The 144,179-nt window shown below is 43.0% G+C and overlaps 5 protein-coding genes and 1 long non-coding RNA gene across 12 annotated transcripts in view; 3 read left to right on the top strand and 3 right to left on the bottom strand.

The window, feature by feature from the left end:
• kank3 (KN motif and ankyrin repeat domains 3) overlaps nucleotides 1-30,065 on the bottom strand; it is a 59,785-nt gene extending 29,720 nt beyond the window's left edge. The window contains exons 1-2 of one of the 2 annotated variants that reach the window (XM_079505066.1): nucleotides 29,954-30,065; nucleotides 6,290-6,426 (exon numbers count right to left, since the gene is read on the bottom strand). The gene's annotated coding sequence lies outside the window, so the exon portion shown is untranslated. The other variant, XM_079505067.1, reaches the window with a different exon arrangement.
• Nucleotides 30,066-55,849: 25,784 nt separating this feature from the next.
• On the top strand, nucleotides 55,850-61,316 carry LOC306925880 (angiopoietin-related protein 4-like). The gene is made up of 7 exons (XM_079505021.1): nucleotides 55,850-56,388; nucleotides 57,047-57,157; nucleotides 57,408-57,462; nucleotides 59,107-59,220; nucleotides 59,427-59,522; nucleotides 59,821-60,102; nucleotides 60,757-61,316. Exons 1-7 carry the CDS (start codon nucleotides 55,894-55,896, stop codon nucleotides 60,918-60,920), a joined length of 1,317 nt encoding a protein of 438 aa, XP_079361147.1. The 5' UTR covers nucleotides 55,850-55,893; the 3' UTR covers nucleotides 60,921-61,316.
• Nucleotides 61,317-65,145: 3,829 nt separating this feature from the next.
• LOC306925919 (dipeptidyl peptidase 9-like) lies at nucleotides 65,146-92,409 on the bottom strand. Its single transcript, XM_079505068.1, has 21 exons — nucleotides 92,217-92,409; nucleotides 87,749-87,842; nucleotides 85,926-86,182; nucleotides 84,961-85,076; nucleotides 83,723-83,896; nucleotides 81,671-81,839; nucleotides 80,653-80,763; nucleotides 78,610-78,738; nucleotides 78,380-78,441; nucleotides 77,591-77,691; nucleotides 76,978-77,155; nucleotides 76,216-76,375; nucleotides 75,145-75,224; nucleotides 74,641-74,811; nucleotides 71,610-71,754; nucleotides 70,927-71,072; nucleotides 70,029-70,175; nucleotides 69,255-69,407; nucleotides 68,271-68,413; nucleotides 67,127-67,238; nucleotides 65,146-66,420 (listed from the first exon to the last, which is right to left on the bottom strand). Exons 2-21 carry the CDS (start codon nucleotides 87,805-87,807, stop codon nucleotides 66,328-66,330), a joined length of 2,706 nt encoding a protein of 901 aa, XP_079361194.1. The 5' UTR covers nucleotides 87,808-87,842; nucleotides 92,217-92,409; the 3' UTR covers nucleotides 65,146-66,327.
• Nucleotides 92,410-94,887: 2,478 nt separating this feature from the next.
• Nucleotides 94,888-130,243, bottom strand: dazap1 (DAZ associated protein 1). 6 transcript variants are annotated; one of them, XM_079504911.1, is made up of 13 exons: nucleotides 130,108-130,243; nucleotides 127,480-127,520; nucleotides 124,622-124,788; nucleotides 123,629-123,694; nucleotides 122,536-122,643; nucleotides 122,151-122,199; nucleotides 117,561-117,643; nucleotides 112,419-112,566; nucleotides 111,523-111,555; nucleotides 109,631-109,783; nucleotides 106,657-106,848; nucleotides 97,595-97,642; nucleotides 94,888-95,841 (listed from the first exon to the last, which is right to left on the bottom strand). In XM_079504911.1, exons 1-13 carry the CDS (start codon nucleotides 130,137-130,139, stop codon nucleotides 95,669-95,671), a joined length of 1,293 nt encoding a protein of 430 aa, XP_079361037.1. In that variant the 5' UTR covers nucleotides 130,140-130,243; the 3' UTR covers nucleotides 94,888-95,668. The 6 variants fall into 6 exon arrangements, with proteins under 6 accessions (XP_079361037.1, XP_079361038.1, XP_079361039.1 ...); XM_079504912.1 differs by having other exon boundaries at nucleotides 106,657-106,824; XM_079504913.1 differs by lacking the exon at nucleotides 97,595-97,642.
• LOC306925818 lies at nucleotides 95,698-96,852 on the top strand. The gene is made up of 3 exons (XR_013790306.1): nucleotides 95,698-95,899; nucleotides 96,260-96,289; nucleotides 96,654-96,852. It is a non-coding gene; the product is annotated as an uncharacterized lncRNA (long non-coding RNA).
• A 6,772-nt stretch (nucleotides 130,244-137,015) lies between the features above and the next one.
• gamt (guanidinoacetate N-methyltransferase) lies at nucleotides 137,016-141,964 on the top strand. Its single transcript, XM_079506868.1, has 6 exons — nucleotides 137,016-137,275; nucleotides 138,976-139,121; nucleotides 139,246-139,309; nucleotides 139,576-139,643; nucleotides 140,398-140,508; nucleotides 141,688-141,964. The coding sequence occupies exons 1-6, from the start codon at nucleotides 137,098-137,100 to the stop codon at nucleotides 141,826-141,828; spliced, it is 708 nt and encodes a 235-aa protein (XP_079362994.1). The 5' UTR covers nucleotides 137,016-137,097; the 3' UTR covers nucleotides 141,829-141,964.
• The last annotated feature ends 2,215 nt before the right edge of the window (nucleotides 141,965-144,179 follow it).

The raw sequence follows: 144,179 nt of genomic DNA, 5'->3' as shown, positions 1-144,179 counted from the left end.
ATATGCCGTGTGTGTGACATCATTAAAATAGCGTCCTGGCAGTAAAAATAAAAAATAATAATCACCATTTACATTCCTGGTAATAATACGCCACGCGAGGTTGTGGTTTAGGCACTCGTCGCGCCATGACCACGACCTTGCATGGCTCATTTGCATTCATTTGTAACTCTGACGAGGAGCGTGTACAAATATAAACAAACGGAACCTTACGGGTCCATTTGGTTACATTTGCACACGCTCAGAGTTAACTGAACTCTGAGGATTTTTTTTTTTTTTGCTGTGCAGCCAAGGAGTCACTTTTCACAGATGTTAGAGGTCTGGTTTTTGAAGCTGACTCCTCAAAACACCGTGGCGGTAGCTAGAGAGTAGTAGACCTGCTAACACACACACACACACACACACACACACACACACACACACACACACACACACACACACACACACACACACACACACACACACACACACACACACACACACACACACACACACACACACACACACACACACACACACACACACACACACACACACACACACACACACACACACACACACACACACACACACAGGAAACCTTCACTTTAAACGAGCTACAGACTACAGTAAGTGATTCTGCGCTCTCCCGTTAGCAGCGGATCTAGAAGCTTCTTTACAGGAGCTGTAAAGCCACTACAAAGCAAAGTACAGAAAGACCTGGACAGTTTTATACGTTCTCTCGGAGCTCGTTAGCCTGTGTGACACTTCGCTGGCTCCCCAACCATGATGTCTCCTATTCTCATACTCACGCGCCTTCCCCTAAAAAGTAAAATGACCCTTTGTTAAAGGTTTAATTATTGTGTACTTTCCTTGACATGATGTAACTACAAAATATTGGTGAGCTATTTTCAATATTTGGCTATATGTTGATTAGAAATTGATATGCTAAAATAAAGAATTATCCTCATTGACTTACATTACACGGTTGAACAGCTCTCTGAGTTGCTCTTTCAGCACGTTACACCAACGCAAACAAAGCTGGTCATTTTGTAACATTGCAAAACCTGACAAAACAATGGTGGAATTTTGCTTTGAAGGGCAGTTTTTTCCCGTTATGTACAGTATATGCCAGCATGATATTAATCATGTTATTGTGTGTTAGCTTAGATGATGCCTTTCAGAGCATTATATTGAAAGCATCGATATAATGTACATTGTACACAAAACGTACCACACTTGAATAACAAAATAATATTCTGATGTTGGTGTTCTCACTTAGATTGGAGTCCATTGTGATATAATATGCTCATCCCCCTCCCAGTCCCATGCATACTGTACCTGCATACTAGGGACTTACTAGATTGTGGCTCTATAACATTTGACCTATATGAAAAAGCATTGTCAGAATAGCATTTTGATGAATTGTGGTACGTTTTGTAAGCTTTCAAGGTGTCTAAGATATGTTTTGAGAAGTATCACACTTCAGTAACTATAATGCATAGGCCAACATACTGTTCCTCAATCATGGAAAAAGGAATACATGTTCCTCTTTAAAGTTTTGAGGAATGAACCCCTATACAAGTAAGAGTGACAAAGGAGGCCCGGGCGGCTGGCGTAGCCGTCTGGGCACCTTGGCTGGTAATCCAGTCTGGCAGTGTGCTGCGGGTTCGACTCCCGATCCCGACGGCCTTTACTGCGTGTCACCCCCCCCCCATCTCTATCTCCCCATTTTCCTGTCAGCCTACTGTATACCTATCCCTCTATAAAAAAGAAAATAAAGGCGAAAGCCACAAAAAATATATCTTAAAAAAAAAGAGTGACAAAGGACCCACGCGACCAAAACGCTCCCTATTCTAATCACGGAAATATTGCTGGCATGAATGAAGGCTCTGACCCTTGAACAGTATAATGATAAGTGCACTGTACATACCGCCTGTTGTTGTAACATGTTTTATAGTGCCTCCAGATAAGACTAATCAGACAAACCACAGTCAGCTCCCGTACTCATAGAGGATAATATCGTCTCTGTCGGGGTGGAAACCTCATACTGTACGTCCAAAAGACTTTTCATGATCCACTTTTTAAAAAATGGCGAAATCAGCAGATCTACAAGCTTGCATATCTGCTACTTTTGATGCCGAGGTGTCCTATGGACCCCAGAATTCAATAACTAATACCAAATGTTGTCATAACTGTAGTCTGTCCATGTTTGTTATCCCGATGCGGTTAGTTGATTCGAAGCCGTGAGGCTGCTGGAGTGGTAGTGGTGGTGTGGAACCACTGTACTCTGTCTCTGTGCAATAAATGGACTCCAGAATATCCATGACTGTCTGGACCAACGGGCCAGTGAGGCTATTCAATGTTGAAGCGCTGGGCCCTAGTGGTAGGAGGAGGGACTACAGGCGGACCCGTGTATTCATGACCGGGAAACCCCATGCAGCTGGGCTTTAACATTGAGCGCTCGGTTGCACTTCCGCATTTGACCACCAAAATTTGGTGGTCAAATGCGGAAGTAGACGTTCTGAGACGGTACTTCCGGCAGTCTTCCGGGTGCTTCAAAACGCCACTGAGCAACTTCCACTGACATGAATAGCTGGGGGGGGGGCGGAGCTTCGCGCCAGTTCAGTCTCTATCCTTTTATATACTCTATGGTCTGGACCTTCAAAACTTCTTCCAACTAGACCTAAGAATCTCTCACACTATTTTTGTACTCTGAACTCTTTTAAAAGATGTATCTTGTATACATCAATGCTTTTGTGTGACGCTGTAGTATGAACAAGTACATGGAGATAAGCGGTTTCTGCCCTGACAGCAACGACATGTTTAGAGTCAGCTCCTGTATTCGTAGAGCAGAACATGTTTGGAGTTATATGAGCGTCAGATAAATGACTAACATGCATCCTGTCGAGTTTGTCAGGCGGCTGACAGACAAAGAGGTTCTGTGAAGGTATACGTTTGATGGATGTGTTGACAGGGGATTCACCGTGAGCTCACACCTTGTGTGTGTGTGTGGTGTGTGTGTGTGTGTGTGTGTGTGTGTGTGTGTGTGTGTGTGTGTGTGTGTGTGTGTGTGTGTGTGTGTGTGTGCATGTGTGTGCATGTGGGCACGATGACTCAAGCCTGTGCACTGATGGAATTTAAGCTCATTCTTCTGTTAGACTCATTGTAAGTCACTCTGAATGCCTAAAAACCAAACGTGGGCGGATACCTGTGTGTGTGTGTGTGTGTGTGTGTGTGTGTGTGTGTGTGTGTGTGTGTGTGTGTGTGTGTGTGTGTGTGTGTGTTTGTGCGTGCGTGCGTGCGTGGGTGCATGTGTGACGACACGTAGAAGACTGAGCACACACGCACGCCACAGATGAAAGGCGAGGGAAATGCGTCCAAAACAATAGCCCCCATAAAAGCTTTTGAACCGGGTCCAAAAGCCACAAGGCCGACCGACGCTACTTCTATCGAGAGGATCAGCTGTACCGTTAAAACCACTGTCCTCATGACACTCACCACCAGCGCTAAAACCTCCAACAGCTGGCGCACACACGCGCACGCACACGCACGCACACACACACACACACACACAGGCTCACCAGGGACGGAGAGAAGAGGCACTGGGAACGGAGTCCTCTTGCCTTGAGAGCATAATGTACCCTGGTAGTAAACTCCATTTACTGTGGAACGGGTGACTGAGTGCGTTTATGCTTTGAGTGGCTACAATTACATAGACGAGTACACAGTAAAAACCCTCACAGTAAAAACCCTCACGGTTTATTTATTTGTGGCGTCTGTAACGGAGTGGGTAGTAGAGCAATCAGAGCGGTCAACGGTTTGACCCCAGTACGTGTCCACGAGCAAGGCATTTAACTCAGCCGGGAGTGTGGCGAATAAACAACCCCCGAAGTTATTGATGCAGGTTCATATAGCCTGGAAAACCATCCCGGTCACGGAATTCACATTTCCTTTTCATCCAGCAGCTTTTATTTGCTTTATCGCTGCCAACGATGTTCACGTCCTGTGTGAACGTATTAATGACAGAACAACGATGTTCACCTGTGTGAATGTATTGATGACAGAACAACGATGTTCACCTGTGTGAACGTATTAATGACAGAACAACGATGTTCACCTGTGTGAATGTATTGATGACAGAACAACGATGTTCACCTGTGTGAATGTATTGATGACAGAACAACGATGTTCACCTGTGTGAATGTATTAATGACAGAACAACGATGTTCACCTGTGTGAATGTATTGATGACAGAACAACGATGTTCACCTGTCTGAATGTATTGATGACAGAACAACGATGTTCACTTGTCTGAATGTATTGATGACAGAACAACGATGTTCACCTGTGTGAACGTATTGATGACAGAACAACGATGTTCACCTGTGTGAACGTATTGATGACAGAAACAAGTTCCAATTGAATAATGTGTAAGGAACCCTAACAGTTCCCCACGAGCGCTCATCAAAAAGCCATCTGCTTGGTGAATGCAGAAAAGTAATGTCCCCTCCTCTGGACGATACTCTCCCTTTCCCTTAACTCAGAGTTAAGGTCGTTAACACACTGGCGAATTAGTGATGCGACGCGAGTAAATTACATTCGGGTCGTGAAATATTTGGCTGGCAAATTTTGACACGGTTGCCTATACACATCTAAATGCGACACGTATATGTGATTATTCGCCACACCTCTCCTCCTCCTGCTTCTGATTATTCGCCACACCGACTCCACTCCACTCCTCCTGAGTCATTTGTGGTCCACGGCCACCCACCCGTGCCGTCGGCAAAATAAAATTATAAATACATACAGCGATGCAATGACAGTTGAGTTGACCAAAGTTTGGCGGAGCCCGGTGGTGGCTGCTGCTCGCACCCCCCCACACACACACACACCCCACACACACACCCCAACAGCTCTGGTGTGGTGGAGGGTAGGCCCATTTAGACCTAAGGCCGATTCTAAAAAAAAATCTTCTAAATCCTGACATTTCTGTGTCAGTAGTGCTCAAACTCTTTCATGTCAAGGAGCCCCAGAAGTATCTGTATTTGGCTGCGGACCCCCATCTGAAAATATGTAGTTCCAGGGACCCTCCCAGAAGCAAAGATTTAAAAAAACGTTCTACAAGATCTACAAGCTTGTAGTGCGGCACTCGGTGCCCCGGTACGAGCTTGTAGATCTGCTATTCTTCATTAGCTAAAGTATAACATAATCCTTAAAAAAACTGAAGGGGCTCCCGTCCTGAATGGGTTGATAACATGGAGAAGAGGCGAGGGTGCAGTGGTGTGACCTGGCAGAGCTGCTGGCCGGCTGCTACTCTGTTCACAATCACAGCCGGTCACAACTACTGTACGCTGTTTATAGACAGTTTGGGCTGCATTATGATTGGTCAGAGCAGGTGTAGCATTCGCCAGCGAATTTCTGCAAAATTCGACACCAGAGCGAAAAAACAACAGACGCATTTTCGCTCCGTGTAAATTCGTTGCTGATGTGGAAGCTTGCATTGCACAGCTTGCACACTGGCCGCGTTTTTTCGGAAAACCGACGGAAAAACGCTGCTAAAAATCCGAAATTGCGTCCGGTGTGTAGGGACCTTTTATGTGGTTGTTTTGAGGGCCCCTCCTATGCCCAGCTGTGTGTGTCTGTGTGTACCCCATAGCGATGATTTCTTTGGCTGAGCAATGTGTGTAACCCATAGCGATAATTTGATTGGCTGAGCACGGAATGTGATGTATTATGATAAGAGCGCCCCTCACTTCACAAGAGTGATTTTAAAGTAAGGCAAATTGTTTGCGTTGAATATTGGCCCCCAGGCGTGTGAAGACCTTTACGAATGAATAAATGCACACTGAGGAATTTACTGTAGTGTATAAATACAGTATGGGGTGAGTGTACTGAGTAGAATGCACCAAACCTACATTAACTCTGAGTCTGGCGGTAATGATATACTGCAATAAACATCACAGCAGGAATTTTGAAGCCAAAAGTCATGTTTAAAAACCCCCAAAACCCCAACGTTTGCAAAATTAGTAATCTTCAGCTCTGGTTCTGGGATACACGCAGTCTTTGACAACACATCTGCACACATACTGTGTGTAGGACAGGCCTATGTTGTCTCTGTAGGGTGGAAACCTCAAAAACGGTTCATTTTCAGGATTCACATTCAAAAACAGCATAAAAAAGCAGATCTACAAGCACAAAACGCGTCGCTTTGCGCTGCGTTTTGAGCTTGCATATCTGCTGCTCTCTGGGCCTGTACCTTTGGTCTGTATTATGTGTGAGTGCGTGCGCGCACGTCTCTCTGGGCCTGTACCTTTGGTCTGTATTATGTGTGAGTGCGTGCGCGCACGTCTCTCTGGGCCTGGCGCTGACGGAGTCACACAGATCTCTGCAGCTGGACACCTCCCTCTCTCTCTCCTGCCGGCCGGGGGTCACTACTGCACCCACCCACTGAGAGAGAGAGAGAGAGAGAGAGAGAGAGAGAGAGAGAGAGAGAGAGAGAGACAGAGACAGAGACAGAGACAGAGACAGAGAGAGAGAGAGAGAGAGAGAGAGAGAGAGATGGAGAGATGGAGAGAGAGAGAGAGAGGGAGAGAGAGAGATGGAGAGAGAGAGACAGAGAGAGAGAGAGAGAGGGAGAGAGAGAGATGGAGAGAGAGAGACAGAGAGAGAGAGGGAGAGAGAGAGAGAGAGGGAGAGAGTCAGAACAGTATAAACATAGTTTTTTAGATCACTGTTTCAATTGGTCGCGGACTCAATTTGTATGGGTCGAGAGTAGATATCCCCATTGTTTTCCTACAATTTGGAAAAATATATACATTATATTAAGATTTTTAAATAAAAGTTAAAAAAAAAATCGAATTATTTCCGTAAAAGATTTTTTTTTAAAGAAGTGAAAATAGCAGATCTACAAGCTCACAACGTGGCGCGAGATCTCGTAGATATGATATTTTCACTAGTTTTGGGTCCCGGGCAAACATCTAATTCGTCTTTCGGGTCTTGAGCTAAAAAACGCTATTTTAGACAACACAGACAAAACAAGACAAGTTCAAGGCCGATGAGGCATGCTCCTCCCCGACACACATCCTTAAATTGTGTGGGGACGTCAAAAGCAATTGTTCATTAAGAACACTGTTATTTCTTTATTTTTCTTAGACTACTACGACCTAATCTAACCCTCAAATCCATGTCCCTGACCCTAAAACTATAACCTCTCACTCTAGCCCTAAACCTAATCCCTGAATTGCCTAATCCTAATCTCAATGTTTTACTAATTGCAACCTTTACTCTAAAAACCTTTCCCTCGTGGGAACAAACCAAGACATCAACTCCACAAGGTCAGTTTTGACTGGTATCCCCTTGTGGGGATTTGCAGTTCCCACATGAACATGCGCACACACACACACTGCACACTGCACACGCACACACACACACACACACACACACACACACACACACACACACACACACACACACACACACACACACACACACACACACACACACACACACACACACACACACACACACACACACACACACACACACACACAAAGCTCAGAGGTACAGTGATATAAACACACACAAGGCTGTGCTGGGTCGGATAACAAAGTTCACTGTTCCATCGAGAAACTATAGAGTGTGAGTGTTTCTACTGTTTTTATAATAAACAACACACACACGGTCATATATTTATCTTCCTTCATGCGGGTATGCACGCTTACGCTCTCACACGCACACGTACACGCGCACGCACGCGCACACGCACACGCACACACACACAGAGATCTATTGTCCATAGCCCGAGGCACATTCAAGTAGCGAGCTGCAACAGGTCTGTACAATGTCAACAACAACAGACATACCAAGATACTGTCTCATCCTACTGGGGGGGAGCAGTGTTGATTTCGTCGACTAATACTATATGACAAAAAAATGTTCGTCGACCACCTTTTTTCACTGACGACAACTGAATGGAATCTAAATGAAAACTAAGCTACGATGACTAAAACTAAGAAGACTAAATATATTGACAATTTCAAATAAAAACTACACTAAAATGTTAGGACTATTGGACAAGAGATCCGAGAGATCCAGTATAAGTCATTTTATACTTGGTTGCATGCTGAAAATAGCAGATCGGCTCTTTTCAGAAATGTAAAATCAGTCATTACAACGACATCAAGGCCCGCCAAAATACATTTTAGTCGACTAAATCAACTGTAGATTTAGTCGACTAAATTATTATATTTAGTCGACTAAAACAAACTAGACTAACACTAAGACATTCCAGGTGACTAAACAGTGACTAAAACTAAAATCATAACCAACAGTGGGGGTGAGGGGCTTTCTACAACACACATGCACTGCAGTATAATAACCGTATACACTACAGCACTGGTTCAACACATTCCCCAAAAAGAGCAAAACTTTTCATGAATTAAACCAAAATTCAATGACGATAGTACATTTTATAACTTAATAAAAGAAATTCCATAAATTAGAAGAAAAGAAGTAGTGAAAATAGCCGGTCTACAGGCTCACAACGCGGCGTGAAGCTAAAGTGTTCAGGAACCACTACATTATTATATACATACTGTATATAATGGGGATGACCTGATGATGATGTGTTGACATCGTTATTTTCCTGCACACTGTAATGAAAAAGGCTTTAATTGTCTGCGTTTGCTCCAGTGCCTTCCTTCTTTCTTCACAGTAATGACATTAGTCATGCCTCGTTACTAATTCAAGTGGTTAAACGGCAAGTAAAAAATCACACCCGCGTAAACTGAGCGGTACTGTGTGTGCATGTGCATGTGTGTGTGTGTGACCTGAATGCGACCCCAATCAGCATCAGCTGCAGGGGGTCAATGGGTTTTTACGTACCGCAATATGACATGAGATTCTAAAAATGCTCAGTGAAATTTAGGGGTTTCCGTGGACGGAGCGGTGATTTACAAGGAGGGTTCCCCGAGTCAAACATGTTTGAGAACCACTGGTGTTGTTACTACTGTTATCAGCAGAGGAAGGAATCCACCTCTGCTTAATGTCACCATGTCAGCTAACCCCTCTGACCCCTGGGAAACACACACACACGCACACACACACACACACACACACACACACACACACACACACACACACACACACACACACACACACACGCACACGCACACGCACACGCACACGCACACGCACAATATAATCTATGCTGTTAGAACACGATGGTGAGTGTTACAATAAAAAACAGCTGTGAGTGTCATGTTTTGTTTTTTCTCCATTATAACCGCGTTTCTCAATGTCATTGCATTTCTTTCAAGGACCCCCAGGTTGGTATAGGCCAGGGTTCCCCAATTAATTTTCCTCAAGGGCCATATTTTGACTAGGGTACCAGGCTGGGGGCCGAGTCCCCACGCGCGAGGTCGAGGTCTTGCCCTGAAAATTCACTTTCAGGGCAAGACCCCATTTGAAAAGGATGCCCAGTTTGACATGCATAGGTTACTGACCCCCATTTAATGCCATTTATATCTGGGACCCCCAGATTGAAATTCTTCCAGGGGCCACAAGGGGGCGCTCCGCGGGCCGCAAATGGCCCGCGGGCCGCCTATTGGGGAACCCTGGTATAGGCCATGGAACCCCATCACTCTGAGGACTTTTTATTTCCATCAAAAGAACTTGGAACTCTACTGGTTGTAGAACTGGTTCTGTAGATGCTCAGAACCTTGTCTACTGGTTGTAGAACTGGTTCTGTAGATGCTCAGAACCTTGTCTACTGGTTGTAGAACTGGTTCTATAGATGCTCAGAACCTTGTGGTTGTAGAACTGGTTCTGTAGATGCTCAGAACCTTGTGGTTGTAGAACTGGTTCTGTAGATGCTCAGAACCTTGTGGTTGTAGAACTGGTTCTATAGATGCTCAGAACCTTGTGGTTGTAGAACTGGTTCTGTAGATGCTCAGAACCTTGTGGTTGTAGAACTGGTTCTGTAGATGCTCAGAACCTTGTGGTTGTAGAACTGGTTCTGTAGATGCTCAGAACCTTGTCTACTGGTTGTAGAACTGGTTCTGTAGATGCTCAGAACCTTGTCTACTGGTTGTAGAACTGGTTCTGTAGATGCTCAGAACCTTGTCTACTGGTTGTACAACTGGTTCTGTAGATGCTCAGAACCTTGTCTACTGGTTGTAGAACTGGTTCTGTAGATGCTCAGAACCTTGTCTACTGGTTGTAGAACTGGTTCTGTAGATGCTCAGAACCTTGTCTACTGGTTGTAGAACTGGTTCTGTAGATGCTCAGAACCTTGTCTACTGGTTGTAGAACTGGTTCTGTAGATGCTCAGAACCTTGTGGTTGTAGAACTGGTTCTGTAGATGCTCAGAACCTTGTCGCTTTCACCACAGGATAATTCAAGCTTTCCCTACAGCTGCAATGTTGGTGATTTTGACGTTGTTTAATATAATTAGAGAGGACTTTTCTGTCACCTAGGTATCACCTTGCTGGCAAGATGGCTGCGGTTTGAATATGGAGAATAGGCACCCGCTTTGCGGCGTGATCAAAGCGTGTCGCTACTCTCCTACTCTACACTCTGGTCCAGCTGGTTTTCTCATGGCGCACCGCAAATATGTCCGGGCGGAAACGAACGACTCAGAACACAATAGTTCCGCCTTAGAGAATTTTGGTTGCTACCTAAACTACTGCGCTGAAACTGACACAGAGGCAGTTATAGCGGACACCCGATAATAATAATGCAGCTGGTAATTAATTGATTTAATCAATTCTTGTTTTAATGATGATTTTTTCACTTGCTTTTGCCAAAACCAGCCAAATAGTGACACAAACACTTTGGTTCCCAGTTCAGGGCATGAAAAAAAAAACATTTTCAGTGGAAACCCTCTGAACTGGTTCAAAATTAGGCGGGGAAAAAAAGAACGGAAACTGATTCAACCCCGGTGGAAAATGGTACATGAGTAGGTAGGCTACTAATCATTTGTACATTATCAGGGTTACAGAATACAGATCTATAAATTGTTCACGTGGTTCCAAAATTACTTCTTCTTATATTAGTTCTATTACTCTGTCCATTTTGTTACCCACTCTCCGTCATTTAGCTGGGGACCACCTGGAACCCCCTCAAGGACCACTGCGTGTGTGTGTGTGTGTGTGTGTGTGTGTGTGTGTGTGTGTGTGTGTGTGTGTGTGTGTGTGTGTGTGTGTGTGTGTGTGTGTGTGTGTGTGTGTGTATGTGTGTGTGTGTGTGTGTGACACATGAAGAAGGTAATGCACACACATCCGTGGCCCAGGTGCAAGACGAGCAAAAGTATCAAAAAGGAGAATAGAGTCTGCACACTCTGATCGAACCGATCTCAAAATAATCCCGATCATTTTCACCGATATTGATGACGTAATAATAATAATATGACCGCCTATGGCTTTGTACTCGCAGAGCTGCCAGTCTGCCTGTCTCCGTCTCTTCAAGAGCGTCAGCTGTTAGTGGGGAGGGGGTCTCACCCTCTACGTTCACCAAAAGTTAAGAAACTCAGCAATGAGTTCAATATAAATATAATATAATGTAATACATCGGAAACAAATAATCGGATATCAGTCATCATTTCAATATCGTGCATCTCTCTACTCACAACAGTAGATGCTGATCCGGCAGCACAGAATGTACGCACGGGGCATGTGTGTGAACAAGCAGCGTTGTCTCTCCTGCGGGCGCAGCCAGTGAGCTGGCAAACTGATTTGATTAATAGAGCGATGTCTCATACAGATGCAGCAACTGGCAGTTTTATTGGGCCGTCTTTCTTAACGGCACAAAGCCAGTTATTCATCTGGTTCACACAGCTGCTCAACTCAAACACTTTGCTGATGCAGTGAAGAATGTCAAAATGGAACCGTCCATGTATACAGTAGCACTGTGTGCAGAGAAGAACCAGCCGCTCTTATAGACTGCATATGTCTCACTGCACACGCGCACACACACACACACACACACACAAAACATTTGTATTTATAGCTGTTAATAAGCCAATGTTACGCTAATCCCAGGTGTCTACAAGTGCAGTCAGTGGGCCAAGCACGAATGCTGTCTAATGCTGCGTTCACAGTACGGGCAGATGCAAAGATTCAAAGCATATTTGTAACTCTGTATTTGAAGTTGCAGCCAGTTCAACTTATTTGCAGCTTTGTATCTTTGTATCTTTTGTAGCAGGTATACAAACATATAGCTTCACGTCGCTGGCTAACATTGAAAATGAATGGTAGACTGTATCTTTGTATCTGTGTGTGTGTGTGAACGCAGAGCTCTTAATACCTCCCGCTCTCTTTGTTTCTTTTGTTCTGTGTCTGTCTGTGTTTCATAACTGTGGTATTTTCATGATGACGATGTAATAAAGGTCTGTCTGTCTCTCTCTTTATCCATCCATCTAGACCAGTGCTTTTCAACCCTTTTCATGTCAAGGCCCATTATTCAGTCTGCATTTGAGCCACGGACCACAATTAGATGACATTTAGCCTCTCAGACCCAACACTTTGAATATTTTGTTATCGTTGGATACGATTTTTTTCCATAATGCCATGCTGTACTGATACCATGAGGAGAGAAAACAGGCAAATCTTTCTCCTTTACTTCATCCACCTTTCCCTCTGACCCCCCCGACCCCCCCGACCCCACCCCCCCCTTCTCCTTCATCGTCGTCCTCCTTTCCTCTCTTCTCCTCTTCCTCACTCCGTTCTCCACCCCTCTCCCTCCTTCATAACCCCACTACTACTACACTTCCTCTGTCAGGGATTAAAGCAAAACAAGAAGAAAATCTCATGACTGAAAAGTTATGTTCACACGTTCACACGTGCGTGCATGTTCACACGTGCGTGCATGTTCACACGCACGCACACGTGCAGCCGTGCACGCACACACACATGCAGGCAGTCTGATTCCTAGACTGGACCATAAGACATATAAAGGTAGACGCCTCTTCCGGCTCTGGGGCGTGTGTACTCGAGAGGGGGCAACATTTTGCCGAGATTCCTTGCGAAGCATAGCGGAAGCATGAGCGGAAGCTTGCTACACCAGGGAGGAGGGCTTGTACAGTACAGTACAGTACAGTACAGTACAGTACAGTACAGTACAGTACAGTACAGTACAGTACAGTACAGTACAGTACAGTACAGTACAGTACAGTACAGTACCACTCACTTCAGACTGGTCTGATTCTTTTATATCTACAGTACAGTATGGACTAGACTCTATGCAGTGTTGATTTTCACAGCAAATTTTGATTTGGTTTTAGTCATATTTCATTCATCTGAAATGTTTTAGTCAACTAATTTAAAATGTATTTTGGATGCTGAAAATAGCTGATCTACAGGCAACGTTTGAGTCTGGTTTTTATTTGTCGTCGAAATTGTCAGTATATGTAGTCTTAGTTTAGTCATCATAGCTTAGTCTTTGTTTTCATTTAATGTCGTTTGTCAGTGAAAAAAGATAGTCGAACATTTTTCGTCATCGTTTTACTCGACGAAATCATCAACGCCGACTATTGAATGCAAGGGATTGAAGTCTGTTGTTGTCGTGACTGAAAACTTTAATCCTCTCTTATGCCAGCTTTCCTCACCTCCTCTCCTCACATCCTCTCCTCACATCCTCTGCTCTGAGCCGAGAACAGAGCAACTCACATGTTACTGTGGTGTTTCTTTTTTCCTCCGAGTTGATGACAGGCAGCAAATTACAGGGCGAAGGGAGGCCGCATTCCTCCGCTCGACACCCCCACTCCTAACCAGCTGAGAGCCACGCTGACACACACACACACACACACACACACACACACACACACACACACACACACACACACACACACACACACACACACACACACACACACACACACACACACACACACACACACACACACACACACACACACACACACACACACACACACACACACACACACACACACACACACGAAAACATGCGTAAACATGCAGACAGAGAGATGCGCACACACACACTTCCAGATGAAAACGAACGCATGAAAATGCAGGCCCACGCAAACAAAAAACCACAAGCACACATAAGACACACATTTGTCAAGCAGAAGGCTCATATCGTACCCAACCGCAGAACTGAATGTTACATGATCCCTTAAAGACAGAATAAAAATAATGTTCCCGGCTATGATTCGATATAAACGAAATTACAGACATACCACTAAAACTGATAACTTTATCAAGCCCTCATTGGAAGGATTCCATGGCAGAAAAACACATTGTTACAACCGCAACCTGCTTCTGATTGAGGCATACTGTATGTCCAAATCCCTCTGTGATTATTATCTTTACATGAACTTTACTCGTTTTCATTTGACTGCTCTAGCTTTGCTGCTGGATTCAAGTCTCAATTTACAGTTTGACTATTTTTTTGGCTTACATTTTTATCCCACGATTTTTGTAACCCATTTTTTTTCACCCAGTGTCAATAATTGTCTAATGTAATCCTGGGCGCTACACTTCTTTTCATCGGACAGGGAGAAGTTTCCCCAGTTGGACGTATATGCGTGGAAGGAACAAATGATTCCAAGCAGTTCCTTTCCCCGGCACCCCGGCTGGCCAGGGGGAGGCAGTTTAGAGACCAGGATTACTGCATTTGTTACTGCACCTACCCCAGGGGACGCAGGGAGAACATGCAAACTCCACACAGAAAGGCCCTTTCGCCAACCCCACTTAGCACTGATGACGGGGAATCGAAAACAGATCTACAATCAACGTTGTGAGCTTGTAGATCTGCTATTTTCGGAACGTGACACCTGCGTCAAACCAAACAAAAAACAACTTCTTCTCCACTAGTCGCTCCCAAACATTTTACTTTAGTTTTCATTTGTTGACGAAATTGTTAATATACTTAGTCAGTCAACATAGCTTAGTCAGTGAGAAAAATAGTTACTTTTAGTCGAGGAAATCAACACAGCACTATACACTTCCTGCAACAACAACATACGTACATGTATCATGTTATGTCCTCCATGCAGGGACTCTCACAGAGCCCCATGCGTGACCTCATCCATCACCGTGGCCCCAGTCTGTGTCACATACCATAGCCATCCACAATTGGGGTTAATGTTGGAGCGAAATGTTGCACTTTTGACCTATTTCTCAATGTCACGTCGCCAATTACCCCCAATTCTGTATGGCAATGCTACAGTATGCTATGTCAGTGGTTCTCAACCTTTTCAGAACGCGACCCCCCCAAAATAATCATATTTGTACATGGGATCCCCCCCCCGCAATTATTTGAAATAAACAATGATTTTGTCATAATTGTCAATCATTCCCATGTTGAAAAATGTCCATACATTTTCAAGCATCATTTAAAAAATCACACTTGTGTGAAGTGAGGGGTGCTCTTATCATCATCAAATCATCACATTCCGTGCTCAGCCAATCAAATCATCACATTCCGTGGTACAGACACACAAAGCTGTGCATAGATTATTATGCACAGACTATTTTGGCTATTTTTAAGTTATTTGTCACATCTGCCCTGTGCAATTTGTGATTACGAAGCCTTTAAAGGTTCAATGAAAAAAAAACAACAACAATTAAATGGTTAATTGCAATTATTTGTGTGACGATGAATCCTCAACGTCTCTGTGTAATGGTGACACTGACAGCCACAACTGGTCCCCATGCAGGCCCTCTGTGTGGCCTGCCCTGGGGCCATGCTGTGGAAAAGTGACCTCATCCCTAACAACACCCTTTTCCCGCAAAGGGAAACGAGAGAAAGAGAGAGAGAGAGAGAGAGATTGAGAAAGTTGTGCCTGACAAACGGAGGAGGTGCAGATCTCCACAGCAGCAGCGCTGTATAGAAGGACATACGGTAAACCAAACACACTCCGGCTCAGATTAGATCTTTTTTTGTTGTTGCTCTCGGAGGACCAACCTCTAAACATCCTCCCTTTCAGTCCATGTACAGCTTTCACCATCCTGCTGCTTAACATGACAATGAATGTGTACCATTCACACATACATGGATGGAAGCATGAGTCACGCACGTACGTACGCGCACACACGCCGTACACACACACACACACAGGCAGGGGCCTCTCAGCTGCTGGGATAAATCTGCAGTTTCCTCAAGGGAAGACCCACCCCCCTTCTTGACAACACCCACCCTCACCCTCACCCCCACGCGCACATGCACATGCACGCACACACGCACACGCACACACACACACGCACACGCACACACTCATGGCACACAGTACATACATAAAAACAAACCCACCCATTCACACAAACATTCTCTCTGACACACGCACGCACGCACGCACGCACGCACGCACGCACGCACGCAGTGGAGATCAGCTAAATCAGGCCTGATTTGTAATCCAGGCGTTTGCCATGCCAACCCCTAAACCTTAACCCTGACCTGAACAAAACAACCATTTATCTTGTGACGAGCAGGAAAATGGTCCTCACAATGTCTATTTCTCAAATTACTACTACTATACTGTTCTGGCCCTCAAAAGTATAGTAATACAAGTACACACACACACACACACACACACTCACACACACACACACACACACACGCGCACACACACACACACACACACACACACACACACACACACACACATGCGCGCGCACACACACACACACACACACACACACTCACACACACACACACACACACACACACACACACACACTGTGCGCCCCCAGGGAGACCTCCCATTGTGTGAGCGGAGGAACTGGGGTCTGCTGCTGACAGGAAGCACATCGTCCTGGCCTGAGGCACCGCTTCCTGCAGGACACAGGAAAACACTGCAAACCTGAGAGCACATGTACGCTTCACACACACACACACACACACACACACACACACACACACACACACACACACACACACACACACACACACACACACACACACACACACACACACACACACACGCACACGCACACGCACACGCACACACACGCACGCACGCACGCATACTGAGGCTAACATCACATGATACGTCATGCTGAGCTTAGATAACATGTCATTAGTGTGAGGCTGGTGTGTGTGTGTGTGTGTGTGTGGGGGGGGGGGGGAGCTGTGCGCTGACTGAGGCCCTGCATGTTAAGGGAAGTAACAGCATGCCACCTATAGTTCCAGCTGTTATCCTAAGCTTAGTTCAGACCAAAGATTTGCGAAGAGACTAAACCCACGACTAAACCCTGCACCCCCAGATCGGCTATTCCCACGACAAGCGCGGCACATCGGATAGACGGATAAGAAATCCGAACGCTCCGAGCGAAAAATAGCGCCGGTCTGAATCAACATTTAGATCGGCACCAACAAAACCACAAGTCTTCCCTGCATGGGACCGTCCTGCCATGCTGTGCCGTGCCATGGGGGAACAGACGGGGAGAACGTTTCATGTGGAAAAGGAATCTCAATGATTTTGCTTTTTTTTTTTTCTCTTCTCCTCCTCCCTTCTTCATCCAAATCAGGTTGACTTCAAACAGCAGACATCACATGTGTCTCATATCCTCCCAGCCCCTCCCTCCTCAGATTCCCCACCAGCCCCAACACAATCCGCCACATTCAGCCTCCACAATGAGGCATTATGCCACTGTTTGGTGGTGACGCTGTTTTCGTCAAGTTTTTGTGAGGCCTCCTTGTTTTCTTCAGTCCCACTAAAATAAATGACCCGCCCCACCCCCTCCTTTAACTCTCCGCCTCTCCCCACTGAGTCCAGGTTCAAGATGTCACCAAGTGAATTCAATAAAGGCCACGGGGGGCGGGGTTCCACAGGGCTTGATGTGTCTGTCATCAGACACACATCACGCCACGTGCTTGTCTTCAAAACACCGTCAACAGACAGGCTGTGGCAGCGGTGTAGCCTGGCATGGGCGGACTAAAATCACTGCGAATCTCGCCGTGGAACCTGCATTTCCACGGGAGGGCTGGATTAAAAAAATGCCTCTGGTGATAAACCTGCCCCATATTTGCATACTGGTTCCTGATTGGTCCCTCACTATTTCGGAGGGAGTGAAATCCAATCACAACAGAGCGGTGCCAGACCAAAAACAATGCAATGGCAGATTTGTCTGTTTTCCAGGCTACCTATGGCAGAGGCTCAGGAGGTAGAGCGACCGCTTGGGATTTGGAAGGTTCCCGGTTCAATCCCCCGCCGGCCCTCCCTGGGTTATAGTGTCGAAGTGTCCTTGAGCAAGACACTGAACCCCTCAACTGCTCCCCATGAGCAGGTTGGTGTCTTGCATCATGGATTCCTCAGCCATCAATGTGTGAATGACTGAATGCACATTGTAAAGGCGGCCTGGATAAAGGCTGCTATAAAAATGTCACTGGTGTAAAGTAACTAAGTACATTTACTCAAGTACTGATGTACTAAAGTACAGTTTTGGTATACTTTTGTACTTTTACTCGGGTCAATTTAGAATTCGGGACTTTTACTTGTAAGAGAGTAATTGTACTTTGCAGTATTGATATTTTCATTTACTGTAAGTTAAAAAAAGTACTTTTACCACCATTGATAAATGCGTCATTCACCATTTACAAGAGTCTCGTGCACATGAGTTCAGCTCTGGAGGATGTTCTATTTGCATACAAAACGTGACAAAGGCTGCTATGTGCCTGCAAGCTTCCCACACTCTATAAAGTATCATGAACAAGCTGTTGGGGGAGACGTAGCAGCCTCATACAGCCTGTATGGGCAGTGATGTAAAAAGTACTCACATGTTTTACTAAATGTATCAATACTGCAGCGTAGATGTGCTCTGGTACGAGCAGAAGTCCCGTATTCAAAATGTACTTGCGTAAAATTACAGCAGTATTGGTATAAAAATTTACTTAAAGTACCAAGAGTAGAAAGTACTTTCACAAGTCTTCAAATGTATTCAAAATAATTTGAGAATAGCAGATCAACAAGCTCACACTGTGCATTGCAAGCCGAATGTTGCCTATACTATAGGGCTGAAGTGGTTAATGTATGTTTTGTTGAATAATAATCCAAATCTACAAAGTAACTAGTAACAAAAGCTTTCAAATAATCGTAGTGGAGTAAAAGTACAATAATTGCCTCTGAGGAGTAGAAGTAAAAGTAGGCCTACTGGAATATATAGTAAAGTTGTTGTTTTTTAACTAAAAATTGTTCTTAAGTCCAGTAGTTACTTTACACCAGCGCCTGTAGGAATGGCAGACAGATATGCAGGTCCACTTCCCTGTCATTGAAGCTCTCTTAAGCACAGCGACTAGCGAGTGGGAGCTGTTGAACTTGGATGCCAGGGTCCATTGACAACTTTGGGTGTCACGTGAGGAACTCGTAGAGATCCAAACACCATGCAGACTAGACTGGACACGAAGACATTCTTCTAGTGGGAAACTCTCGCTGGAAACAATGTCCTTTTTGTAAAAGAAACGTGAACAGTCCAGCATCCCCCCCCCCCCCCCCCCAGCACCCTCCAGTTATTATTTTGTCTTTGCAGAGACAGAAAAAGATGACATTGATTTGAAGCAGCAGCGAGACACGGTTGGGATCCGGCTAGGATTTTAATTATTCCCAACTGATTCTCTTTAATGATTCCTATATATTTAAAAATCGATTTAATTTTGACTTTCATTACATTTTTTGGATGAAGACAATCGTACATACAGTATAGAGGGTATGCGCGTGACATCATCATCAAACCCAGAAGTTATGCAGGAATGCCTATACTGAGTGGCAAAAAACTACTTTCTGGCCTTGACAGCCCATACATCCAATCAGAAAAGTCTTATCTGATTGCATCAACAACATTAAACAATGTTAAACTCACTTTGCATGTTGCTTTGCCACTCGATGTGCCACTCGATGTGCCATTCCCTTTAAGCATGCGCATACCCTCTATTGCATACATATTATCATAGTGGTTTTCAAAGTGAGGTCCAGGGACCTCAGGGTGACTTGAGGGGGTTCCAAATGGACCCTTGCAGGCCTGTAACTCTGGGAGTGAACAAATGGAAACAAATAGATGGACCCATAAGGGTGCATTTGGTTCAAATTGTACACTCTCAGAGTTACGATGGTCCTTGAAATGAAAACGTTTGAGAACCACTGACAGTGTAATAAACCGGTTCTGAAAATGGTTCCAAATGTGATGGAACCCAATTTGGTTCCTCAATGTTGGAAATGGAATGGAATCAAACCCTAGTCCTCACAACAAAATGACAGGACTTTGGATCCACATGGAAATGGCTCTCATGTGTGGATCTCGGACTTCATGTGACCACTGACTAGCCTGTTGTCAGAAATCTGAGATATGACACACCTTTTCTAAATTTGTATTTCAATATGATCTGATCTGAGGACCTTATAACGTTCAGTACAGAATACAGTATTTGAGTTGAATATTTCAAAAAAGCACCTCTTCAGCCTGGCAGTGTGTTTTAGATTATCTCGTATAGGAATCATAAGAATACATGCTATGGCGTCCATTCTTTATTCTTTAATAGGCAGGAGAGAGTGAGACCAGGCAGGGACAAGGGGATAACACATGATGGCACAGATTATGAACCAGTGCTCTCAGTCAGTGGTAAGCAACCACCGGGACATCCCAGATCAACGTCCTTGAAAACAATCTGCATAGCAGTCTGCAGAAAGACACATCCCATTCCCCATATACTGTAGCACTGATGTCCCGTCCCATCCAGTAACAGATCCCTGAGGAGCAGATGAAAAAGCCCCACCCCAAAAAATGAGTTTTCCCATTTTTCACCCGTTAGCCGTTGTTTCCACTGGCCTCTGAGACCGGTCCAGGCTGTTCTGGCGCCGGTTCCGCTGCAGAAGTCAGAGTCACATTGCATTCTGGGAGCAAACAGTCCCCTGTTTTCATTTGTGGTGAGCCACACTTATGAAACAATATCCAGGCCTGTTGGTAGCGACGTCGCTCAGCCCACTCTACAAACTGTCAGCTGTATGACCCAAGAGAGGGTTCGTCTTCAAATGCCATTGGCCAGCTCCAAACACAAGCAAATCCTGACGCCAACCAAAACAGACAAAGCTGAGTGGCTTTTGAGTTGGTTTTGAACTCACCAAATTTAAAGGACCACTTCACCCCTTTTCAACCTATCTTCATGTAATAGGTCCTATAATCATGATAAAATGGCACAATTTTTTACTACTCGGTCTGTGTCTCATAAGAGGGATCTGGGCAGTTCAGAAACCCATCCACCAGTGACATCATCGTTAGGCAGATTTTTTTTTAAACAAGATATTTTTACAAAAATGTTTAGATTTGTATTATCGTGAGAACAATGGCTTCCATTTTCATTGCAACTTCTCAGGACTAGAAAGCATGCAGTTTCTATTAGCTTGGATTCCCCATCGATGATGTTACTGGTGGACGGGTTTCTGAACTGCCCACAGCCCTCCTATGAGACACAGACTGTTTTAGAAATATTGAACCAATGAAAAGCATTAACAAGCGCTTGCAACTCTGTACATCGGATCAAAGAATAAGCATCCAACAATTACAAAACAATTGTATCCACTATTCTTTTTCTATTTGGACATACAAGATTTCCATACGAGAGCCGAGCCAACCTCTACATTTTGTGTAGCCTACATAAAACAAAACAATCAAAGCATCCGGAAACTCCAGCCCAGAACAAAAGCGGCATACACAGTACAGCCGAGTCTGTGACCCATTTGTTTCCTTCACTACAGTAGCAATTGGTGCATCCAGATGTTTGATTCCCATAACTGCCTTCCAGATGTCAACCGGTGCTATTGGCTCCTTGGAAACTACTGAACTATACAGTAGGTGATTATTTGTCAGTTGTTTCCTTGGTGGAAATTATACTAATCCGCGAGCATCTCGTGGATTGAGAATGTCAGTTAATGACAGGGCAGTGGGTCCATATCTTTCAAAATGCTTGCCCTACAAAGCGCCACGAGAACTATGCAAACTATTAGCCACTTAAACCCTGTATACTTACTTGACCGGGATCCCCCAGGGCTCTGTACTAGGTCTGTCTGTCTTTTCTCCCTGTGTACACCGAATCCCTTCGCCCAAAGTAGCCAATCTAGAAGCTCAAAACGCATACGTTGTGAGCTATTTTGGCCCAGTGTTCGGACCCAGAAATTTGGACACTAGGATTCACATGGTTAAGGTAAAAATACCCATCGGCATACTATGAGGTCATTCACAATGTGGTGTGTGTGTGTGTGTGTGTGTGTGTGTGTGTGTGTGTGTGTGTGTGTGTGTGTGTGTGTGTACACACTAATATAGTAATATAGTTATACATAATGTGTTGATAATGTTAGCCTCACAGCTGAAGTGATTAGCCTGTAATGACTTAATGCTATACGCAACACTGAATACACAAATGTAGGCTACTATATGGGGGTCCCTGGCACAATATAACTTCAGATGAGGGTCCGAGCAGACAAATATTTTGTTTTTAACAAGATAAATAATATAATAAATAAATAATAATAATAAAAACCTACACTTTAGAAACAATACTAGTACCAATCTGTGTGGTGGCGTGTCACAGTTTATTGCGCTCCAATGTGCGGCATCAAATTTCACAGCAATAGTACTTGAGAATGTCTTCTACCATGAGATCTCATAATTCAATTCTCTAAATGGGAATTTAGAGTGAGGAAATCAATAATGCATGCTACTGTACTGCAGGATTAAAAGTGCAGACAGCTGGGAGAAGATTTGTACTGAGATAGCAAACAGAAAGTACAAACAAATGAGTGTCCTCTTTTGTTTGCTCCTGTTGTTACTCTAATACCTGCTATTACAATGTAGGTACAATGATATCTTTCAGTGTTTACAGCACAGCACTCATACATATAAATACTAACCCTTACAGCACAGCACTGCATACCGTACATATTATAAATAGGCTACATTTCCGTAAGGTTTTAACTTTTTTGATCCAATTCTATACTTTTATTTGAGAGTTGGACAACTATACTACGTTGTTAGTGAGTTACAAATCACTGTGATCTCCACCTCGGAGGAAACTCTGGTAAGGCCGGCAGTGTCGGTAGGCCAATCAGAGGCAGGCGGGGCGTTACCATGTCTATGCTCGGACGTAGAAAAGATATACGCGTTTGAAACTATACACACTAATGTTTGTTTGGAACCATTGGTTGCCCCATGGCAAGAGTTACTCCCACATTTTTCTTGTTATGTTCTTGTTGCTCTGAGCAAATCATCATATATACATCATAACATGTACAGGTACATGTTATGATGTATATATGATGATTTCCGGTTTTTTAAGATATTTTTGCCTTTATTTTTTGCCTTTATTTGACAGGTAATAGTAGGTAGACAGGAAAGGGGGGGAGAGATGGGGGAGGACACAGCATCCCGTCGGGATCGGGACTCGAACCCGCGGCATGCTGTAAAGCTGGCTTACCAGCCAAGGTGCCTGGACCGCTGAGCCACTGCCCAGGCCGATTTCCTGTTTTTCACAGAAGTGTAGGCCTATATTTGTACGTCTTTAAATGTTCTGATGAATTGAAAATGGAGGACCCTGATGTAAACAAGTCTTTGTGCTTTTCCTGGTTTCATCCTAGTAGCAGTTTTTGTATTAACTTGTGCTTTCGTTTGAAATGTACCCATAATAATAATTAATAATTCAATAAATGATTGAATATTATAATATGAATATTCTTTAGACTTCTTTATATACGTCTCTCTCTCTCTCTGGACTGGTTAAGATTTCCTGGGCAAGAGAAACAACAACTTCTCTACATCCAAAGGGGAATATGTTTATTTTCCATCCACTGTCAAGCTAATTTGCTGCTCTGTGATCCATAACAATACATTGAGTTTCCATGATGCTGTACGTGCTATCATGAAGGCCAGTATTACAGGAAGTCCTTTTGGAAGTGGATTATTTGCGTTCTCATTGTGAGAAGATTTTGATTCCACACACTGCGAGTCAGGATTTCAGGGCACACAAGATTTGATAAGTGCCTCTTTCCCAAGCCTGCATGTTAGCAGTTGATTTGGTGTGGTTATATTTAGCCCAGCATTTCTCAATCAGTATTTCCCATGCTGTCCAGAGCACAGGCAGCCATGGGGAGGATAGTTAGATAGAGCTACAGTGACAACTTTCAAAGATGTATTATTATACAAAGGGAAATTCATGTTATTGACAACAGCTGTGTTCCAGTAAGTAAGGCTGTTAACGCCAAGGAAGCACAGATAGCTGTGCTGTACTTTGTATTATTATGACATGAAGCATTATGGTAATAACTTAGTCCAGGAGTCTTCAACAGGGGTGCCCAGAATTACTACAGGGGGTTCGCCAGAGCTTTGTGCGATAGGAACATTTTTTTTTACATTAACCACTTGAACCGAAAATAGACGATTTACAAGCTCACAACGTTAATACACATTAACATGAATCCAACACAATGCTACACATTGATAGTACTGTCAAACAAGTCTACGAAGCTATCTATGAGAATGTTTAACCTGCAACACAATATGTAGTGGGGCTTCCCTGCTTCATCTCTCTCTCAGCTACAGTAGGGGGTCCTTGCTTGGCCTGTTAAACGTTTGAAGACCCCTGCCTTTAGTCTCAAATGGTCAACGGACTGTATTTATGATAAGCGGCTTTCCAGACAGTAATAGTATAGTAATCACAACACAAACGTTAAGAGTTCAGAAGACAGAGCAAATGATCTGATGTGTAAAGACAATTTAAATGGAGACAAAGAGGGTTCCATTGTGTGTGAAAGCTTACACTAGTATGTTGACACTGAGGCAGACAATGACTCCGACTTAAAAAGACAGAAACACAATCAGCCTGCATATCTTCCAAACTCTAAACATGACTTCTGAAGGGCTTTTCCCTCTTTGAGGAGCAATTTGAAAAGCCACTCCAATCAGAGAAATCTGGCACCAATGCGGAAAGTGGTAATTTCCATTTTCAAAGGGTGGGTGCCTGCTAATTATGGGGAAAGCCTTCAGCTATCAGCTTCCATGTAGGCCCTGACACTTAGCGCAAATTACTGCCTGAGAACAAAATGCTTAAACTTTAAAAGATAAAGGCACCAGGGCGATTTTCACAGACCAGGCCATAAGTGTGCGTTTGGAATGTTTGAAAACACACACTCCTACATTTACTGTTGTGACTGTAATCAGTGAATGTCAACTTAATGCTGGAGCAAGGAATGATTCCTGGACGTGTTACAACTGTTATCTCCAAGATTATCCTTAGAATAACAAACCACTGGCTCCAAATCAGACCGCGGGTTCCAGTGTTCACTCACTGCATCATCACACCAACACTGGGATGGAGAAATTAAACCAAATGTGGCTAGAAAGACACATGGCTGCATGTTTCCAGGCACTATTCAGGAGTCTTAGCAGCAGCACTTGGCCAAGTCAGTTCACCTCAAACCAGGACCAAAATGAAGATGTGATAAACGTAAGAAAACATAAGAAAGCCGGAAGAATAAGATTATACTATACGCCTGAATAAAGGCAGAATACCTTCTTCTCCTCACTGCGACCCTGAGTATAACAGACGCTTACAGTGGCCCCCCGTGACACCCTTCACTAAATTTACAGTGGTTCTATTTTTGAGAGGTCAGACCGTAAGTCATACCCCAGGGTACTGTTGCAGAGTGAGCGCCACCGGCACTTCGCTGTCCCATGGGAGCTCATCAATGTTGTTGAAACGCCTCACGCTTGGACATGTAACAGGCGCTAAGTGTTTGGATTCGCTACAATGACCCTCCCGGGTGATATAGTAGCCTAGATAACATGACAGGAATTAGACGTGGGAGCTGGGAGGGATGGATGGGGTGGAGGGTGTCAGGCAGGGGGCAGGACTAGGTCTGCCAGCCAGTGCCTGTTTGCTCAAATGAGGGCTTGGCTGCTTCGTTTCTGTGGCATGTGTGAGACGATATTTAGTGGTCAACTCATTTGTTTAGACAATTTTTTTATTACCACCACCACTGACTCCTCTGGTGCAATATCCTCTTAGTCCAAAAACATTTAAATGGGTGACGGGTCACACTCTGAATGAGTGATTTAACTTCTTCAATTTCTTCTCCATGTCTTTTTAATAGGACAAACGTTTCTGCTATCCAGCCTTCGTCAGTGTCTGATTTGAACTATTTAAGCCTGGTTTTATACTGTCTGTATTGTACAGTCTACGTGGTGATGTGAGCTTGTAGATCACTGATTTTCTTTCTAAGGCATTTTAACGAATAGGGGAACAAATTTAATGAAATTCCATTATATAATGGCATGCCCAAAATAGGGATGGCGGGATGAAAGTGGCTCATTCTCTGTAGCCTACATGTAATTTAGTCGAGTAGTTGGCTTTGGCACAATTACATCTGTAATGTCGTGTCAGAAACAAACACAATACTCTTGCGACCATTCTTAATCAATTTTTTTGTTTGTTTGTTTTTTGAAGGTACTGCAGATGTAAATTAGCAGCTTTGCTAAATGTGGTAGGATTTACATTGCATTGATATGTATAGTTAATTAATATGCGGTGGTGTCTCATGTGTCGTCTAAATAAACAAAGTAAATGAAGTAACAATGCTCAGAGATATCATCTGGCTGTGACAGAAGCAGCATTAGCATGGGGAGTCTCCACAACACACAACAGTCTTCATCAGCTGTGGTTTGCTGATGTGTTTCAGTGTTGATTTTGTCCACTAAACGAAATAAAAACAATGACTAAAACTAAGAATAAATATATTGTCGATTTCCTCAACAAATAAAAACTAGACTAAAAGGAAGGGACTAGTGGAGAAGAGATCGAGTAGAACTAAAAGACAAGTCATTTTATGCTTGGTTGCCTTCGGGTGTTGTGAAAATCTGCGACGTGTTGTGAGCTTGTAGATCGGCTATTTTCAGCATGCAACCAAGTGTAAAATCAGCCATTTTACGACGGCATCAATCAAGGCCCGCCAAAATACATTTTAGTCGACAAAATCCACTGTAGATTCAGTAAACTAAAATTGTATGACATTTAGTCGAGTAACAACTTTTCCGATAACAAAAAATATAAAAACAAATGTATTCAAAAGACTGTGACTAAAACTAAATCAAAATGGGCTGTCAAAATCAACACGGATGTGTTTGTCACTGCCTCATCCTCTCCTCCTCCTCTCCCACCTCTCAGGCACTTCTCACACGTCTACATAATACGCCAGTGACAGTTTTTAGACGTGTGGTATTTTTACATCGGCACTAGTTTGCGTTTCCGGCGATGACAGAGCTTTTATTTGAACCGGAGCTATAATCAGTGACATCATGGCCGGACAATATTATGTTCACGAGGTAACAGCCCAGAATGGCCGTTTCATGAGGTTAGGAGGAAGTTCTTGTTGTGAAAAGTTGATTGGACACTGTGTGGTCATTCCAGGCCAGACATGTCACGTGTCATCTCGTCCCCATAACTCGCATTGTTAACCACTTCAGCCCACTTTAAACTTTAACCACTTAAACCCTATAGCCTGTACTTTGTTGACCGGAGCGCCCCAGGGCGCTATACTAGGTACGCTCCTTTTTCCCCCCACTTCTACATCAAATGTTTTTGCTGAAAATAGCCAGCCTATACGAGCTCACGGCGCAGTGCGTGCTATAGTAGATCTGCTATTTTCTCTGAATGTTCTGAGTGTCCGTCGCTATAGGGTTCAAGTAGTTAATATTTACATTACTGATATAGCTCTTTCTGGGCTTGCCAACTTCATCGCTTTTGTTTGGTTGTGTTTGGAGTTTCCTTCTATTGTTACGTGAGAGGATGTGCCTCTTGGTGTTCTGATGTTATGTAAACCGGAGCGCAGCGCAGCAGAACTAAAGCGGGACATGTGATGGATCAGAAGCAGTATGTGCGTAATGTAATGGAAGACATTGCAGGGATGATCCGTCTAAACCCGTCTGATGGGAGATAAGGATCAACGGAATTAACACACTATTATATTAGCCAGCTTAAGGACATAGACTCACATGACATGACAGGCAACACAGGGTCAGGCATGTTGCCATGTCTGCTTATTATGTTAAATAAGTGACTTTGGGCTTGTTTTTCTGTAAAGTTGCTTGGAAATATTGGTAAGCGTTTTTTCTTTGGGGGGGGGGGGGGGGGGGGGGGGGGGGGGCTTGTTGCTAAAGTGAAGTTGCTTACTTGGGCGTGTTTCCTAAAGTTGTTTAAACCAGTTTAATGTGTATTTGTCCACAGACTGAAAACATTTTCTGCCGGCAGACACCCCATACCAGATTTATGTAAATGCTAAATGGTGTTGTTAAAATGTTTCAAGAGTTTTCACATTTCTTTTCCAAGATTCTTTTGAAAATAGCCAATCAACATATTGTAGATCTGGCTTTTCTGCCTTTATTGATAGATACAAGTGAAGAATGACAGGAAAGAGGGAGAGAGAGAGAAAGGGTGAGACATGCATGCAGCAAAGCCTGCAAAGGTCCTCATGAACGGGACTCGAACACGCGACATGCTGTCAGGCCAGAGCCTATGGCATGCGCCTGGACCACTAGGCCAGCGGGCCCAATCTTCTATTTACAAATAGTCGATGTGTCTAGGTTGGTTTGAAAGTTCTCATGTGGCCTAGTTGCTTCTTTTGGGCTCGTTTTCGTAGACCTGGTTGCTTGTTTCCCTAGCAAAATCTGGCAATCACTGATCCGTTTGCAATCCACTGGATCTGCATTTACAACAACAATGACCTCTAATCTAAGCTTTTGTTCAAGGTGCTTTGTATGTATATTGTTGAATGCCAAAGAAGTTATCTATCAATTCAATATGATTTTTATCTCTGGGTTACCAATCTACAGTGCAAAATACGGATAGCCTATAGGTTCCTATCACTCGTTTAAGTGGAACCCCCCCAAGGTCCATTGGGGGGGCCCCCCTGGAACCCCCCCTGGGTCCATTGGGGGCCCCCTGGAACCCCCCCTAGGTCCATTGGGGGGCCCCCGGACCACACATTGAGAACCAGTGCTCTAACTCTGCTATGGACAAAGTTAACACAAGAGAGAAACAAACTATAAATTTGCGAGTCACCATCCTGGATGTCATGGAGCCGCAGATTATATGGTTTAAATTAAATAAATACAACTGAGCGGCTTGAGATAAATGTGCAACATAATGAGAGACAGGATTGACCATAAAGATGGGATGTCAGCGGTCATGAGACAATGGGAGGAGGGGGCATTCCCATCCTTCTATTGTTTTAGAAGGGGACATGTTTACTTTGTGAACACACACGCACACACACACAACCGCTCTGCTGGGCTGTCCCACATGCATCCAAAATGTCATGGTACTTAAATCTGCTTTATAGTCATTTATAGGCTACTGCTGTGCTGCCAAAACGTGACACTAATGTATAAATATGCATTCATTATAAGCAATCACAGCTTCCACAGCGGACAATCTGTTTGACATGTTCTGATTAAAAACACAGGCCAATTTATTTTTCATTATTAGGCAAAGAAGATGCAGATGATGCCAAAAGCTGAGTTTGTTCTATAATTAAGCCTAAAAGAAAACAGCTGTATTTGTTATAGGCCTCTAAACACAACTGACACTTCTTCGAAAGAGGTTTACAAACTGCAGTAAAGACAAATGACATAGTCATAGGCTAAACGTATGACTGTCTGACTTCATACCATACCGGGGGTTCGGACCCACCCGCGACACGAATAGCCTGACAAATGTATCTAATAAAAACAACAACATATGCCAATAAATAAATCCCGATATACAGACAGACCATAGTTTACCTACGATACAGCAGCACAACAACACCGCAACTCACTCATTCATTAGGCTACTCATTAGCCTAATCTATTTCAATTCATAGCCAAAGACAAAGTTGAGAGTCCTCTGATAAACTTTCCTCTAGTAGCCAATGTGTGGGTGTAAAAACCTTGATCAATGCAGATGGACCAGGGATCGATAGATGTGAGCAGCGTCTTACCTTGCGTCAGTCAGATGTGCGCTGACATTCTTGGGATCAGCGGTAATAAGGAGGTAATGATACATTTGGGAGGAGGACGGAAAAAATTATGTCCTTCTTGCGCGACTTCTTTGCCTCAAGTCTCTTCAAAACTTCACCGATTGGATGACTGACGGCGAACTCGTCCAATGAGCAACGAGGGGGCGGTGCCGCTGCGTCTCTGCAGTCAGATGGCGCCAAAATGACGTGTGTTTGCCTTCTATTTTACAGTGGTTCTGGTTGGTTCTCAAAGTGAGGTCCGGGTTCCTGTGGCCGGGACGTCCCCTGCAAAATGAAGAACAGCTTCAATATCATTTCATAGATTAGTTTGGCCAATGGGAATGGGTTAAGACCTGACTATTCAGATCAGATCATAATAGTTAGTTTCACTCTCTAGTCTGGTATCTGCCACCACCTACAGTCAGCAGACTGTAGAAGTCTGCATTAAATTGAATCTATTATTAACAAACATGTTCTCTCATGAGGGTCCCTCCCTGGCACAAAAGGTTTTCAAGTGGGTACTCCACACTAAATAGTAATCTAATATGAACTATTCTATATTGGATTTGATTGCACTTTGACAGTCAAAGGTTGGGAACCGGTTCAGTTCAGAACCAGTTTTTAGTCCATGAGCCAGACCCCAGGGAGTTAATATGAATTGAGTGGGCAACACCATACCTATATCACATTGTTTATAGGATCAATATAAAGAAATTAATATATGATAACCCTTCCAGTAGTAGCCTTTTCTGTTTTTCTTTTTTTTGTGTGCATATTTTCCTATATAATGCCTAATTTGCATATTTTAATTTTTAATATTTGTAATACAATACATCATTGTCTTTGTGTAAGTAATCAACTGGGCAAGTTTCATGGTGATAACAATTTATGGTTTTGCACACTCAATTTTCCAATTTTGGAGCTCTGGCTCATGGACTAAGAACCAAAAAGAACTGAACCGGTTCAGTTGGGCCTTTGGGTGCCCATTCCCAGGGCAATAGCGGGGTTCGTTCCCAAACTTTTCAGGCTGTGACCCCCAAAATTATTTGAACTGGGGACTGGTGGGTTTTAACCAACAATGCACATACAAGCAATTAAGAAATTAGAGTGGTGTATCCGGTATAGTAGTAAAATAGAAAATACTAATGGACAAATTACTGTGAATTATTTTTCAACAACAAATAAATAAATAAAACTTTTAACACACACACACACACACACACACACACACACACACACACACACACACACACACACACACACACACACACACACACACACACACACACACACACACACACACACACACACACACACACTTTATTTTTACCCCAAGAGGTTTTGAAGATAGCGGTCCTACAACACGTCGGATGCCAATGTGAGCTTAGATGGGTAAGAGGTCAGAGGTCATCACCATGCAGGCTTGTGGCGGACGGGGGTTCCTAATGGACAGGATCTGTATACAGGATCTGTATACAGAGTGTACAAATGGAACCAAATGGACCTTACTCTTACTCTGAGACTGTCCAAATGGAAGAGGTCTCAGAGTTATGGGAGTCCTTTGATAACCACTAATGTGCCATAGTGTCATATATTCTGACGAAAACCTGGAGACTGGCGTTCAGTAATTGGGTCTCATGATCAAAATAAGAACATACCATTAAAAACAAAATCAAAAGGGACAAGGCGTCCAGTGTCTGTATACGGAGTGGACATATTGATGACGTAAGTGGTAAAACAGATTTTGATGCTATATTAACTTATCTTGCTCTGTGTGAGGCTTCTTTTGGGCTTGTTTTTGTATATCTGTATATATCTCTTGTAAAATCACACAACATGTGCTTCACAGTGAATCATTGGCTAGGATTCATAGGACTAAAAGTGCAAATGCTTGGGCTTCTCTGCAGGTAAACATTTCACCAAATAACTGTAATTGCTTCTATCAAATTATTTACTCTTACCAAATTTAAATTCCACACATTCACTACAATTTCATTTAATATGGAGGCAAACAGATCTTTCATGAAGGCCTATTTGTGCCTTATGTGAAAGGCATTCAGAGCATGGGTTATGGCCTGAAGTAGAGCGGGGAAATGCGTACAAAATCAAATATCTCAATTTGTTGTACCAAATACATCAATATGTGACAATAGCCTATCGCATTGTGACGATACTTTTCAAAATAGCCAATTTGCAAGCTTTCTTTAAAAAATCACACCCGTGTGAAGTGAGTGGTGCAAGTACGTGTGGGGGTCCCCGGGGGGTCCCCGGAAGTTCCAGACCCACAGGACCACGGCCAGGGTGCCATCCCGGTTCCGGCGAGCCACCCCACGTCCGAAACGGTAGAGAAATGAGAGATTTACCATGTGGGGGTCTCCGGGGGTCCCTGAGGAGTCCCTGGAGGGGTCCGCGGAACATCCAGACCCCCAGGAACGCGCCCAGAGGGCTGGGCCGATTCCGGCGAGCCGCCCCACGTCCAAAACGGTTGAGAAAGGACAGAGTTAACGTGTGGGGGTCCCTCTACTGTACTCTCTACTGTACTGCACTGTCACTGTACTGTACTGGCACACCCGAAATCATCATATATACAGTTAATATGTGCGTGTGTGTTTGTGTGTGTGTTAGGTTGCACACAGGTGGTGAAAAACAACCATGCTATTTTCGTGCTCATACCCAGGCACAGAGGCAGGCACCCAGGCACAGAGCCACACACATAGTTCCGTAAGGGAGTGGTTGCACCCCTCAAAAAAATAGCTGATCTGCAAGCTCACAGCCTACAATCTATTCTACATGCTTGTATAGGAAAACCATTTTAAGCCAATAAGGCTTATATGGTTAAAACTATACTATACTAATAATCTGATATATCTAGTCTCGTATATCACAATACAATATCTAATATTCTTATTGCCCAGCCCTAACTTGTAAGAATGTTATCAAATAAGGTCAGTATAACCCAGTGGTTCCCATTCCCAAACGTTTTGGCTCAAGACCCAAAAGAGAAATTACCCAAACTAGTAAAAATAGCAGATCTATACAAGATCACAACGCATGCTTTGTACAGCATTGAATGATATTTCTTTGATTTATTATTCATGAAATTACTTCAGCTTTCAGCTTGAGTTGAGCTTGTGATTAGGGGTGTAACAGTTAATCAAACTAATCAATTTAATTGATTATGGTGAATTCATCAACTTTTCTAAAATAGCATAACTACAAGCTTAGAACGCGTCGCAATGCAATTTGTTTGTGTGACACCACTGTTTGACAATTATAATTATATATAGGGTTTAAGTGGTATAATCACTCAGATGATAAGTTTTCATGTTTATTCGTTGATATATATATACACCAGTATATTTGGAAATAACCACTATTAAAGAAGATCATTATAGTTTTAGTAGCACTAGTTGTGATTACAACTGAACCAGCTAAATCTATATTCAGCTGGTATACTTGTACTTCAGAAAAAGGTACATTTGTGTGTGTGTGTGTGTGTGTGTGTGTGTGTGTGTGTGTGTGTGTGTGTGTGTGTGTGTGTGTGTGTGTGTGTGTGTGTGTGTGTGTGTGTGTGTGTGTGTGTGTGTGTGTGTGCGTGCGTGCGTGCGTGCATGCGTGGAGAGAGAATGTAACGTTTGTTGCTGTAGCTGCCTGGACATGTGAAACAACTTGCATTTCAGTGGCAGACTGCTGACCAGCACTCTGTTAATAATGACTCCCAGGGAAGCTACGTTTTCAGCAATCCACCTTTTACTGTTCACCTGAGGGCAGCACTTCACAAGCTGGAAGGAGAGCAAGCCCAAATTCAACTCATTAAAAATAACATAAGCCGTTTAGTTATGAACATGTTATACCATGCACAGTTGCAGTATACCATAAGAAATATTTCCAACATGGGCCGGGGGCCCCTGCAGTGAGAGTAAACATTCAACTCTATATGACTGTCTGAGAGTGCCTTTCTCTCACCATTATGCTAAATAGGGAATCAATAAACCCTTTTTTTGCTAAATATGTTTTCAATTATTTTATTTATATACATATTATAAATAACATTATGTAACATTCACCAAAACATTTGGAAAAAATGACATGAATTAAAAAACAAACAAAAAAAACAGTAAATTCATGAAGAAAAAAGAAAAATCTAAGAAATTCCATAAATTGGAAAACAAATGATGAAGCGGCGTATTGTGCACTCGTAGATCTGGACATTTTCACTAGTTTGGGTTCCGGACAAACTCTCTTTTGGGTCTACTTGACCTGAAAGGTTTGAGACACTAACCTAGACTAGAGTACAATACATGCATGAGACTAGTAATATCAAAACTATAACTCGGTGGCCCACCAGTTGAGGGCGCTGTTGTACCACACATGGAGAAGGTCTCCCTCAGAGCTTCTCAACAAAACCTGGAGTGTGACTGTAGTCTGGTCTCTTTTTGTTGTAACATTTGTTCCATTTAACCCATTTAGACCTAAGTTCGATTCTACAAAATGTCAGTGGTTCTCAAACTATGTCATGTCGACTCCCAGAATTATATGTAATTGGCCGCCGACCCCCATCTGAAAATATGTAGTTCCAGGGACCCCCAAGAAGCAAATATTTGAGTTAAAAACGTTCGCTCTGAAAGAATATATATTCAAAGATTTGCGACCACATTTTTACGATTTTTCAAAAATAGCAGATCTACAAGCTCGTAGTGCGGCGCTATGAGCTTGTAGATCTGCTATTTTTCAATAGCTAAAGTATGACATAAAAAAATGGGTTCCCGTTTAACCAGAGGATGACAGCCAGCTGCTGCTTGTTAGATTTAGTTCCGTCTACTCAGCCTTGGTCAACTTGAATGAACCTCCACATTTGAGACGCGTCACGCTATGTCAAATTGTCAACCCACTGATTTGTTACAGAAAAAATAAGGTGCCAAATATACGATGCTCTGGCATGCATGCACACGCCGCACACGCCGCGCACGCACGCACACGCACGCACACGCCAACACACACAAATAAAGCAGCAGCATAAAACAATTTGATTTATAATGAATGTGACTGTTTGAGATCTGGCATAGTGAACATACAATGAGGTCAGTCAGTCAGTGCCAGGCCTTCACACTGACACATGCACTAGCTGTAAACTGAAAGTTATCTAGACATAACCGGTGGCCAGGCAGTTAACGTATTGACAAGTGACATTTGAATTGTGTGAATAAGTTAACTACTAATACTGTGATCATATAATGTTTCAACAAAGTCAATGTTTAATCAATAGGTCTATAGAGTCCTGTCATTTAACCACACAAACGCTAGTGTGTCTACCTACCTGTATTTACTGGGGTGAACATTCAGCTATTTTCAGCAAAGAGATTTGGTGTTGAGAGAAAAAGGTGGGGACCTAGGAGAGAGCCTTGGGGAACAACTGTAAAATAAGCACAGCATATTGAGGTTTAAGTTGTGGTTAATGTCTGTACTGTTACCATACCGGGGGTTATAAGGGAAGCACCACAATGGAGAGAGAGATAATAGACTAACTCATAATCTTGTATGACAAAGTAAAGACAAAATGACGAATGTCACCCACTTTGTTTTGATTTGACAATTGAGTTGAAATGTTTATCCATTCACACTGTAGTGTACGGTAGGTTCAGAAATCAGAACAGAATCAGGTGACCAATAATGAAGAATAGGGATGCACCGATATGGAAATTCTTCACCGATACCGATATTTAAAATAACAATTTAGCCGATAACGATACCGATATGTTTATTTGGTTTTTGTTCTTTTTATTTCTCCCTTTTGTGCCATGGAAACAAATACATCTTCAATACAAGAAATAACTGTTCAGAATCTACAGCTTGGTAGGCTGCAGATAACCAGCACACCAACATCCAACGCAAAATGCATGCCTATCAACAACAGATAAATATCGCCTACTGCCATCGGTTAATGTCAGTATTATTTGCAGATATTGGCCGATATCGACATGTGGCCGGTACATGGGTGCATCCCTAATGAAGAATGAAAAACAAACAGGATTTTCTACAATAAAAAGACAAAAGAACACTAATGATGGCCAATTTTAGTCGAGTAGGCCTAATACACGATACTATGTGCAACAACGTATATCAAGCCCATGCATCGATTCCTATCCCTTATTCCATTCTCTTACTTTATCCAATCTTCCATCAGGTTAGCTGATATACAGTACTGATTGCATGCTTATATGGGCAATAAGGGTTCTATACTAGGTCCACTGCAGTTTCCCTCTTTAGTCGAAAATAGCAGCACAGAGAGAGACACACAAGCTTGTACATCTGCTAATTTCCCTGAATGTTTGCCCCATGCAGAATAGGGAGGCTATATGGGTTCAACTGTTGGAACAACAACCATAACCTCGCTCTGACCTTCACGTCCTTACTTCACCTTCATCACAGACAAGAGTGATTCTCTCCAGCACATACGTAGAAACATGACCTGAGCAACAATACAACCCATACTACAGTACGTCAGAACTGGATTCAGCACACATCCTTTAGGATGGAGGCTTTGGCCCTTGGTAGCACTGAGCTCTCTGGCGGCCCCAGAGAGGGAACAATGGAACATTTGGCAGGTCTCCTTGACCCGGGCCAGAACAACACTGTGACACTGTATGAATGGATCATAAATTAGCAGCACGACAACAACCACTGGGGCAAAGACTAACATGAACCACAGGGGGCAGTACACAAGGGGAAAAACAAAAACAAAAGGTTACTTTGCAGTGCTAAGGAGACAATATTTACTACATACTAGCTATGTAGAAGTCTTATCTTTTGGATAAGACAACGTTTCCCAAACTGGCAGGAAACAAAGTTCAAAGCCAGGGGGGGTGAGGCATGTTGCATAAAACCATAAAACATTTCCCAGACCATGTCAAAACAAGTCCTCACTTTCACACATTGCCTCAGCACACACAAACAGTATCTGTGTGTGTGTGTGTGTGTGTGTGTGTGTGTGTGTGTGTGTGTGTGTGTGTTTGTTTGTGTGTGTGTGGTAACCACAAGGTTGCCAGTTCGAATCCGGGCTCCCCCAGAGTTAGTGTCAAAGTGTCCTTGAGCAAGACGCTGAACCCCTAATTGCTCCTGATGTGCTGGTTGGTGCCTTGCACGGTTTCCCACGGCTGCCATTGGTGTATGAATGGGTGAATGTAATGCACAACCTATGTAATATATATGGAATTCTGTTGAATCAATGTGAACGTTGTTACAAGATCTCCATATGTGTGTCTGTGTGTTTCTATGTGCAGGGCGTTGCTGAAAATGAGCACCTGTGCTCAGCTACTTCCCTGTGTAAATAAAGAATAAAAAAATAAAATCACACCCAGGTGAAGTGAGGGGCACCCTTATCATCGTACATCATGACGTAAAATAGACGCTGGGCTCTATTTTCGTCCATGCTAAACCCCTTATCCTTAAACGTCTTTGCCTTTTTTTTTACTATTTTGAAAAACTAGCTAGTTCAACTAGCCGATCTACATCAATATTGTGAGCTTGTTGATTGGCTATTTTACTTATTCAAAAATGTTTTTCAAAATTGTAAAAAAAAAAAAGGCAAAGAAGTTTAGGGATAAGGCCAAGGGGTTTAGCATGGACGAATAGAGCCCACTATGTCTATTTGCTCAAACACTGACCAAAAATTGTCCATTCATTGTCAATGGGACTCGTCAACTACCCCCAACTTGATATGTATCTGGCTGCGAACCCCCAAAAGTTTGTGTCGCGGACAAAAACAGCGGATCTACAAACTCACATCGCCTAACCTCATGCCACGCTGCAAGCTTATACATCTGCCATGTTGAAAAATATTTGAAAACTATCGAAAAAATGCATACGAATGGGGATTCCTGACTCAGGTAACCCCCCCTCGCCCGCCTCCCGCCACAAACGACCACACTTTGAGAAACACTGCACTAGACCCCACTGTGTTGCCCTGCAGTAACCTGAGAGAGAGCCTCTTACCTCAGTTACCTCCAGTCATTGACCTCCTTGCATGCGGATGGAGGGAGGAAGCTACAGTTGGCTGAAACCAGATAGACCTTTCCTCCAGGTCACGCTGACCTCCGGTCGACAAGGCCACAGCAGGACTCCCAGCATGTCTCCCAGGAGACTCGCACAACCCTGCAGGGTTATTGCAGGACATTTGACGACACATATCATGCCCCCCGTCCCGTTCCCTCAGGTCCAGTGATGCAGGCCTCCTGGAGGTCCCCAAGACGAGGCACCCAATCTGGGGCGACTGCAGGGCCTTCTCTGTTTCTGCCACCTCCTTCAAAGCCGCCCTGAAAACCCACTTGTTTACAATTGCCCTTCCATGTTGACTTTCCAAGTTGACTTTATGAACTCTCGTTTTTAGTGTTTTATTGCTTTGCACTGCTTGCACAGTATACTGTACATCTGCTGTTATGCTGACACACACACCTTTATATCTTATCTGAGGTACTATGTGTAAATATGTAGATATTTCTTGTTTTCTTGTTTGATGTCCTTTCCCACTTGCACAAGACTTCCTAATGAAGTTGTTGATGTTATTTATTGGTCTCTTTTTTTTCTTTCTACAAACTTCATGTTCAGTCAGTGACATTGTTGTAACGGCATATAAATATTAAGCATTGATCTTTCCTGTTGTTACATCATTCAAACAGCAACAAAGGAAGATAGGTTGATCATGTCTGAACACATAAAACAGATCTGATCAATTGCCAAGTGACAGTGAATCAGTCCTAAAAGATCAGATCTGAGAGACTAATCAGGATTTGCCTTTGTCTGAACAAAGTGTGATGCTCACAAACACACACACACAATGTTCACTACAGTAACGTACAGGACATTACAGGGGGGGACGTCACATACAATTTAGGCATTTATCAGACGCTTATCCAGAGCAACTAACAATCGCAAGATTGGAATGATCAGAGTAAGCATGAAATCTAGTCAACAAAAAAGATCACATAAATACAGTAGAGTGCAGAGAGAACGGTGTTGTAGGGCCTCAAAGAAACAGGTAAACAATGAACAGTCTATACTGTAAACAACATGCTATCTAAATAACATTCTGTACAATTGAACCTATACTATCTGGTCGCCAAACAAGGACCGCAAAGTAACGCACTGGACATTCCAATATGCCGAACTGAGAGATACAAGAAATCACCAATCCCATACTTGTGCAGACTCTTAAAAGATAGTGGATTTTAGATTTGTGTTTTAGGTTATTGGAGTTTTAGAGCAATTTAATTTAGTTTTTGTATAGTAGTTTAGTTATAACAGTGTTTTAATGGCACCCACATTTGTGGTCAAGAAAAACAAATCTATTAAGAAACAACAAACAAATGAGAAAAGAAGCATCAATCGAAAGAAAAAGTGGCAAAAAGGGGAACAGGGTATACGACATTAGTCACCCCATTCGACTGGTAGCGGAGAGCCAGATCCAGGATGGCAGTGGTGGTGTCATTTTCTATTTTACACTAGTTACCAGCTGGGGGGCATCTGGGGGCATGCAGGCTTAGTGCCAACCACTGACTAAGGAGACGATCCAATTCAGTGGGTCATCTCCTCTGGTTTCGAAATACATGTTGACATTTTCACTTTCGATGTGAGTCATGCCCCCCAACCCCCCCAGTGAGCGGTTATATTAGATGGAAAGGATTGGCTGTTCCACAGAAACCCTGTGGGATCTGCAACCAAGCTGGTGTTCCATTCTGTTACAGCAGGGGCTCCAAATCCCTTCCGGCTTCAGGCCCAAGAGCTTTAATCCTTTCTTTCCTGAAAATCTTGAAAGAAATGTTTGACAAATGTTTAGAGATATTACTTAATTATTGAGTCAATTCACGATTAAAAAAACGCAAAAAAAACTATATATTCTCTTGTGCAAGTGGGAAAGGACATCAAACAAGAAAACAAAAAATATCTACATATTTACACATAGTACCTCAGATAAGGTAAACCATATAACCATATAAAGGTGTGTGTCAGCATAACAGCAGATGTACTGTGCATTATATACTTTTTTTGATTTGATTTGATTTGATCTTTATTTATCTTGAACAAATAAAAGTACATCATCAACACAATAACAATGTTTTGCTCAAGAAGGGACAGAGAGAAGCAAATGCATAGTGTCCGCCCCCCTTCTTACCTTTACATATATTGTAAAGGCACAACAATAGTAATAAAACCATTACCGGTAGTTGAAAATTCATTCATTACAAAACTGAGCACATGTATTTTCGCTCAGTTTTTTTTACATTTCAAGGTTTTGGTCAAACCTTGAAATAACCTTTGAAAAATTATATAAAGAGTAGGCTATATGACAGCCTTTTAAAATGTATATTGGAATCTGGGTCAAATCAATTAAGCTCAGTAGATTGTTTAGTTGGTCATTTTAAAAGTAGATATCAAGTCAAAAATGTGTGGGCGCCCCTGAATAGCCTATCTTTTAAATTTGCACTTAAAAACATGCTCGACAGTAACTGTAACCAAATAATGGCCCTGTGCTGGCTGGTGCAAAAATAAATAACAGCCTACTGCAAATAACGGCCTGGTTCCTTATAAACGCCCGCGGTCCGAATCGATTTTGCATATTAACAGCCCGGACTACTATTTGGTAATATACGGTATATTACATAAAGTAATTGTAAATTCATCCTAATAAAAGTAATAACAAGACCTTCTCTATAGTAAAGAATAAAAGACATCACATAGAGTAAAACAAAATCCTAGTTAATCAACTGTTCATAATTTTGCAGGAGTGACTGCTTATAGCAGTGCTTGAACTGTTTAATATTTTTGCACACTTTAATGTTTACATCAAGATTATTCCAGAGTGTAACATAAATACGAGAGTACAAATGGAATGCTCAGTATTTCACAGTGCATACTGTAAGATAACAGTATCTCTGTACGCCAGGTCAGTACAATTACAGCTATTACATGGTTCATAACATCTGTAACCCTAGCAGTCATTTCTAAAAGGAGCAGTAAAGGTCATTCTCACCGTGCTACAGGCACCAGCATTGCAGACCTGTACTTGCCCATGTTCAAAAGGATAAATAAATGCTCATGTGTTAACCCAGATAATAAAGAGCATTAGCATCTTTTTATGGAAAAGGTTAAATTGTGGCTTTTAGAAAATGCTTCGGTCCTTAGCTTTAGAGTGTTTTATATACTTTTATGTACCAATAATGCCTGTTCTTTGTCATGTTGCGTTCATCCAAGATCGAAGACCACAATAGAAATAAGTCTCTGACCTTATTGTCTTTTCTATCCTTAACTTACACTTTGTGAAAATGTAAATGTAAATGTAAATATAAATGCAAATGCATGTATGGCAAGTGTTTATCTGTTACATAAGTAACGTCTAATCAAATCAAATCAAAACCCTGTGTGTCAGCCCCGAGGAGACCAAAGTCCACAGACAGGTTGATAGCAACAACATGTTTACATCGCGAGGCCACCAGACTGGAGCTCAACATAAACCTCATGCCAAGGTCATCCGAGTTTATCTCACCACAACAAATCACACACACACATTCCCACATCAAAATTAAATATTACTGAATGTATTTATAGAACCAGATGAGAGGAAAACACTGATAAAAAATACAAATGTCAGAAGCCTACTGGGCGTCTACTCTAGGCAGGGGTGGTGGAGGAGGAGTATGGCAGGAATAGGGTTCACCTTTGCTTGTCCTAAACGTTTTTGGAACAGCCCATGACGCACGCCCTGGGCTCCAGTCTCCTCAAAGGACTCCACTTTAACCAGGCCCAACAGGCTGTATGGAGACAGGGAAAGGGCGAGTAGTATCTCATAGTATTTTTCCCAGATAAGGGTATCGGACCAGTACTATTATTTCAATAATATAAAAAATAAAAAATAAAAATACAAAAAAAAGCTGATCTATAGGCTCACAAAATGCATTGTGAGCTTAAGAGGTTGAAAAAAATAAGACAGCAGGTTGAAAAGTGGTTACTGAATTTATGATTGCAGACACGAAAACACAGTATATCTACATGATGTGTGACAACTGTACTGTAGATAGACAGGTGTAGATTGAGATGGACTGAGATTATTAATATCAGATTATTCTTGGAAAAGAAAGAAAGAAAGAAAAAAGCAGAGAATATAGCCTACGTAAAAGAACATAATTTTACATTTCCAACACTATTGCATCTCAATTGCCATCCCCTGGGAGTGGGACCCCAAGTGATGCCAATACAACTTCATTAACCTGTATACAGTATATCCCTGCTGTTGAGCAGAAACAAGCTATGTCCAAAATATTAACATTCAGTATATGGAAAAATAATAATAATACGACCGTAGGTCACAGTTTACTATGAAAACCTGCAAAATCTGTCAGTCAGTCAGTCAGTCATGCCTCTTGACACGCTCAATATACAGTATACAGAATATGATCTCATCTGACCTCATCAAACCCTGTACACTCAAGAACACTGCCCCCACTGCCACCCTTGGATCTCCATACTGTATATGGAGCTGACCTGTTCTGACATTCCATATGTTGATCTGACCTCATTGATTGATTGATTGATTGAAAATGTTATTAACAGTTTGCAGAATTACAGTACATTTCAAGCACAAACTCAATACAAAGGCTGTTAACTGTGAGTGGACGACCCAATTAAGCATTACACTTGTTTACAACAGGGTCCACCATGTTCAATTCATCAAAACATTTAGAGACGTACAAATGGGGTGCGGTGGGGGGGATTCAGATTTTACGGGGGCCAGTTTTGAATTGCAGCCATCCGTAGGTGCCCTTTGAGAGCGGTTTTGAAGGAGTCAAGGGATTCACATGTCTTAATGACTGTTGGTAGGGCGTTCCACATTTTGGTGGCATAGGAGCGAAAATAATTTAGTCCCTTGTTTGTGCCGAATCTGGGTTGAACATGGTTCGTTGCACTCCCTCTGGTGTTGTGGGTGTGGACTTCGTTAACGTTAAGGAAGTATCTACACAGGTACATGGGTATCTTGGTGGAGTATCGAATCTTGTGGACCAGACCCATTGCAAGATGCTGTACTCTGTCGCCGACCCTAAGCCATGCCAGTCTGTCAAAGTGGGCAGGGGTGAGGTGGGTTCGGGGGGGTGAGGCCAAGTAGGAGCCTGACCAGTTTGTTTTGGGAGGTCTGGAGCCTAGTTTTAAGGGCCTTTGAGGTGCTGTGGTACCAGGAGGTGCATGCATAGTCAAAGAAGCCTTGTACAAGGGCTCCTGTTAAGGTCTTCAAGAGGTCATCAAACCCTGTACACTCAAGCCACTGGTCGCTTCTCGCCCTCCGGGTGTCTTACTGGTAATAACAATGGGATGGTTTCTACCCCGACTGCGACGTAGGCTACCTATGGGGGGATTCGAAAGTGTTCACACATGACGTACTGTACTCACACATGTGCACTGCTGGGCACGGGCAAATCAATATTCCACGGAAGAGTTCAGTGGCCTAGAGTCTAAGCCACTGAACTCTTCTCTATTTCTGTCTAGGCCCTAGACGTTCCAATCCAATCAAGGCCATTCACACCTGTGCTTTGTGGCCTTGATAACCAAGCTCTGTGTCTGTTCGACTACTGGCCAATCACAGTGGGGCTTTCAGATAACTGCGGTGAGCATGGAACGCTCGCTCTCCCTGTAGTTCACCTACCTCGCTCTATCCTTGCTCGATTCCAGAGCGACCACACAACTTAGCCCAGCACGGACAAAACACATCACTCTCTGCCTTCGTTCAAAACACATGGCTTCGTTCAAAATGGACAGTTTGAGCTTCTAGTATAGCAACATTTTACAACGCAAGGTTACTAAAGTTCTATTGCCCTGACTGACACCATCCATTAAAAAAATATATATCACTGGTTTCTTTCAAACGACCCAGAGAAAGGAGGTGGCGACGTTTTTCCCTTTTCTCCTTTCTGTACATTTAGGGCTCTATTTTAGTCCATGCTAAACGCCTTATCCCTAAACTACTTTGCTTTTTTTTTTTTTACTATTTTGAAAAACATTTTTGAATAGTTAAAATAGCCAATCTACATGGACACGTTGTGAGCTTGTAGATTGGCTATTTTAACTATTCAAAAATGTTTTTCAAAATAGTAAGAAAAAAAGGCAAAGTAGTTTAGGGGTAAGGGGTTTAGTGTTTTGCATTTGTTGACATGTATTGTTGATGAATTGAATACATGGGAGTAGGACCACAATGGAAAGAAGTGACCAGAACGTTTTTGTGTTATCCTTTTAGCCTAAATGTCTGGCTGTGCCTTGTGCCGTTTACATTTATGAATAATAAAGTATTCAATCAATCAAAAGTGCTGCACAGAAAATATAAAAAGCTAAATACACTACATAAGCTAAAACACAAAAAAGACAACAAAGAAAACAATAATGTAAGAAAACAAAATAAATAACAAAAGGAAACATCACTATACTATAGAATATAAGACACAGCAGCGTCATCAGACATTGAATCAAAGCATGTTGAAGCATTGCCTTCTTAAAATGTTAAATTATGTTATCTGCTATTTTTGCCAAAGTCAAATCAAAGATTATTTTACAAACTACATTCAAATCTCTATTATCACACACACACACACACACACACACACACACACACACACACACACACACACACACACACACACACACACACACACACACACACACACACACACACACACACACACACACACACACACACACACACACACACACACACACACACACACACACACACACACACACACACACACACACACACACACACACACACACACATCAGGAGCAGTCACCAGGTGTTCAGCATCTTGCTCAAGGACACTTTGACACTAACCCAGGCCAGGGGGAGAAAGCAATCGAACTTGGAACCTTGCGATTCCCAATCGGCTGCTCTAGCTCCTGAGCCACTGCCTCCCCCCTAAACAAACAAAAACACTCAATAGTCCCTTAATCAAACAAATCACCTTCCTGTGTGTACATTACGTATGTGTATTTTAAGTTTGTAACCAAGGACTCAACCCTTCCCCATGTAAGGAGGGAGACTCCAGAAGTCCCTTTCTAGGTGAAAGTGCACTGCGAGCAGGAGAAGGAGAGAGGTGGGGGGTGTTATTTAAGGCAAAAATACCCTCAAAGGGGAGTGTTTGTTTGAGGCAAAAATGCCCTCAAAGCATGCAGGAACAGGACGATACAGATGCAACGCGTCTGGAATGTGGGTGAAGGTTCAGACATGGAAGTGAATGAAAGTGCAACCTTAAAGGATTGTAGATAACAGCTGCCTCTGGTTACACTGCATCCCTCCCACCATGTTCTTTACTCACTCAGCTGCTCTGCTAAATAGCTCTCAACCATCAACCTTTGATTGATTGATTGATTGAATACTTTAACACAGTGGCCCCCAGGGGTCCTTGAGGGAGTTCCAGGGGGTCCCCAGCTAAATAGTTTGGAACCAAATGGACCCTTATGGGTCTGTAACTCTGAGAGTGTACAAATGGACCCTAATGGGTCCATTTGGTTCCATTTGTACACTCTCAGAGTTAAATTAACATAGATTTTACAATATAAATTGGGGGTCCCAGAGATAGAAATGTCATTATATGGGGGTCTGTAGCCTAATGCATGTCAAACTGGGGGTCCTTGACATTAAAAAGGTTGAGAATCACTGCTAGAGCCGTAAAAAGTCTCTTATGGGGTCCCTGTCATGTCTTTTCAAATGGGGGTTCCGTGAGCTAATTAGTGTCAATTTGGGAGTCCTTGACATGAAAAAGTAACACATTTAACATTTATCCAAGACAGCCTGTGGCTTGTTTCCATTGGGGGTTTTTCGCCCAACGGCAAACCATTTGTTGGCCCTTATTGACGGTCTGATTTGTTTAGGCTGGCTTTTGAAGAGCGTACAACAGGGTCAACATTACTTTGACTGAAGCTGAAAAGCGCATCTGTAATGTCTGGGAACGTTGGGGAATGTCTGGGAACGTTGGAATAATAAGTCTGAAAACTGTATTTATTTTGAAAACGGAGAACACGCATCAGACTTTATATTCACAATTACTAGTGTATACAAATAATGTCCATAAGCTCTATATTCCTGTAATCATTGCTGTCGTGTTTGTTCAATGACAGGAGTGTCCCTTTATTAAAGAGCTGGAGAGATGGGGAGACCCCTATTACTGAACAAATGCTCTCAATGATTATTATCAGAATATAGAGCTCTGTTTTTCACAGCTTGTTAAAACTATACTTACCCTACCTTTAAGCTTGATTTATTATAGACTACTACGATGCGTGACACGGGTGTGAAACCAAGTATAAATCAGGCCTTAGTTACAACCCCGCCATGTCAGTGGCTTGTCTCTAAAATATGTTGTTGTAGGTCATATAGCCTCAGGCTTCCATGTTGGGCCCCAACCTCCCTCGGTCCAGCTGTGCGTGCATGTCTGATTAGGCACAGTGACAGCGATGTTGACTTCGTTTAGTATTATTCCGCCTACAGGACAGGCTGCCGCACGTGACATTCTCTCATCCTCAACCTTTCACACACATGGTGCCGGTCCTTCCCAGTGAGAGGCACGTGCTGTGATAAAGGATGCTGCAGCGTGCTGTAGCAGCGTGCTGTAGCAGCGTGCTGTAGCAGCGTATTGTACAGGTCAAATGTGGTTGGCAGAGGTGGAAGAAGTACTCTTGACTTTTTAGTAAGTAAACATATCAAAACCCACAATATATAAACACCCTGTATTCAAAATAAGACAAAAGTATTGGCATCAAACTGCTACCGTACTTAAAGTACCAAAAGCAAAAGTTTGTGCAGAATGTTCTATTTCACTGTTTCCCCCCCTCCTTCTCAAAGGTTTCGAAGAGCAGAAAAAGGGAGTCCCGGACACTGTCTTCACTCACAAAATGTATTAATAGAGAGACAACGTTTCGGTCACTTGGACCTCCATTAGGCATTTATTCCCTATGAAGGTCCAAGTGACCTTTGTGTGATTATCGTCATACATCATCATACATCACATACCGTGCTCAGCCAATCAAATCATCTCAAATTTGGTACACACAAAGCTGGGCCAATCAAATCATCTCAAATTTGGTCATACAATGGCGAACGATATCGTTATAGTGCTCAGTATGAATGGCGCTTCAGTGAAGACAAGTGTGCGAGTCTCCCTTTTTCTGCTCCCGACACACCTGTCCGTCTCCGTAGGTGCGCTAAAGGACATTTTCACCTCAAAAGGTTTCAAAATGTCAAAATCTTTTCAAGGTTTTTCGATTACTACAATGTAGATCTTCTATAATAGCTGCTGGAGAAGGGGTTAATTGGTAAGTAGGGTTAGTAAGTAAGTTACAAAGGTGTTCTTTTGTAGTGAAGTACAACATTTCCCTCCGAGATGTGGAGCAGAACTAAGTATTAGTAAGTACAGTATTTGAGTAAATGTTCTTCCACGGCTGCAATACAAAGGGATCCAGATGGAGGCAGATCGCTGCAATACAAAGGGATCCAGATGGAGGCAGATCGCTAAAGCCTTATGTCCCACTTGGGATGAAGAGGATTAAATGTAATCGAAAATACAAAAGGCATACTGTCTAAAAAAAAGAACAAAGGAAAAAACAAACAATAATAGGGTTTCTGTGGAGGCTTTGGTTCAAGGCGTGGAGGCAGATCGCTTCCATCACCTTTTTGGTTCTTTTATTGTGTCTCTGAAATTCAATCTGGTATTGTACAGTGCAGAGATAACATTGATAAAGGTTTTCATTTGTTCTCTATAGCCAGAGAGCAATGCAAACAAAATAGTCTGTGGTTTTGTGTTATCTTATACTGACTTGTGTTACGTCATGGGGATAAATTATTTTTCATGCCTTTCAACTCAAAACTGGCTTATCGCATCACCGTGGCTTTGAGGGTTTTGTAACTTTTTGTAAAGCTTGCATCTTAATCGCTATCTATCTATCTATCTATCAATCAATGCACCAAGTCTCTGTCTGTACGTCTGTCTGTGTGTAATCCACGTAACTCGGGAACCGTTCGCCCCACCGACTTCAAATTCGACACAGCGTTCCACACCCCCGCTGGGGGTGCAGTGCCCGGTGTCGAGTCAGTCGGACCCGCGGTGTCTAGAACCACCCCAAAAACGCCTCTGTCTAGTGTCCATATATGGAGCTGGCCTGTTCCGACATCACACCACTCCATATTTGGGCATGCCTGACACAGAACTCCATAAGCTGGCCTGTTCTGACATCACAACACTCCATTTTTGGGCATGCCTGACACAGAACTCCATATATAGGAATAAAGGGACACAGTCAGATGGGTGGAACGGTGAATACTCTGCATTTCCGGATTTTCAGAACCAGCACAAAAGCCTTATTTGGGCATGCCTGCCAAATAACTCCATATATGGGCATAAAAGGGACACATACATAATAACTGGGTGGGGCATGCATTTCCGGTTGTGCAGAACCAGCACAAAAGCCTCTGCCCGGGTCTGGAGTGGACCTGATCCCCCCTATATCTTCATGTATGGATCTGGTCTGTTCTGACGTCACAACACTGGCACCGCTCTAGTTCATTCCAAATGGACAGATATCAACCGTTAGTAATATGCGACTTTCCATCCAAACACAACTGGCATTGTCATTCTGAGCATCTGTGAGAGCCAGGAAACATTTGCTTACAGTGCTTCAAACTGGACACTGTGCTCATGTGTCAGCCCAGCGGCCAGGACAGGACAGGACAGGACAGGACAGAACGTTCCTGGAGGGAGGGGATGCATTATGGATGGATGTAGTAACCCATTACTGGCTTGAGGCCAATTCCACTTAATGTCTTCTACTGTAAATCCCAAACGTTGACAGTGGTATCAGTGGTATACATCCCCTCCCTCCAGCATGCACGTGTTGTGAGGCCCAAATATATAACTCAATAACTCAATATAACCCAATCTCAAAATACTTTTGTTCTAGGCCGGGTCATATGGATCTGCTATTTTTGAATAGCCAAAGTATAAAATAATTGTTAAAGTGGTTAAAATCTAAAATGACAGATGCTTTCCCTGTTTCAATGGGTCAAGAGAGCAGTGAGGATATATCTTGTCTATCTATCTTTCTGTACTTTTAATGTCTTAAATGTACATGTTTTTATTGTGCAGTGTTATTTTTATTGTGTTGTAACTTGTGTTACAGTATATGTATTGTTTGTCATAGACCCCAGGAAGAGTAGCTGCTACTTCGGTGGCAGCTAATGGGGATCCATCTGAATAAAGAATAAAGGATAAGGCCTGGGCTGTGGCTCAGCGGTCCAGGCACCTTGACTGGTAATCCAGTCTGGCAGTGTGCCACGGGTTCGACTACCGATCCCGACGGCCTTTACTGCATGTCACTCCCCTGCATCTCTCTCCCCATTTCCTGTCATAAAATAAGGCGAAAGCCACAAAAAAAACATACTGTACTGTACGTCACAGACAGTACAGTATAGACGTACAAGGGTCTGAATGTCCCTGCACTATTGGGGGATGACTGGTCTAGTTATTTCTTTCTTTTTCCCGACCGGCGCTGGTCTAGCACCAGTGACGTCATCTCTGTGGGGGCTGCGGGGTTCGAGACCCCATGAAGAATTTGTAACACCTCTTCTGTCCTGACTCCTAACTGTCCGGGGGCGGGGGGGGGGGGGGGGGGGGGGGGATGTGGACGTTGCCTGTCCTCGTTTACGTTCGCGCATACAGTTCAGGCATTCTAATGCTGAATGTGGTGGCTTTTGTTTTAACCTGCCAGGTAGGGTATAAAAGATGCAATGCATACATTACACCCTGCTCACTTGTTCACAATGAAACCACCACCAGTCAAGAAGAGATTTCCCCGCTAAGGTGTGTGTGTGTGTGGGGAGGGGGAGGGGGGTTGTGCGGGGGGCCCCCGTGACAATTCTAAGAACTCTTCGTCTCTGTCTAGCACCGTTACCATTTTGTTGCACAATCGTCGTCGCGTGTTGGCTGCATGCTTGCCTCGCTCTCGCTGCAATGACCATTCTGCAGTTGCTCTCTCCACTTCATCAAGGTGTCAGACATGCTAATGCACAACAAATCATCGTTCTTTGTGGCCTCGGGCTGTTAGAATCAAGTGCTGCTGTGATAGACTGGCTGATCAGGGATCAGATTAATGCAGTGCAACACATTTATTCTGACTTCCTTATTACTAATAAGTGATAATTATGCAATCCAATGGTTCATGTAGTTCTTCTAACTTAGTAGGCCTAAGAGCTTGAATGTCCCAAAATGACTTTAATACTTACAATCTGGGCTTTAACCAAAGCTACTTAGTGCTTATAATTAGTTCATTAAATTATCACCTCCCACCAAATAATGTCCCCGCACTTTTTTAAAATATATGTTTAGCAGGTTTCAACAATTTAAGTTTAGTTTGAACATACCATTTTTTTCCATTTTCTCCCTCCCCCATCCCTCCCCCCACAGTTATCGTCATCATTAAAACAATGTAAAAAAAACAATAATAATAATTGAGTACAGACATACAAAAACAAAAACAAGAAAAAAAAGTCCCCGCACTTTTGAGCGTCTGATCTGTACAGTACGTGAATAACGGAGCACACAGCCATGGATACATGCGCGACTTGAATACACTGAGAGTAGTAGAGTACAAACTGTACTGTTGTATAGTGCTACTTTAAACATGTGGGCCCCAGAGTGGGAGGCCTGAAAAGTCTTGGAAATGAGGGACTGTCCCAGGAATTGAGAGCGTTACAACTTACACAGGGGCGGCCTTAAGGATCGGGAGGCCTCGTTCATGACGTCATAATTTTAATAATTCATAATTCATTATTATTTTTTTGTCAGTGTGTATTATCGGACTTCAAAGCATGAACAGCATACACAGCCAAGTAGAAAAATACATTTTTTTTTAACTTTAAGGTATAACTGGAAGGCAGCATAGGCTATACAATGATGCAATCGCAACTCTCAGCGCTGCTAGTGCAGTGAGTGCACACACTGGGAAGTGGGAACCATTACAACCAAACAACAAAGGTCAATGTGACATGACAGGTGGAGTACCTGCAGTGATTATTAACTGCTGCCAACTAGGTAAGTGGACGTACAGGATGAGGCTGAATAATTGACAAGGCTGATTGGAAGGCTGCGATGCAATGCAATATTACTTCTACTACTACCTTACTACTACTACTACTACTACTACTACTATGTTTATTTCTACCAAAAAATTTAATAAATATGGAGGCTCGAAGCCCGTTTCAATTGAAACGATTGAAACATATATACGGCCACCACTGAATTTACAACAGAAAGCCTACTATTATGGGACTAACTATTAGGGCATTTGAACACTGCTGCCTGCCAGTCACAATTGTGGGACGCCTGAAAAGTCTTGGAAATGGGGGACTGTCCCAAGCAAAGGGTGTCCTCTGGTCACTCTAAGCGCACAGGATACGTGTGCGACATGAATACACTGCGTGTTGTAGTGCTATTTTTAGAAGTGGGCCCCACAGCATGTGCACGCTGGAGGGAGGGGATGCATTTATTAACCCATTAAGACTTGAGGTCAATTCTACTTAATGTCTTTTCTGGAAAACTACTCTATATCAGTGGTGCTCAAACTTTTTCATGTCAAGGACCCCCAACGTTACTGTATATTTGGCTGCCGAGTGCCGACCCCAGTCTCAAAATACTTTCGTTCGTGTCACCCCATAAGCAAAGATTTGACTTCAAAGATTTTCACAGGCATAGCTGATCTATCGCGGCATTAAGTGACACGCTATGAGCTAGTATATCTGCTATTTTTGAATAGCCTACGCATAACATAATGGTTAAAGTGGTTAAAATCTAAAATGACAGATGCCTTCCCAGTTTTAATGAGGATATAAAAGGCGCAGTTGGAGGAAACACATCGACTCACTGGCCTTAGAAACGTCTCGCGATCCCCCAGGAGGAAGAGCAGTGAGGATATACGTAACGTGAGCGCACAGCCATGAATATGTGCGTGATGTGAAAACACTGCGAGGACAAGGGCCACACCTTATTACTCACACACCTTCAGTTGTCTTGTTGTTTATCTTCTGGATGGTTATCAGTCTGAACTCTGAACATGTACAGTATTCATTTCAAGCCAAAAACACACAAGGCGTTGCATGTGAAATGAAGGCTATAATTGGTTTGTATGAACAAAAACTGAAAGAAGCTTTCCTGCTCTCCACCTTCTATAGAAGGTATCCACATCATGACATCATCATCATACAAGGAAGTTATGCGGGAATGCCTATTGAGTGGCAAGAAACTACTTTCTGGCCTTGACAGCCCATACATCCAAATTCCAAAAGAGAAAAGTCCTATTTAATTAATTTAAACATTACATTAACTTTGTCACTCACTTTGCCACTCGATCTGCCATTCACTTATGCATGCGCATACCCTCTATTTACAGCTTCAGAACCACTTCAAAGTCTACACTTATTTTACTCAGTTACAAATGGGAGAGCCCCGTCAACTGTCACCATTTGTACATTTGGTTACATTTGAATAGGCCTACTCTCAGAGTTACAAATGTAGCCATTTGTGGCTCCTAATGTTTGAGTCCCGTTCCTGACTAACTTTGCACTGCACTCCCTGTACTCACTCACCCTGGGCAAGACCTACGCTGAAAAGACTATCAGCGGAAGTGGCGGAAGTGTTGCGTGTAAGATAACTACGTCACGCGGTGCGGCTGTGTTTACTAGTCCCCACCCAATGATCATTTCAGCGGGAATACATTTTCGGGAACACAACGCTGCGATTGGTCAAAAAACGTTAACTTCCGGGGGGGGGGGGGGGGGGGGGGGGGTTACACGGCGGAAGTCCCGCCTTTCGATAGCTTCTCTGCCTTAGGTTGTGACCAGGCTCTTCTTTTTCGCAGTTAAGTGAGCCTGGGACCGAGGCTAGTACTCACTGCACTCTCTTTCCTCGTTTCCTGTCTGTCAATCAGTAAAAAGGCAAAAAGCCCCAAAAATATCAAATAAATACATTTAACCATTTGCAACTCTGAGGGTATACACGTGTAGCCATTTTTGGTTACATTTGTATACTCTCAGAGTAACAAATGGTTAAACTAACACTGAGGATTTTATAATGTTATCTTTTTCCTCTTCTTTATAGCATATAGCCTAAACGTTTTTAACAGCATCCATCCAAGAGGAAAACCAATCAATCCACATTCACACCACAAATCACACCGTTTACTCAGTGAAAGGTTACACATATTTATTTGGTTATGTTGTCTGCACCTCATTAGCAGAAGATTGAGTGTGTGTGTGTGTGTGTGTGTGTGTGTGTGTGTGTGTGTGTGTGTGTGTGTGTGTGTGTGTGTGTGTGTGTGTGTGTGTGTGTGTGTGTGTGTGTGTGTGCGCGCGTGTCTGTGTGTCTGTGTGTGTGGTCACATGGAATGCCAGTATTGGTCTGGAGGAGGGGGTAAAAGGTGTGGTGAACTTTCCTCTACTTCTCACAGTGGTTCAGAATGATCTCAGTCAGTTTCACAGCTTTCCTCAAGCTTTAACACAGATTTAGCTACAAACCTCTTCCCCTACCATACACCACACAATCCTGAGAGTTAATCCGACTCTGAATGTGTAATGAACTTCCAATCTGGCGTTCCTAATGCATTTAGGGTATGTCGTCATAGGTGAAAAGTTTAAAAGGATTCCTAAGGAAGCCATTTTCACTATTCATCATACAATGAAGTATACAGCTTGCCTTAAAGTGTAATGAATACAGGATTTACTGTGTGTCTCTGTATAACTAAACTAAAAATACTTCAAAAATACCGGTATTCAAACTTTAACACTTTACAAGATATTTTCAAAATAGATCTTCAAGCTCAGAGCAGGTCACATCGCGAAGCCGTGTGAGCTATTTTCAAATAGCTGATGTACAGTATAGGGTCAAAGTGGCCAAACAGATTTCTATGCACATCATTTTGCAAACCAACCCCTACAGCAGGACCCCTGGGAGTCCCCAGCCCACACTTTGAGAACCACTTATTATAACCTGAAGAATCAATCTCTCTGTATTGTGGGATACTGTTGTATTGTATGTGTCAAGGAAACATTCAAAGATGTATTTGTCACATTGCTCAAAAATCTGCCATGAAATCTTGGTGTGAAGGACTCCACCACAATGTGCTAACAAGTTTAATTAAGTACGGTAATTGCGACCGAAGGTCGAGTTAACTCGAATCGGAATCGCGGCATTTCCCGTCAGTTGGTGTGTCGGGCACCATATATGGTGGTCGGGGTGAGAGAACACGTGACCTCACGCGTCATCAATATTAAGCCCATATATGGAGATCCCTGATATCATCAATATTGGCCAGCAACTACACTACTTCACAACAACATCTGACCTCAAAAGTTATTAGTGCAGCTGCGCCCGGCAGAAAACTAGAGTTCTTAACAGGCCCGAAAATTAAGATCTTAAAGCGCCAGCACTCACCCAGCAGTCTGCTGTCACCCAGGCAGATATGTTGATCTGACCCCCCATTCCAAAGTGCCAGCGCTCGCCCAGCAGTCTGCTGTCACCCAGGCGGATGCGTGCACGCGACCTCGCCCTTTATGGCGAGGTCGCTTCTCGCCCTCAGGCGTCTTAGTGGTAGTATACTGAATCATTAGTTAAATACACATATTAATATTTAGTACCTTACTTGTCTTGTATTCAAACTTAAGTGACCATAGCATGCAATAAATGTAGGAACTTGCTTGACAACAGGAACTGTGGAGACATTTCCCACATTTCCTGTTGTCAATTAAGTTTCTAAATCATGGGTTTTCTACAGGTGGTCCGTGGACCACTGGTGGTCCGTGGAGGTATTGCATGTGGTCCCTGACCATGCATTTAGTAATGTAGGATTTGTTGATTTGTTTTAAATGTTCTTTCCACTAGTTGAGAGACCGTGAACTGAATGACCTGGTGACCTATGATGAGTCATAAGGGAGTTAGAATCTCAAGAAAGGGGAAGTGCACCGGATTGTCTGGTTGAGTCATTATTATTAGGACATTTTACCAGTAGTAGTCAACGGTTGAGAAACAGTGGGATGTATACACATGGAATGCATAGCAAGTGTTAACTTACTAAAGCACTAATCTTAGCCCATATCCCCACCCAACACAATAGTGGTCCCCAGGTTGATTCTAAGTCAGGGTGGTGGTCCCTGGTTCATCAGTTGAAACCCCCTGTTCTAAATGATCATTTAACCAGTAATACAGACAGCTGATTGCACCATTTTACAAACAGACCGGTAAATGTCTACATTTACAGAAAATGTAGTCATTTACCAGTCTACATTTACTGTAACAAATGCATTGTATTGTAGGCTATAGTCTTTCTGTGAGAAATACATGGTATTGTGCATACTGCATCCAAGGTGATTTTGAAATAGACTCTGCACTATAAAAGTAACATGACTTCTTAATGGGACAAAATCAATAATTTACATTTGCTTTTCATTTGGGAGAAAGTAAAAGTAATACTAGTGTCAGAGTTAAATTTTTTCCCAGAATGAAAAGCAAAAGAAACTGGCAAGAGAGATATCAGGAAGAGATCTATTATCACAGTTCAACATTACATGCTGAGCTGTGATATACTGTGACGTGTGACCAAACAAAGCAGCAGTTTGGAGCCAAATCACTCGGTGATCACTCTGTTTGCTCAGCGCATTGCATCATAGCAACTCCACTACCACCAGAGTGGGACACCCCCCTTTTTCAACAGCAGCCAATCACAGCAACTCTCTTCCCCAGCAGCATGGGGACAAGCAGCCTATAAAAGCACCTCCCCAGCACCCAGCCAGCCAACCCAACTCAAACACAAAAAGCATCACCTCCAACAGACACACACAGCCAACAGAGAGGATGATGCCTTCGCTTGTTGTACTCGCGCTCACCGTGGTGATGCTGGCTCACGTGGGAAGCGGCTTCCCCGCAGTGAAGAGAGGAGCGTCACCGGTGACGACGGCGGCGGCAGGAGGCGGCAGGGAGAGGTTCGCCTCCAGGGACGACATGAACGTGGTGGCCTACGGCATGCTGCAGCTGGGCCAGGGGCTGAGGGAGCACGTCGACAAGAACAAGGTCCAGATGAGGGACTTCAACACGCAGCTGCAGCTGCTCAACGGCACGCTGGCCCGGCTGGTGCAGGGTGGCCACCGGGACGGAGAGGTGGCGGTGGAGGTAGAGGCCCGGGAGCTGGAGGAGAGGAGGGTGGAGGCCCTGGCCAGTGAGTTGAGGGCCTCGGAGGAGGAGGCCAGGGCGGACAGAGAGGCCGTTCTCTCCAGGATGGACCGGCTGGAGGAGAGGATCAACCAGAGGGAGCGAGAGTCGGAGAGCAACGACAGCGGCTCCTTCATCCAGGTGAGGGTGGTTGCGCTAACTCGTCTGTGTGGGTGTGCTAAGTGACAGTATGTTTGAGTCAAGTGGCTCGGAGTGGAGGAGAGAGTATCGCCATATTCATCACCCATTAAGACCTAAGGCCGATTCCAAGATCTTTCAAATATGTTAAAAAATAGCTGATGTACAAGCTCGCAGAAATCAACCAACGCAGAAATCTAAAAGGACACAGATGCTTTCCCGGTTTGAATGGGTTAAAATGTGGTTGCTTTGCACTCAAAAGAACACAATGAAAATAAGCTCTCGTGCTTTTGTTTGTTTTATCCTTTTGACAGATATGTACAATATTTGGTCACATACTGTGTGTGCATTTTTGTCAAAAACATCAATCAATCAATCAAACGTGAAGGAAAGGGTTGTTTTATCCATCAGCTACAGTGGATAGTTGATTCCAATCAATCATTCTATCAAACTGAATGCTAGAATGCAGAAGAATCTCCACATGATGGTCAGTTCCTACTGTACAGTAGGAAGACTTACTATACTGTAGCCATAAACCAGAATTAGCAGCCACACTGCATGGTGGTCGAATGGGGTGTAGCACGCAGGCCACATGACACAGTTCTAGGTTGATGAAGTGACACTTGCTCATGAGGTTTGGTGTGGTTTGTCTACTCTGCAGAGAATCCTGGAAGCTCAGAACAAACAGATCGATGATCTGGTGGAGAAGATCAGGCAGCAACAAGATAAGCTGGAAAAGAACAACCTGCACCTACAGACACTGCAAAGCAAGGTACGCATGCATGCTGTGCATGCACACAAACACACGCATAGTTCTCATCCAGAGAAACTTAGCAATTGAGGGACACAGCAAAATCCTGAAAGAAACATTTCACCAACACTTTCAGAGTTTACTTCAAACTGACGTATGTTAGTGATTCATTCACTTCAAACTGATGTATGTTAGTGATTCATTCAACTACATGAACTGCTGGTGTTTGGATAGACTTGTAAAAAACGTATTGTGCTTGTGTTGGTTTCAGGTGGTACAGACTGCGCTGAGGGAAGACATGATGGAGCACAACGAGCCACAGACAGGTGAGAGAACATGTTTCAAGCCTTCAACAGGTCACCTTAAAAACCACCAAAAACATTAGCTGGTCAAACTAAAATATACAAATAAAAAAAGGGAGTGGGCCTATAGTAAGCAAGTAGGTCAGAGAGGCATGTTGTCGGCATCAGCCAAGAACGCGGGAGACTATCCCGCATTAGAGGCTATAGCCATGGGGGCCTCGGGTCAACCAAGTATAGGGTATTTAAAAGTCCACCGCTAAGCAAGCAGCCAACAACCTTTCCCCTAGTTTACCTCCAAGCCCTCCAGCTAAACACTGTTTTCTGGACGCTAAACATTTCCAGCTGGCCAGTGTTTGGAAGTGTGTTAGTAGTAAAACATTTATTAGCAGCAGCAGCAGCAGCAGCAGCACAGCGGCAGCAGCGGTGCCACACGTGCTGCGTTTTGGCTACCACACAACCCATATGGATATTGGATACTCATGCTCTCAGCTATCAAACAATGCAAGGGTAAAAAGATGGAATGTCACCAACAGTCCAATAAGGGGAAAGTCTGGCCCAGCCAACCCACTCCACCAGCCACTGTAGTGTAACACACTAGAATTATTTAATCAGTGGTGGAAAAAGTACTCACATTTTTCACTTAAGTAATAGTATCAATACATCAATATTGTAATATAGAAATACTCCATTACAAGTAAACGCCCGGAAATCAAAAGGTACTTGAGTGAAAGTACCAACGTATTGGCATGAAAATGTACCTGAAGTACTCATTGTGCAGAATGTTCTATTTCAAGTTATCCAATGTATAAAATAATTTTGAAAATAGCAGATCTACAAGCTCACAATATGTCGCATCGTGACGCATTGTGAGTTTGTAGATCGGCTATTTTTCAAATGGCCCGAAATGTATATCGGGCTGAAGTCGTTAGTACTGTATATGTTTTGTATAATCAAAATCTAAGTAACTAGTGACTTAAGTTGTAAAATAATTGTAGTGGAGTAAAAGTACAATATTTGCCTCTGAAATGTAGTAGGAGTAGAAGTAAAACTATTGGAAATTGGAAATACTCAAGTAAAGTACAAATACCTCAAAATGGTACTTGAGTAGAGTACTTAAGTAAATTTACTTAGTTACATTCCACTACTGTATTTAATACTTTATTTAATACTCTGTCTGACTGTCTGTTGGCATTTCCCCCTACACCAAATCTCCCTTTGCCAAAAATAGCCCAAGGTTGGCACTTTGCACAACCAGAATAGGGATGCTATATGGTACATATGCTTAAAATAACAAAAATCTGGTACTGGAAAACTATCTTATCATACAAGGAGCAGTTTAGTCATTTACAAGCATTTCACAATGTCCCCTGTTATGTGAGGTCACATCGCTCCACACTGTAACCAAGACCTTTGCTCCTGAGTTTACAATAAGTTAACTTGCTGGCAGTACGGATAAAAGTCAGCTCAAAGTTCAGTGAAAATTAGGACAAAAGCCTTTTCCCTCCCTTTTAGCTGACTTCTACTACTGTATATGCACTGTAGACATGCTGCTGGGATTCCAAAACAAACAGACATATCAGCAACACCAGATAAAAGAGAATTGGCTCAAATGGGAGTCATTTTGCCAACCGTTCTGACGTCTGTTTGTTCTCTGTTTGGTCGTGCCAGGTTTGGCCAGTGACTGTCAGGAGTTGTTTGAGCAAGGGCAGAGAGCCAGTGGTGTGTACACCATCCAGCCACTCCACTCCCATCCCTTCCCCGTCCTCTGTGAAATGACTGCTGGTGAGTCGCACGCACAAACGCACACACGCACGCACGCACGCACGCACGCACGCACACATCATTACAACCCCTTTGTTCTCCTCCATTATAACTGAAATCTTGCCAACTGTGGCATCAGGATTTCATTCATGCATTGGACAGGAATCTGAAGCCTAAAATAAATAAATCTGACCTGGTCTTGTTCCTCTCGCTTTTCTTTCCTACAGAAGGTGGCTGGACTGTCGTTCAGAAACGTCAGGATGGATCGCAGAACTTTAACCAGCTGTGGATCCAGTACCAGAAAGGCTTCGGCAGCCTGGATGGTGAGTCTGCATCCTAAAAGCAGTGAAAGAAGTACTCTGATGAAAATGAATACTACCGGAATATAGAGCTTGATCTATTTAATAAACATTGTTTTAACACGATTTTTCAAAAATTAGCAGATCTACAAGCTCGTAGCGTGGCGCTCTGTGCCATGCGATGAGCTTGGCTAAAGTATAATACACTGGTTAAACGCTAAAGTGACACTAAAACAAATATCACTGTAACAGCACTTGCAAGTTGCCCTCCATTTCACATGATTGTGACTGACCTGAATGGCCTCTTCTTCACCGTTGGCAGGCGAGTTCTGGCTGGGACTGGAGCACATGCACTTGCTGTCCAGGCAGGGCCAGCATGTACTGGAAGTGGAGCTCTCCGACTGGACGGGACAGAAGCATTTGGCTCAGTACCACTTCGACCTGGACGGAGCGGAACAGAACTACGCCCTCCACCTGCACGCTGACCTGTCCTCCTCTTCTCCTGGGTCTCTGGAGGTAGCCGGCGCCTCGGGCCGTCCGTTCTCCACGTCGGACAGGGACAACGACCTCAGCGACAACAGCAACTGTGCCAAACTCCTCTCAGGTGAGGCCTAGTACTGCTATATCTATCGTTTCCTAAACTGAAAATGTCCCACATAGCAGATCTACAGACTCACACGACGCATTGGATGCGACGCGTGATCTTTTAGATATCTCTGCTGTCTCTGGAAGAAACCACCTAACTCCAAAATGTTCATTTTTCAGGAAATTAAAAAAAAATATATATAGCATGTGGAGTTGGAGGTTTTTAAGTTAGAAGTGCTTTTTAATACTTTTTCATTGGTTCCAGATGAAAAAGAAAAAACACAGACATAAAGGGTGTTCAATAGCACCGATTTATAAAAAAAAAAGTTAGGTGGTTTCTCCTGGACAGCAACAATATGGTATTTTGATTTTTTTGCATGTTGTCACCGTTGTATGACGAAGTATGAACATGAGTTTAATCCGATTACTCGATTTGTTCATATTTTCTTTTCATTATTTCCATAACGATTTTCGAGAAGCTCACTTCTCGATAATTAAAAAAAAAAAAAAAAGAATGAATTGAATAATCTCTATGAAAATACTTAATTTTACAGCTATATATTTTGAACTCCAAATCAAATTTAAACGCCCAAACACCTACTTAAAGATGCTGCTGTTGTTGGTTTTTGTACACATTGAATGTTAAACATTGTGAATGTTGTGGTTTTTGCAGGCGGCTGGTGGTTCACCAACTGTGGGGAGTCCAACCTGAACGGCAGGTATCCCAGAAGACACAACAACAAGCAGACCAGAACACAGCAGACCATGTTCTGGAAAACCATGACAGCACGCCACAACCCCATCAGAAGCACCACGCTGAAGATCAAACACCTGTAACATTCACCACTGAATGAGGAGAATATGAACTGCAGCAAACTCAGATGCACTCTCCCGTCAGAGGGTTGTATAAGGAATCATATCGCTAACTGTGATGTGCAAAATATCAGTGATCTAAGCTGAAACTGAAATGACCACTATTTATATGCTATGCTATATGTTCTCTCACTGTCTCAGTGGAATAATGCAGTCTTACAAACTGCTGTACCATAATTCCCTTTATAAGGGATATGTAGCACTTCTGAATCATTTGACATGTTGTACAGTATGTTTATGTATTGTGTCATACTCATTATTGCCATCGTTTTGTATTATAACTTACAAGCTTTAAACTTATATTCAAACTAAGACTACTGTACAGTTTTTATACTATAAATATATATATTCACTGACTTGAATGGCAAACAAAATAAAATCTTTGAGACACTACTTGCTGCATCAGTTGGTCCAAGCTTCAGTTGTAAACAGTTCTCCCTAGTGGAGGTAGTCATGGTTGATGCTATCTAATAGATCCAACAGGGTTTTCCCTGTTGGATAGATACCCGTCAGTGGGGAATGTTGGCTGATGAATGAATATCAACATCCTAATACATCCTAATACTGGGGGGCAAATTATGACAGGCAATTCCTGCTGTCAAAAAACACTTTGTTTGAAATAGACACTCATGCTTTCCAAGGTGTGATTTGGGGTGCTAAGGATGAATACAAAATGAATATCAACATTTAAAACCAAAATGTTGAATTGTGGGTTTGAGCTCACATGCCCTTTTGATGTAAATCAAAAGGGCACTTGATGTAAATCAAAAGGGCACTTGATGTAAATCAAAAGGGCGGGTAATTACCTGTCAGTGGGGAGTGTTGGCTGGGAGGAGGAGTAGGACTAAGCCCTATACGTCCTCTCTGGGGGGGGGGTACTACCTGTGAGTGGGTTGTGTTGTTCTGGTGTTATGGCGCCCCCCGCTGGCACATACCACATAAAATTATGGGTTCTATGCAGCCTAATAGCGTGGCGGGTCCTTTGCTGTGTGTCATTCCCAGTCTCTCTCCGTTTCCTGTCCATCTCCACTATGTCAATTAAGGCAGAAAAGCCCTTTAAAAAAAAGGGAAAAACAAGTACATTGAAAAACATTTTTGAGTGGTGTAAACCACTCCTACAACTGGCTTTTGTGTGCAGAAAAAAATGACCATGGTTGCTATGTTCAAAATAATTTCTGACGTAATTAAATCACACCCTGGTGAACTGGATGACCGTAGCAACCGTGGTCATTTTCTCTGCGCAAAAAAAGCCAGTTGTGAAATCACATCCGGGTGTGATTTCATTACGTCATATCAGAGCTGATCAGGCTATATAATACCTTATTACATCAGACCACAGCTGATCATGCTATATAAAACCTTACACCACTCTTTTTTTCATACTTAGGTGATGGACGGTCAACAAATATACAGTATTTGTGGAGAGATAATTAAATAGGCCAACACATTTGTTGCATAAATTGGCCTCTCTCTGTCTGGCCACTTAGCCTGGAAACCAGAGGAATATGCCAGAGAGCAAAATCATCAAATGCCAGAGTTGTTTTAGTCTGGTCGTGCCAGGCTAGTGGCCGCTGACCTGTCAGTCAATTCCTAAGAAAGCTGATAGAGAAAATGTAATTAATCAAATTAATTTAACTCACATAATGGGGCGTCAAGAGTGGCCGCCTGGGAATCGTAAGGTTCCCGGTTCGATCACCAGCTTCCCCTGCATGGGTCAAATGGTCCCGGTGAGCAGATTGGTGCCGTGCAGGTTTCTGCTGTCAGTGTGACTGTGTGCATGACGTATGTGAAATTGGCTGAATGTAAAGTACTTTGGAGAAAGGTGCGCACCATTTATTTTTACACCCCCTTTTCTCCCCAATTTAGTTATGCCAATAAAGTCCTCCCCACACACATTTCTGTGTTGTCACTGCTGTAGTATCCTACCGACTCACCTGCCAGTGAGGAGCCCCCACCGGGAGGGCGTAGAGCCTTCGTCCTACTCCTCCAGCCCAACAGTACCCACTGACAGGTGCCGCCCCAGCCCGTAGGATTATGTGCAATGACCAATATCACCCCCTCCCCCAAACACGGGACGCCCGACTAAGCCAGATGCACCACAGTGTATTCGAACCCGCAACCTCTGTGGTGGTGGGCAGGGGCTTTACCACTGTGCCAACCTACCACCTATAAATGCACCAAAGTGTGCATACCACCTAGCAACCACCTAGCAACCACGCAGGTAAAGACAGCCCATAATGCAGACTGCACCATGAATAAAACGCTTTATAAATGTATTTATTTATATAGTTGTGAGATGGAGGATGACTGATTTAAGCAGTCACACCTGGCCTGAGTCAAACTAGAACTGGACTCAGAGCTGGGTGTGGCTGCACACCTGTTGTGCATGGACTTGATCAAGGCACAACAGGATAAACTAGAGAAAGTGCCCTTCTGGGCACAGGTCTCCACCAGGAGGATAGGAGTGTGTGTGATGTTTGGCAAAATGTTTAGGAGTAATATAAGTGTGTGTGTGTGTGTGTGTGTGTGTGTGTGTGTGTGTGTGTGTGTGTGTGTGTGTGTGTGTGTGTGCGCGCGCGTGTGTGACACGGCTTGGCCTGTTGTAGCGCCACCATGAGGCTGATTTGAAAACTGTCAAGTGGCATTTCTTCCTCAGCCTAGTGGGAATATGCATGCACAGTTTCACCACAATCGGATGCTGCGTTGAGTAGTTGTGGCGATTTGTACAAAACGGGTACAAAGCGGGCTACTCCTGAAAAGTTTAGAAGCCAATCGTAGGCAATGAAGGAGGATTATGAGAAATCAAACAAACCCGTCTTGATCACATGACTATGGAGAGCATGTGAAATTTGGATAACATCTGAAGGAGTAATATTAGAAAATGTGTTTTACATATGTCGGCCTCCTGGTGGCGCTATAAAGAGCAGATGTGAAAAATTCCAGGCAAAGGTTTTTCCTTGGCCTCTAGGGAGTTGGCATACAAAGTTATCCACAAATCCGTGCAGTTAGAGGTAAAAACACTTTTCGGCCAGTTATAGCGCCACCATGAGGCTGAGTTGAAAATGTTAACGTGGCATTTCTTCCTCGGCCTAGTGGGAATGTGCGTGCGCAATTTCACGGAAATCAGACGATGTGTTCATGATTTGCAGCATTTTGTTTGAAACTGAGCACTCCTGCAAACTTTGGAAGCCAATCGTAGCCAATCAGGATGGAGTGTGAGAAATCTGAAAGACCCGTTTCGTTGAATGGCTCTAGAGAGACTGTGTACCAATTTGCGTGATGTTTGGACAAAATCTGTAGGTGTACTGTCCAAAAACTTGTTTTGCACAAAGCGGCCTCCTGGTGGCGCTATAACAGGCCGTTCTGGATTTTTTGGGGCAGAGGTTCATCGTTGGCATCCAGGGAGTGCGTGTGCAAAATTTGGCATCGACCGGGTTAACGGTGCCGGAGATTAGCTGTTCACAGACGGACGGACACACGGACGGACGGACACACGGACGGACGGACACACGGACGGACGGACGGAGTGCAAAACATACTCTCTCCCCATGGCTTCGGCCTGGTGGAGACAATCAGTCATCTCCACAAACACTCGGGAGAGAGCTTCTGTTCGGACAGTGGGGAGCTATCTGCTTTCCTGTGTAAAGTGTCATATGTTGTTATTCCTTGCACATGGAGGAATAAAACGGTCTACTTAAGAAAGCTGCCCTGTGTTGTGTCCTTCCTTGCCCTGGGTAGTGACTAGTCGGTCACAATAGTTTTTGTCAATTTTGTTTTATTTTATTAAGATAAGATTATAGAGACAGGACACTGAAGCCAGAGAGAAGGGAGACACGTGAGACATGATGATGGGAGTCGGATTCAAATTCGGGTCTTCTCGTCTCACGAGAAAGCATGTGGTCCATGATGCAATGACAGAGGGCGCCCCATAAGACACTTTATAATGTGAGCGTCGTTTTATCGTCACATTGAAAACACCACATTCCCTGACTGTTTGAGCAGGTCTGCAATGTCCTCTACAAGGCACCATAGTCTGCCAGATGTTTGCTACCATATGACCTCGGGGCGGGCCATATGAGCAAAATCTAATATCACAATATTTCTGAAAGAATATCTCAACATCGATATTGTTAGTATGACCCGACAGGTCAACTTGATGCAAGATTGGCAGGAAAAAAACAAACAAACAAATGTTTAAATATTTCAGCACTTCAGATGCACATGAGATGAAAGAGCACAGATACATTTAGAGACCCAAGAAACAATAACAAAACTGATAAAAAATATTCTCTTCTTAATAATACACACTTAAAATATTTGAGGCAGCAACACGTTTTTTTCGAAACCATTTTGCAACCGTGATGGCACAACGCGTGAAAAAAAAGATATCGCTTGTCATCTTAACACAAATCAACTAACAGAGCAAGAGGAAGCAGAGAGTAATTATAAAGTGATTGCCTGTTCACATAATTCTCTTTTATGCATAAAAGTAGTAAAGCATCTCATGCCCCACACGTCGTGATTTTCATTTGTTGAAGGCTATCCACCATTTAACCAGGCGCCGCCGCTGTGCATCGAGTCGGTTCACGAAAACACCACATGAAAATCCAAATGTAAACAAACACCGTCACCCTGATCCTTGGGCAAGGCATTCCATTGTCTTTTTTTTTTAAACGCAGTGTTTTCCGTTTGAACTGACTGAGTCGAGTATCAGCAAGTCTCTAGTCGTGGTGAGCACAGCTGTCGTGGTTTGGCATAGCGTATGGTACGATTAAAATCACTCATTGTGCCAAACGGTGGGTGTCAAGTGGAGCGACCCGGCGTGGGAGACACCGTGCACGTGGAGCGACCCGGCGTGGGAGACACCGTGCACATGCACCAAAGACAGCAGGAGAAAACAAGACAAACAAACTGTAGCCGTGCCTCGTGGGTTTAGGAGGCCGGGAAGAAGGACGTTATGTCTCTTAAGTGACCACGTCCACTCAGGAGGCCATTTTGTGTACCGTTTCCTACCAATGGCGAGGTGTGATACTGGCTATCTTGGCATATCAAGGATCTTTGGATGTACTGCAGAAAGAAGGCGATGTTGCGGAAGACGATCGGAGAATTTCCACATGGTCTGGAATTTTCAGGGTTTACAGACACAGCTTCTGTCTGCATCCAACAGGACATGAGAGCTGTGTTGGACGGCTCGCGTGTTGTCCCGATCACACACACAGTACCTGATAGCAGCCAATGGGGACGAGACACGGCCGACAGGGGACAGACAGGAGGAGGAACACACAGGAAGGAGTGGAAGACATTAACGAGGACAGGAGGAGTGACGAGGAGGAGGAGAGCTTGCGTCTGGTCGGTGTCGAAGCGTCAGAAATCAGAGGTTCTGCTGCAGGAAGTGAAGGAGGGAGATCTCGTAATGTTCGCCGGACTCTGGACAGCGGATGCTGTGTCTCTCGTTGGGGTAAATCTGGGGAAGGAGTTCAGGGATGCCAACAGTTATAGTCAATGTATTGGGTTTCCCTGTAGTTGGCCTGTCTTCCACACACTGACACAGCCATGAAGCTCAATGGGCACCGCAGTCAGAAAAATTAACAGTACATACACATCCACTTGATGCCCTCAGCACTTTATACCGCCGTTGAAAACAATGGGTGCTTTACTGCTTTTGATGACGTTTGACACTTTTAAGTGTCCCAGCCTCTTTAATGTTATCACCTTCAGCTGTGTTCACAGGTCAAATGTCCATTTAAAATGAGACTGCATAGTATTGGTTCAGAACCCTGTCACAGTGGACACACAGCTCCCTCTGCTGGTCTGGGATCATATCACAATCTGTCCAATGCGCCCAAGACACCGTTTGATATTACGTATTATATTACGTATTAGTATTAGATGGTAAACAATAACAATAAATACATTTATTAAAACATAACTTTTTTTTTTTTGTAATGTTTTTTTGTGGCTTTCGCCTTTATTTTATATATTATATGGAGGGACAGACAGTAGGCTGACATTTATTAAAACATTACTTGATAAGCACTTGGTCAAGTGTTTTCATGTGTCCCAACAACAACAGAATGCTGAAACCTAACATATGAAACGTTAACATATATTAGTAACATAATGTAACATAACATATCGCAACATAATGTAAGGTAGCATCATAACATTACCTGCAGCTGGTAAGGCTTTCCAGCTTTTATCAGTTGTGAGACCAGGAAGTTGGTGTGGAAGAAGTGAACGTTCTCATCCAGGAAACCATGGAGGATCAGCAATCTGTTAGGCCTGCATGGAAGAACAAAACGTTTCAGTCCAAGGTAAGTGGAACGAGAGACCAGCAGTCTTCTACATACAATCCACCAAGCCTCAATTCAACAACCACCACCACTGGGGCGACTGTGGCTCAAGAGGTAGAGCAGGTTGTCCAATGATCCATGGGTCGGCGGTTCGAATCCCGACTGTCTACATGTCGAAGTGTCCTTGGGCAAGACATTGAACCCCAAATTGCTCCCGATGTGCTGGTTGGTACCTTGCATGGTTTCCGCCGTCATCGGTGTGTGAATGTGTGTGTGAATGTAATGCACAATCTATGTAAAGCGCCTTGGATAAAGGCGCTATATAAATGCACCATTTACCATTTACCACCAATACATGCTTAACAACTGGGACAATAGAGCGTCGCAGTCCCGCCCCCTTTCATGATGACGAGAGCCCCGGAAGAAAATTCCCAATTAATTTTCCCCATAGAGTTTGCAAAAAGTATTTATTTAAAGATTTCGGCGTGGACAAAGCCAACTTGGCTCATGACAAATCATGACAATAAACACAATGTTTTGGGCCGATCAAATACTTAGTAAGAAGAAAAACAAAACAAAGTGTACCCTGCCTATTTTCTCTATTTTGTCACGAGCCGAGTTGGCTTTGTTCGCGGCGTAAACTTATTTAACCCATTTTGGGCGGGAACCCCTTTTGGTGGTTACATACATTATGTTATAATTTAGCTATTGAAAAATAGCTAAAATGTGCCTCAAATCTTTCAGAAATTTTTTATGATTTAGAAAACTTTTTTTTTTTTCGACGTCAGGTCTAAATGGGTTAAATAACTACTTTATGAAAAGTCTATATGGGGAAAATGAATGGGGAATTCTTTTCCGGGCCTCTCGTCGGCGGCGGGACAGTGACGCTCTACACAAGCTTGTAGAACTACTGCCGGCATTTGTAGAATCAGCCTCAGGTCTTATAGGGCTATTTTTTGGGTGTCGTTGACATGAGAACGTTTGAGAACCACTGTATTATTATTATAGTAATGTAGCGTACTCGTTGGGCAGCTTGCGGACGTGCAGAGCCACAGAGCCAGCCTCGTAGCCCTCCTGGTTGTTCTCGGGCGTGCCCATGTAGCGCTCTGTGTAACCCGTGTCATAGGCCATCCACAAGGTGACCGGAGCCCCTGCCACCGCCACCTGCAAACACACACCACTGGTTGAATACTTTATCGACAAGATTGTAGGCCTGTCACAATTATTACATAGTCACAATTCTTTTCATAAGTCATAATCGTCACACATTTTCCAATAATTGCTGCTATTTTACATGTACTGTATACAATTATTGCATGTCAATAATTTCTGTGTATATTTAACTTATTTGTCATATGTGCCCTGTGCAATTATCTATTACGAAGCCTAAAAGGCAAAGGATTTAATTGTGTTCTTGGCATTGAACATATGAATACAAATGTAATCATTAAATCGCAATTATTTTAGTGACAATAAATCGTCAACTTAAATTTGATATTGTGACAAGATTGTTAACAGTACAGGTAGTATAGTTGAAGGTTATCTTAAAAGGAAAACAAAAAGCCTTTGGCGACATGTTTCCATTGTGGTCCATTGTCACTAATACATGAAAAGTAATTCATACTGTAACAGCTGAGCAACATACGCACTCTAAAGCTTAACCACATGAACCCCGGCCTCGCCTTCCTACTCTGGGGTAGCTTAACCACATGAACCCCGGCCTCGCCTTCCTACTCTGGGGTAGCTTAACCACATGAACCCCGGCCTCGCCTTCCTACTCTGGGGGGCAAACATTAACCACATGAACCCCGGCCTCGCCTTCCTACTCTGGGGGGCAAACATTAACCACATGAACCCCGGCCTCGCCTTCCTACTCTGGGGGGCAAACATTCGGTGAAAAGAGCCAATCAACGAGCTCACAACACGTCCTGGCGCTAAGCGCCGTGAGCCGATATAAACTAAAACGTTCCTAAAACCAGCCAACTGTCGTGTTTGTCCTGCTGACCTTGAAGATGTCTGGTTTGTCGATGAGGCCCATCAGAGACAGGAAGCCGCCGTACGACCAACCGTGGATGGCCACGCGACTCATGTCCACAAACTTATACTTGTCTGCAACGTACTGGAGACCTTCCACCTGGTCGTCGACCTCCACCTTACCCTAAAGACGAGATACAATGCAAAAAATTAGCATCATGAACAGAAATAAGGTGCTGCAAGTGATATTCTTTTGGTTACAACCAAGAACGTATGGTCAAAATTATAATCTCTATTATACTGATATACATTGGTAACAGGGGTCTTTGAGCTGGAGAGAAGGGTAAATGGTAAATAGTGTGTTTATATAGCGCCTTTATCCAAGGCGCTTTACATAGATTGTGCATTACATTCAACCATTCACACACACATGCATACACCGATGACAGAGGAAACCATGCAAGGCACCAACCGACATCAGGAGAAATTAGGGGTTCAGAGTCTTGCTCAAGGACACTTCGACAGAGAGATCCCTACTTACTTAAACACTCTATAGCAAGGATTATCAGAATATAGAGCTATTTAACATTTGCTTTAAGTATAGGCATGGGTGTACCATACTAATACTCCGACACCCTACCCCAAACCTAACCCTAACCGCAGGCACGTTGCAATGCATATCGGACCAACGCATGTCGGGAGCAACGGGTGATTTTCGCATGTCAGCCTTTTGGTGTGTCGGATAAGCGTGCGCACCCCGAACCCCACATCCATCCAATGTGTACAGTACATCCACCATCATTACCATTCTGTTCTTCACTGCTCCTTCAAACTTCAGTCCTCTCTGACAGGAGCCTCGTCCATCGATGACCAGCACCACGTAACCCAGAGCGGCCAGCGTGTTCAGACGAAGGTACTTCACCCCTTTATACGAGTTGTTCACCAACTGGACCTGGTACCAAACAGTGCACAACATGCAACTACGATTTAAACTACAGTAATTCACTCTTTTAAATGAGTTGTTCACCAACTGGACCTGGTACCAAACAGAGCACAACATGCAACTACAATTTAAACTACATTTTTCACAATGCCATTCATGAAAAGGTATAAAATAGGGCCTAAGTGGTTAATCAGACTAATCAATTTAGTCTATTACTTAAATAAATTCACATTGTGTTGGTGTTGATTCATTGATGTATTAAAAACACAAGTGATCAAGAAACATAGTCATCCATTATTTGATTAATCAAAAGATGAATTAATAAAATAATCTCTAAGAAAATAAATAGATAGTTGCAGCCTTTCAAACGGTTTCAGTTTCATAAAGTAATTTTTTCGACATTATCGGAACGTCACCACAGTCCAAAGACTTGGAGGTTGCAGTTAAAAATCAAAGAAAACCAAAAAGGTGTCTAAATAGTTTTCCTGAGGGGGTTGTTGTGGAGAATGTGTTGGACAGCAGGTTCACCTGAGGCCCGCCGTACACAAACAGGACTGTAGGGTAATGTGTTGGACAGCAGGTTCACCTGAGGCCCGCCGTACACAAACAGGACTGTAGGGTAATGTGTTGGACAGCAGGTTCACCTGAGGCCCGCCGTACACAAACAGGACTGTAGGGTAATGTGTTGGACGGCAGGTTCACCTGAGGCCCGCCGTACACAAACAGGACTGTAGGGTAATGTGTTGGACGGCAGGTTCACCTGAGGCCCGCCGTACACAAACAGGACTGTAGGGTGCTTCCCGCCTGGCTGTAGGTTGTGGGGCTTGTACAACATGCCATAGATCTGGAACCCTGCCTTCCCTTTGAAGTCAAAGATCTCTGGAGGGCCGCAGTCTGGCGCTGGTCCTGGGATGGACGAACGGACGGACACACACACACGCACACACACACACGGACGCACACACACACACACACACACACACACACACACACACACACACACACACACGTAAGTGTGTTAATTTCGTTGATTAAAACTGTGACGAAGAATGTTCGTCGACTACCTGTTTTTCAGACGAAAAGTAAACAAAAACAAAATAAAAAATAGTTTTAAGAAAAGGAATAAAAGTCATATCACGATAATACGATAAACAACAATATATAGTCTTATCATGAGATGTATGTTGTTATTATTCTGGTACACACCACTGGATAGGCCTGTCACAATTATTACATAATCGCCTAATGCTCATACATTTTCCAAAAATATCATGATTATAGATCAGCTATTTCTGTTTATAAAAAAAAAGGAAAAAAAAGGAATTCAATTATTTAATATGTCAGTAATTTATTTGTATATGCTTTCCCTGGTCATTTTTTTATTACGAAGCATAAAGGGCACAATTAATCTTCAACTTAAATGTGTAGTGTTGACAGCCCTACCACTGTTCTCCATCAAGCTGCACCTGAGCTCAGGTTTTTTGTACAGGGGGCGGTCCTTTTTGTCCTCGGAGGCCACCAGCTTGAAGACCTGCACCACGGGCGGGTCCTTCACGCTGCTGTAATGACTGATGAACATGTCAAAGTCCTGAGGAGAAGAGGAGACATGGTGAGAGGAACCAGGGCAAAGATCCAGCTACTGCTGTGGTTCTGGGCCGGGACCCCCAGCCCCAGATCCAGATACTGCTGTGGTTCTGGGCCGGGACCCCCAGCCCCAGGGGTCCTTTGAGAGGGTTCTAACGAAAATGAGTTGGAATGCAAAGCATTTTCCCTGACTCTGAGGAAATGTCTTTTTTTTTGTTATACTAGCACCTGAATAAAAGGATTTAACTGTCTTAGCTGCTCCAGTGTCTATCCCTTCTGTGTCTATCCCTTCTGTGATTCTTTTTCAAATTTGATAAAATTTCACCCCTTTTGCAACCAAATCTTATTTTAATGATGTTTGGGAGACAAGAAACACTTTCCTGGGGTTTTTATGTGGGTAATATGTGTTTTTAGATATTTGAGTATTTCAAAGTATCACTGGACACTGGGCTCACTACTTCCTGGACTACATGTTGTTGTAGTAAAACAACAATGCACCAAAGCATTATGGGAATTGTAGCCCAGGAAGGAAGTGAGCCCGGTGTCCATGACATCATGGATGCTTTGAAAATAAAATACTAAAATATCTAAAAACACATTACCCACATAAAAACCCCAGGAAAGTGTATCTTGTCTCCCAAACATCATTAAAATAAGATGTGGTTGCAAAAGGGGTGAAATGTCCCTTTAACTGTTAACCCTAGTAGTCACAGTGGCTAAAAGTTCAACTGCAGCTTAAAGTCAACCCAGACCAGGCGGTGGTCTGGCCGACACAGACATACAACATTAATACCGACTGGCTGCTTACTGCATGAACACACAAACAGAGCTAGGTGGAGTTATGTTCATAATATAGTTACAGTACAGCTACAAACGACACAACAAAAGCACAACTAGTCATCATGTATGAATACACACACTATAAACCTAGAAGTTCACTAGTTTCCAGAACGCTGAATAAGCAGTAAAAGTGCAGGTGTACAGTGGAGGCTGTCTAACCTGCAGCCAACCCCATCCATAATACCCAATCCTGCCGCATTCCCCCCATGGCCTACAGTCCTGCTCTGACCTACATAAGGCTGGGGATCTGAAACTACACAAATACCAGCTGGAACAAAACATCTTGTAACTTTTACATGAGCTGTTGTGTTGTTTTGAGAATTACATTTAGTTTATCTGATATTTTGAGGCCCTTTTCTGGGCCTTTGACAGTTGCAGTAGAGAGAGACAGGAAGTCAAACTAGGGACTCCATGTACCCCCCTACTTACAACTTGGCTATCGCAGTGCCCCATATAAAAAAACAGCACCACAGTGAATAAAACCTTAACCAAAAGGCTTTTGCGGTAAAGTTGATAGCATACATACACCATTTAATGGACCCTTTGCTAACTCCCATGCACCCCCTTGCCAGACAAAGGTCTGGCAAGCTGTGCTTCTCACCCATTGATATGCATGTTAAATGACGGTATTTCAAAGGTAATAGAGCTCTAGCCCAGGTGCTGGACAAATGGCAGTACAAGAGAAAGAAATAGTCTGCATTCTCTGCAACACTGGTAAGGAATAACTCAGCTCCACGGGTTTTCTTTCTCAAATGACGGGATTTCTCCATATAAATGATCGATCATTTCAGGAGCAAGAGCTTCAAAATGTCTTCTAAATCTAGTCAACCAGGCTTGCAGTAGGCTATGCACTGGAAAAATGTGCATGACATGTTAGAGCGAGAAACAATATCGAACTCAATCAACTTCAACAGGAGTTAATCACCTGGGTGGGTCAGTTGTGTAACTTCATTAAGCTGTGTATGTGTACAACAACACAACCATGCAAAATAACATTGACAGCTATGATGTGATGGAAGCTTGCCAGAGCATATTAGCAACAGTTGCTAAACTATTTGGGCATTGGACCATCGCTTTTGAGGTGGGTTTTAGCAAAGGGTCCATTCTGTTCTATTCAATAAACAAATACCTGTAAACCCATCATCATGTATTGTTCATCATTTTTACAGCATGGCTCTGCAGCAGTCTAGCAGTCTATAAAAGGTGTTTTACACATTAGTGTTAAAACGTCAATAGGGCCATGTTCTGGCTGAAACCTTGCTCTAATGTATAGTCCTACCGTCACAGATATGTGACAGATGGCACATGGAGTCTAAGATCCACAACGGAACCACGTGGTTCCCAAGGGCTATCATGAGATCCACATGATGTTTGTTTTTAATCCAAAACGCCAGCCTTCTTATATCATGAATTACAATATGGATATAATCACCATATTGCCTAACCTGTGACAGATCATTCATTTACTGTACACATCAAGCAGTGTGGCGTACATCAGTGATTCTCAAACTGTGGACCACAAGGGTATTGCAAGTGGCCCCCCAAAACACTAAACACATTTTTATCCCACGATTTTGCAACCCATTTTTTCACCCAGTGTCCAATGTAATCATGAGTGCTACACTTCCACTGCCAACCTGGGGGGCCAGCGGACTGGCCTCATGCTTCCTTCTATGCATGTGGAGTCCAAGCTGCTTATTTTCATCTGACAGGAGAGTTTCCCCGGCCGGACGTAGCGCGTGGAAGGAACACGTTATTCCGACCCGTTCCTTTCCCCTCCATCAGCCGCCCCGGCTGGCCAGAATTATATGATAAAATATAAAACTAACATTAATATAAAAGAATAAAAATAATATATATCTCTCTCTCTCTCTCTCTGCTATCTGGAAGAAACCACCAAACTCCAAAATGTTCATTTTTCAGCAAATGAAAAAACATCCAGCTCAAGTGGAGTTAGGAGGTTTTTGTCGAAAGCACATTGTCGAATTAAAAAATAAATAAAAATAGCTGGTTTGTCAGGTAGTTCGTCTGGCTCATGTGTGTTGATTACCTGGCTCACGGAGACGCAGTGGGAGAAGCCGGGCTTGGTGAGCCTGACGATCTCCCGCGGGGAGGTGTAGCTCACCACGTACAGGTGGTGCTCCAGGGGCGTGTCCTTGGTGCCCTGGAAGTACACCAGCTCCGCCTTCTCATCCACCCAGATGCGCGGTGTGGTCGAGCGCTGAAACCACCGTGCGTGCACGAGACAAAAGACTACGTTGTTCACTCAATATAAGCCATATTTTAATAAGAGTCACTGTAATAGCAGTGGGTTCTGTGTCCACAGAGAACGCATTTCACACACACACACACACACACACACACACACACACACACACACACACACACACACACACACACACACACACACACACACACACACACACACACACACACACACACACACACACACACACACACACACACACACACACACACACACACACACACACACACACACACACACACACACACACACACACACACACACACACACACAACCTTTTCATGTTACCTTTGCACCGTGATTGGCCAGGACCTCCCACTCTCCCTTGGTGAGTGTCAGCTCCTGTTTGATTGGACACTTGAAGTCATCTGATGAGAAGACAAGCAGTCATATTGTATTATACGGATCTCTTTGATCAAAGAGAACACATGGCACTTGAACTCGCGACTGGCCATTACCAACCATGGGCCGTCAATCAGAGCGTCGCATCCCTTCAGGCGATGGGACGGTAGCTCTGCTACACGCACGCCCATGCACGACGCATGGAGTTTGTTTGGTTACAAGTCAGACAGTCGTCCAGCTCTGCCAGTTTACAGCCATGTGGCTTATTTCTACCCTATAATGTTTTCAGATACATATTTTAGCGTGATGATTAAGTTTAAAAACAAGTTGATACTGTCTGGATGTCATCTTGAATTATGTAGATTAAAAACAGAGCAGTTCTGTAATCAATAGGCATGTAAGGATATATCGTATATCGATATTAATCCCGACGATATGAATCGATTCATTTTTTTTGGGGGGGGGGGGGGGGGGGGGGGGGGCTAGTGTGTGATGTGAAATGTGAGCTTTAGTCATATTCCATCTTATTCAAGTGCTTTTGGTCACTTTCAGTAGTAGAGCACTGTAGAGGGGAGCTGTGTGTGTCTGTGCCCAGGTGATGATGGTCGTTGATGCTCATCAAGGAAGGCAATTATGTTTCTGCACTGTCAAAAGTAATGCTAATTATTTTGCAATGTATTTAAATAAAAAATGTGAAAAAGCTCAGGGGGAAGATAAATTATATAAAATTTAAAATATCGTGAAAAATCGTATCGTGAACCTCATATCGTGATATGAATCGTATCGTGAGTTGAGTGAATCGTTACATGCCTAGTAATCAATGCTTAAAATAATAACTGAAAAAAGTCTATGTGCAATACATGCTCTCGCTGCGCAACATGCTTTCACAGAAGACATGATGGCTTCTATGGAATCCAAATAACTGAAATCAGTCATGGCGACTGAACTTTAAACTTTCATTAAAGTATTTTCAGCATTTTGTTGCCTTCAGCATGTGTGTGTATTGCGTTGTGTTACCTTCAGTGTGTGTGTACGCAGGGGTCCAGGTGTAGCTGCCTTGTTGCAGCTGGGCGGTGACTTTATACAGGTGACTGAATCCAGTCTTCGACTCGTTCACATGGATGAAGGTGAACTCGTCTTCACTGGTTTGGATGAACGTATGGAAGATGTCATGAACCTGCAGACGTTTGAAAATGTGGAAAAACGGTTACACTCGATTTGGTTCTGCTTCTCGCTTTAGCCAGTCTTTACATTTTTCATTTGTAAGAAAGACACAAATTATTAAAAGCACAGTTCAATTGCTTAGGCTTCATCACAGACGATTCACATGTTGCTCTGAAGAGTAGGTTGCACTGCACACGTTGCCGTCACATGACAAAGGAACAGATCTAAAAGCTAACTATGCATCACGCTGCAGCACGTTGTGAGCTTGTAGATCCGTTCTTTTTAGGCTGCAATCACGCAGCCCATTATATATTTTGAATAATGTTTTTTATTTAAATCAATAGCCGAATATTTTGTTCAGGACATGTCACACATGATAAATTCCAGTACCAGGAATGGAAAATGTTTCTTCTTTTCCCATTTCCAAAATTTCATTAAAAATCGTTTATTAATCATAATCGAGGCAAATGTTCAATCATAACATTGTGCAAAAGTTCAATCATAAGCTATTGATTTGAAGTCGTCGTCCCCACCCCCCCCACACACACACACACACACACACACACACACACACACACACACACACACACACACACAGCGTGTAAGTTGACTCACGTTGATCCAGATGTCGGTGGTCTCCTCGTAGATGATGTAGGGTTGGACCCCCTGGGGCAGAGCCTCCAGACGAGCCGTCCTGCTGGCCTCGTCTTCACCCACAGGGACGAAGAGCGCCGTGGGCAGCAGGACGGTCTGCAGACGCTGCTGAGGTCTGTCCATCAGCGTGGCCCAGGCACTGGGACATGGAGACAGGAGACACATCAGGACAGGAGGACATGGAGACACATCAGAACAGGAGACATGGAGACGCATCAGAACAGGAGACATGGAGACAGGAGACACATCAGAACAGGAGACAAGGAGACACATCAGAACAGGAGGACATGGAGACGCATCAGAACAGGAGACATGGAGACAGGAGACACGTCAGAACAGGAGAACTGTCTCGTTATATTAACCCATTAAATACAGCAAGACTATGTCACAATTTTGAACAACTTTAACCATTATTTTATACTTTGGCTATTACGAAAATACCAGATCTACAAGCACATGTAGACACTTGAGCGCCGCTTACATTTTTAGAAAAATGTTGTTTGACACCATTTCCGCCTATGACGACCTTCCCAAAATAGGGAGGCCAGGTTGAAGGGGGTTAAGAGAGACTCACTATTTCCCGTCTTGTGTCCATCCGGCTCTGGAGATGTACTCTGTCCCAGGGAACAGGGTGGTGAAGGGGGCAAGCAGCTCCTTGTCCTGAGTGCTCACAATCTGAGGGAGGAAACGGCAGAGCAACACAACGTTTCAAACTACGGCTGCAGCTACTGTAGCCCCCCACCCTGTGGAGCTCTCTCCCAATGGAGATTTGCCATGATGCATAGTCCACTATAGATAGGTGAATGAACTGTATCTGTCTGTGAGCAGGCATATTCTGTGCCTGTGTGTGCGTGAGTGTGTGCGGTTGTATGAGTTGAGGATTAGGTATTTGAAATGTATTTTTGAAATGCAATGTACTATTTTGTAATGTAATATAATGTATTCTGTAATGTTTTAATTTATTTCTGGACGCTTTAGAATTTTAGCCGAAAGGCTAAAAGAGATCCAAATAAAAATCAAATCCGACTCTGGATTCTGTTATGGCCGCCTTGAAAAGACATCCACTCTCTCAGGCATATGGCAACTAGTCATTTGGTTTGGTGGTTTGTTTTCTTGCTATATATATTTTTTTTTATGTAAAGCACCCCTCCCGGTTCATGAAAACAGCAATATAGATTTAAGCCATTTACAACTTGCGTGTATTTTATCCTTATGTACAAAATCATGTATAAACATTTTTGTCCAAAACCATTTCATTTTAGAGAAAAATATTCCCCAAAAACCATTTAGCATTTAAACAGCGGCTGCTGTTTGCACCAACTGTGTTCATGAATCTACGAAATACAAAACATTTTCTTCTCACGTTGCCTTGAGGGTCCGTTTTAACCTCCACCAGTTTGAGAGTAATGTCTGGATTCTTGCTGCCTGGAAGAGAAAAGAATAGGCCAAAGTTATAAGCCAAAAGAATCATAATGTTACATACGATTTGGGATTAATATTGTGTAGAAACAAGGATAACAATGTACAGATGCCGTGTGTGTGTGTGTGTGTGTGTGTGTGTGTGTGTGTGTGTGTGTGTGTGTGTGTGTGTACCTGTGCGAGGGTATCTGTAGACGTCAGTCTTGCGTTCCTCCAGGATGGGTGAGGGGACGTGAATGATCTCCACCTCGGTTTCATCGACCTCTTCATATAGGATCTGCAGGGTCTTACCTCCGTCAGAATCTGAGACACACAGTGAACACATCAGAGCCCCCGATTCCTCTCAGCTACAGTACAGACATCTCCAGCTACCTGGCAAATCGATTCGTTTCCAATTCAGAGTGGTACGATTCCATTATGAATCGATTACTGATGCATCTCGATTCCAATACACCCCTCAACGTGCGACTAATAAGCAAAGTGTTTTCCAATGATCCATAATAAAAACACGGGTGTGGGTCGGGTGTAGGATTGTTTTCTCGTCTATGATTTATGTATTGTGAATCTGATAACTATATTGAGTACTATGAATTATGTTTTGTTGTACTGCAAGTAGGATAGACATTTATAATCTTTCAGCTTCTGCCTATTCCCTTTGATCACCTTCATGTAACAGTTTCCATTTATTGTTGTAATGTTTGTACTTGAATTTCAGTTTCAAGTGATATTGATTTCAAATAAACTAAACTAAACAGATTAATTTACTTCCATTATCGCTTGTTACACTACAAACAAACAAAAACATCAATCAGCTTTCTTTAAAAAATGAATTATGTACCAACCAAACAAATTATAAATAATTAGATTTTCTTTTTTACATTCGTGAATCGATTCATAATCATCCATGTTCATCGCGATTCATTAATACAGTATATGAATCGATTTAATTTCCCACTCCTAGTACCTACCATCACTCTCAACTGTATATTTCGGCCATATTCAAACTTGCTCTTCTTTATCGTGTAAGGGTGTCATGCAAAAGTAACAAAAATATCTACAAGCTTGTGATCTGTAACAAACTCTGTAAACGCAACAACTCTATACAACAAATGAAATCATTTCTTCTGCAATGTAATTGTATTCTTATTTTTGTTTTTATTTGACCTATTATTGCACTCTCATAATAATCTATGTATTTAGGTTTAATAATTTATGTAAAGCACTTTGAATTGCCTTGTTGTTGTAAATAAACTTATTTGGCCTACAATAGGGTCCGCCAAAACTTCTTCTACATCTACTGCTCATTAACACAATCAGAACCGGGATTTATTTCAAAATAGAAGCTCGGGGTGCCGGGAAGATATGGCCGCTTTTACTCTGTGAGCCCCCCCCCCTTCCGTTCCGGACAAAAACCGGGAGACATATTTTTGCTTGCTTACCTCGCTATCATTACGATTAGTGATGCACCGAATATTCGGCCGCAGAAAATATTCGGCAGAAAATGGCTAAAAATGCATTTTCGGCCAATTTGGTTTCGGCCCGAATAGGCAGAAAATATATCAACGAATACTCGAATAGTGTATGCAATTAATGCATTCAAAAGAGCTGAATAAATGTTTTATGGAACCATAATAGTGATTATTATTTAAGTAAAGTTTTGCCATAACCATTTCTCTTGCCATAAATCAGGTAGCTTTAAGGTACGGCCATGACAGCAATGGTAGGAAAAAAGATATAATAGATATATAATTTGAATATTCCGTATTTGGTTTTCAGCCGACTGTTTCCTATATATTCGGTTTCGGCCAAGAATTTCCCTTTCGGTGCATCCCTAATTACGATAAAGTCGCTGAATTATCACTCGCTTCAAATTTTGAACGAGAGGCACGTTGAAGTCAGAAATGAAGAGCTTAGTATATCCATCTGGTCAAAACCACGGAGAGCTCCTTAGATTACGCGCACCGAGCCTTTCTTTGTGACCGGTAAACAGGGAAGTGAAAGACAACGCACATGCGCGAAGAGCAAGGAGTATGGTGCAGAAGGAGAGGCTAACTATCGTTTGATATCAATGAAAATGCACTAGGATGTGTGTACAAGTACACATCCTTTGGATCCGTCGGTTGGATTAGTTATGACGGTCTGAATGGGTTAATCAGACAGAAACCTGAAAAAGGATTTAGGGACTATAATATAGAAATGCATGACAAGCTTATTCACCTTCAGCATTGACCGGTGACCACCAGTAGCCTGAGAATCGATCAAACTCTTCTTGGATGACGAAGGTGGCTACGCCTGCAGACTTCCCATCATCCTTTATGTTTTCCAGCCCTGGAATATGGGAAGAGATTTGTCAAAATACATTTTTATATCATGGAAACCCATTTGTAAATCATGGAAACACATTAGTAAATCATGGAATATTTGTGCATTAAGGTATTGGATTCACAAAAAATATTGAGAAGAAATCTCTCCCCATACTGGAAAGTTATCCGTTTCTGTTATGCTGACAATGTGATGCGATATGTGTCCTAACGCCTGCGTTTGTATTTAGTAGGATCCTATGGAATTCCAAATCCAATTGCCCTACATGAGCAAGATTAAGTTTTTTCATAATTACCCAGCCCTAGCCAAATACGATTTGTGGAGGTAGCAGTTCCAGGCCGAGGCGTTCCCAGGCCACTGTGAAGATAAAAGCCCAGCACCTGGTCCTCTTGTCTACCCCGTGGCCTCACCCCAACCGGACGTGACTAGAAAACCTCCTTGGGGAGACGTCCCTTACTAGATTGATTCCTGAACCACCTCATCTTCATCTACCCCCAAGTATCTCATGGATGAGCTTCTCAACTTATCCCTAAGGGAGATGCCAGCCACCCTCATTTCAGGTCACTTATATTGTGTTCTTGCGGTTATGGCCCACATTTCATGACCACAGGTGAGAGTACGAATTAAGACTGACCAAAATAGAGCTTTGCCTTCTGGCGCACCTCTCTTTTTGTCACAATGAAGCGCTCCCGCTATTCCGATTCTCTGACTGATCTTTACACCCCATCCTCACAGTAGAGATTATTAAATATTTGTTCTAAAAAGAAAATAGAACAGAATAGTTGACTGACGGTTACTAAATTATGGACATTTCGGCAGGAAAACGACTTAAAGCAGGAGGCCGTTGCCCTGTGACATACTATAGTGAAACACACGGGTGGACTTTAGGACGTGGATATTTTGCTGTTGTGACCTTTATGGCAGTGTGTCAGTCTCTTCTCCTCGCCGGTGTCGATGTTGGTCAGCCAGATGTCCTTGTTGTGGATGAAGGAGATGAAGTTGGAGTCCCCTGGACAGATCTTGGGGTCCATACGGGCGCCTGTACACTGGCTGTCAATCTCTGTTGGGTTCATCGGTTTAGTCTGCACCACGCACGCACGCACGCACGGCACGCGCACACACACACACACACACACACACACACACACACACACACACACACACACACACACACACACACACACACACACACACACACACACACACACACACACACACACACACACACACACACACACACACACACACACACACACACACACACACACACACACACACACACACACACACACACACACACACACACACACACGTTAAGAAACAGTGTGTCTGTTTCTTACAGACACACTTCCAGCAATTTATTAAAATGACTGGATTTGGATTGTCATAATCACCCAGAGCTCTTCTCAAGCCAAAGGAAATAAACACTTAACCTAGTGACAGCCATTAGCTGAATAAAAACAGGTATTTGCATGCATGGATTTACATATCAAGAAGTTCTACATTCTCTTGACTACTGGCACAACTGGTTGTTACATAGTTGCTGAAGGCAAGACGCGACAGTCGTTCAAAATCGCTTGGATCAGGTCTATGCATTAGATAACGTTTTTCTTTCTTTCACTTTTTCTGGCTTTTTTTAGGCTGTCTGATATGTCAGGGATCTGTTCCTATTTAGCCATTTGCCAGGAAAGCTGGCAGCTTACAAAGAGAAAGCAAAAATGCACAGGCAAAGACATCCTCACACATTTTAATCACGTTGGTCTAGAATAGAACAGTAATGTTTGAGTTCTTCCACAAATGAACAAGAAATGTCATATTATACCAGCTTGTTTTTATTTAGCCCCTGATCCAATCTTTTTTTTGAGTGGTGTAAACCACTCCTACAACTGGCTTTTGTGTGCAGAAAAAAATGACCACGGTTGCTATGTTCAAAATAATTTCTGACGTAATTAAATCACACCCGGGTGAACTGGATGACCGTAGCAACCGTGGTCATTTTCTCTGCACAGAAATAGCCAGTTGTGAAATCACATCCAGGTGTGATTTCATTACGTCAGATCAGAGCTGATCAGGCTATATAATACCTTACCTTATTTCATTACGTCAGACCACAGCTGATCATGCTATATAAAACCTTACACCACTCAGTTCTTTATCTGCAGAACAAAATGTAATGTAAACAAAATATGAAATGGTTAGCTCTCATAATCTGAGAGGATGGTGAGCCCTCATTGGCTGGACCAGAGAAGCTGAGAAGCTGTCATCATACACCCCTGGAGTATTTGAAAAACCGTCTGGCAGTTCATGCTCCCGTGTGCATGAATGTTTTATTCATTTATTTCTTTGCTTTGCCGCAGCCAATGTTGCAAACCACTGCACCAATCAGCGTCTAATTGCTGCCAGCAGGCCAGGGAATTAAATCCCCTTATATTTATACAAACAAATAAATAAATAAAACACATCTGTGACAACCATTATTATTTTTCATTAAGAAAAAAACCTGAATTCCAATAATCTCACACCAACCGTACCGCCAGGCTAGACTGGCCTACAACCGCTGACTACGTATTATTAATAGTTGATCGATTATAATAAGAAAAAAGTAATAAAGTGTGGAGGGCTGTGCGTGGTCACGGCAGCAGAACAGGCTGCTGTTATAAAAGTGACCAGCAGCAGTCAGTGCTGAGGTGGTGTTGTGTATAAAAGTGACCAGCAGCAGTCAGTGCTGAGGTGGTGTTGTGTATAAAAGTGAACAGCAGCAGTCAGTGCTGAGGTGGTGTCGTGTATAAAAGTGACCAGCAGCAGTCAGTGCTGAGGTGGTGTTGTGTATAAAAGTGACCAGCAGCAGTCAGTGCTGAGGTGGTATTGTGTATAAAAGTGACCAGCAGCGGTCAGTGCTGAGGTGGTGTTGTGTATAAAAGTGAACAGCAGCAGTCAGTGCTGAGGTGGTGTTGTGTGAACTCACAGTGAAGACGTGGTCCTCGTGGTCGCGGCAGTAGAACAGGCTGCTGTTGGCCTGGAACAGGAAGATGCCGCTGGCAGCGTGGAAGTCGTAGGATGTGATGCCACTCACCCCCAGGCGCTTCCTCTCTCTGAGCAGCTCCTCTTCTCTGGAGTACACGCCATGCTTGGGGGTGGCCTGTGGGGGGGAGAGGAGGTATGTTATACTTTAGCTATTGAAAAATAGCAGATCTACAAGCTCATAGCGCAGCACCGTGTAACCTCTGTGCCCCGACTCACATTGTTTCTATGTCATTTTTGTTTGCAAAGTTTCCATTTTTATGTACTTTATAATATTTTCAACTAACCTGTTGGTCTATGTGACTTTACTATTTATCTGGAGAGTGTGACTGTCAGTCCAGAGTGGAGGTGAACAAAGAGAGCTGGATGAGCAAGAGGATCTTTTCCCAAGTCTTGCTATATTCTATTTGGATTTCTACCCGGAGAAGGAGAACGCGGGTCCATTTAATCCATTACATTAATGCGCCCATTCGATTTATAAACACGGACCCCTTTTCCGGACGGACGGAAGTTGTTGCTGTGTGTGTAGCAGCTAACAATAGCCACACCACTCTAGAGTCGATCGACAACAACGGGAGACAAGAATAAATCTATCGAGACTAGCGACTGGACCGCGGAGCGCCGTCTAACACAGGATCTTTTTTCAGAAAAAGACGGGATGATTTAGATCGCGAGTTATGAACGTTTTAAGATTTTCGTTTTCATCAGCTAAACAGAGGAGGGAGTTTTAGGATGACGTCTCACTCTTGCGCGTCACCGAGGATTGCCCAGGAGGCGCGCCTGGGCTATAGAGCCATGCGATCCGTTCTTCGTCTTTTGGACAATACTTCGTCCTGGGCGTCGGGCGTTACTAATAGAAAGGACAAAGTACTTCGTCCTGGGCGATGGGAGTGTTAACATTTTGTTATTAAACTTTATTTTGCTTTTGATGTATTAAATTGCAGAATGCCGCTGGGGCAAGCTTTTCCGGGAATCTGGCCGACGCTGCAATCTGGCGCGTGGGTGGAGCTTCATTTCCATCCACCAGCTGTCTAAAAACCCAGAAGAGACCCTGGCAGACAGCTTATTGTGTCCACGCATGGAATCTTAGGTGTGCTTACACTGAGAGAGTACCATCTTATAATGATAACGGGTGGGGGCCGTTTTTGTGAACATTAGGTTGAAAATGGGTAGCCCGCTCACCTGGAAACGGTTCAGCAATGGTTTCCATGACAGCACCAGCAGGCCACCTTTAACCATGTCAATCTTAACAATGTCGGAGTACAGTAATGTGTTTTCTCTGATGTCGTAAGGAATTCCTGTAGGAGAAGACATTAATATGGGACACATGATTAAAAGGTTCTGTAAATGATATTTTGTAAAGATTCATCGCATTGGGACATGTGAGAGTTTGGTGGAATACAGTGTGGAGTCAATGAGAGCCAGGTGCACTAGATTATGAACAAACACTATTTGCAATCTTCGTAAAATACTCGGTCGGGAAAATAAAACATTGTTTTCTGCTGTGTTGCTTTTTGATCTGTTCACTGTATAATTTTATTGAGGTATATAAAACAGTACTTTTTTTTTAACGTGCCAAAGTATCGCAAGACTAGTCTGTCATTCGGTCATTAGCCTGTCCCAGCCTGTGTTCTGGTCTAGAGGGGCGGCTTTCTTATATTATTGGTCAATGTATTGTTAGACCAGTTTACTATTGATGCAGTTATGGTCTTCTTTTGGTAATAAAAACTCCTTAAATTGTCACTTCACTGTCACCTCCCAAAAAAACATCATGTGGGTCCCGACACATAGGTTGAGAACCACTGTGCTAAAGCGTCGTTACTGCCACCGAAGTGTTAATTGTAGGGAGGAAATAAAAGTGATTTGTCACCATGGATGCAATAGCCTCAACAGTAAACATTTTACTGTTGTTAAGGGGGCATTGCTTCCATGATGACAAAGCTCTTTTATTAAAACAAGTCATACACCATTCCAAAAGCATTTCCAGTGAGCTGTGATGTTAAAACCACATGAACCCTAGCGACTAGCGGCCCTATTCTGGCCGTGCAAACATTCGGTGAAAATAGCATACTTTTACGCAAGTACATTTTGAATACCGAACTTGTACTTGAAACACACGTGTTTCCGACCGTTCCGGACTGACTCACCGAGGTAGTACAGGCGATGCGCGTGCTTGCTGTCGGCGTCTTTCTTCTGGACGAAGCGGAAGTCGTGCGGCGCCTTGCAGGTGGTCATGCCCCCGTACTGGCGGCCCTGGTGGATGATCTGGCGCAGGTCGTTCCAGGCGTACTTCTCCACCACGTAGGGCACGGGCGCCACATCCGCCATCTCCACCACCTCGGTGCTGTCAGAGAGCTCGTCCGTCCCGGTCATCGCTGCTGCTGCTGCCGCTGCTGCTATGGAGCTGGACACAGAGACGCTATGCGCTTAGAGCAGTGATTCTCAACCTTCTTGAATGGGCTCTATGTCACACGCCATTTTGGAACGAACTTGGGCCCCTTCCCTACTTCCTTCACAGGTGTTACCGCTGATACTAATGAAGGCTCTGTTCCATTCTGGTCAAACAGAGTCATGGTGCTGCTATTGTGCATGTTGGCTCACTGGAAACACTCTGCTACACCAGTGGGTCTCAAAGTGTCCTTTAGTGGGTTCCAAATGGCCCTGTATGGGTGTGTAACTCTGAGCGAGCGTGTACAAATGGACCCATAAGGATCCATTTGTACACTCTCCGAGTTATGGGGGTCCTTGAAAGCATATTAAGACGTAACACATTAAGTAGGGAAGCGGACTGGAAGTAGGAAGTGGATATTGTGTCTGGATATTAAAGGAGAATTCCGGATTAACCATTTTCTTGTCTGATGTTATATCCAATAACGAGTGGCACAGATGAAAAATTACATAACTCCATCCAGAGCGCACCGCAGCTCCGACCGTGCTCGCCAGGTCATACTTATATATTTTTGAGTGGTGCAACCACTCCTATAGACAGCTGTGTGTCCCTGCCTGGGTCCCTGGCTGGCTGGCTGCCAGGAACCGTCCTAGCCTGAAAATTGCGTTTGGTTGGTTTTCACCACCAAGTGTTACTGTTGTGCAGCCTAACACACACACACACACACACATATTAACTGTATATGATGATGGTTTTAGGTGCGACAGTACAGTACAGTTAGAGGGACCCCCTGGGGACTCCGACCCCCACACGGTAACTCTGTCATTTCTCAACCATTTCGGACGTGGGGCGGCTTGCCGGAACCAAGCCACGCCCCTTGGCGCGTTCCTGGGGGTCTGGATGTTCCGGGGACCCCCCCGGGGACCCCCATACGGTAACTGTCATTTCTGGATCGTTTCGGACACGGGGTGGCTCGCCAGAACCGGGCTGGCACCCTGGGCGAGTTTGTGTGGGTCTGGAACTTCCGCGGAACCCCCGGGGACCACCACACGGAGTTGCACCACTCACTTCACATGGGTGTGATTTTTGCTTATTTTGATCACTCAGGGGGGGAAAAACATCTACACATCTGTCTTTCATAATGACCAAATAAGCTGCACAGTGATTTGTCCCGCACTCGGTGCACAGGCTTCCGTAAAAAGGCAAACGAGCCTAAGACCCAGTGTGCATGCTCTGAGCTGCGGTGCGCTCTGGATGTTATGTAATATTTCACCTCCTGTACCACTCGTTATTGGATATAACATGAAATTAAGGTAAGAAATGTGTTAATTCTCCTTTAAAAAGGACCCCCAGTTTGATATGCATTGATTAGAGCACCGGTCCCCAAAGAATATTGTGGGAAACCAAATGCACAATTTGTCATAAATTCAAAACAAATTCAAAACATTTTTCAAAAGACATTTTATAAGGAAAAACAAAACGAACAAAAAAAACCAATTTAAATCAGCTAAATCACGCAACCTCTAATTGGACATTAAGCACAGGTGAACAACATGAACAAGCGGTCGTTCTGTTTCATACCTTTTCTGACGTCTGTCTTCAGTTTGGTCTTCTAGTTTCACCCTCTTTACTCTATGCATCAACTGGCCAACGACTCGGGACACGGCTTGGCAACCTGTAGCATGTTAAAACATGATGAGACTGCGCCTTTGACCAAGTGACAAAATCAAACAGTTGCCCGACATTGCACACACAAATCAGATATTATATCTGAACAAAAAGACATTCATAGACTCTAAAATGCTTTAACAACATAATCCATAGATCAATCTGAAGAAAAGAGAAGAAATGAAAACGATAATGTCCTCCAGTCCTTATTGGCCCACGTTGTTAAAACAGATCCAAAATCAGCATTCGCAATTTTGTCGAAAAGTAAGAAGAAGTGGTGAGTTTTTTTTCTACCAAGAAAATTGCCATGTTGTGGGCAGCTGTCTCTGGGTTTCCTCAAAATTGGGGCTCTGGTGTTTAGAACCATAGCTGCTCAGAGCATGGGAGACCTGACTGCAAATGAGACCGTAGCCTCAGACCTTCTGGCAATGCCACTGTCACAAGTATGACAAATGTTACACCAGTACTCCACATTTTACAGGCTGTGGACACACAGGCTTAGAATGAGTGGTTGACACAGTAGGTCTTGCTTGTGTGTGTCACGAGCAGGAAAGGGGAACATAATAGTTCTTGCCTAATTACCTGAAAATGCAGTTATGCAATGCAGCAACAATTTAGGGCCTATGTAAAAACAAATTGGACCAAGTGATCTAGGTGAGGCTACCAGTGCTCAAGCAGAATTTATATAACCGAAACAAATGTATCTGACTTTCAGAACTAGTTGTAAATTATGCTACCTCCCACAATAACTTTTATTCCTAAAACTAAAAGTACGTAAGACATTCTGAGGATTAGAATGTACACAGAACAGACAGAAGGTGTTGATGTAGCAGCAGGAGATATACAAAATACATATTGTTGCCGTTTAGTCGGGCAGAAACCTTGTATTCCCAAAACTGTTACTTTTCAGATAAAAAAATTATAATCTTGGATCAATATTTATAAAACGGCACAGACAAACTCGCAGAACTACATGTTTCTGTGAGCTTGGAAATCAGCTATTTTTGATATATTTGTGTGGCATCAGGGCCTGATGCCACACACATCATCAAAAATAGTTTGACATATTTCCCAGCCTCTCTTGATCAGGCCCCCAGAGAGGCTGGGAAACTGTGAAGCCACTACCCTGCCGGCCAAAGTTGGAACTGCAGGCAGGCGCAATACATGCACAAGCAAAATAGCTGGGGTTTAACAGAGAGCACTCATTCATGAATCGATTGAGGGCTTCAGGCGCGTTCAGGCGAGTTAGTACTTCTGCATTTCTCAAGAACAGTGTGGAAGTAGAGTGTTCTTCCAGGTGCTGAAAACACCAGTGAGCAACTTTCATTTTAATGAATAGCTGGGGGCGGAGCAGGCCACCATCTAGGTTATATAGACGACAGAGGGGAGCCCTCTGTGGATTACTGAGGTGTACCATTAAGGGTAACAGGTACACTCGCCCCTTTTCCAACTCGCCCCGCGAAAAGTTAAGAACGGTCTCCCCGGAATTTCGACGGCTCGCCCCAAGCCGTGGATAGCTCGCCCCCAAAGCGTGGATATCTCGCCCCACAGCGTGGATATCTCGCCCCAAAGCATGGATATCTCGCCCCATGTTTATTTCATGTTTATTTGACCTTATTTCTAATATTAGAACATTTCGAACCAACATTTAGTTGTTGTTGGTGGTCAAATGATGCATGGATAATGAATGGCTCAACCCCCTCCATTGTTCTGGAAATTCCATTCTGGAGAACATTTAGAACCAGTTTGTTGTTGTTGGTCAAATGAAAATGATGCATGGATAATGAATGGCTCACCCCCCTCCATTGTTCTGGAAATTCCATTCTGGAAAGGTGTTCCATTCCTCCATTGTTACTGAAATTAGTTGTACTATTCTGCTATGTCTGCCTAAAAGTACAGTACTTGTTAGAGTTAAAGATTTAGCTGGGGACCTTGGCCTGTTAAAGTAGGAAAGTCTGTGAAATCTTTCAAAGTACAGGTAAAAATCTCAAAGTACAGGTAAAAACCTCAAAGTACAGGTAAAAATATAGTACAGGTAAAAATCTCTCTCTCTTTCTGTTTAAAAGTAGGCTACATGTAAAAATCTCTCTCTCTTTTTAAAAGCACAGGTAAAAATCTCTCTCTCTCTCTCTCTCTCTGCTGTTACCTCGAAAATACAACGGTTTTACGGGGCGACTTGTCCGGACTTTTGGGGGCAACTAATCCAGACTTTTGGGGGCGACTTCGCCGGGCTTTGGGGCGACCGTTCTTCCCGTTGGGGTGACCGTTCTTCGTCGCTTGGGGCGAGTTGGAATTGGGGCGAGCAGTCTCGTATTCCCATTAAGCGCATTGATTAGCTACTAGCTAGCTCTGTGTGACATAATTTACAGAAAAAACAACAACTAAAAGATCAAATATGGAGATACAAGGTTTCTGCCCAACAGCAGCGATATGGAAACTACATTAATTGGTTTATATTCACACAGGAAGCATATAGCATGGCATCTGGACATCTGTGTCCAGGGCCGGCCCTGAGCAATTTCTGGTTCAACAAGTTTCAAAGGGTCATATCCTTTTCAAATATTTTCCAATTTCAATGAACAATACATCATATGAAAGCTTACATTCTGTAGTTTCATAATGTGTAGAAAGCAGAAAAATGACCATTGCCCCCCCCCCCCCCCCCCCCCTTTTTTGAGGCCCAGCCCTGTCTGTGTCCTGACTCCTTTATACAAATAATATGGGCATAATTTGTGAACCACTGGTGTAGTATGAGAGTGAATTTAATCTCTCATTTTCGTTGCACTTTTTAGACGGTCCCCACCTGCACCCTGTGAAACTGCATCCAGACAGTCACGTCACGAAGATGGCGATGCAAGATGCAGCTTAGAGCAGGAGTCACTTCCTGGTTTTGAAACAGCTGGTGGATCAAAAGTGAAGCTCGCACACGGCTGCAACTTGCAGCGTCGGCAAAATGTTTCTGGTTTTCTGGCCAACGCTCACGTGCGAGCTTCATTTTCCATCCACCAGCTGTTTAAAAACCAGGAAGTGACTCCTGCTCTTAGCTGCATCTTGCATCTTTGTGACTCGACTGTCTGGGAGTACCCACAGATGAGTACCAGTGTTGCCATATCTGCTTATTATAAGCCACATTGGGCTTGTTTTTCTGTTAAGTGACTTAAATATTTTGTAGTTTTGGGTTGCATTTTTGGGGCTTGTTTCTAAAGTGTAGTTGCTTATTTTGGGCTTATTTCCTAATGTTGTTTAAACCAGTGACAGAGGGTATGCGGCTATGCGCGTGACATCATCATACCCGGAAGTTATGCGGGAACGCCTACTGAGTGGCAAAAACTACTTTCTGGCCTTGACAGCAAGCCCCCAGCCAATGTTGAAGCGCTCGAGCCCTACTGGATCAGAGCTGGGACTGAAGGCGGGCCCGTGCATTTAGCAGCGATTTGTACACCAAATTTTGGTGTCCAAAATTCCAAGGGCAGTCCACCCTCTATCCTTTATAACGCTATGCTTGACAGCCCATTACATCCAAACAACATTAAACAACGTTAAACTCACTTTGCATACCCTCTTTTCTCAAACCCCAAAATGAACTATACATCATGTAAATCGTCGCAGCGCTTTACATGATGTATAGTAGGCCTATTTGAGAGTGTCGACAGTTTTGGTAAATTAATACATGGTGCCCACATTTTGTCCAAAAATATAAGAAAGAGGCAGATCTACCGCCTCACAATGTTGTGAGCTTGTAGATCGGTATTTTCACAATATTTATCTGTGGAACCTAGAGTAAAAAAACCCAATTTTGATTATTTTGGAGGGATCCCAAGTCCCAACCCAGTTCAAATGATTGCTTTCATAGACCTGCAGTTGCTTGTTTCGCAAAACCTGGCAACAGTGAATGTGAGATGCAGACAGGGAGCGTCTGGAAACGTCTCTATGTGTGTAGACTGTGTACAGTTCACACATTGAAACTAATGTTATTTTTTTCTAGCTAGTTTCGATTAAAAACAAATGCCATGTAATTTTCGCTGTAAATCGACTCGTCGCTACAACGGCAAAGCGACGTCGTTTGTGATTTACCAGCGTTATATTATGAGCTGCTGATCAGGAAATCTGTGAATACTATTTCTAACTTTATGAACCCGGAAACTGCCACTTCCATTCTGCAAAAACGAAAGTAAGAATTTATTTAAAAATAACAATAAACTCTACATAAAAACTGTTCCTATAGCTGTAATGATGATGTGTTTGTTCTTTTTCCAACACGTTACTTTTTATATTAGACCCGAATTTGTCACAATGATAGAAAGTACCTCCAAGTGAACCGAAAATGAAATAAAACAATACATTATTAATAATAATAATAAATAAGACGTCACCAACTTACCAGCTTTAGGATGTTTACAGTACGTGTTCAAGTCCTGTCAAATGTCACGGCGCAGAAAACAACAAACAAACTGACAGTATAACCACCTATGATAACCACACAGTGACTGTGAGTGAATAAAGATAAATATTCTACTCTACTGGCGACTAGCGGAAACAAACCCAAACGACCTCTCACCCGGATATGATTGCTAAAACAAAGATCTACAGACTACAGATCTACAAGAACTCGATCTACAAGCTAAACATTGTTATGTTGTAGAATGGAAACAAGCCATTATAGTCTTTATTGGGTTTAAATCCTCTTAGCAGACCTTGTAATTGAACTGTACTTCCCTGTGCTTTTTTCTTCAAACTGTTAATTAAGTATTCAATCAATCAATCAATCAATCAAGCAAACAAGCAAGCAGCAACCCATTTTAGCAGCTAGTTAATTTGTTTTTTGTTAATTTCTTAATTGGTTATGATGGTGATGAGATTATTATTATTATATTATTATTATTAAACAGCAGTCTGTGGACCCGAACAATGAAAGCCACTGTCACTGAGATGTACTTCATAATGTTACTATTTTTTTCCAGACAGTTCTAGGCAACACAGAATGGGGGGACTTTTTTATTATTTCCACACTCCTCTAAGGTAGGTAATGACATAATAAAATGTTGACTAATAACTTAAGTGACTTTTCTCTTCTACCCTGGATTTGAATGTGGTTTCCTGTACAAATGCTGTTTTGTTTTTGTTTTGTTTTTGACTATTGAGCCTAATATAGTGCCTGCCTGCTTGCTCTGGGGATAAATTGAATCTTGACCATCAAGTCAAAATCTGTGTCAGATCCTGTTACTTAACACGATGGAAATGTCTCGATAGAAGACCAGGGAGACAAAATACAAGTTATATTGCATTCACACAACATTTAGATTGGAGAAAATTACATTTTATTCATAAAAATCACACCTGTGTAAACTGAGCAGTGCAACTATACATTTATTTATAGTTACTGTACTGTGCTCTGTATTGTAGTGTACTGTGCTCCCTACTGTACTTCTAGAAATGACAGAGTTACCGTGTGGGGGTCCCCGGAACATCCAGACCCCCAAGAACGCGCCCAGGGTGCCGGTTCCCGGCGAGCCGCCCCGTGTCCGAAACGGTCAAGAAATAACAAAGTTACCGTGTGGTGGTCCTCGGGGAGGTCCCTGGAACATCCAGACCATCCAGACGCTCCCAGGGCTCATTGTGTACTCTGTGCCACTTTACTCTGTGCTGTTCTCTACTGGCCACTTTGTTGCAGCTTTCCGTGCACGGACAGACACATACAGGAACACGTATAGGGACAGGACACACATAGCCACGTAATGGAGCAGAGGCACCCCCCAAAATGTACATAGTGCTGCTTTAATTGTACAGTACCTACACCCGGAAGTTATGCGGGAACGCCTACTCAGTGGCAAAAAACTACTTTCTGGCTTTGACAGTCCATACTTCCAAACAGAAAAGATCTGATTGCATTAAATAACATTAAACGACTTTAAACTCACTTTGCCATTCACTTTATGCATGTGCATACCCATAGTGACAAATAAACCCTCCCTTATTAGAGAAACTCCATATGATCGCTATCGTAATATATAGATTTAACATATTTTAGCAAAGAAAATGTCACTTAGAAAGTAAATATCACTCCCCTTTCAGTATCCCTAAACCAGTGCATATCACTTAACATCTGGGATGCCATTCATGTTATCTGACTGACAGCATGAATGTTTCTTCACTGAGTGAAGAAACAGACATAAACAGTCTATTAATATGTTTCCCTATGTCTATAATGTCAGCCAACTTCCATCCCACAGTCCCACTTCTGCTCCGTCAACCCACTGGAACAGCTTCATAGCACTGGAAAGTAATACGCATTCTCTCTATAATGTCTAGCCTAGCCTCTAGAATTGGAGACCACATGCACCCCCCCCCCCCCCCCCCCCCTTCAATTTTAAAGTAGCCTATGGCGAGACATGGCAGGTGAAATCATGATTTTAAAATTTTGAGATTTTGTGCTATTTTGCTTTTTTTGCTATTTTGTTTTCTTTCAAACTAAAGCAAAATAAACATTCAAAATACAGATTTAGATGTTTATTTTAGTACTTTATTTTAGCCAATGACAGCTCGTTTTGCTGGGTGAAAATCCACCCTCTCTATTTTCATGATTGGTTGTTGGTACAAAGGAAGTGGCCATATTTTGATCAAACCACAGTCAGCTCGAGGTCCAGACCTTTCCAATGATATATGGCATGATATGTTGTTGCCAAGGTTTGGATGAGATATTTTGTCTCAAAATAGTGGCTTCAAATAAAACGTTTTGGAATTCATTTTCATTGTGATAGCTATTAGTTAACTTTTTTTCCCCTATTCACCTGTAGTGTCTCACCTTAAAGTATTACAACTAAATCATTTCCATATATTAGATAATTTAATGTAGCTTCATGAGGCCTGTTTGCGGATGTTAGCATGCGAGAGATTCATTCGTTTGTACAACAACCTAGAGTTGTGATGTAATGAATGGAAGGGTATGGTTTGTATGCCGTTACCTCAGGCTATGTCTCCGTTAAAGTACTCAAAAAGAAAGCTAAGAAAAATAAACAAACAAGCACACAATAACACACCAATAACAAGTGCCATATCTTTAAAACATTTAATTTGAAATAAGTTCTCCTTTCGTTTTGCATAAGTGCAAAATGCACCCAAACAGCCACCTGAGGGAAGTCTAAATCTTTAAATAAAAAACAAGCAAAGTGTACATTTATAGTACAAAATTCTCTTTTTAAAAAATTGCACAGTTTGTGTATAATATATATATATATTCATATTTTCCATTTTAAACAAACTTTAAAATAAAGGCTCAGAAAGTAAACAAGATCCACCAAATGAAAAATAAAAACTTTTTTCCCTAGAATTTAAAGCTGAGGAAACGTTAGACACCCTGTTTTCGTCTCTGTGTCCACCATAAATATACATATTTATATTTATATGTAAGTCTCTTTACATAATTCTCTGTGCTAGTGTTTGTCCAGACAATCAAAATTATTGCAAAGTAGTAAAGTTCTACTATAAAACATGGGGGGAGAGGAGGAGAAATAAAAGCTTCCTTCGCCTCAGCGCTCCATAAATAAATGCAGAAGAAAATCTGTTCTTTTATGCTTTTTTCCTTTTTTTTCCTCGTAACAGAAGTTAGTTTGAATCCCTGGTTTCACAAAAAGTTTTGTGTTTTTCCATTTCACAAATTTGTGTGTGCATTAAATATTCCAAAAACAACAATCAATCCAGAGCTCCAGTTTCTTTTTTTTAAGCACAACAACACACTTCATTTCTTTTTCCTCTCTCTCTTTTCCTTTTCTGAACGCTGTGCGTACGTTGTCATTCTCAATGTTGTTTTTGGAGGAAGAGGTTGAGGTGTTGGGGTCAGCGTCGATATGGGTGGAAGCCCTGTACGTTGTGATTCTGCCCACGGCCGAACGCATTGGCGGCGTTCTGCGGGCCCGCGGCCTGTTGTGCTGTCTGTGCCCCGTACGCTGCCGCCTGCTGGTTCGGGTCTGCGAAGGTGTGGGTGAAACCACTCAGGTCCTGACCGTAACCTTTAAGCCAAGGACAACATCGGATGGTAGAAAGGCAAGTGGAAGAGGGTAAAGGGAGGTGTAGATTAGGGGAAGAGGGTAAAGGGAGGTGTAGATTAGGGGAAGAGGGTAAAGGGAGGTGTAGATTAGGAGAAGAAGGTAAAGGGAGGTGTAGATTAGGAGAAGAAGGTAAAGGGAGGTGTAGATTAGGGGAAGAGGGTAAAGGGAGGTGTAGATTAGGGGAAGATGGTAAAGGGAGGTGTAGATTAGGGGAAGAGGGTAAAGGGAGGTGTAGATTAGGGGAAGAGGGTAAAGGGAGGTGTAGATTAGGGGAAGAGGGTAAAGGGAGGTGTAGATTAGGGGAAGATGGTAAAGGGAGGTGTAGATTAGGGGAAGAGGGTAAAGGGAGGTGTAGATTAGGGGAAGAGGGTAAAGGGAGGTATAGATTAGGGGAAGAGGGTAAAGGGAGGTGTAGATTAGGGGAAGAGGGTAAAGGGAGGTGTAGATTAGGGGAAGAGGGTAAAGGGAGGTGTACATTAGGAGAAGAGGGTAAAGGTAGGTGTAGATTAGGAGAAGAGGGTAAAGGGAGGTGTAGATTAGGAGAAGAGGGTAAAGGGAGGTGTAGATTAGGAGAAGAGGGTAAAGGGAGGTGTAGATTAGGAGAAGAAGGTAAAGGGAGGTGTAGATTAGGGGAAGAGGGTAAAGGGAGGTGTAGATTAGGAGAAGAAGGTAAAGGGAGGTGTAGATTAGGGGAAGAGGGTAAAGGGAGGTATAGATTAGGAGAAGAGGGTAAAGGGAGGTATAGCTTAGGCCGGGGAAGAGGGTAAAGGGAGTGGGAAGAGGAGATGGGGGAAGGAGGTAGAGACGTGAGGGCGTTTCATCGTTAGAAATGTCGAGACAACAACGTATCAAGGACAATACTTACTGGTCTACAGGTATGAAGAAATGTGTTCACATAGGATAAGATACATTATTAATACTTCCAAGCCTTGATGTGAAGATTGAAATATTGTATTCCTTTGCATGAGCCCATTTGTACTGACATTTTGACTCAAAATTAGGAAACAAACCCAGTAAAGTCAAAATGTAAAAGTGCTTTTAATTTAAATAATGAAAGTCAATTTGATGCCAGTCCAAATCAATCTAAATTTTGATCCAAAGGGCTTCATAAAAGGAAAACAATGTGGAGATTGTCTTGATTGAACAAATTCTAACAAGCACATAAGTTCTCATTTAGACACTAGATGGCACCAATTCCCTGCAAACTGAGACAGGGAGCAAGCATGACAACCAGGAGAGGGGGAAACAAAACTTCTCATCCATAGGTCAACATGGCCTAGTGTGGATCCTAATTACAATGCTCAAATTCAGCTGCCGCAGTCATTATTTTACCAGACAAACAGCTTTGTATGAATACAAAAGGAATCCCAGCTGGTGGAATGCCAAAGTGGCTGGACTGGAGAAGAGACAAACTTGCTTGCGTCTGTCAGAGACTAATGGATGGCATTCAATTCCCACCCTGGTGACATCCTGTGCCGACAAAACTTAGGAATTTAAATCTTAAAGTAGTAAAGAAAGTAATGACAAAGTTAAAGAAAGAAAGAATAAAGAGCATAGATATGAACATTTCTTGTGGGGTACTCAAAGAAGCACTCCAAGAATGGGAAAAAAAATAAGGAAGCATAACAAGAATTCAGAACACAGGAACGTTCCAAACAGGAACACAGAAGAGGAATCTTTTCATGACAATAGGAATAATAACTGGGAAATTTACTGGCATCGAGTTGTCCATTATTTCTTCCTTTGACTCTGACCCCTTTGGCTACAATGAATGTGGAAGACAGTGTATGGAGAAAAAAAACAATGAGTGAATGGGCTGCCAATGCCAACGCACAGAGAAAACCGAACCGTCAAAAACAGTTTCCTGACAATTAGATCATCCTTTTATTACCAGCGAAGCAATGTGGAGGGGCGTAGAGTAGAGTGGAGGGGCGTAGAGTAGAGTGTGGACAAAACGCTTGAGATCATGGTTCGTCTTTGTACAGTAAAACCAACAGCCATCAAGGGGATCGAGATGCTCAGAGCTCGAGAATGCCAATCGAGACATTATGAATAGTCTTTCATACGCCTGAAGTACTATAGATTTGAATCCCAACCATCGCATGACCTTGAAACAACTCACAGCTGTGTTTTACTGTACCCAGAGTACTCACAGCACCTTGTATGTACATGCAAAATGTACATGCAAAATACATAACACAAAAGCACAGGAGAAAACCAAAGGAAAACGCAAAAGAACCACGTTGCAGCTATTATATATGTAAATATATAAACATAACTCTACAGTACTAGATGCTACTTTTGTGGTTGGAGTAGACAACTGACCATATTCAGCCAGCGGCCATTTTGCTCTCACGTCACGTCACCCGCCCGCCCGCCCACCCCCAACAAAGTGTGACGTAAGAGCAAAATGGCTACCGCGTGAATATGGCCACACAGCACAGTGGGAGACTCTAACTCGGGGGGGTAGAGTTTCTCACCCGGAGTGTGACGTTGGGAGCAAAATGGCCGCTGTGTGATATTATGGTCAATGCTGGCACCTACCTGCACTATATCCACCCTGCTCATCCTGACCATAACTGTGAGAAGGACGCGTTGGTCCGTAGGCCGAAGGGTCCTGAGGGTAGTTACCCAAGCCTGGCAGGGAGACGAGGAGACCAGGTTGGCTGAACCCAAGAGATACTGCAGCTGACCCCCCGACGTCTTAACCACTTAAACCCTATACACTGTACTTAGTTGGTCCTCCAGGCCTCTAAACAAGTCTGCTCCCCTCCCCCCACTACACCAAGGCCTCTAAACAAGTCTGCTCCCCTCCCCCCCACTACACCAAATCTCTAGGTGAAAAAAATCTTGCAGATAGGTAATTTCCACCAAAGGTTTGCCCCAGAATCGGGACGCAAGGGTTCAAGTGGTTAAAACTTAAAACTGGTTATGTCTCTCAGCAAAAATGTGACTCAGGTCGGGTCTTTTTTTTTGGTTGAGCGAAAGGGTCACGCGCCAAAATATAAAGTTACCTACTTATGAATTAGTTTTGCATTCAAATCCTATTTCCTGGGTCTGCGCTATGTCTGCTGAACACACAACTGCCTATACTTAATTTGTAATGTTTGCGTGGGTGAAATAGGGTTTTTCTCACTCCAGTTTCGCACGCCGACAATAGCACATCTATAAGCTCATGGCGTGATGTGCTTGAGCCTGTAGATCAGCTATGTTCGGCACAAGACACCGTCATGTGACAAAGTATAAATCAGGCTTTTAGGCTTCATCTGGAGGTGGGCCGACGGCCCCAAACGTGTGAATGTGTGGGCTACGTTGCTGAAGTCAAGAACCCCACCCAGCCTTCTCCGTCCACTTGGGCTGCCTATGCTGCTGCTGCTGCTGCTTACTGGCACTAGGAGGCTGGAACAGGCAGCGGACACTCGATGCAAAGAGCAGGATGGAACAGAAGCACAAAGCATGGCACACTGAACACAATGGACACGTCTATTATCACACAGCACACAGGAGGAGTCACACCTGGTGTGGTGTGAGGCGGTTAATGAGCCAGCGAGCCACAGAGGATTGTGGTGCAAGGTCATCTCCCCCTTCTCCATCCTCTCTAGTGGCCCATGCACCACAACCACCACCACCACCACCACACAGCTACGCCAGCCTTCACCAGACACAAACGGTGCCTCGGTTGAAATTATCCATTTATTGATGTTTTTCGTTTGGACTATTTTTGCGAACGCTTTCTCACCCCAGGGAGTCATATTTCCCCCAGGTAATATGACGCCTCTCGGGATGAGAATGTGTTGACTTTTTTTTCTTTCTTACTCTGAATTCACACCAGCAGCTGCGAGCAAATATTTGAAGTGTGGACATTCGCAAAATGCAATAAATTGGGCGTATCCGAGGTTATAAGTGCACACACCTCCATACAGTGGCCAATATCTGAGAGTGTATACGCCTACTCCATGCCAACTTTACGGGCACAGCACGCTTCTGAACTGCCTCAAAGCATCAAAGTTGAGCTTTTCTCAACTTTGACGCTTTTTTGCTGACTCTCCCCCCAACGCTGCAGTAGAGAACAGCAGTCACTGAGTCCTCTCCATGGACAGTGCATTGAACCTTGTGGCTCTCTGAGAACAGAGCAGCCAAAGTCCGCTGCTGATGTGAATTGAGGGTTAGGCGGTACAGTAGGAGAGATAGAAAGTATTCACATGCAAAACAGACCATGAGCTGGACTCCAGCCCATGATAGGACAGAAGGACGTTTTGTTTTTGTGGAGGACGGTTCTAGGCCATGACATCATGGCCAGATACAAATGTTTTATGTACAGAGACTGCTTAAGCAACAGGGGGCGCTGTAACATCCTCCATTCATTCAGCAGTTCTAAATAAGCCTCTCATATAGGCTGATTGCTGGAAGATTGGAGGGTGTAACAGCTAGGCTATTTCCAAAGGCATGAAGCTGCTGGAGTTACGTTTTTTTTTGTTGCCAATACAAGCGTAACATGATAAAATAAAAAATAAAAATATATATTCCCATTGTCTCTTACACGCAAAGGAAAACACAAAACGTCATCATTTCCGTTTTGTGAAGTTTGTTCAAAGCACCCACACTTCTACACTTCTTCAAATATTTGTACGCAGGATTCCCCCTACCCTCCACCCCCATTCAGATGCACAAGTGTTTTTTTAATTTTTACTACACACCTGTCACCAACACACACAGGTGTGTGAATAGTGCTTCTGGATGCTGCTGACTCAGCCAAGGAGATGCCTATGGTCAGTGTGACGCAGTACTTTGCAGACAAACGACTTCAACGTGCTTTTTGGAAAGAGTTTGGTTAGTGTTAGTTTGGTTAGCACATTTGTGCGTTTGGGCCTTTCAGCCACACACAAACGGCGTTTTCGGCCACTCAAACGGAGGTTTTTGGAAATGGATAAATAAGTGTAGATTTTCCAAAATATCCGGATCAGTGGATCCGTGTAGTCATGCGAAACTGAGCTTTTGAGAAACGATGACCGCTCATTAGCGCATATCATTTTGACTATACTATAGGTGAGAAATGCAGTGTGCGCCTGGAAACTACGATTGTTCATGTTTTTATATCACTGCGTTAATAAGTAACTTATCATTGTTGCATCAACTGCACCACGTCACCAGCGAGCAATCCAATATAAATAATAATATCAGCCTGTACAGCTAGTCCGCGGTGGCCACCAGATGAATTGTATTGGTGCGGAGGGCGAAGCTTGAATAATAGGTTTTAATTGCGGACCTACAGAGAAACTGTGGACGTGTGGCGTGGCGTGTGCATACTGCATAGCCATGTGAAACTATATTCTTGGGTAGGTAATCTCACAAAAAACATTTCCTGGTCCATAATCCTGGTCTCTAAACTAGCCTGAGTTGGAGGGGAAAGGAACTGGTCGGAATAACGTGTTCCTTCCACGTGCTACGTCCGGCCGGGGAAATTCCCCCCGTCAGGTGAAAAGGACTTGGACTCCTCATGCATAGAAGGAAGCATGAGGTCAGTCCACTGCCCCCGCAGGTTGGCAGAGGAAGTGTAGCGCCCAGGATTACATTAGATAATTGACACTGGGTGAAAAAATGGGTTGCAAAATAGAAAAAAAATTAACAATTTTCTTGTGCGTAAAGTTAGTCTTACAGCTACACCAGGGCACGCCACATGGATGTGAGAATCATGCATTTCCTTGCCTATTGTGACATCCCCTACGACGTGTTCATTGCGATGAAACATGACGAAACATGACGGTCGTATTGTTTCAGAGCCACGATAAGACATTATAGGCTAATGTTTTGTCAAAGATTATTAATTATAGACATGCCGTATTTTGCTCTCCGTTTCATGATCATGGTCATGGAGGGGGAGAGCGAGAGAGAGAGAAAGAGAGGTGTGTGAATGCAATCGCATCAAATAGCGTGGTTGGTGAGAAGAAAGTGCAGTGGGTCATGTCCAGTCGCGCACCGTGCACTGCACATGGCACATCTCTCCTAGCTGTTTAGGTAATAGGGCGCACCCTTGACTGCATGCATTCCGTTGTCACTGTGCCGACCATGAGAACGCTGTTCCCGAATATGTCCTGTATAGCCTACATTATAACGTGACATTTAGGCTACTATACACCTGACTCTGCTATTATTTTCTGTGCAGGACTTGCCAGAGCAATGATAAAGTGTCCATCATTGGGTGTATGAATGGAGAGATATGGAGAGAGAAGATCGAGTGTCAGGATTTGGAGATTCACGCACATAGCATGACATGCTGACAGACAATGCAAGAAGCATGTTCCACTTCCACTCAAAATGTAGGTGGCTTATATATATATATATATATTTTTTTAAATGCGGTACTTATTCATTTCCTTCATTAAAGAATATGTATTTGGCACCTCATAAGTGTAAATCAAATTTACAATTTACAATTGAAACCTGCTACTGCAGTGATTTCTCCTATGTTCAATGTGTTTCTGTGTTTGTGTGTGGACACGGATATCTTTGTCGTATGGGCAGGGATTTATTTTTTTAAACAGGGGACGAAAATATCCGTTTTGCAAAAGATCCATATACTGTAGGTATAGCCCAGGCCTTAGAGAGAGCTACAGCATTCTACAACTGTAGTAGAGAGAGGGAGAGAAACCTATGATCTGAATAGCCTTACACATTCTCTCATTGGGTTAGCTTAACTTCTAACCTGTCAAATAATAGTGAAATTAACCACTTTAAACCTGGTATCCCTATTTTGGGCATGTCATTATAGGCGAAAATATTAAAAGTTTTTCAAAATGATTCAAAAATAGCTAAAATAGCCAATATGCAAGTTCACTTTTTGTCATGATGGGGACGCTCTTGTAGATGTATATGTTTGCAATTTTTTCAACATACTATAACTTTTTTTCCCGTGCTTATAATAAATGAGGGAAAACAATATGCAAATGCTTAGGAATAGGATTTGCAGAGTTGGGATAAAATGGAAGATTTGTGGGCTGGGGCTTCTTTCTATACAGCAGCTGAACACCTTGCTCAGGAAGCTGTTTGCAATAACTTTCTCTCAGAGGAAAAACTGCAAAGTCTAGCTGTTTAGAAAATGCAGTGGCCAATAGTAGCATTTCCTTTTCTTTTGTTTTTCCTGATAAATCATGCAGGCAGACGTGTGTTCGTTGGTGAAAGATAAAGTGCTAATCTGAATGGGTCAACCCTGGCTGGCTGGCTTCTATTCATCACTCACAGATACCGTTGACTGCTGAATTCTTAGTTCTTTTCAACTCTTCTTTCTGCACCTCACAGTCTCCAGTAGGTTGGGTTATTCCACTTGACCTCTTCCATTTTGTGTTCCTGCACTTCACTGATAGATTTAGGTCAAAAAGACAGTACCGGTAAATTATACAACTTGTTGGCCTGAAGATCGGGTCTCCTGTTTTTTGCCTCTACACTAAATATATTTTCAGAAAATAGCACGTGGTAGTGAGCTTGTTCGCCAAATGTTCACCCCCAGAATAGGGACGAGACTACGCTAGGGTTCCCTTTAGGGTTTTGAACAGTCATAAAAGGCTCAGCAAAGTTAAGTTTGGACATTATTTATCAGATCTAAGTCAGACTGGCTTGGTGAAATTCTGTCCTAGTTGGCTGACCTTTGGCCATGGGCTTCCAGCCCAGATAAACAAATCCACCACAGACCCTAAAAAGATTGTACTGTAGGTCAACAACTGAACTAATTCCACATCCAGCAGCGAGAAGGGAAAAGTAGACCCTCATATTTAACTAGAAAAAGTGCCCTTCTGGGCACAGGTCTCCACCAGGAGGATAGGACGTGAGATGTTTGGCAAAATGTAATATAAACATGTTTTTTTTGTTTGTTAGTTTTTTGCAAGAATTCTCTTAATTTTGTAGAGGAAATGCAGAGCCAGATCACTCATAGCATGAGGATAGAATTTTGGATGAGCAGGACATGTGCAGCATTTTCTACAAAACGAGCTAGCCAATCAGTGTATAATCTGAGAAATCCAACAGACTCGTCTTGATCACATGACTACAGAGATCATGTGTACTGATTTGCGTGAGATTTGGATTAAATCTGTGCCTAACATAAGCAATATGTTTTGCAGAAATCGGCCTCATGGTGGCGCTATAACCGGCAGATGTGGAGGGATGCAGGGACAATGTTTTTCCATGGCCTAGGGAGTGCGCATACATAAATTGTATACAGATCGATGCAGTTATAGCTAAAAACAGGAATTGTTATAGCGCCACCATGAGGCTGATTTGGAAGAAAATTAGTGGCATGTCGTCCTCGGCCTAGTAGAAATGTGCGTGTATAATTTCACGGAAATTGCACACCGTTTGTGATTTGTGGCATTTTGTTCGAAACGGACCAATCATGTGAGCTTTGGAAGCCAATCTTAGCCAATCAGGATGGAAGATGGGAAATGGTGCAGATCCGTGTTGATCACATGACTATGGAGATAGTGTATACCAAATTGTGTGATGTATGGATGAAATTTGTACGAGTAATCTACAGAAATGTGTTTTGCCTAAATCGGCCTCATGGTGGCGCTATAACAGGCCGTTGAAGAATATTTAGGGCAGAGGTTCATCGTTGGCATCCAGGCAGTGTGTGTGCAAAGTTTGGTATGGATCGGGCCAACGGTGGCGGAGATTAGCTGGTAACGGACGGACGGAAGGACGGACGGACGGACGTACGGACGGAGTGCAAAACATACTCTCTCCCCATGCCTTCAGCCTGGTGGAGACAATAAGGTTATGGTTCATTGTCTTGCTCAAGGACTCTTTGAAAGAGAACAATGTCAATTGTGGGGGATGTGAACCTGTGACCTGCCTGTTTTATGCCAATCTCTCCAAACACAAAGACCACAAGGCTTGGTGGGAGCTACAGACTGAAACCCATCCATCAAGCTGATTGAATTAGCCTCTAGTGCAAACAATATCTGGACACAGTAGTCAATTCATATTGACAACAGTTATTGCACTGGACTGTAACTATTAACCACTTAGACCCTCTAGACTCAGTAAACTGGGCCTGAGGCGCTGTCCCACTCTACTGGGACAGCTTTTATTCTGTCCACACCAAATCTCTTCACCCCAAAAAATAGCTGATCTAGATCGGCTGACCCCCACTTATTATTATTTTTTTTTAATGTTTTTTTTTTGTGGCTTTCGCCTTTATTTTATATTTTTTATGGAGGGACAGACAGTAGGCTGACAGGAAATGGGGAGAGAGATGGGGGGGAAGACATGCAGTAAAGGTCGTCGGGATCGGGAGTCGAACCCGCGGCACACTGCCAGACTGGATTACCAGCCAAGGTGCCTGGACCACTGAGCCATGGCCCAGGCCTGACCCCCACTTCTTAAGACAGAATTGCGCTGTAAGCTTGTACTAGATCAGCCATCCAGAACATGGATGCTGGGTTTCAAGTGGTTAATGCTGGCATGCACATCCAGAGAAGAGGGGGCCAAATGTCACACTTCACAGCCAAGCATCTAACATTGATGACGTCACATCCATGCAGGCCCTTTTCTTTCTCCCAGGAAATGGGGGAGGAAGCTATTGACAGAGCACTTGACAGCGTGGCCGCGGCCAGCTCCACAGATAAGTCCTTATTGGCACAACATTGTCAGACTGCCAACACCACAGCAACGACGCCAACAAGTCCTCCATGAGGGGGCACGAGCCAGAGGAAGAGAGGGTCTTTTATTTTGCTTGTTTTGGAATGCTGCAACCTTTCACAAGATTTGGATGAGAATTTCTGTATTTATAATTGTATAAATATATATAATTATATATATATATATATATATATTCTTTTTTCCTTTCCTTTCCTATTGGTTTGCTTCTGTGTGCGATCGTTGGACATATTCCAATATTTGAGTCCAACACCCTTAAATTGTCAAGTCTTCCGTGCAGGGAAGTGGTTTCAAACTCCTTTCAAATAAAAAGAAAATAAACGACAACACAACAACAACAACAACAACCACCACCACCACCACACCGGTAACATTGCAAGGCAGGATGATCTAATTCAAATCTAGTAGCGATCATTAACAATCTTTTTTAGCAATCCACAGCCTCGCTGTCTCACAGTCCTGGCTGGTACTGCACGATGAGACAGTGAAGCTGATACAGGGACTGCTGTAGACTCCTCGCTGAGCGCGCTCGGGGGGCTCCTTCCAATAGCATCTTCGTCACGCACCAGCGGGGTTCATGTGTTGTTTTTGTACAGTATATGTAGATATGTAGGTATAATATTTGCAACAAGCATGTATGGATGTGTAGCAGGTCAAAAGCTAACATGGCAACAAGAGCAAGCTCCTGCCTGCCTGCCTGTCTGAGGGCTGTGCGTATATTATGCACCGAGACCAGCTGTACTTTGCACCCAATAAAAAGGTCCAGCGAGATATACAAGCTTTCAAGGTGTGAATAAGGTTGTGTGTCCACTGGGAACCGTTCCTCTAGGGCTAGTTGGCTTCGCTTCATAGAAAAGACCAAGCCTTGCATATTATTCCAACAGTGCTAAAAGCTTTAACGCCGTCGAGAGGAACCAAGCGTTAGCCACCAAACCCTATATACTAATACTATACACGCTAATTCCCTCATGTATTCCCCCCACCCCTCGTCTATAATAACATGCCCAAAATAGGGACACCAGTTTGGCTATTTCCACGGGTTGCCCAATGGACACAGAGGCTTAAGAGTATAAAGTGAGAGAAAATGAGGGGTGCAGACTGCATTGTGCGCGGTTCTTTACTTACCATACTGGCTATAGGGGAAGTCAGGCTGCCCAGTGGGAGCTTTGCTTAAGTCCTGAGTAGGTGTGGTTGCGGGTGCAAAACCCAGGGGCTGCGCTCCTGGCGTGGCGGGCGGGGGAGGGACTCCCGCCGGTGCGTACTGGTCACCTTGGGGCGTGCCAAAGCTGTAACCTGAACCAGAGCCAGTGAAGACGGCTGTTAAAAGAATACACCGACTGTTATTCATTTACACGGTTACTTCTCTTGCACAATTAATTACAAATATAGAGACACACACACACACAGGGGTAGTTCGTTAGGCCTGTTTTTAATCATAGCGTGTCCCAGAAGACCACAGTGGAAACAGGCCTCCGGGCTTTAAGGCGTCTTATTTTAATCCTTCTGAAATCTGTTTGTGTTCTGAAACCAGTGGTGTTTTCACCTTTTCACGTCAACAAGGACACCCAGATTGAAAATGTATTATGTATGTAAGACAAGATTTATGTTTAAATAAATAAATAAATAAATGAAACAAAACATTTAATATATTTTTTTTATTATTTTCAAAAATAGCAGATGTGCAAGCTCGCAGCGCGGCACGCACGTGATGTGCTGCGAGTTTGTACGTCTGCTATTTTTAAACAGACATGGTATAAAATATGGATAAAGAGGTTAAACTGATTGTGATGCTGTATTCTGGACGGGAACCCCTCTTGGGGTTCTGTACAGTATGTACAGTATTCAAAAATTCAAAAACTTTGATGCTGCCATATAAAAATGTGAAGTTTTTCAGAAAGCTTAGGTCAGGATTTAGAGGGCTTTTTAGAATCGGCCTCAGTCCAAAATGGGTTAACACATTTAGTTAAATGTGGTTCCAGGGGTGGGGAACCCCAGACCCCACTTTGACAACCAATGGTGTACATGGCATGTACTTTTGATGCAATGTACACTCAACACATTTTTAATAAAGCAATATTTCAATCAATCAATCAATCAATACACACAGACATACAGTATATATATTTTAAAATGCCGTTTGGGTCACGAGTCAATTTACACTGAATATATTGTTATTCCTCACACCTCCCAGTGTGTAAAGACGTTTCGACTGACAACATACAGGTATTTTCTATCAATTCCACGCCCCCGTGAAGGCTTGAATTCATGGGAGATTGTTTTTGGTTTTGTCGCATTCCCATTCCCAAGCCAATAAGATGGGGTGGACTCCACTGGTCATCAAATGATTGGCTCAGGAAGGCTGACACTTTTTAAATGTCACCAAATAACTACAGCCAAACCGATATCACTTTGGCTGATATATAAGGTATATGCCATTATGTGACATTGGCGTTTTGATGATATTGTATTGTTACTGGCAGTTAAGCAGCTGATGTGTCCCGATTTCTACCCCAATTCAATTCAAAGGACTTTTATTGTCATGAGAAAACATATGTTTACATTGCCAAATAAGTGTCACATTGCGTCGGTATATACATGTTAAGGGAATAAATATTTTTGAAGCAAAAAAGCACCAATCTTTTGCAGTCATTTTGGGACAAAAAGCTGCATTTTCCACAAAACTATTTAAATAGTGTACAAAATAAAAAGTGTGAAGGTCGCATCTCTGTTTACATGTACAGTAGGTCTACCCACTTACGACCTGGCCTCGCTATTTTGGGCATGACATTACCGCTATACAGTAGGTGAAAATGTTCTTAGGGCTTATAAGCGGTTAAATAAAACCAAGCATTGGGTGGAACTGCACACATAAGTGGTTGATAGAAGAGAGCTCAGCTACACTGGATGCTGTTTGTTACAGCTGTCTCAGTAGCTGCTCGGGTTAGACACATACATCAGTCACAGTCAAATATACCAGGTCATATCTCACCCAGATACAAAGCCCCTGAAGCGACTAAGCAACAATATAAATGTACTTTCATGCTATCCAAGGACAACCTGCACGCTCTGTACTGTATCCAGTGGTGGAAAGTACATTTACTAAACCCATTTTGACCTGAGATCAGATTCTAGAAATGTCTTCTACATCCTGACAGTTTTCTGAAAAAGCTATGTTTCTGTCAGTCGTTCTTCGATTTTTCAAAAATAGCAGACCTACAAGTTCGTAGCGCGCCACTCGGTGGCGCGCTATGAGCTTAGTGGTTTATAGTGGTTTATTTTGCAATAATGAGGATTTAGCAATAATGAAATTGTAAGTCGTCATCATCCCGCTTATTACGAGACTTTATAATAATGTGGATCCAAAATATGAATTTGTATGGTTGGATGACTCGGAGAAAATGAAACGTCTCTTTCCAATATGACGTTTTTTCATTTGCTTAATTTCTTGAAAAAAGGCCTGGTCAATGGAGGATAGCTTCATTCAGTAGAACCTGTTTTATCATTACAAAAAAGAAACCATAATTTACAAAAATATTTAGCGCTCGGGTGGCACAGAGGTAAAGTCCCTGCCCACCACCGCGGTGGTTGTGGGATCGCATCCACCATGGTGCAACAGGCTTTGTCGGGTGTCTATACGAACACAATTGGAAAGCAGGGCAGGGAGGGTGATAATGGTCGTTGCATGTACTGCACTCCTACGGGTTGGGGCAGCATCTGTCAGCAGGGAGTGTTGGGCGGGAGGAGTAGGACGAAGGCAATGCGTCCTCCTGGTGGGGGCTCCTCATTGGCAGGTGAGCCAGTAGGCAGTGACAACACAGAAATGTGTGTTGGGAGGAATCAATTGGCATAACAACTAAATTGGGGATAAAAAGGGGGTGAAACTAAATTGGCTACTCAACAAAAGTACAATATTTGTCTCTGAGATGTAGTGGGGTAGAAGTAAAAAAATAAAAAAAAATACTCCAGTAAAGCAAAAGTACCTGAAAATTGTAACGTAAGTACAGTACTTAGTTACTTTCCACCACTGCTTGACACCAGCGACTGACCGATGCTTCCGTGCAAATGAATGAATCAACGTGTGAGCAGTAGCAGTACTGACCGAACTGAGGTGTTGTGCTGTATCCCTGCGTGGGGTAGCCCTGAGGTGCTGCGAAGCCCCCGGTCGGGGCGGTGGTCACCAGGAATGCGTTGAATGGAGACGGAGGCTGGGCAGGGGTCCCTCTGCCTGCTGTTAAAGGTGGTCCGTACCCGCCTGAGGCAACACAGAGGATGGAGGTAAATAATCTGTTGTTGTTGCTGCTGTGCCAAGTAATTCTTGAATGGCTGCTACAGTTGGAGGCCATCGATATTGTCCTTTTCTTTTTGCTGAGGTTTGCGTGATCTGCACAAAAGGACAGTTAACCCATTTTGGGCGGGAACCCCTTTTGGTGTTTTAAACATTATGTTATAATTTAGCTATTGAAAAATAGCAGATCTACAAGCTCATAGCGCGCCACCGAGTGGCGCGCTACGAGCTTGTAGGTCTGCTATTTTTGAAAAATCGTTTTTTTTAAATTTTGAGGTCAGGCCTAAATGGGTCAAATGATAAGGGACAATATCGGTGGCACCCAACTGTAACTGGCTGGAGGATGCATGCACAGTACTGTACTGTATGTAAACAGTAACACAAAGCAGGCTACCTCGGGCGTACAGTAATAGTATGCACCTTAAAATCTCTCAATGTTGATTCAACTCAGCGAGTGTACAAATGTAACCAAATAATGTGTCCATTACGCTCTCGGAGTTACAAATGGATAAATTAATGTGGCATTGAAATGATTTCAAACTCATTTTCAACATATACTGCAGATATCTCCAGGTAATTGAATGCTATTAACAACACTGTGCACCCTTAAAGATTCTTCTGAATGATAAACATTGGGTAATGAGTTTTGTGGCGAGATGCTCAGCTGAACTGAAGAAATGATTAGACCAACGACATACAATAGGTTTGACTTGGTTTCTTATATAATAACACAATTTAGAGTTCATAGTAATGGATTCAACATCTTAAAATGAACCCCAGAGTATCTTCATTCAGATGCACACAGAACACACAATACAATATTGATCCTTTTAATCACTGGGTCTGTGCACATATTTCCTGGGCAAGTGCATGGGATTTTAGCAAGCTACTGGGGGTTCAGTTGGAGGTAATGATATGAAACCTAGCCGAACCGCGGCGTAGGGAGGGGAGGAATCATTTCAGGGCTGCCATCTGTCCCAAGCAGCAAGTTATCAGGGACCTCAGCCATTGCAAATATGAACTGATAACACGTCTTGTTCAACTGACAATACCTCGTTGGCCATCGCCGATACAGAACACACAGGCAATGACACAAGACTTTTCAGATAAGTGAACGACACATGACAAAAGACATAGATCCCCCCCCCCCCCCCCCGTTCAAGCACTACCCAGTTGAGTTACACAACAGTGTTGATTTCGTCCACTAAAACTGTCAACGAAAAATTTGTAAAATCAGCCATTACGCCGCCAAAATATTGTTTTGAAGACAAAATCAACTGTAGATTTTGTCAACTGAAATCGTATACCGTATTTAGTTTGCTGTCAAAATCAACACTGTTAGACAAGACATGCAACTGTGTGAAAATAATAAGAAGCAGTCCTTCGGGACGTTAAACGAGGCGGCGGTGGCTCAGGGGTAGAGTTTCTGGATGGTAACCGCAAGGTTGCCTGTTCGAACCCCGGCTCCCCCAGAGTTGGTGTCGAAGTGTCCTTGAGCAAGACACTGAACCCCTAATTGCTCCCGATGTGCTGGCTAGTGCCTTGCATGGTTTCTGCCGCCATCGGTATATGAATGGGTGTATGAATGTGTGTGTGTGAATGGGTGAATTGATGCACAATCTATGTAAAGCGCCTTGGATAAAGGCGCTATATAAATGCACCATTTACCATTTACCATTTAAACATGCAGAGGGTAGGGTACATACCTATTGGTTGACCTGTAGTCGACACCCAGACTCCTTGAGAAGGAGAGGCGACAAGGAAAGGAAAGCAAAGGTTAAACTGAGGAAAAACAAGCTATATACAAAATGAAGTGGTCCCTTATTCATGTTGGACATTTACAAAGTCACTGACCCAGATGATAAAACAGAGTTTGGCATCTTTAACCACATTAACCCTGGTGTCCCAATTCTGGGCATATAGGCAAGCTCACCGTAGAGAGCTTGTAGATCTGCTGTTTTCACTATATGCCATATAACCTAACAAGTACATAACATGACTATGACTAGTCTTATGAAACTCATAACACGATTAGACATCTCAACGTAGTCCGCCCACATTTGAACGATTTCGATACAATTAACAAGACTATAACTTTCGGTTTCAGAGGACTCACTATATTCTAATAATGACCACAACAAGACTTTAAATCACAGATTTTAGGGAATGTCTGTTAGCTCTACCAGTTGGCACACTGACCATAATGTATGCTGACCATCATGTCTCACCTCTCTCTGTCCTAGAGTTCTCTCTACAACTCCACTATCTACAATGAATGCATAACGTAAAACAAAACGACTAGTTAGTGTCGTTAATCCCTGCGCAGTATGTGCTCGCTGACTGGAGTCCCCCAAGGCTCTATACTAGGCCCCTGCCTCCCCCACCACACACACCAAATATCTTTGCCGAAAATAGACGATCTACAGGCTCACAACGCAATCATACGCTGTGAGGCTTGTAGATCTGCCATTTCTGCCGAACGTCCCCCCCCCCCCCCCCTCCCCCTGAACAGGGATGCTGGGGTTCGTGCGGTTAAGAGAGAACTAGCCGTGCTGTTTGTTGTTCTCCGTTCCAGTCGGCTCTGGGAGCCGGTCCCACTCACCCTGTGGCCCGTACGTCTGTTGCCAGGCCTGGGCAGGCTGTGCCGTCCAACCATTAGCTGCGCTCAAGATGCCCCTGGGTCCCCATTGGCCGGGCCCGAGCTGGCCGGGAGCTTTGCTGTCGCGCGGCTCCGCCTTCTTCACTTCAACCTGGACAAAGGACAATAAGAGGGGACAGTTTGCCAGACCCGTTGACAGTCTCTCCAATCCATCTCCGCCTCCTAACACACCTGCCCTTACCTAGCAAACTCACATTTTGAAAATGTCTGAACATTTTTGGGGGGTTGGGGGGGGGGCGGGGGCGGGGGGGAGGTGGGCAGCTTCAAAAGCTTAAACTTTTCTTATCTGGGATAAATGTAGGACAGCTATTTAAATTAATATTACTGTAATGTAGCGGAGTTATGTTGCTATGTTTCTCAGGTGCTAAATGACTACTTTACTGTTTCTCGTTTGATAATTAGTGTTTGAATGAAAATACATACACATTGCTAAAAGCTGGTCTCCAGATCAGTGTGTACTGCTGTAAACTGTACCTGAGAAACATAGGATTATATATTTCCTTGAAAGAACTAGCCTATATCGCATAAAGATATCTAATGGAAGGTTAAGACTTACCTTTCTCCGGCTAACGCTTAGAGATAATTTTCTATTTTACTTGAAGTAGAGTTTTTAGGGGGAAATGGATGTAGAGACAGAATTGCATCTCAGATCTAACATAATAAATACAAGGAAACATGCAGATAAAACAAATGAACAGTCCTATAGTCGATTCAAAATCAAATCTTCATACTGTGTCAAGGAAGGGTCAATCTTTTCAATGAAGACCAATTGAATGATAACCTTGCATTACAATGAGATGGACACACAACAGGAAGGCACAGTTTGTATACAGTTAAAAGCAGAGATATTGGTAAAGTGAGTAAAAGCTTATTTGTTTTGGCCGTTATTGTTTCAACATGGAGGTCAAACCATGCAGCTATCAAAAGCTTACAGCCTATTCTCAGACTCATCTTTTGCTTGTGTAATCCAAGCTGATTCAACAGCTTAACCTCAGCTGAACCTAATTGTGCCATTACTACAGCTTTCTGATCTATTCTACAGTAATACAATTTTACTGTTGCATCAGTTAGTTGTGATATGATGATATCACATGATGACGCATTACCCCCCACCCCCCCAAAAAATGTGTAAATAGGAAAAAAAAATATTTTCGCTATTAGTCGTACAACAAAGTATAGAGGGCTTAAGTCGTTAAGCACATGCATCCATACAGTTGGTTAGTGGTTGAGCTACGTGCTTATCATGGTGCCCCAGTAAAGATAAGTTTCCTGGCAGTAACCAGCATAGAGATGGCAGCAGTTAACCAGAGCAGAGAAACAGGCTGCAAACTAAAGGGGAGCCAACCATAAATAGACCAGCAGGGTTGAGTTATTGGGGTCACCTTGCAGGAGGAAAAAAAAGAGAGAGAGAAAAAAAAAACGAATCGCAAATTCCTCCCTGTGCTTTAAGGTGGTGCCACTTCCCCCGGCTCCCCTCTTCCTTCTCTGTCGACCTAATTACGCGCACATGCTAGCACCAGGCGGGGCTCCCCCCCCCTCCTCCTCCCTGTCTCCGCCGGCATCGCGAGCGAGGCGAGTTACCTGGGCTACTTCTCCCGTGGGTATCGCCACTATATGCGAGTGATGGATACCGTGACTCCTGTACACTCCCCAACAGCAGAGCTGGGAATTTGTTCCACAGTTTGATGTGCTCCAATTTCTAATTTTGTAACTTATATCTCCACTGCCTCTCTGCAAGTCCCAGCGCGAGGTAATGTCAGCTCAAGAACAATGGCTCAAGTCAAGCTTTCGATTCCTGCTGGAAATCAGGCCGGTCAAGGAGATACCGTCGCTGACAGGCGGAAAAATAGTATCTCCAAATCTGTTACTTTTCCCAAAATGGAAATATAAATAGCCTCCGTTCCCATGGATCCAATGTAGTCCCAAGCTCTTGTTAATACTTTTCATTGGTTAAATATTTCTAAAAATCCACAGACACGGCACCCGGGCACTGGCGCAGTGGCAACGTCCCTGCTCACCACCACGGAGGTTGTGGGTTCGAATTCCATTCGCATTCCAGCGAACACAATTGGCCCGTGTTCGGGGGGGCTGGGGGGTGAGCCAGGCGGGGAGGGTGTTATTTGTCACTGCATGAATTTCTACGGGCTGGGGCAGCATCTGTCAGCCGGAAGTGTTGAGTGGGGGGAGTAGGACGAAGGCCCTACGTCCTGGTGGGGGCTCCTCACCGTCAGTAGGATACGACAGCAATGACAACACAGAAATGTGTGTTGGGAGGAATTAATTGGTATAACTACTAAATTGAGAAAACAGGGCTAAAAATAACTGTCAACTCTAAAGAAAAAGAAGGAAAAAACACACTTTTTACATCTACAAGCTCCCAAATGTCAGCGTTGTCTTGCAAGCCTGTAGATGAGCCATTTATGGCATTTGTGTTACTTTTGCGTGACACCGTTGTACGACAAAGTGGGGCATTCATTTACAAAGAAATGTTTAAAAGTTGAACTATGGAGATACAAGGTTTCTGCCTGACAGCAATCATGATACGCTAGTGGAGTAGCGTAGACGGAAGGACAGATCGCTTACATTCTAAATGACGTTTGGCCGGGACAAATTAAAACCGCACATAATTCCATTCCTGGCCATATTTCTACAGTTTTCCAGTTTTCCAGACGTATTTGCATTAAAACCCATTAAAACCGGAAAGGCATCTGTATCATTTTTTTATTTGTCAAAAATAGCAGATCTACAAGCTCACAGTGTGTCACTTCTTGCCACACTGCGAGCTTGTATATCTGCTATTTTTGAAAGATCTTGAAACTACTGGTTTATTAGGCATTTGTAGAATCTGCCTCAGTTCTTAATGGCTTAAAATAATAAATAATAATAATGACAGTGTTTTTGGGAGCATGTGTTGTCCTGCAGGTCTAGGATCAAATCCTCCCTCCTGTCTCTCCTCTATGGCGTCGCCTTCTCAGCTTTCCTACGGTCTGCCCCTCTCTCTCTCTCGTTAAAAACAACAATATATGCGTGGAAGAAGGCCTTGTGTAATGCCTTAATAAGGGTGTTTGCTTAATGGTTCTCTTAAACCCACAAATCATTACCGTCTGCTTGGAGGGGGGGTGGGAGAGAGAGAGAGGTTGTACAAGGTTCTCCTCGGCTATCCCTAGGGAACCGATATTAATTATCTCTACTGGGAGGACGGAATGAAAGAATAAGTGGTTTGAATAGGCTTTTAATGCAGTGTGTACTGATGGACCCTGAGCACACTTTGTGCCAAGGTATTTGCAAATAAGTGTTGATGGTTAAAATCGCATCCTGCTCAGGTACCTGTTGGGCGAGGTTTGCCACATTGCACAACTGGAGAGCTATAGAAAAGGTTAAGACCATGATCACAGGAATACTTTTCTGTGACCGACAACCTGCCTGCCTGACATAATCAACCGTCATAACGCAGGCGGCAAACCCCGCCCACCTGGTGCTCAAAGTAGGTTAACACGAACGGCATTAATTATTTGCAAATATCATTTCCACCGAGGGTTGACACGAAACCAGTCCTTTGGGAACGGCCCTTCTGTTTTGGTACTCAGAATTGATCGACACAGTATGGAGATTTGTCAAATGAGGTCACTTAATAATTGAGATTTTTCTTTAACTTTTTAAATAAAACATGTTGGCGTATAACAAAAAAAAAATAGTGACCTTCCAACAAAACAACAACAGAACTTAAATAAAAACAGAACTGATAGACGAGACCAATCCTTTAGGTGATTTTTTGGGGAAAACAAATCAAAATATTGTGCTATCTTGCTAAATTGATCATTTGCGGCTCCCATCATCAATTGCCGATATCAGAGAATAGCTTAATGTACAGCTTAAAGTACTAACACAGTATAGACAACCTAAAGGAGAGGTCAATTTAAACAAAGCCTTGGGCGACTACAAAATCTGTACACAGAATTTCAGCCTAATGAGTCTTTTCTGGGCAGAAAAGCACAGCTATACTGTACATGTGAGAACAAAAAGGGTTATGTACCAGTAAACTAAAGTCAGTGACCCCGGTTACACTTACAAAAATAAGTTGTTAAACTAAAGAGGATTTTGTTAAGGGATCAGCTGTCGTACGAGGGAGCAACACTGTGTCCATGTTATTAAGGATGGGACGATAATCTTATCGCGGAGATTTTAATTCATTGTAAAGCTGAAGCTGCATATCCGGTACCACTTAAACCCTCTAGAATTGGTAAAACGTGCCTGTAAAGAACGTACTTCATACAGTCTTTTTTCACTCTCTACCGTCCAAATCTCTGCCAAAAAAAGCCGATCTACAAGCTTGTAGAACGGCTATTTTTGGCAAACGTTCTGCCCCAGAATAGGGATGCTGGGGGTTCAACTGGTTAACAAAAGTGACACTTTAAGAGTTTTAAGCATTATCGCGATAGAGATTATCGCGATAATATCGCTAATCGCAATATTTTTTTCCCACGATAATCGTGACATGTCGTTGTCACATCGTCCCATCCCCACGTATGAGGGAGCGTTGTGTCGTTGTTCAACCTCTACATCGTTGCTGTCGGACGGGCCTCGTATGTCCAACACTTTTCAGGAAATGGAAAAAGAACAATCGTTCCATTCCAATGGAATACTTTGCATTGGTCAGATATTTATAAAACCAACAGACAAACTTAACCACTTTCAACGTGGCATCCCTAGATAGATAAAGTAATACACCCCTAGGTTTGTTTTTAACTAGCAAAAATGGCAGATCTGCAAGCTCACGACACCTTGCGATGTGATGTGTAATGAGCTCGTAGATTGGACATTTTCACTACTGTGCTCAACACGGTCATAAGATAAGAGTATAAAATAGGGTATTCATTCATGAAGAAGAAAATCATAAAAATATTAAATATGGACATACAACGATTCTGTCCGACAGCAATGATTTTAAGACAGAGGCGACTGATGTACCGTATGGACATCAGAAAGAGTTTCACCTACAGTACAAGTTTTGGATCAGTAATTCTCAATGGGTCGCCCAAGCCTCCGTGTGATCTGGAGGGGTAAAATAAAACTACAACTACACACTTTTTTGCCCATGATGTCGTGAAAATGCATGTTGACAGCCTGGTCCACTGATTGTTCGGCCTCGAAAGTAATAAATCCAAAACCTAGCCAACGACGAAGAGTGAATCAAGGTAGCAGGGAGGGGGGGAGTTGTGACAACACAAGATGAAGAACAGTATTGGGATTCAGCAAAGTTAGGATCCATCAAGACTCGAGCTAGAGGCTCCCAGGGTTCAGATGATGTCGCAGGCTTCTTAGAGGACAACACAAGTCTAAGACTACAGGCTTAAAGCACGGATGCATTTTTGTGTTTGTTTTGTGCTTACATACCGCACAGCAGAATACTGCGCATGGCACGCAAATATAAAAGTATGCCTCTTCACATCTATAAGACTACTGCCTTAGAGGTTCATAGGCACAAATTGGACCAATGATATGCTGTGTTACTTCATGCGGTTTCATCCAAACCCTGCCTTGATTAGTCCCGTGGAATATTGCTGTGCAGCACACACTGGCAGCAGCCAACTGGTTAATGCATAACAAAAATATGGAGAAACAGAAATTGTACAATGCCTAAAGCTTTCTCCAAGCTTTCCCAAATTTGCTATCAGACTTTGAGTCAGCCAGGATTAAGCCTAAAATGGAAAGAAATTACAATATTGCTCACAACAGCAGCACAAAGATATAGGCCATTTATTGGTTTCCAAATGTGCTTGGCGGTGCTTATGTTGCTGTAGAGTTAATATGGTGAATGGACAAAGTTCTCATCAGAAAGACACAAAATGTGGTCTGGATCCATACTTCCAAATCCAAATGATCTCATACTAGACTTACTACAGCTTATGATCATATAAAGAGGCATTTCACCAGTACAGACATACAGTACAACAGAAATGAAATTTCCGTGTCACTTAGCAGCCTTCCGGTTAGAGTGTCTGCCCTGGGCTTGGGTGTTTGGGGGGTTCGATCCCTGGCCGAGTCATAACAAAGACATGTAAAAACTGTACACAATGCCGCGCTGCTTGGCACTCAGCATCAAGTGTTGGATTGGGGGTAAGGCCTTGCGACATACCAGAGTCATGTCCAGGAGGTAGGTGTGTGTGTGTGTGTGTGTGTGTGTGTGTGTGTGTGTGTGTAGGTACATCATGGCTGGGGATGTACTTTTTTCATCAAGCTGCCTCACACTACAGAAACAGGAGACAGGCTCCTGAACTATGGTCCACATGGCACGGTCTGGAACCGTTGGCTCCCAAGGTAACTACATGCGTTTCACTTCCATTAGTTATTTGATAGTAAATCTTGGTTTTGCTTTAATTCCTTAAAAGCCCAAAATCACTGTACCGATTATATAAAGCAGCTTAGTAATTTGAAACGTATAGCTTCCCCGCAGCATACCTCAGCGAGGTTTGAGGCCATGCTATTTTGATCAATCCACTGAGCTGTATATGATAGTTGATACTATATGGAGTGTTCGCCATGATGGCATCCCTGAGAGGGCAAATGAGTGATGAGTTTCGTCATGACACTTAATAGTTTTTGGCCTATGGGTGACGTTATGTGGAGCATACATCAGCCACGTGTTGAGGGGGAATACCCTTTTAACTAGTCATGATTAACCACAGCTGAGGATCCAGTGGGCCACTTCATCATGGCCAACGGAGGCTATTCAGAGCAGCAAGTGTTCTGCAGCACAAAGTGAACCACTGCAGTGATCCACTTTCAATTGGACTCACTTTTCTCCGTGGCAGAACTGGGTTGTGAGCACATCTCCACTTGGGGAGCTAACCTGATTCCAATTAAGTGTCCTATGAGAGAGAGTGCCGAGAGTTTTTTGAAACATTCAAATATCAGGCCAGGCATTCCCAAGGCCTCGCAAACTACTATTAATATCATCAATCAATGACCTGTCCTTAATCGGAATTTTAAAAATAAGATTTGCCCGTTTACGACTTTGACACGTCTCACCGAAGCCCGATTCCAACTTCGGCACAACGGCATCGCCCGCCGAAAATAGTCGTGAGCCGATAGCTCACAACAGACCTACAAGCTCTCAACCCGTTACGTGTGACACCGTTGTGCGACGGAGCATAAATTAAGACATTACACAGATAATACACCATTGCCACACACTGTTAACTTGAAGATCTGTTCTTGTCAGCAAGTGTCTAAATTCAGCTATACCATATATGTTGCATTTACATTCAAAATGTACAGCTACAATTGTGTTTGTAGATCTACAAAAACAAATTTTCCATTTGATGAGCAAAGTAGAGTCAAGACTTTGATCCAGTTTCTTTCATGATGGAACTTTGTAAACACCACATTTTTACCAATATATAGACATATTTGTTTTGTTTTTTTTCGTTTTGGGGAGTGGGGGGGGGGGTCCTTTTTGCATCTGGCCTGTACCTCTGTGATACCAGTCAATGCACAATAACCTACAGGAGAAAAGACAAATCTTAAAAAAAGACACGGTTAATCACATTCAAACCATTCACAAGGAGAAGGGGACAGAAAAAGAAAAGTAGAAAAAGGCTTACTTACAAAAATACTTAACTTTCTACATATGGGAAAACACACACTATGCCATTTAAGATACAGATATCAATTAAGTCTACGTGTGACAATAAAGAAAACTTATTTAAAATGTTGAAAAGTCTAATGATTTTTAGGAAAAGAATATTAAATTGTTTATCATACGATTTAAGTAATGGTCGTTACCGGTGTAATACATCATGTTAAACTCCAATGACAAACTATTCCAGTTTTATCCCAAAAGAAAACCCTGAAAGGGTGTTGAGGGAAGCAGTACGGCACATGGCCGCTGCATGAGAGGAGATGAAACACAGAGGCCTGCTGCTGGTTCAGACATTTAGCGTACGTACTGTATGAACCATGTGCTCCTTCGGAGTCTCGAGGACCCGTGTGCGAATCCGGCTGTGTGTCATGTCTCGCATGACTCCCTCCCTTCTATCTGACCTCTATTTCCTGTCTCTCTACACACTACAACCTAGTGAGGCAAAAAACGATTGCTGAAACAAGCGTTGACATTATCTAATCCAACTGATCAGTCCATCTTTAACTGTCGCACATGCTCTTAGCCAAATGACAAACTATATACTCTTATATAGTTATAATAGGCCTACTCTTGGGTGAACTTTCGGCGAAGAGATTTGGTGTTGAGGGAAAAGGTGGAGTCTTCACAGTTCACTTAGATATTGAAAGACAAATGGCTAATTAATGTGTTAATTATTCTAATTATCTTGATTTAAATGAAATGCAGAATGTTATACTAATGTCTGCATTTAAAACTGCAAAAGCTCTCAGATCTTATACGTTAGAGGGTATTTATGCAGCCATCATCATCATCTAGTATGAATGACGATACGGCAGCTTGTCGACAACAAGCGTCTGCCTACAGGGACGAGGTCAGAACACTGGCACTCCGGCGTCAAGAGAACAACTTCATTCTCAACATCAACAAGACCAATGAGCCGAGTGTGGGATATAGGAGGCTGAGGCGAAAACGGCGTTGCAACCAAAATGGACAGTGACTCACGCACATGGTGAGAAACGCACAGCAACGCCTACACTGGTTCTGTCATCTGAAGAAGTTTCAAGTGGGCCCCACATCCTCAGGCTGTTCTACAACTGCACCGTCGAGAGCATCCTGTTGGGCAATGTCACCTCCTGGTATGGGAACTTCACCAGCCTCGAATGGAGATCAGTACATCGAGAGAGGTGAGATTCCCTCCCTCCAGGACTTGTTCGAGAAGTGATGCGTTGTCACTGCTAAGCGAATCAAGGACACTCGGCAACCCGGCCACAACCTGGTCATGCCACTATGCCGACCACAGCCAGGGAAGCTCTGCTTTTGTATAAAGAGCCAGAACTAGATTTATTCCCCTTCCTCGTACAGCTCATACAAAAAATAATTTCACTCGCTTTTGTACACGCATAAACCTGTGATGTGACAATAAGATTGAACAATCAGCATGACAAATGCAGTGCATGTACCATAATACCAGATTATGGCATATAATTATGGCCACTACAACGTCACAGATGGAATAATAAAAACAGCTGATGCAAAAAACTGAATGAAACTGGGACAAATTCTGTCCCACAAGGTCATGAAAGGACACGGTCATGTTCCACGTACCAACATGCCTGCATGACCAAAGATCAGATCATCTTGTCTACGTTAAAGTCCACTGCAGCCTATAGTGCACAGACCATATGCTTCCGGCGAGCGCGAGGACCCGGGTTCGAATCTGACTCCCGTCTTTTTCTCACACATCTCTCCTCTCTCTGCCCATGGTTTCCTGTCTGTCTCGCTACGCTGACCTATCCGACTGAAATATAAAATGGCAAAAATAAATCCTGAAAAATTACGAACAAGATGTTCCCAGCCGTTATGACTCACAACATTACATTATCTGAGTTTGTATTAGGGGGGGGGGGGGGGCTGATTTTTTTCCGTCATTGGGTCAGAACAGTTTGTCATGAGATTTTAAGATGGTGAAGGTATGGACAGGGGGTGGGGTGGGTGGGTTTGGAGGGAGGGAAGGAGGGGGGGGGGGGTGGTTGAAGAACAGGATCAGCTTTTACCTCGGGGCCTCTGCTTCTCTGCATCATAGATCATAACCACCTCTGTGACCTTCAACAGAACAAAAGGAAGAAAAAAAAACACCGGCTCCATTTAGAATACATCTGTTCATTCATTATTTGCCGTCTCACTTCTGACTCCTCAAGCTCATAGTACTTAGCTGCCAGATTTGCCGCGCACCCGAAAATAGTCAAATCTACAATTTCACGATTGGCTATTTTCGGGCACAAACAAGGCACCATAAACCGTCCGCTGTTTTATGACAGGTATGACACCGCCTATTATTGTAACGATTGACCCTGCTCAATGTCACAGGCACTCAGGCATTGGCTCTTTATAATGAAGTGAACAGACGTGAACGTTAATGGCGGCCCGGGCGATACTCACCACTCCAAACCTATTGAAATAGTCCCTGAGCTCCGGCTCGCCGCAGTTATGGGGGATCCCACCGACAAATATCTTCTTTGATTTATTGCTATCGGCTTTGCTGCCCTTCTGCAAGACAAAACAGGAAGTGTATGGATTTCAGGGTCGTGGTATAAAAAAAAAGGGATTACAATGGAATGGACACCCTGAACTCTGAGAGTGTACAAATGGAACCAAATGGACCATTATTTCAGGGTTGTGCATAAAAAAGGGAATACAATGGAATGGACACCCTGAACTCTGAGAGTGTACAAATGGGAAAACATTGACCCGTAAGGGTCCATTTGGTTCCATTTGTACACTCTCAGAGTTAAATGAACACTGAGGATTTGTACTGTGGAGGCACTTAGCCGTCATCTAGTCAGACAGTAGAAGCAGGGGAAATTAGGTTCTCTTCTTGCCCTGGGGTATAATTCTTAACATGTCATGTCAATGCAAACACTCGCCTCCACGGAGAGCTGGTACAATCCACTTAATTCTGAATTACTGGGCGTTTCGCCACCGCTGTGTATACGTCTGCGCTGCGCTCATGCACCATATAGGCCTAGAAGTGCTTACGCCATCAATAACTTTTAAAGAACTGCGTGTGTCTTCTATTTCCTTAGTAATAAGAAAAAGGAAGACGTACAAAGGACTTAATGTAACTAGATGTCAGCGAACGCTGTCCCTTTTGGTAGACAAAGAGGGCCTCATTCACAAAAAATATATAAATAAATAAAAGATTCTTACGACATAAATGTTACATTATTGGCTTATAGCCAATAATGTGATTTAACAACATGCTATATTAAAGCCACAATCAGGAGCCTGGATTGTGTGTTGCCGGAGAGACTCCTGGAAAATGATTGTACGATTACATGTAGGTCAAAGACAAAGGACATTTTTTACAGATGAAGGATTGGGGTTTCTGTGTGACACGTGGGGCAGAAACTAGAGTAGAACCTCAGGAAGGAGACAAGGAGACACTGACGGCTAGTACAGCCCTTCATCAAACAGAGGACAAACATAGCCGGAGACTACACTCCACGGTACAAAAAAACGCACTGCTCCTTACCCAGCCCTCCTTGCTTCGTGATTTTTCAGGTTGCATTCCTCTGGGAGTACATGGCTTGGGGTCAATCTGACAGAAATGAAGCGGAAGAAAGAAAGAAATAAAGAAAGAAAGAACACATTTGACCTCAGCGCTGAATGAAAAGCACCTTGAAATGCTCTTCCTGCAACCAATCCGATGCATTAGCCTGACTCACGTGGTGCAGCAGGGAAACATATACACACTGCTGGATGACATGCATTCATTAAGTGCACGGCAAATAAAATTTTATGTCCTTCATTGCCTCTGCCAACAGAGAAATGGAAGCAATATCTCATTTATGGTGCATAGACATTATAGTGGGATCATTGTGCTGAGAGTAAATCATAATTTGCTCATTCATTATTACGGCTCCGTAGTACTGTGGTGTAGCTTGGCGAAAACAACCCATTATCAGGTTAACTACGCATTGCGTTGCATCAAGACGCACTGTTAGCCTGAAAATCCGTTATATTCGGCAAGCAACAGTTGTGTGACGGAGTATAAATTAAGCCAATTACAAGGTCTTGTTTCCAGCAGATCACCTCTAGAGAAAACGTTTAAGAAAATAACATCAGTCACTTAACCACAGCTAATTTACTAATTCATGATATGGAAATCTTCATAATCTGCTGTAGCAGCACTGTTGCCTATATGCATATTTACAATAGCAATATTTATTATTTATATCTCCATCAGAATAGTTTTACCAACACTAAAGGTGGCCTTACACTAGCCGATTTTTTTCAATCTGAAATCTGATAGCACCACACACTACAGGATAATCGGAGCGGGGCAGAGCAAATATCAAACATTCTTGATGTCGATCGGGCCGATCCCGATCGCGCTTTGAGCGGTCGGGCACCCCCCGAGCGTCAAAAATGCCTGATTATCGGCTAGTGTAAGGCCACCTTTAGAACTCATTGAAATGAGGAAGAAACCCTTATTTATGTGGATTATCTACTTTAGCATACTCACATTTCTGCCATCTAGATTATGTGGTTTGGTCTCCAACACTGTCCGAACACAGTTGGGGTCTTTGAATTTGACAAAGCCAAAGCCCCGCGACTGGTTTGTGGTTTTATCCTTCATGATGACACAATCCACTACCTCTCCATACTGTGAGAAGTAGTTCCTCAGTGTTTCTGATGGAAAGAAAAAGAGAATAATCATGGAGCAGTGTTTCAACACCGAATTTATTCATCTACCACAGGGCGGGGTTTTCAACAGGTGGTCCGTGGACCACTGGTGGACCGTGAAGTTATTGCATGTGGTCGCTGACCATTCCATTCCTTTAGTAATGTAGCAAAGTGAAGACTTTGTATATTTTCTTCCACGGAACAGTGGACCAAACTTTTGTGCACTGTTCCGTGGAAGTGTGTCAATGTTGTCAGTTAAAGGAGTTAGAATCTCAAGAAGTGTAAGTGTGATTGAGTCATCATTATTAGTGTTAAATGTGCCCATATAATCATGTCACCATGTGTCTGCTCCATCAGTACGGCAGTGTAGTTAAACCTTAATAGGTTCACCTGAGTTTAATGGAAGGTTGGATACAGTAAGAGAATGGAAGAAGGGTAACCGTGGTGTGGGATAGCCTAGGAATAGATCAGTGGCACTTTCTTTTTTTTGTTTTGGTTAAATAATGCCTGGGCTTGATATACATTGTTGTTGCACGTAGTATCGTGCAATGAATGAAATCAAGCACTTAACAAACAGTCATGATTTAATTCATATTTTCTTACATTTGATGGACTTTTTAAATACTGTATTATTTAAAAAAAATACTGTAATACATTTATAAAGGCATTTTATTGATATTTTAAAACATTTTCCCATGGCCCACTTGCAGGCCAATTATGCCATGGGCCACTAGTAGTACATAGACCATCGGTTGAGAAATAGTGGCATGTATAGACATGGGATACATTGCATAGCAAGTATGCACAATTAAATCACCTTATCCTATCCCAAAATAACGGTTGTGCGCCCAGGTTGATTCTTAGTCAGAGTGGCGGTTCCCCTGGTTCACAATCAGTTGAAAACCCCTGATCTACCAGAACAAGAACCCTTACGATTCAGTTTTTATTACGATGAAGTATCCAACGAAAGTCATTTTACACAGAGATTTAACAGTGCAACCTGCACCCAGGCCATTACTGGAACAAAGGAGAGGCCAGATGATGGAGTAAAACTAAAAATACCACAGCTACATACAATGACAAAGGAGACCGCATGTACGCTCTAATGACCATGGTTGAATCTTGGGGTAACATTAGTGGGTATTGCGGATTATTTCAAGGTACAGTTGCTCCACATCAAGAATAAGAGTTGAGAGACACTCCTCTAGAAAAAACAAGAGCATTGACCCGCTGTCATGACACCACCACCGGTGGAAAATATACACACGATTAATTTATTTAATGCCCATACACGCCCTCGGAGGCAAGGCATGCAAGTTTCAACAAACGAGGGAGTCATCATCAGGGCTTTTCACATCACTGCAAAACCCTGGGGCTTCAGTCCAAGGAAACAAGTCCAGATACACATTACACACACACAAACACACAACGCTGTAGCTACTGATCCGTCAAAAGAGACACACGCCATCCAATCACGCATGACTTAGGGAAGGGACTCTGATGGCCCAGGGGTTTTGTCCAGACAAACTCATCCCTGGTTCGGTTTGAATGGCCTACTACAATGTGCCAAGACTGCAGTCTCCCTGAAAATAATGACGGCGGCGCCTCGGCTGAAGTATGAATGAGTACGTCTTTCAATATGAATAGTAGTATGACTGAGAGCTGGTCCTTGAAGTTGCGATCGCATGCACATTGTGTTGAGCATCTGTGCAGCTCACACTTTGCATTAGGTGGCTGGTGGCTGTATTTCAAACCTGACAGCTATTTATTTACCAGGCAGAGTGACATTAGGATAGAATAGGGCCTCCAAATGAGTAGTGGTCTCTCTACAGACTGGAAGAGAAGACCTAGCCTGGCTAATAAGCCAGACCGAATCAGCCGTTGGCAAAAAAAAATTGCCTGCCAGCGGATTGCGGTCTGGAGAGGCTCAATTGTACGCCCATTTCCTACACCAGAGAACTGGCTTTGGTACAGTGACGTTCAATGCTTGAGACCTTTGACTGACAGTAGCTCTGACCAATTGCGTCAAAGAGAAAATGTTTGAACCCGCCCCCCGGGAAACAAGATCCATACACAGCATCTCCAGACTCAAATACCACAAGACAGTGTGATTTGAGTCTGGCTTATTAGACAGGCTAGAGAAGACCAGCCTCCATTAATTTACCAACAGCTGGCAAGTCACCTTGCTCTTACCAGCATCTACGAACAGGTTAGCCAAGTCTGCCAACCTGCCACTCCAGGTGAACTGCCACCCGGAAATACTCTTTCACACCACTATATAACTCCTAAATATATATATTTATCACATATCCATGAAGTTAATAACCATGTAGTAGTCAAATATCCTTGTAGTTACAACCATGATGTAGTTAAAACAATGTCGTTATAATTGACTGATTGAATTTATTTGGCGAGCACTCAGCACATCAACACTTTCATGTGCTGACAACAACACACAATAATATCACTCATTTAAAAAAATGCAAAAAAAGCCCTAAGGCTTAGTTCCACTGTGAACAATCACACTATAAAAAACAACCACATTTAACACCTGTACATAACACAGATAGCAGCCCCAGGCAGAGTTCTCCCTGTACTATTTAATTTATTTATGTTATTTTGGCATTTATTTAAACACATGACATTATTACAGCATCGATGAATACATATTAGAGTAAAGGTTCATTATAGACTCACCTTGTGTTGTACTCCAGTCCAAGCCACCCACAAAAAGTTTTCTAAAGATAAGTAAACAAGTCAGTCATGATTTCCACTCTCAACGAACAATTGCCATATATTATATATTATGATTTCTATCATTATTATGCTGCTGCATAGCCTGAAGGAAGGAAGCCAAACCAAAATAAGTTTTGGTTTGTACAGTGTACACAAGACCAAAAATAAAGTACAACCTTGAACCTTGACTGTAACAGAACTAATGGTAACTGTGGTCACACTGGTCAGATTAAAGACACATAATAATATAGCAGGTATATGAAGATTAAAACAGTTTGACTGCTGATGTTGGTGTTAAAGCTGACTAACCAGTCAATTACTGCACTATTACACAACAACGCTACGTCACTTGATGCTCGATGACTATGAATAATGAACCAAAGCAAATACTAGAGTTATGTAGCTGGGAAGCTGGCACTGAGGCCCTGGAAGTCATTTCCCCCTCACAACAGTGCCTTGTTTTTGGACCCGACAATAAAGGTCTTGTTATGAATCCTCCTGCTGCCACGTAACCTGGCAAATAACGATAGCATTTAGCAAGCTAAGGTAAACTATGGACAAGCTGTAGCACGCACGCAAGCATGCACACAAACACACACACACACTCGCACGCACGCACGCACTTCAGTCTCACATAATGCAAGTACTACCAGATAATTCGAAACCTCTTATCTCCATATTCTAACTTTTTGTGTTTTTTTAGTAGTAGTAGCAGATCTGCAAGCTTGAAACGCGGCGTTTGAATCCTGAACAGTAAGAGTTTTGGACATATGAGGTTAGCCACCCGACAGAGACGACATAAGCAATGCCTCTTATTCACTCTGCCAGTGAGGTGATAAAGCATTCAACCTGTAATGCGATTTTACCCAGAAGCATCAGAATTATACAGGGGTATAAAAGGTTAAAGGGGCAATCATTCACCCTGAAAACGCCCCTGAATCCAACAGCAGAGCAGGCACAAGACATACACACATATATATAGTGTGTGTGTGTGTGTGTGTGTGTGTGTGTGTGTGTGTGTGTGTGTGTGTGTGTGTGTGTGTGTGTGTGCGCGCGCGTTTATGGAAATGTGTAATGACTTCTTAATTAATAAGCATCTGATCGACCAAAATTGTAGACAGAGCGAGAGGGTAATTTAATTGCGTATAATTGCGTAATAACATCTTTCTAGCACTGATGATATAAATTATAGAAGATGCTCAGCTACATATTTTGTCATTGCTGCAGTCCAGTTGTTTTAAGTGTTCATAAAACTGTGCTGGCCAAAATATAGGCTACAGTGTATTATGTTATAGTCTGTTACAGTCAATCATTCTGTTTGTATCTGATATACATACTGTAGTAATACCTGTTCTAAACATCATGTTCTGTTTAACATCAGAAACATAATACTGTACATCTATGTATGTAGATAGATAGATAGATAGATATAGATACTAGATAGATAGATAGATAGATAGATAGATAGATAGATAGATAGATAACCAGAAGACCTTCATAATGTATCTGTTCAGGTCATCGGCTATGGGGGGGGGGGGGGGGGGGGAATCAGTCAAATTGTTTAGTTTATATATTTGTCACATAATGCCACTGAGAATTCAAAGTGCATTTGTCATTTTCAGTTGCCACAGAACGACTTTGTAATTGCTTTGCAGTGTGATTTAAGACATTACAACACTGCAATAAGGATTGGCAATATTTAAAGGATTTTTAAACACAATAAAGATTATGATATGATGTCATGTCTGCTTTGTCTGTAGTATATTTTAAAATGCTGACATAGGGAGCTGAGCTCCAAAATGTCAAAATAAACTATATTCTATTCTATTCAATTGCAATGACAGCCAATGATCGATACATGTCGATATATATATCGGAATATCGCCCAGCCCTATGACGGCTGGTCATCCTGTCCTATCCTATCAGAACGCCCGCTAAATGTCCTCGCTCAGCTGGCAGCACCGAGAGAAGAGAAGCTCTCAGTCCTCTCCGTCGGCTCTGCTGCGGCTAACTAACGTTAGCATGACGCTAGCTCACAGTCACTACTGTACTGAACACTGTACTGTACTCTGCACAGTAACAACACTAACTACACTTTTCCTGTGTTTCACACTAGCCACGTGCTAAAACCCGGGGCTCGAGTCGAGCATCTCATTCTGCGACGAACCGCACCAAAGCTGCAAAGTTGCACCTGCATTGACCCGAACGGCCGAGAAGGAATTTCACTTTTAAAAGTAGTCTTTCGGTTTTTTTATAATCTCTCTGTCTGTCAACCCAAGGCTAGCTAATGATAGCTAACTTCCACTGACGTTCGCCTAGCCTGCTAGTAGAGTAGTACACTGTAGTAGACTGTACATTTGACAGCTAACGTCGGCTAGCCGTTAGCTGTCAAATGACAGATGATGAGATTATAATAGAAGATGAGAGAGAGGGGGGGAGAGAGAGACATAGAGGGGGAGAGAGAGAGAGAGGGCATGCCGGGGTGAGGAGAAAAGTTAACGCTTTATTCGGATCAATTCAGTCATTCATTAAAAAGATGCAAATTAACACGCAATCAAATCAATGGGAGATGTTAAATGTCTTGCTTACCCGACTTCATCTCCGGCTAAGTTGTTGTTCATTTTTGTGTGAGGCTGTGGAGTGTAGTGTGTGTGAGGAGAGAGGAGAGGATTGGAGTGGAGCTGCTGCTGCTGCCCCACAGACACACTGCTGCTCTCTGCTGTGTCTGACTGACTGGAGGAGAGGAGGAGGAGGAGGAGGCTAGAGGAAGGTCACTCTCCGCTTTCTGGTTCAAACTGTTTCTGCGCAATGACGACGTGGATCACCACAGGGGGGGCAGGCCTGCAGGGGGCGTGGCGCGATTAAAGGGACCGTGCATTATTATGCAAATGAGATTGGGTTGTTGTCATGCTTTCTGAGGCCTCATACACACATATCAAACGAACATTCTGTGTTCCGTCTGTGTTTCATGGCCGCCTCAATGCTTTTCCAATGGAAGTCACGTGGTTTGACCAAACATTTGTGTTTGATTGCCCCCCTCCCCCCATTAAACACAAGTGTTTGGTCAAACCATGTGACTTCCATTGGAAAAACATGAAACACAGACGGAACACAGAACTTTCGTTTGATATGTGTGTATGAGGCCTGACCGACCAAGCAACCAACCAGGTCACAGGTGTTCTTATTTTGGGGGGCATGTGACATGTCCGTTATTATTATGTTGTTATTGTCTCCACCAGGTCGAAGGCTTGGGGAGAGAGTATGTTTTGTACTCCGTCTGTGTATGTGTGAGTCCGTGTGTGTGTCTGTCCGTCCGTCTGTCTGTTACCAGCTAATCTTCGGCACCGTTAACCTGGTCGATGCCAAATTTTGCACACACACTCCCTGGATGCCAACGATGAACCTCTGCCCCAAATTTTCCAAAACGGCCTGTTATAGCCCCACCAGGCCGACTTTTGAAAAACACATATTTTAATATTACTCCTCCAGATTCTGTCCAAAAATCCCGCAAATCGTTACACACTATCTCTATAGGCATGTGTTCAAGGCGGATCTGTCCGATATTTCAGATTCCATCCTAATTGGCTAACATTGGCTTTCAAAGTTTGCAGGATTGGCCCGTTTTGAACAAAAAGCCTCAAATCATGAACGGAGCATGCAATTTACGTGAAATCTTTCACAGACTTCCCTACTAGGCTGAGGAATATATCCCTTTTCACATTGGTCTGTTATAGCGCCACCAACAGGTGGATTTTTGCAAGGTGGAAGGTGGAAGTTGTATACAAAAAGAGTAAGATTAAAACATTTTCACAAATAGCTGACCTACAAGCTCACCAACGTGTTACACTTACACTTACTGTATGCCATATCACGATATTACGACATCCAAAACCCAGCTATATAGTCTCGATAGCGACATTCTAAATCCTACACAGCTAGTGCTTATAACCATACCCTGCATCTGTGGCCAAGGCAGAAGTGCCTCTCATCTACAGCAACTGTGAATCGATCAAGTATAGTTTTTGACAGAGGCGCGGTCGTCTCAAGCAAACTAGAGCCACGTGAGGCAACACCGAGCGTGCTAAAGCGAGCGAGTTGCCGTGCCGAACGTTGCGAAGTTCAACTGAGCCGACTCAGCGCTGTTCGATTTACGACCCGAATAGGCACAGCACAGAATAGTAAATCATGTTCTGGCGAGAGCGTTTTCTCCAAATGCCACTCAAAGTGCCGTGTAGGGATTGGGATGCCGTGCCTTGATATAATATTAATATATTGCCCATGCAAGTCAGACAACTCTCCCATGGTCTTCAAATGCTACGCCTCACAAAATGATGACAGAAAGCTATCATATAATTTCGGTTGATGATAATGTATTATTTCAAAATATATTTTGGACTTTCCATTTCTGATAAGCAGCAAGCTATAGTCTCCAGGTGGTGGTGGCTCAGGGGTAGAGTGGCCGGATGGGAACCGCAAGATTCCCAGTTCCAACCCGAGCTCCCCCAGAGTTAGTGTTGAAGTGTCCTTGAGCAAGACGCTGAACTCCTAATTGCTCCTGATGTGCAGGTTGATGGTTTGCATGGTGTATGAATGTGTGTGTGTGTGTGTGTGTGTGAAAGGGTGAATGTAATGCACAATCTATGTAAAGCGTCTTGGATAAAGTTGCTATATAAATGCACCATTTACCATTCCAGTAGGGGTTATTTACATGACTCCAAAGACAAAACAAAGGAGTGAGGACATCCGCTTTCTACACATTTTCAGCACTTCCGATGTAAAGAGTCCGACTGTGTTAGGCATGAAGCATTTGAAAACTGTGTGGGCAAAGTCTGTCTCAATTTACAAGATTAGGTTAACCTATTACTAATATACTACACCCAATAAATTAATATCATTCATCAACCGTACGCACTTTAAAATACACTATACATACCAATGAATATATGATGATCACATTAAGGAACATGTATCCGAAAAACACTGGTTCTGAAAGTACTGTACTGTATGTGTATACTATATGGAGGGGATTGGGAAATGAACAGCACTGATTCCTCCACAAAGCTGTTTTTACAGCAAGTTACAAGGTGGGCAGAAGAGATCTATGCTTTACGCTGCAGGCAGAGAGCTGCAGTTGGCAAAGTATACGTGGAGCTCTCTTGTCCATGTACCATTGATTAAACACTGAACAGGCCATTTTATGTGATTTTGTGAATAATTGATGCAAAATCAAGCAATCACCACAATAATTGTTTTCCCAATCCAATCATATTGTGTGTGTAATCTTGGAATGTTTGCAAGGAAATACAGGTATATCTTTTGATTATTCGATTGGTGGTTTTATTATTATTGCCTGAAGTTCTGAGTGACAGAAATGTTAATCAGAAGTACATTTTCTAATGCATAGGGAGATAGAGTTTCTTCCTTCATATTATGATACCAAATGATTGGCAAAGGACTGATTTAGAAACAGCAATTCAAGGGGGAAACCAAGCCAGCATGAGATTTGTTTTTTTGTACCGTCTTGATGTGTGTTTGTGTGCATGCGTGCATGCGTGTGTGTGTGTGTGTGTGTGTGTGTTTGTGTGCGTGTGTGTGTGTACGAGAGCTAAGGCATCTGCAAAATTCTGTTCAGTGTCTGCAATAATTGGCAGTCGCCATATATGGAGAAGGCGATGCTTTCTGTACCCGTGATCTGTATCCTGAAGCATAGAAGCGTAGTTTTCCAAGTTTGTGCATCCACTATGGTTTGTGTTCAAGAATTTCTTGTAAATTGTGAATGCAAATAAAGATGTTAAATGTGTGTGTGTGTGTGTGTGTGTGTGTGTGTGTGTGTGTGTGTGTGTGTGTGTGTGTGTGTGTGTGTGTGTGTGTGTGTGTGCCTTTAGTTTCTCAGCGGTCCAGGCACCTTGGCTGGTAATCCAGTCTGGCAGTGTGCCGTGGGTTCGACTCCCGATCCCGGCGGCCTTTACTGCATGTCATCCCCCCCATCTCTCTCCCCATTTCCTGTCAGCCTACTGTCTGTCCCTCCATAAAAAAATAAAATAAAGGCGAAAGCCACAAAAAAAACATACTTTTACCCAAGGCAACACAAAAGCCACTTGTATTGGACTGGGTCTAATGACGGTGTGGTTCCCATGAGGATCTATGACATCATATTGATGATGTCATGTCAGTTTTTCCAAGATGTGGGGAGACGGCAGGACATTGGATGTTGATATTATGAATCCTAAACCATCTCTTACGGCGAAAGACTGCAATGGTAATAAAGGTGCTTGCACTCAACTCAATTTATTTCTGGGGACTCAATGACGTCATACTGATCATGTCCGTGATCTCCAAATTTGGGCATGGTTAAAGCCCAATCCAAGTCCGATTGATGTCTATTCTAAAATTTGGAGTTGACATTTTAGAATATAAAATAAAACAACAAATATACATAAAACGTGAAGAAAAACAAAATGTGTGGAGGTACTACTGATAGCATGCACAAGAGATGTGGTGCTGATCGTCTGGTGATTTGCCCGCTTAGCTCAGTAACAGACATAAACACAACACAGACCCTCTTATAGAATTGGGAGTCCCTGGCACCAAAGATGGGCATCCATGGCACATGTCTATTCACTATCTACAGTTCACAGGACACAGGAAAGCCCAGGGTATCTTTTGCAACTACTCAGCTGCTTTTCAGGTTTGAGCACAGTACAACTAAAAGAGACAACAAGGGGCCTGTAACAGATGTAATGTAATGAGAAGAACTTTAAACTCTGGCTGGGGTAGCCTCGGTCCCAGGCTTACTCATCTGCGAAGAGAAAAGCCTGGTCACAACCTAAGGCAGAGACAGTATCGGCAGAAGTGTCAGGCCGGAACATCCGTCAGATGTATTTACCCTGGATACAATATTGTTTCGACCAATCACAACACTTGTTTCATTCACAGAGAATGTAAACTGATTTGTCTACACAGCGTAGGTCTTGCCCAGCGTAGGCTGGAATGACTAGGCCTAGTAGGCCTACAGGCCATTTGCCCTGAGCTCTCTGCTCACAAAGTCCTTTGACATACTGATAAAACAGGCATTTCTGGACACAACCCAACACCTCCTTGATCCTCCTTGCATACAGAGTAGGGAGTGTAAAGTACGCTACTGCCACCTTGCTTGACCTTTTATTAAAACACCTAGAGGCAACCTTAGGCACAGGCGCATTGGGAGGGTGATCTCTGGCACAATGGCATAAGTGCGACAGAGAGGATTTTTCTTTCAAAATAAAATATTATAAAAAAATGTAGTCAAATTAAATTAAGCCCCCCACATCTATATGCATACTGTACATAATTCTACATTCATTCAAACTCTCTACATGTATACCGGTATATAAAAATGTTAACTTCCTGTTGATTTTACTATTCTGGATCTGGATCCATGGACTTTGAGAGCTGTTTGACAGCATACAATGCAAGTCAATGAGGAGAATATTTTGAATTATCAATTTCAAATCACTGGAGCAATGGTTTTTGATTTCTTGCCCACATCTGGAGGTACAGATGGTCTCTTTGGTCATCTAAGGTTGTGTGAAAGCTCTATAAATAAAGTTTGATTTGATTTTTATTCTCAGTTATCAATAAATAATTAAATAATCGATATTATATCAATATTGTTATATGAGACGAAGATATCATCTGGGATTTTGGATACCTTGGCTTAACCACTTAAACCCTCTATAATTAATACATCTTAAGAGTACAGAGCCTGAGTTGGCTCTGTACTTGGTCAGATCTTTTTTCCCTTTACACCAAATTGTATGCATTGTGATCTTGTAGATCAGCTATTTTCACTATAGTTGCTAAGATTTTCAACTAACCTCACTAACCCTTCGGCAATAGCTGAATGATTAGTGAGCCTGCCTAGGACTCCGGAGGTCCCAGCCTCCCAGGTATGATTCTGAGCAATATGTTGAAGTGTCTCTGAGCAAGACACTGAACCCCTAACTGCTGCCCCATCCACGCTCCTCTGTGGGAAGCACTCAGTTGGGTGAAGCTGAAAACTGAAGTTCCCCTTTGGGATATGATAGGTATTCATTAATATATATATTTAAAAAAAAAAAACGAATTCTTCCAACTCTGCGTATTACATTCAAACTGAGATTGTTATGGAACTGAGGTATTTCAGGTTGACCCTCTTGACCCTCAATGATGCAGCTCCGAGTGTGGAGGAGGATGGCGTCTTATATCTTTTATCAAAATGGATTGTGCTGATTTCTGTTTACTGCATGTTTCCATTGGAGAAGTTTAATTGAAGTCTTGTTATTGTAATGCAAGGTTGGTAAGAACTTGATAGGGGGTGACAGGTTAGTCATCATTGCCGTTCTTATTGCAGTCATGATGATTATTCGTTTTAATTGATGCAGCTTTTACTAAATGTGATTGGTTTCATGTTTTATGTTGTATTTTATGCTGCAGACAAATAAACATATAGAAACTTTCCAACTTCCACATCTACAAGCTTATAGATCGGCTATTTTCGAAAGATTTTTTTAATGCATTTCAAAACTTGAAATGGGAAATTCTGCATAATGAGTAGAGTATTTCTACTTCGGGTACTTTAAGTACATTTGTATGCCAATACTTCTTTACTTTTACTCAAGAACATTTAGAATTCCTGACAGTTTTTCTATATTGCAGAATTGATACTTAATAAATTCAAATTGAGTACTTTTTCCACCTGGTGAATTGCACAGATAAGGATTGTGCAGCAGTTGATAAACAAATTATCTGACTTGTCCTGTGGTGAGGCAGATCTCTACTGCCCTTTGACTGCTATTGAGGGACCTGACCTTTGATCTGATTGTGAACTCATGAGTTCACAACAGCATGCATGGTGGCCTCCGGAGCAGACAGCATGAACCTTGTGAAGAAGTGACTAGTGGAGTGGTTCTCAAAGTGAGGTCTGGGGACCCCGATGGGTTCTCAGATTGTGGGGTCTTTGACATGAAAATGTTTGAGAACCAGTGATTCTCAACCTGTGGGTTGGGAACCCAGGGGCCAGATGACAGTGAAGGCACAATTTAAGGACTTTTAAGGTATTTTTAACACCTCAATAAAAATAAATAGACAAAGAAAAGAAAAATGACCATTAATGCATCAAAGGTAATCAACAAACTATACTATAAAAACTGGTCAAACATTGGCCAAATTATCAAATAATAAATAATCCAATTGCCATCCAAGGCGTAAGAAGAAATGTCACCCTTTTCACATTGGTCTATTATAGCGCCACCAGGAGGCCACAACCTGACCTGCCCGGGTGGAGACGTGTGTCCTGGGGGCTAAATATGTTACGCAATGGCCATCAATGAATGTAACATACATGAGTAACTCATTCTTCAGCCAACAGTTTGGCGGCTGTAGTCAACCTTCTCATTGACCACCCTGCACAGTCAGCACTTTTGAACCCCCTATATAAATCCCATCCGTCTCACATTTCTTCCCTCCATTCTGCCGGACCCTTGGCGACAGCAGTCCTGTGCCTGGCCCGTTAACTCCCATTGAAAACCACTCCTCCACACAAAAACAACAATCTGCAAAATGACCACCACAGCAGTGCCCATTTTCTCCAAGGGAGAAGACTGCAAGTCCGGCTGGCATGACGCGGGCGCCGGGTACAACGAGGCGGACACGCACCTGGAGATTCTGGGCAAACCCGTCATGGAGCGCTGGGAGACTCCATACATGCACTCACTGGCGACTGTAGCGGCTTCCAAAGGTACAACTGAAACTGAAACCCGTTTGTAAACCAACAAGAAAGGAAGTGGCTTAATAGGCCTCGATGTTCAGAGGGATTTCGTGCAAAAATCATAGCTGGCAGTGCGCATTTGCGCAAGTTGTTAAATAATCATCGTGTCTGGGGGCTGGGTGCTCTTATTATGCAATTATGCAACCACAACCAAACAGCCTATTTGCGCGATTTGAATGGGAAAATAAATCGAGCATGATTGTTTTAAAACACGTAACATGTTCAAGTGTAACTCTTGTCGACGACCCACGCGTGAAGCGTGCTGGAGATATGGAATATAGACAAGTGGTGTGTGGCAGCAGGTGTCACTTACTACATAACTTAAGATGTGTCTCTTCCAAGAAGCCTAACACCAAACACTTCAGCACGTTTCATAACACTGCGCTCATCCCATCCGCGAGTCTGAATGGAATTGCGTAGTCGTGCTCGTGCGTAAAACGTATGCACCCATATCAGCTCCGAGGAGGAGTTCAATCATTTCCAAGATTGCAATTGACACGTAGCACCAGCACGAGATAATAATTTGTGATTATGAAACAATGTGGGATTTCATATTAACGTCACGTGATAGGTTTGGAGGGGTCAGACTCAGAGAGGCGAAAGGCCTTCCCCCATATCTATTTATATGCTTACACTAGTAGCCATGATATGTGTAAACCTACTCGGACACCCCCGGTATTTCTATCACATGACATGCTACAACCAACTGCTTTCCCTGCATTCCCACTTTCCCAGCACTTAAAGCCCCCTCTGCAAGGCTCTGAGGGCGTCTGTAGGCCTACAACACTGGGGTCAAAAACAAGATACCTCAAAACCTACTGCCAGGGAATAGGATGCAACCATTGCACGGCACCCTATGTATTTTGGTGACCCTATGGCCTTTCCTCTAGCGCCACCTGTAGACCACAATTTCCACTACAAACAAAACATACTTCAGAAACTATTATTTGATTGCCAATGACAGGAAACTGAGCACAAATTGCTCCCCAGTCCAAAGGTTGAACCCTAACCATTGAGTGGCATTTCCAGTCTAGAGCATTAACCCTCAGACCAAAATGTCAAACTTTTGGGGTCCACTAGTAAGAGCATTCGGCTCTAAAGGCCTATTCATATTCCAGTTTTAGGTGATTAGGAGACCACCGAAACGGTGAATCGTTTACCACCGCAGGTGCATATTAATTAGACATACTAACAGTCCGACAGGCATTAGTCCACACCATGCATGTCGGGATCGACAACTAACCAGTGGCTCCAGACATGCGTGGCAGATTAAAACTAACCCGTGGCAGGTTCAAACTAACCAGTGGCTCCAGACATGCATGGCAGGTTAGAACTAACCAATGGCAGGTTAAAACTAACCTGTGTCATCCTGTGAGGTTTGGTTTAGGGTTGGGTTTTGGGTGTTAGTACATTGGACCAAACACATATTGTAGTTTTCAGTGGCCACCTTATCACCTAACTGGAGTATGAATAGGCCTTAAGAATGGCATATTGTTGCTCAGTTTAAATCATCTGTGAGAAGCAGCACTACTTGTAGTATAGTAATTGGGCACACAGCTGTAAAAAAGCCTCAAGCAAAGTAGCTACAAGTAACAATGTTGACTACGTGTTGGAAGGGGGGAGTGTCAGAGAATGATAACCGTTACCTAACGGCTGTTTTATGACATTAGGTGGTCGTGTTCTGGAGATCGGGTTTGGCATGGCCATCGCTGCCACCAAAGTGGAGTCGTACCCCATCGAGGAGCACTGGATCATTGAGTGCAACGATGGCGTGTTCGCCAGGCTGCAGGAATGGGCCAAAGTTCAGCCACACAAGGTGAACACCAGCTCAACAGTCTACACACTACAGCACTGCTTCTCAAACTCTTTAATTTCAAAGACTCGGCCTGCATAACTCTTGAGTGTGCACTCAATTTGTAAATGTGATTACCGTTCCATAGGTTGTTCCTCTGAAGGGCCTTTGGGAAGACGTGGTGCCCACCCTGCCTGAAAACCACTTTGACGGTATGACAGAAAGGCCTTTGGACATAACGTGACATGCCAAATAAATGCTGTAGCTTTAACATGCAAATTATGACAAACAAAAGGTTGATATATACTACTACATTTTAAAGAGCCATGTACAATCATGCAACACCGGAAGAAATTACATTTCACATATTGTACAGTGTACATGTACAATATGTGAATTGTCAAAGGTTCCATTCCATAACCAGCTTTCTTTGTCAGAGGTCTGGTGTCTGTGTTAATATTCTTCACTTGACCTCCAGGTATCCTGTATGACACGTACCCTCTGTCTGAAGACAAATGGCACACCCACCAGTTTGACTTCATCAAGGTAAGATGCTGGTTAACCCGTTTTGTATTCATTATACAAAACAGGTGTGTGTGTGTGTGTGTGTGTGTGAGTGAGTGAGTGAGTGAGTGAGAGCGAGCGTGTGTGTTGAGGTAGTCTGAAGGTTAGAGAACTTAGCTTTTGACCAAAAGGTTTGAATCGGGGAAAAGAGTTGAAATGTAGGAGGGGATGGAGGTGACCTTGAGCAGGTGCTTTAAACCATAGTTGCTCCAGTTGCCATTCAAGGTTTGCTATATACGGTTAAGCTGTAATAGCAGTGCATCCGTGCTCAGTTAACCTCCCCTGCCTGCATATTTGAAAGGATGGAATGGATACATTCGTTGCCTCACATTCAATCCCACAGTAGAAAATGTCAACTGTTCCATGTTAAGCCAGAGTTTATGATCAATGCAAGCCATTTCTTGGTTTGTAAGACAAACAATTTGTGGTTTGAACTAAATCCGTAAAGGTTAAACCCAACAACAATGGGCCCGTCTCTGAGCTCAAATGCAATGCACATGCAAACCTGGAAGCACATGCAAACATGGATGCAGGTGTTGTTTGCATGTATTAAAACAAGTCCTGTTTCACAAGAGGGCTCTATGGATTCTTAACTCAATGGTTGAAAACCGATAGAGCCACCTAAGGGGGGCGGAGCTTGTGTGAAATAGAACATCCACCACGCTCTGTCGGTTTTACCAGAGTAAATAAAGCTTAAAATAACATCATCTAACTGTTTGTGTGTGTGTGTATGTAGGGCTACGCCCACAAGCTGCTGAAAACCGGCGGTGTCCTCACATACTGCAACCTGACCTCCTGGGGAGAGCTGCTCAAGACCAAATACGACAACATTGAAAAGATGTTTGAGGTGGGTTACAGTCACATCACTATTAACACCATAGTTATGGTTACATTTTAAACTGAATTCAGTCTCCAAGGAGCACTTCACCCAGTTTCAACCATATCTTTATAAATGAATTGGTCCTCAGTCCAGGGCAGGAATGTCATGGAGGCCATGAAGGCCGCGGCCCGCCGTTGTCCCTAGTTTTTGGCATCATCATGCCATTCAAAAATGGATATACTTAAGCCCACAGTCCACACTGCCCGGTCCACACTGACCAAAGTATGCCAGCTGATTGATAGAAATCATTGTTTTATTTGATGGCCTTGCTGCCCTAGCATTTGGCCTTTGTGGCATAAATAAAACGACTACACCAAAGGCCAGGTTTGTCCATTCGCTCTGCATTTCAGAGGTGGTTAGTGGACAGTTCAGAAACCTAGCCTACCAATTACATCCTTAATGGGGATTGCAAGCTCATAGAAACTACAGCCTTTCTCTTCCCGGAAGGTTAGAAATAGAAAAATTAAATTTGGTTGGAAATGATCAAGCCTGCCTACTAGTGCCTAGCAATGATGTCATTAGTTAGCAGGTTTCTGAACAGCCCACAGCCCTGCTCTGATGCAGTGAGTAGATTTTTTTAAATGGCGCTCCCATGGATTAAAGAAAAAATAAAATCTCATGACTGAATGTTGTTAGGCTAAATCCTAATCTGCAATTTGTGTGCGAGTCTGACACACCAGCGCTGTTTATCATAAACAATTAGCACAATACGTAAAATCATGTTTTGGTAGCCGTACAGCCAACCAAGAAATTGCAGATTGATGCTAAAGCCTTCCATACCAGCCCTGACAAAAGAAAAGTATGGTCATTGTGTATTTTAAAACAAAATGCCAGATTTTGCTTTTATGAAACACCTGAGATCATTAGGATTTTATGGAAGATGTATACTATCGCTAGTTTGACCACTTTAAATACACTTTAATCATCAAATAACGAATAATCAAAAATCGGCTATTCGCCATGACATAGACATGGTGACTCCTATGGAATCCAAATGACTGAAATCAGTGGCGGCGACTGAGAACTTTAATCCATGCGCTCCTTTAATATTGATCACAGATTAAGCCTACGTGTTGTCCCTACCAACCCGTGCAGATAAAGTGGAGGTTAATGATAAGTGGATAATGCATTAATGATTGTTTCCAGGAGACCCAGATGTCTCACCTGGTCCAAGCCGGTTTCAAGAAGGAGAAGATTAGCACCACCACCATGGACATTGTCCCCCCCAGCGAATGCAAATATTACTCCTTCAAGAAGATGATCACTCCCACCATCCTCAAAGACTGAAGTTTAGTTTCACTGCTGCATCATACCACACGTAACGCTTTTCTTTTTGTATTGTAAAATGTCAACAACGTAACAAACTCACCCCTGTACTGTATGTGTCAACATGTATTTTAATAAATCAATCTTATCTACTGTACATTCTCATTCCGCAGTTAATTAACATGATTTTATTTTATCTTTTTAAGATTACTCTTCGTTGTTTATTTGTTGATGTGCTGTCCTCACGGCCCAGTCTATTAATTGATGCATCTTTACAACTCAACTGTAACTGTATTTAACAACCGTGATGAACCCATAGACTGTAAAGGATGAACCACATGAACTCTAGTCTCCATATTCTTGGCATGTTATAATAGGCGAAAATTAGGCAAAAATAAGCAAACAATCTGCAAAGATATCAGATCTACAATCTCACGATGTGTGAGGGACCAAGAATAGACCACTGGGGGACAGCAATACACAAAGTAAATGGGGTTTAACCCATTAAGACCAGGAAAGCATGTGTCATTTTTTATTTTAGCTAAAAAGCATTATTTTATACTTTGGCTATTCAAAACTAGCAGATATACAAGCTCAGTGTGTCATGACGAGCTTGTAGACCTGCTATTTTTTAAACATCTTGAGAATTTGTGCAAATCTTTGAATACATATATTCTTTTAAAGTGAACATTTTTTAACTCAAACCTTTGCTTCTGCGGGGCGCTGGAACAAACTATTTTGAGATGGGGGTCGGAGGCCAAATACATATACCTTTAAGGATCCTTGACATGAAAAGGTTTGAGCATCGCTAACATGGCTGCATACTTTTTCAGAAAACTGTTTAGAAGGCATTTAGAATCTGACTCATATCTTAATGGGTTAATTATTATTCTCAAGTGTCTGCCCAAGACAGACTCATATCATATGTCTGCTCCCATGCAGTGCAGTGCTCATGGTTCATCAGGTTTCAATAGATCTATGTCCCAACAACTCAATCAGGTTGATTTGACATCAGTCATGTTGTAAGATTAACACCTCCTACATACATCAACATCGGACTTTGAATGTCACTGACATTCTTGTGCAGCATTATCTTGTGCAACGCTTTAAATACAGGACAATGGTCCTCAGGAAAATCATTTGACCCGGCCTTAATCTTCAGCCCAGAAAAAGTGCTAATAAACAGTGGGTATTACACATTTTAACCACTTAAGTACTATTTCACAAAATGCTAAAATAACAGATCTACAAGGTCGCAGTAGCTTGTTGATTGTCTATTTCTGCCTTTTCGTTTATTTATTCAAAGAATAGGGATGCTACTGCTAGGTTGAAAATGGCTAAATATATGGGTTGAAAATGGTTAAATATATGCTAGTGTGTGCGGTTGTAACACATGGGAATAAGTGACCACCTGATATGGACACATTAATCATTCAGGGGACGGATGATGCAATGCTAAGTTTACTGAGGACATCTACAGTAGGACGGACACACACACACACACTCCCCCCGGCAGTGTTCATGTGATATTTGACTCAGATGTATTGTACAGTTTGGCAAGAAAGACCAATCTATCCTTTTTATGCAAACATGCATGGTTCAGAGAAATAGTTTAATGTGTATTTAATCTATTTATAAAGGTCAATTCCAAATATATAACAGCAAACATAATTGGGGGAAAAGATTTTACATCTACCGAACCACTTAATAGATAGCTCTTTTCACTATCTTTGAAAATGTTGGACATATACTGGAACATTTGTGATCGCCTTTAAAAACAAGCAGCAGCAGAACAAAGGGTGCAGCAACAGAATACTGAATAGCAGTGTTAAAGCAATAGTAATGTAAAATAATTCATCAAAAAGATGCATTATTGTTTTTATCCCTCAAAAGGACAGATTATTATTCCAGTAAATTCTGTGATTGCTGTCCAGTCCACAAATGTCTGCACAGAACACCCTGTGGGAAGGGGGAGGGGCTGAAGGTCAGAGTTGGCACTGGGCTCTGGCCAATCAGTGAAGACACAAGGAAAAAGCAAGAGAGCACATTAATGCGGCTTATAAGCGACACCTAGTGGCTCATATTTGTCATAGAACAACAGTGTGGAATTGGCATGGAATCTTTATTAGAATGGACCCTGGTTTTATTCTGCATTTCCCAACTGTGTACAATCAATGGCACAATGTCAAGGAAATATATTCACAGAGATTGTGTACATATCGTGTAAGAACCGGACTCTGGATAAACTTAAAACGTTTATTTAGGTTGCTTTACACCATTGGACGTGACGTTTCAAACCTCTCGGTTTAACCTAAATAAACGTTGAAAGTTTTGGATATTTTGATCCAGTGTACAGACCTTTCTTTGTAGAC

Source organism: Electrona antarctica (genome assembly GCF_951216825.1).
Source record: "Electrona antarctica genome assembly, chromosome: 7".
Taxonomy (NCBI): domain Eukaryota; kingdom Metazoa; phylum Chordata; class Actinopteri; order Myctophiformes; family Myctophidae; genus Electrona; species Electrona antarctica.
The sequence above is the reverse complement of the archived record's forward strand: the minus strand, read 5'-3'. Positions and strand labels throughout refer to the sequence as shown.

Bases quoted from the DNA above. Each gene is read 5' to 3' on its own strand.
- dazap1 (XM_079504911.1), bottom strand. From the start codon at position 130,139: ATGAACAACAACTTAGCCGGAGATGAAGTCGG. The intron at 122,200-122,535 runs GTGAGTATCGCC...GTTCTGTTGAAG, and splicing joins ATTTCAATAGGTTTGGAGTG to GTCACAGAGGTGGTTATGAT. The intron at 117,644-122,150 runs GTAAAAGCTGAT...GTCGTTGGCTAG, and splicing joins AGAGAAGCAGAGGCCCCGAG to GTTTTGGATTTATTACTTTC.
- gamt (XM_079506868.1), top strand. From the start codon at position 137,098: ATGACCACCACAGCAGTGCCCATTTTCTCCAAGGGAGAAGACTGCAAG. The intron at 139,122-139,245 runs GTGAACACCAGC...ACCGTTCCATAG, and splicing joins CCAAAGTTCAGCCACACAAG to GTTGTTCCTCTGAAGGGCCT. The intron at 140,509-141,687 runs GTGGGTTACAGT...GATTGTTTCCAG, and splicing joins ACATTGAAAAGATGTTTGAG to GAGACCCAGATGTCTCACCT.
- LOC306925880 (XM_079505021.1), top strand. From the start codon at position 55,894: ATGATGCCTTCGCTTGTTGTACTCGCGCTCACCGTGGTGATGCTGGCT. The intron at 57,158-57,407 runs GTACGCATGCAT...TGTTGGTTTCAG, and splicing joins TACAGACACTGCAAAGCAAG to GTGGTACAGACTGCGCTGAG. The intron at 60,103-60,756 runs GTGAGGCCTAGT...TGGTTTTTGCAG, and splicing joins CTGTGCCAAACTCCTCTCAG to GCGGCTGGTGGTTCACCAAC.
- LOC306925919 (XM_079505068.1), bottom strand. From the start codon at position 87,807: ATGCATAGAGTAAAGAGGGTGAAACTAGAAGACCAAACTGAAGACAGA. The intron at 85,077-85,925 runs GTGAGTCAGTCC...CTTCTCCTACAG, and splicing joins GCATCGCCTGTACTACCTCG to GAATTCCTTACGACATCAGA. The intron at 70,176-70,926 runs GTGAACCTGCCG...GTTTGGTACCAG, and splicing joins TTGTGTACGGCGGGCCTCAG to GTCCAGTTGGTGAACAACTC.